The sequence below is a fragment of the Argiope bruennichi genome, chromosome 4, assembly GCF_947563725.1.
Source record: "Argiope bruennichi chromosome 4, qqArgBrue1.1, whole genome shotgun sequence".
Taxonomy (NCBI): Eukaryota; Metazoa; Arthropoda; class Arachnida; order Araneae; family Araneidae; genus Argiope; species Argiope bruennichi.
Genome location: NC_079154.1, coordinates 135468037 through 135578118, shown reverse-complemented (window position 1 = coordinate 135578118; position 110082 = coordinate 135468037). Strand labels below are relative to the sequence as shown.

At 29.2% G+C, this 110082-nt stretch overlaps 2 protein-coding genes across 2 annotated transcripts; one reads left to right on the top strand and one right to left on the bottom strand.

The window, feature by feature from the left end:
• The first annotated feature begins 51836 nt into the window (after window positions 1-51836).
• On the top strand, window positions 51837-67421 carry LOC129965621 (Golgi SNAP receptor complex member 1-like). Its single transcript, XM_056079673.1, has 8 exons — window positions 51837-52128; window positions 53005-53110; window positions 54460-54547; window positions 58975-59168; window positions 60949-61020; window positions 64608-64637; window positions 65108-65190; window positions 67165-67421. Exons 1-8 carry the CDS (start codon window positions 52101-52103, stop codon window positions 67287-67289), a joined length of 726 nt encoding a protein of 241 aa, XP_055935648.1. The 5' UTR covers window positions 51837-52100; the 3' UTR covers window positions 67290-67421.
• Window positions 67422-67512: 91 nt separating this feature from the next.
• On the bottom strand, window positions 67513-109581 carry LOC129965620 (sodium/mannose cotransporter SLC5A10-like). The gene is made up of 15 exons (XM_056079672.1): window positions 109444-109581; window positions 95649-95720; window positions 92039-92143; window positions 91514-91573; window positions 91315-91419; window positions 88150-88255; window positions 87005-87085; window positions 84511-84731; window positions 79709-79844; window positions 77935-78042; window positions 75347-75497; window positions 74285-74453; window positions 71018-71239; window positions 69728-69974; window positions 67513-68616 (listed from the first exon to the last, which is right to left on the bottom strand). Exons 1-15 carry the CDS (start codon window positions 109534-109536, stop codon window positions 68393-68395), a joined length of 2100 nt encoding a protein of 699 aa, XP_055935647.1. The 5' UTR covers window positions 109537-109581; the 3' UTR covers window positions 67513-68392.
• Between the last annotated feature and the right edge of the window lie 501 nt (window positions 109582-110082).

Here is a 110082-nt window from a genome sequence, read left to right as displayed (position 1 = left end):
AAGTTATCATAAATGATGCAAACAAAACCAAGAAAAATATATGTTGAATAGATGAAGACAATTTAAAGTGCATGACTACAGTGGAAAAAAGGTTTTATAATACACCTATAAATATATTTGAAAACTTAATTAAAACTATAGTAAAAATTAAAAAAATCAACTGAATTGATATTGCATAGAATTTTGAATTTTCAGACTATTTCAAAATAACTTTTTGTCCTATTTTTGTATGTTATCTTGAAACGCCAAAATTTTGTTAATTTTTAAGGACTAAAATTCTAATTAAAACTTTAAAAAATATTTCTTAAACGCACACTTTCACCACCCAAAGTATGTTTCTGCCACATTTCGTAGCTCTAGAACAGGTAATGTTCCTCTAGAGCGCCAAAAACACACGTACATTCTCTTTTATTATTAACTAATCGTTTTTTTATTATCAGTTTATTTGCAGGGAACCTAATTTTATTTAATTTTAGTTATATTCCTTATGCTTGATTAAATATCCATGATTTACTTAATAAAAAATAAGCTTATATTTCGATTTCTGATAAGCAGTAATCTATGATTTTTTCCAGTAGCCTTGTAATTGTTATGTTCATTATCAGAATGTCAATATGTTCATTATCAGTATCAGTATGTTCATCATTTCATGTCACCCTGGAATCAAGTACTGTCACCTGTTATCTGACAGCACGTTGTCATTGTTAGCTTCACATTCTAATTCCTCAAATAAGTTATATTTTGATCCATAAATTAAAATACCGTCGCACATTTTACTTCCCAAATGCATACTCAAAAGTTTAAAAGCACTGATCTAAAGAATTAAAATTTAGCACGGAAATCCTTGAACATGCAGGATGTATTTTCGAGTATATTTGCTATTTGGGAGAACATTAGTTTAATGAAAAATTGATGAGTTAAAAAGAAAGTCACTACATACAGTCCTTGAGTTCAAATGTCTGAAACTTTTATAATTTATATATATATATATATATATATATATATATAGCAACAACTCTCGTTTCCACCGCCAGAGGCACTTCTCAATGGCGGGAAGTGTGATATCTGGCACCCCAATTTCGGCTTTCCTGGAATCGGTTAGCCCTCCAGACATCACTGCAAAAATATATAAAAGAACAACAAAGGAAAAACAAACATAGAAAGAAGAAAGCGAAAATTACTAAGTTCTAAAAAAGGGAAAAGTTCATATCAGAGTTATAAAATCGTGTTCCAGGTTTTCAAGTTTTCACCACATGTTGTCGTAAAGTTGGGTCCTTCGTGGTTTCCCTCTTTGATAACGCCGTAGGTATTTCCTCCTTTTGCTCTAGGGATACTTCGGCTTAAGTTTCAGATGTGGACTAAACATAGTTGTTTTGATCTCCAACTCTATAAGATTTTGGTTTTCGTCTTCTTAGATTGTACATCTTCCGGTTTTCATCTTGAATCTTGAAGATTTGCTGCTTCGCATGCTTTCTCAGTTCTCTTTGGGCTTCAAAATTGACCCGGAATTCAGCTTCAACAATTTCTTTGAACTTATCTAAGCATCCAGTATCAATCTTAATACCAAAAAGTAGTTCGGGAGGTGTGGTGTCGATACGTCGTTGATAGGTGGACTTTATCGTTTGCTAACTTGTTTATTTAACTTTAACTTTATCGTTTACCATTTGTTAACTTAATGCCACTTATTTGGATTTTCCAGGGATAATTTTGAAAGAATCGGTATGATGGTCTGGTGGATCCGTTCAATATGTTCGTTTGCTCTTTGCAGAACAGATATCATTAAATGATGTTTTATTTATTTATTTTTGGCACAATAATGGCAAAGTCACCAGCGGTAAAAGTTGTACCTTTATCACAGATAATTTGGGAAGGGCTTTCAGATACAGACTTTTAGGTTCCCAGTTTTGCTATTACCTCAGCTGATGTTGTGCTTTTTGTAGGATAAATCCATACAAAGTAAATGCGTCGATGATCGCCAAAACCTGTTTATAATTTGTGTGCGTACTCCCCAGATGATCCGAAATGATCAAATGATTGGTGTGCAACGGCGTTATGTAACGGGTTCAGAAGACCCTCCTTCTTTCCTCTTTTCTGGTTTATCATGATACAATGGTCATAATCGGATATGATGTTATCTACACTCATGTCCAAAATTAAGGTCACAAACATAAAATCTGAGAAAAATGGCAAACTATTCACTGTGTTGCCACGAAATTTGGCACAGAGGTACACTACAATGAAAGAAAGAACATAGACACATAACAACAGGGAAACGATTTTAATTGGGAATTGAGAAACAGGGTATATCATAAAGTGTTACATTATGAATCAGGGATAAAGCATTTATCTGGGGAAAAGCCGGTCTAATATGGAGTGTGACCACCGTGCACTGCTATACAGGCTTCACAACTAGCTTTCATACTGTTTATGAGGGTGTCAATAAATGCTTGGGGCAACAAAGCCCATTCTTCCAAAAGCGCGGCTTTTAACTTTTGGAGGGTATTAGGAGGGGGGGTTAAGCTGTGCAATGGCTCTTCCGAGACCATCCCAAACATGTTCAATAGGATTATGATCCGGAGACCTCGAGGACCAGTCCATACGTCGAATATCCTCTTCCTCAGGAAAAACATCAACGATCTGGGCTCTGTGTGGAAGCGCGTTTTCATCCATAAATATGAAGTCTGGGCCAAAAGCACCCCGGAACAACCTCACATAGGCTTCAAGGATCTCATCTCTATAGAGATGTGCATTGACAGTACCCGCATCGAAGACATGCAGTGGTGTACGACTGCCCAACATTATGCCATCCCAGACAAGGATTTCTCTGCCGTCAAATCTGTCGATTTCTTTTACGTAGGAGGGATGATAGCGAGCTCCTCGCTCTCTCCAGATAAAGATTCGACGAATGTAACTCTGTGTGGTAAATCTCGACTCATCACTGAAAATAACACGCCCCCATTCTTGCTGTGCCCAAGACTGCTGTGTTAGGCCCCACAAGAACCTGGTTTTTCTGTTGGATGCAGTCAAAGGGATGCATTCAACTGGTCACCGGGCATAAAGGGCCCTCTCTGCTAGACGTCTGTATACTGTTTGTCTGGAAATTCTTATTCCAGACGCAGCAGCAAGGTCAAGAGCAAGTTGAGGAGCCGTTGTCAGCCTATACCGTCGTGCGCTTAATGCCAAACAGCGATCCTGTGCAGGCGTCTTTATTCTGTGACGGCCTTGGCCAGCCTTCCTGGTTACAGTACCCCTTGTTTGGAATTGATTCTATAACCTGGATACCACTTTCGTTACCACTTGTAATCACCGAGCCACCTCCGCTTAAGATTGCCCAACTTCAAGCCTGCCGACGGTTCTCCATCTCAATGAATCGTCTAAACGATTATGAGAACTCATTCTCACTGGAAACATGTTAATTTTTTGTTTTAATTTAATATTCACAAAATTTCAGACAAAAGTCCCAGATTTCTAAACGGTCTACTTTCTGTAGTTTCTCAAAAACTAATGCTAAATAAAAAAAATTCCCACAATAAAGGTTAATATCATGTTGCTGGTCCTTCACAATATAGAAAATATAATTTGTTTAAATTTTGCTGGTCGTCATTTAGAATTACTTTGAAAAACCTTTTTGTGACCTTAATTTTGGACATGAGTGTACTTTCTGTCTAAGTTTAGGAATGTAATAATAGTCTTGAAGGTGTTTCTAAGTGTATTTAACTCCAGTATGTCCTCTTCCATGTGCATTTCTTATAATTTCAGTTTACATACTGTCAGGTACAACTACTGATTCTTTACCCTTAGTAAATTTATACAAAATTCCGTTTCGATCGCATTAGTTTTCGTAAGTAGATATTTTTAATAATTCTTTTATTGCTTTTTTCATTCTTATTACCTTGGGCTGATTTTAATCTTGGTAAAATATTATTAAATGAGATATAAAATATGTTTAGAGGAGATCTACTTGGGGCATCAACATGAGCCATCCGTGTACCGGGATGATGCTCAATGTCGTAATTGATTTCTTCCAGCAATTAAGCCCAACGTGAAACTCGAGTTGACAAGTCTCTTTTTTGCATAGTTTTTTCGAGCTCGGGGCAGTTTATTACTAACTTGAATGGAATTCCCAATAGGTAAACACCAAATTTCTTTATTGCCTCAATAATGGCAAGAGCTTCGAGTTCATAGGTAGAATATCTCTTTTCGGAATCTGTTGCCTTCTTACTCACGTAATAGGTGGGATGATTAAAATAGCTTCATATCCGCCTAAATTGGCTTCGATATGCAATTCAGTTTCGTAATTATGGTTATAGATTCTTAACGGATGGACAGACTTTTCAGCTAACAGTAATTTTAACTAATTAGTTTCTTTCCTCTTCACCAAATTTAAACTTTCGGTCTTTTTTTAAGAGATCACTTAATGATCTAGCAATAGTGGGGTATTTTGGGATAAATTTTCGAAAATATCCGGCGAGTCCTAACAAACTTTGAACTTTTTTTAGATTTGTTGGTTCCGAAAAATTAAGAACAGCTTTAGTTTTTAAAATAGATTGGAAGATTTTACCGTCTTTAATGGCCCAAGAATTAATGCGCTTCTTCAGAAAGTGAGATTTGTTAAAGTTGATCCCCAGTCCATATTCACAAGCAATGCTTAGAACACGTTTGACTCGTTCAATTCCTTCTTAAAATGAGGAAGATAAAATTATGATATCACCCGTTCATGGGAGAACAATACCGTCATTAATCAAAGGTCGAAAATGATTTTATTGTACCTTTAAACACAGCTGGAGAATTACATAATCCAAAAGGCCTTTTTTTTAAATTCTTTTGGATTATGTAGATATTGGTCTTCATGGGTGACGAATGAGGTACGTTTTCTACTATCTTTGTTCACATCAACATGAAGATTGCATTCGTAAAATCGATAGTACTAAAGAAGCGTTATCCTTGCAACCTGTTTAAAATATCCTCGATTAATGGAAGGGAAATCTATCCTTAACTACGACTTTATTTAATATTCTATAACCGATGCAAGTTTGAGGATTTCCATTTTTCTTTTTGGCGATTACCACTGGGCAACTGCATTTTGAAGAACATGGTTCTACAATCCTTTGTTCCAATCATTCAGCTACTTGAGTTTAGACAATTTTTTTCTCTGAAAACGGTAATCTACGAGGTTGACGAGATATAGGTTCATTACTTTTTACAAAAATGTTTAATTCAACACCTGTTGTTTTAGCTTTATGTGGTACGTAATTTAAAATTGATTGTCGTATCCTATCTTTAAAAATATTTGGAATGTCAGGTTCAATGTTTAGTTCAGCTTCGTCAGGGGTTACATCAATTGATAGAACGGATAATGTGTTAATTTCCTCTGCACACTGAAATTTCTCTTTAGTTACGACTCCATTTTCATTAATTATACCGCTTCACCTTGTATCCATACATTCATACCAATAATCACATCATAAGACCATTATTTTCTACAACACATATGTCTAAAATTACACTTCAAATCATCAGTCTGAATATTCCCCTTAAAATAATCTAATGGATTTACTTTGCATTTACCAAATCCACTTAAAAAGAGATTCAATGGGTACAATTCACACACATTTAATTAATCAAACACTGATTTACGAAGTTATGTCGGCTTCCTGCATCGATAAGTGAATTAAAACTTATATTTTCAAGCATTATTTTACTGCCAAAGTTTGGTTTAAAATGAACCTCCCAGGTAACTACTTTTGGTTTAGGATTTGCTTTAACACATTGTGAGGCTTTATGGCCGAAGGCTTCACATCCAAAGCACTTAAATCCCTTATCCATATGTACAGAAAATCGTGTGATATGATTTGGGGCCCCGCAATTAAAACAGATTTTATTATTGCGACTTTCAAAATTATTATATATTATTACTATATCTTTACTCATTCTTTCAGCTCCACCGCTACATTTTATTTTATTTGCACTTTCATTTTTAGAGTTAAATCTATCATCATGCTCCTGTTTTGGTTTTAATTTATCAAAAGTATTAAATCTAGAATTAGAATCCTATTTTGTTTTGGTGTTATCGATGGCACCTTTACTTTTTGCATAATAACTCTTTTATTACTTTAAAAAATTTAAGTTTTTCTTTAAATTCAGATAAATTCTTACATCCGTACAAAATTGAATACAATTCACCGAATACAATTACATCCGTACAACATTAATTGTTTTGTTTTCTTGTCTATCATTTATACCTTTAATGACATAATGCATTAAAGCAGCATCTCCAATTTTCTCAGAGCTTTCATTTTTTTAAATATATTCTTTAGCGGATTTAGAATCCCTCATTTCTCTTTTACTCGAGAGTACATCCAAGTTAGCTGAACTTATCTCAAAAGTAAATTCATCCATCAATGCTTGTTTCAAATTTAGAAATGAATTCGTTTCTGGTTCTGTTTTTACAAAAAGCGTTCCAGTCCCACCGAGAAACCTATGAGCGAAATTATTATTTTTTTTTAATCTGACAGACTAAACAATTGGAAAATGTTTTGAAAGTGGTTTATCCAATTAGCTGTATTTTCATTAGTTTCTGCATTCAATTTAGAAACGGTACCTACGATATCTGACTAATTTATACCAATATTTTGAGTGATAGAATTTCTTTTGCTTCTATAATCAACATCAAATGGCATATCATACATCTTATTTACATCACACTTCATGGAGGAATCATTTTTATTGACACTTTCCCATTGCACGGACGAATTGCCTTTGCTATTTTTTTTTCTTCGCCCTCATTAGCTGTTGACTATTCATCAATGCCTGAGTCACTTGACACCACATCTGTGCTAGAGTTCTTGGCTAACGATTCAAATTCGCAAAGAAAGAAAGGAATTTCTTTGGATATTACCGGCTTCAAACCATGGATATATAATATATTTAAAATATTACATATCGTAATGATTTCGTTCACTGAAAATGAATATAATTTGCTTTATAATTTATTTTCAAATTCGTTACTATTGGTTGAAATTCAAACCAATAAATACCAAAACCAATAAATTCTCGTATCCTCTTTCGATTTGAACGGTCTCCGACAGCAGTTTCTTTATTTTTTCTGTTTTACAATTCCTCAATGCAGTGTTTATTTCTTGAATATCGGTTAAGGTGACAATGAGACGACAAGGCACGGTTTATCGAGAATTTGGTATATTGCAATCTATAAGATCGAATTGAATTCTGGATAACTATTCCTCACTTGACTGCTTCATCCCCTGCTCACTGTCACTTTCAAACCCTCAGCATAATGAAAAAGTGCAATTATTGTTGAGCTTAATGGACGTTCTGATGCTTTAATTTTATTTAGATTATTAGGAGTGTAAAAGCTCTTCTATTAACTGGGGACGAAGGCAAACACATCTTGCCGATGTAGCAGTCTTTTGATATTTATCGGAAGCATTCATTTCAACTTTTCAAAAGGAGTCTCAGAAAATTCACAAATTTTTTGTCAACTCCGTCCTTATCTGGAAAAAATTACTTTGTGTTATTATAATGAAAAGGTCCTTCAAGAATAGCGTTTTCATTCTCCACATTCAGCACGCTGAGCATATTGAATTTTTATTATTATTATTATTGAATATACTTCGGAACTTTTTTCAGCGGATTCATTAACCTGTTGAATTCGTCCTCTTATAATTATTTCTATGTTATTGAATGGCAAGACTATATCTAACTCATCTTTACTTATAATAAAAAATGCGTTTATGTTCTTGCTTGCATTTTTGGTTTACAGAGTAAACCATTTGACGCGAGATAAAAAAAGTACCAAACAAGACACATATAAATTTTGGAAATTGAAAATTTATAACTCCAAACGTTTTTTTAGAAATTTTAATTACAATTTAACTAATTAAAAACTCAGCGAAATTTTGACGTTTCCCACTATAAATTCCAAAAATTTTGCTGTATAAAAGTTATCTTTACATAATCTTAAAATACAGAAAATTTATATTTTTTCAAGCCGGCGTCCTGGCATAGGGGTAGCGCGTCTTCCCCGTGATCTGGGCGTCCCGGGTTCGAGTCCCGGTTTGGGCATGGTTGTTCTTCCTGTTCTATCGGTGAGATGTGTGAACGTGCCCTCCTGTAAAAAGGGGTTGTGTAAGCGAATGAATGATGCGTGAGTGGCAAAGTCGTACTCTTGGCCCTAGTTGGCGCTGCTATAAAAAAAAAATAAGAGACGTCCCCCTCAGGCTTAAATCGCTGTCTTCGTAACAGCGGGCTTGTCAGTGGCAAGTGCCATAAGAAACAAACAAACATATTTTTTCAAGGATATCAATTTTTGCCGTATAATCTTTTTAAATTTTAATAAATTTGAAGAGAAAATGTTTTTTAAATATTGCCCAACAAGAATACAAATATACAAAAGAATTCTAAAAGAATAATAAACATATCACAAAAAATAATACAAAAGTATAGGAATTTTGAAAGAATATTACAACTATTGAGAAAAGTCCTAGTAAAAGATGCACATTTTTTTACTATTATTTTACAATTTGAATTGATATCGATATAAATATAAAACATAATGAAACATGCAAAATAGTGAAATTAAACAACGGCCGTTTACACAATTTATTATTGGCATGTTTCCTAGAAAACAGGCTCTCAATTTACATAATTATGAGCGAATTGTATAAAATCTTAAATTTATATTTAGAATTTTTGATTACCATGACGAAAAGTGCCAAATTTTATATTATTGTTGATTTAAAATTTAAGAAAAATAAATTTCATTTTTTACATTATTTAAGTATTGTTGGAAGTAAAACTAAAAACTGAATTTTATGATGAATCAGAGGAATTTTCAATTTATACGTCTTTGAGATATTGTATAATTGTGAAAAATAAACGGTTGTTCACACAAGACTACAATGATAAACTATTCTAATTTCTTTACTCGTATTTTTTAAAAAAATATTTGGCTTCAGTAAAAAAAAGTTTTTATATCAGTTGAAGTTTAATTACTTTCACTTCTAATTAAAGTTGAAATTTTAGGAATGTTGACAGTAAATAAGAGAACTGCTGAACAGAGAAAGGCTTTTATAATAGTATAAATTATATATCTGTTAAATCATGCAGCATAACAATATTTTCTAGAGGAACCCATTAATACCAAGTGACAAAAATAATTGATTAAACATTTTAGTGACCATTAATCCTGGCGAACCAACTAATTAATAAAGGAGATAAATCGAAAATAAGGCTCAAACCAAATCTCGCTCATATGGAAAGTGAAATCACATGGTTCATCATTTCCTATAGTCGTTATCAAATATTTATAGATAAAAAATGTTTTTTTGTGTCAGAAGCAGACTAATATTTATTACTTGCGAATTCTCAGTGCACTGAGCTAAAATAAACAATTCCCAACACCAACATCCGTTGGAAAGGAAAATACCTTTTTATTCTATTCAGTTAGGAAAGTGAAGAAAAATGTTACTACACAGCTCTTTCAATTTGTCAGATAGTTCTCACCTTGTATTTACTTGGAATGAGAAATCTCTTTTCATTGATCTTAAATTGTCTGTTTTTGCAAAATCCCTTGTGCTCTGATAGCGCAATCTCGTGGCGTAATTGTGATCAAAATTATTAACGACATTTTTAAGACATATTTAAAAAAAATGCATATTTATCGATGTTTGATGAATTTATTATCCGACTGAAAGGCCATGACGGCAAATCTGAGCATCTGGTTTCCTCGAAAGCGCAGAAAAAATGCTGGTAAATTGTGAAAAGTAATTAATGATAGTCAAAAGTAAGTTGAGATTTATATAAATTTTAAAATTCTTTATTTATACAGGCATCGCTACAAGTGTTAATGTACTTGCATTCTTTTTTGAACTGAAATTTCCATTTGTTACTTCAATTTTATTCATACTGTCGGAAAAAACCCATCCTAACACCAAGAATGCAAATTATTAGAGTGACAAAATTTCGTCAATACATTTTTCTAGGAAAAATGTTTAATTGATTAAAGTTTAAAGATCACAAGTTAATAATAGTGAGAGAAAAGCCACTTCAAATGCAAAATGCTGATGTATTAATAACTAGTGCAAGTGCCGAAAATATTTGTACGTCTCATAGGCAGAGAAATTATTTTAAAATAATTAATTCTAATATAATATACGAATTTCAATTATTAATCATGTATGCTTCAGCATGATTTCAATGTAAAATAAATTAAAATAATTAAATTATGCAAAGTAGCATGTAAATGATTGCGTGAAAATTTATTAAACAGCAATTTTACAAAGCTAAAATTCAAATTTTGCGTCTGTGAAGTACCAATTAAGTTCTTTCGTTGTGCAAAATGTATCTTTGTCCTTAAGCGCTACAGCAAAATTAATTCGGGCAAAGCAAACGCTGACAGTAAGAATAAATTTAATTATAAGTCGAGACGAATAACATCTCAAAAAATTCATTCTTCAATAATCAGCAAGCATTTTTCTCCAGTAACTATTTCGTACATTTCCATAATATAGGCCATGTTTGGTTTTTAACTTCGTAGCATAAAGACAATCGAATTTGAAAGTCGAACTTCTTTCTTTTCATAAATAGGATTTAAAATCTCACATAAAATATTGTTGTTCTGGTGTCAAAATCACTTCTTGCATTCCACTTACTTATCTAGTTACATTTACATTTACATGAATGGAAACATCGATGAACGACCCATTCCAAACCAAAATTCCAAAAATATCTATACATTTGTCAATAAAAATCATAAGAAAGACTGATATTAATTGTTACATTGGGCGTTATATGCGAATTTTAAATGAATCGTCGGCTGAAACTCTCAATTCTTTCCCGGGATGATAGCTCTTATTCGTGTGACTTCTTCGTTCATCACTGAATTACCTACTGCCAGTAGCAAACATAGAAGGCTTCAGTTAACACTGTTTGTGAGGTAATAAGCAATTTTTCTTTGAAATTTTAATTTGTTATTTGCGTTGAAGGAATTGCATATATCTGTGTAAGGTTTATACCATGAGAAATCTTAGATTTCAGGTAAGCGTTATCATATTTAAAACATCGGTGTAACTATATTACATCACTCACATATCTAAAGTATAAAAATCTCGTGTCACGGTGTTTGTGTTCGTACGCCTCCGAAACGGCTTGACCGATTTTTATGAAATTTTTTATGTGTGTTTGGTAGATATGAGAATAGGTCGTAAAGTATATTTCATAACGCTAGGTAATTAGGGTGTCCCGTGCGCTTGTTTGAAATCATCGCTAATGTGGCGTAATGTTGAAAAAGTCCAGCTAAAAATAAATATGCGCTTCCAAATGCTACAAGATCCAACTGCTGACACATTCTCGGACCAATTATTAGATAGAGGCGATGGAAAAGTTTCTATCTAGTAAAATACTGGATGCATAAAATTGCCCACTAATTGCAGCACTGTGGTTGATTCGCAAAATGCTCTCATTGACCGCATATTTCCCAATGTATGCACACAATACATAAATCATGCGTGGCTGGTAGAAAGAGCCATTTTGGCAGCAAAAAATGTGGAAGTCGACGGTTCAAACTTCAAGATACAACAGTCGTTGCCAGGCAACTTGGTATAATACAAATCGATCGATACAGTTTGCGATGCTAACGAAACTGTAAATTACCCAACAGAGTTTTTGAACTCACTGGATTTGCCACGCATGTCACCACACCTTCTACGACCGAAAGTTGGATCTCCGGTTATTTTACTTCGGAATTTGAACCCTCTATGACTGTGCAATGGCACGCGATTGGTCATTAAAAAATAGATGAAAAACGTTATCGAAGCCACCATTTTGAATGGCAAATTCCGAACCGAAAGTGTTTTGATGCCATGAATTCCAACGATTCTTACAGACATGCCAATCGAATTCAAAAGCGTTCAATTTCCTATTAGATTCGCATTCGCAATGACAATCAATAAGTCGCAAGGCCAAACGATGACTGTTTGCGGCTTAGCTTTGGGCACACCATGTTTTTCACACGGACAATTATAAGTAGCATGTTCTCGCTTGGGCAAACCATCGAGCTTATTTGTGTTGGACACGGACTGAGAAAAAATATCGTACAGTCAATTGCTCTTCGAAATGAATATTAATTTTCTTTATTTGCTTTTATACTACTTTTCATTTTATACTATTTACTATAAAATATATTACTTTTTTCACTTTACGTTTAACTTTTAAGAGATCAAATAATGAATATGTTCGTTACGTTAATTGTATTGAGAAAATGAATGGTTGGTGTTTTTTTGTTTTTATCGGCGATCATCGTCTACAGCGCTCCATTCCTCTTTCTGTCATAGATCCCATCCCCACACACTTACAATACATTCGTTATTTTTTAATTAACAACCAAAATATTCAATAGAAATAATATATAAGGCAGAACAACGTTTGCCAGGTCAGCTAGTATTAATATAAAAAAATTTCAAAACAACCTGCGACATGCTACTATGTAGTAGCCTGTCCCGAGAATGTTAGCATATATATATATATATGCAGCAAATAATAATGTTTCAACTATAATAATAATGTTAACTACAATAATAACTCAACAACAATAATAATGTTTCAAACTATATTATGGCCTTTTTTCAAAGGAAGTGAAAACATTAAATTCTCTGTAAGCAATTAAAATAATCTAATAAAATTCGCATTGGGGGTGAGTGACTGTAAAATTGTTCAGCTGTCTATCATTTTCCGTAAAGCCTAAAGCTATGTTTAATTTTTTATTATAAACAGTAAAAATAAAATGAAAAGGACGTCCATAATCATTTCTCGGGGTGGAGGAATTAATGATAAATAGTTTTACATGTCGAAAAGGAAGCAGTGAATGATAAATTAATTTCGTAACACATCAAAGGAACTGCAGTAAAATAAAAATTAGTAGTAAATGTAATTTGTAATTCCAATCAATATCATTTTATAACTGCATTAATTTAAGAATAATTAAATAAAATAGAGAAAACTTTTATTCATTTTCAAAGATATTTCTTATGGTTGACGTTTATAATGACATGAATGGGTCTTTCTTATTTCAGATCCAGAACCAAATCTGCCTAGTTCTCTATATAAAAAATCTCGATGGTCAGATGAATAGCAAACGGAACTTCAACAGTATACATCGATAATGTTTCAAACTATATTATGGCCTTTTTTCAAAGGAAGTGAAAACATTAAATTCTCTGTAAGCAATTAAAATAATCTAATAAAATTCGCATTGGGGGTGAGAGACTGTAAAATTGTTCAGCTGTCTATCATTTTCCGTAGAGCCTAAAGCTATGTTTTAAAACTCTTAGCAGATGACTAGCCTGAGTATAGCCACTAACTTTAATAGATACGATATGGAAACCCACTTCAACAGGTCATCGCCATCCTGGTCAATGTCTATTATAGATTCAAATTCCAGTATCAGATAAGTTGGATTGGTCCAGCAAAGTTGGGTTAAGAATGGCTCAGAAGCCAATAAATGTAATTGCCAAAAAAAGCATCAAATGGATTATTGACATAACATTTATAAGTAAAAGCACTCTGGTTAGGATGGTTATTTATTAATCCTTTTTTTAATTACATCAAGCCACCCCTTTACCACAGATCCCAACCATATGAAATCCCTTTTTTATGCATTTGTCCTATTGGCAATTCACTTACTCCCTTTTTTTACTTTCTGGTACAATAAGTGTAAAAAAAGTAGTCTAATCCTCAAAGAATTTGAACTCGAGATTTTGATGAATCTCCAACTTTTTAGACCTTTCTTAGTGAGAAAGATACATTTTTGGCATTACGTCGTTTAAGTTTGGCAACACAGAAAGAAATGAGGAAAACGCTCTTGAACATTTTATCCCTGGTCTTATATAACCTGAGATTTTGAAACAGAAAATATTTCTTTACAGTGCTAATCTATTATTAAGATTTCGATAGGGATTTTCTCTACACGCGTCGAAGAGGCAGAGGAAACACAGGAATCTTTTAAAAAAGAATGTGCTTATTGGACATTTTTCTAGCCCTTCACGCAGAGTGTGGGAAAGTTATGCTTTCAGCCGATTCAGAAATTTTACAAAGCTCGCTTGAATTAATTAAGTAGAGAAAGTCGAATTAAGAGAATATTTTAGAATAAAGTTACTATGGGCTAAATTAAAATAAAACTTTGGAAATTAGTTAAATTGAAATTAGAGTTAAATATCATTATATATATATATATATATATATATATATATATATATATATATATATATATATATATATATATATATATATATATATATATATATATATATTATAAAACATAGTTTTATTTTAAAATTATTTTTATGTCGAATCCTTTGATACGCCGCACAGCATTTGGTGAATTAATCGTCTCGATGTAAAACTAACATTCATAAATCTTCCAACAAATGCCTTTTTAGCTGCCTTTTGTTAGAGCTAATGACATTCTTGACAAAGTAGGGAGGAATAAATTCCCCTTTATCCAAGAAGTAGCATTTTCTGACATTCGTTGTCTAACGAAAATTTACTGGATAAGGATTACATGTGGCAATTTTTTTTTCTTTTCCTATGAAAATGTTGAAAGATTTGAAGATTTGAAAGATTTTGAAGCTTAAAAAGTAATGGAATTCCCATTTCTTCCATTTTTATAAAAAAATGCAATAAAGGACTGAATTTAAAGAATGTAGTTGCCGCAAATGGAATAAGCACTTCAGTATTTAGGAAAAGTTATCCATTAGAGTTCTATCTTGTCATAAGTTTTTTTTAATTTTATTTTTACAATAAAGGACAAGTTCAAAAGAATTTCAGATTTCAGAGTATAATGCTTACTTATAAATTTTCTCTCTTTTTTTTAATAGCATTAGATTTCAAAAAAGATGACGACATATCTACAGTGTAAACAGATCAATAAATCTCCTTCGAGCTAAGAAGAAATATTATTCTGATATGTATTATATTGGTGTTAGAATATCACACTGATATCCGAATATCGTGTATCACTGGTTACAAACATTGGTAAACTTCACAAACCGCATTCAGAAATATTTTAAATAAAAATCTTACTTAAAAATTAGACACTTAGAAATATATTATTAAATTTCAGTTTAAATATTGGTAAGCAATTTTTAAAGAATAATTTTTAGACATTCTTCTTGTTACCAGCATCATAAAAATTCAGGTTCGACAGGGAGCAGTTATGTATTGACGAACCATCGCCAAAAAAGAGAATACATTTTGATAAATAACGTTATTGCGAAACATTTCATAGACTAAATTTTAACGAAATCATCATAAGTAGAATGTTTAATCATGTGGCGATGCAAGGAACTTGCTACAGCGAATTATCTTACTACATTGCTTGCATATAATGCATTATTTTTCTTTATACTTTTTATAATTTCATAGCAATAGTTTTTTTTTTCAAAGCATTCGAATATTTCATTACTCATCAAAACACACCATGAAAAGTAGGAATATTTTATTTCACACAATGTAATAACAAGTAAATAATCACCAATGCGCTAAATTCTTATTTAAATATAGAAATATTTTGAAATTAAGTTTTATTTTTGAATTACATGATTTGGAATAATTCACAGTAACTATATGAATAATGGAAAAAAATACAGTCGTCGATGCTCATGAAAAGAACTCAAACTCAATAAATAAATGCTCATTTAGCGGACTGTAATTCACTTTTAATCCACACTCAACAATTTGACAAGATCCGATTGTACACACATCTCTTCCCGGCTGCTCGCCTCTCAACTCACTGTTTTACACAAAAACTCTTTTGTCATACAGATGGCGCGACGGTAGTATACGCAGATACATACCGCCGGGCGTTGCAATGCTTCAACATTCAACAAAATTGTACTTTTTCTCAAATTAACATATATGTAAAATTCACAAAAATAAATGCAGCAAGTTTCTCAAATGACACAATAGAATGAATAATATGACAGAATAATCTCAAATAACACACAAAAATTTGATAAGTTTAACAAAATAAAATATGATATATGCACTGGATTACGATTAAATAATATTTAAGATTCAATAGGCAATATAAGACCGCCACAGTTCTACCAATTAGCCAATTACACACGGCCATGTTATCTTCTTTTATTACAACCATGTCCCCTACCTTTAAGTTTTATTTATCAAAGCACCATTTCGATCTTTGATGCAAGGTTGTAAGATAGTCATTGTGCCATTTTTTCCATACTAGGTGCACAAACTTTGTTTTTTTTTACCATAAACCCAGTCTATTTTCTAATACATTTGTCAAATTTGGCTCTACAATTGCAGTAAACGGTCTTCGATCAGGAAATGGCCTGGTGTGAGAGCGCTCAAATCATCGACATCCGAAGATAAAAGAGTAAGTGGTCGAGAATTCAAAGTGGATTCAATTTCCTTAATTACTATTAAAAAAGCTCTCATAAGTTAATTTCTGACCACCCACTACTCTTTTCAGATGAAACTTGAAGGATCTCACCCCAGCTTCCCAAAGTCCTCCAAAATTAGGGGCTCTAGGAGGCAAAAAGTTCCATTTTACTTTTTCATTACTCATGTAACTACTTAAACTCTCATTAGGATTGTTGCCCATTTTAAACAATCGTTGTAACTCAGTATTGCTTTCATCCTATAACGTTTGTTCCGTTATCCGAGTATAAAATACTGCATTTCCCTCTACACAAAAAAAAACCTTTTAAGGGTAGCTATAAATGCTTGAGAACTTAACTCTGTTACAGGTTCCAAATGCATAGCTTTTGTGACGAAGCACACAAATATCGCCACATAAATTTTTTGGTACATGCCTTTAAGCTGGTGATTATATATTTAATTGTGAATGGCCCACAAAAGTCAACTCTTGAAATCACAAATGGAAAGTTTTGACTCACACGCTCTTTAGGTAGGTCACCCATTGGTTGGTCACACGTTACTGGTTTAGCTTTAAAACAAGTTACACATTCGTGGACTATCTTTCTACACTCAGCTCTGCCATTAATTGGCCAAAATCTTTGCCTTATAGTAAACAATAATGTTTGTGGTCCTATATGCAAATGCTTAATGTGATAACTAGTAATTATTAATCTCGTTAACCGATGATTATTTGGTAACAATATCGGAAACTTTTTGTCAAAGCTCAAATTACTGTTCGGCAATCGTCCACCAACTCTTAAAATACCTGCTTTATCAATACAGGGATGTAAATTTTTTACCTGACTTGGCCTTGAGACTTCACTTAAACATTTTAAATCTTTCATCTCTCTGGCAAACTTACTTTGTGGGACTAAATTTATCAATGAAAGCTCGGCTTGTCTGAACTCATTAGGGGAACTCATTAAAAGAACTCTTGATCTATCATCTTTCTTTCTACAATTTTCGATGAACCTATGAACATAATTCAAAATACGAATAAGTTTACTATAACTATTACTAAATTATCAGAACCGGTTAACACGTCATCCATATAAAAGTCATCTTCAATGACGGATGCAGCTAGAGGATAATTTTCTCCCTCTTCAATCGCTATTTGTTTCAAAGTGCGAGTTGCTAAAAATGGTGCACTCACCGTTCCATACGTCCCAGTGTTTAGTTCCTAAGTTTTGATTGGCTCCTTCTCATTTTCTTTCCATAGAATGCGCTGTAACTTTCACTGGCTTGGGTGAATCAAGATCATTCGGTACACTTTCTTCATGTCCGCTGTGAAGGCATAGACATATTTACGAAACCTAACCATAATGGAAAATAAATCACTTTGCACTATTCCTTCGTTATATTTTAAGGAATTTAGGGAATTTCCGTTTGAAGTTGTATAATTTGCATTAAAAACAACTCTGAGCATTATTGACTGTCTAGCAGGTCGATAGACTCCTAAATGAGGAATAAAATAAGTTGCTTCTTCCTCCTCATCCTGAATTTCTGATATGTGCCCTAACTCTAAATATTCACGTAAAAAATCTCTATATAGGGACAAATAATTTGGATCCTTAATTAGACGTTGCCACAACAAGTTTAATTTTTTCAGCGCTAACTCTTTAGATTTTCCTAAACACTTAGGAGTTTCCTTTAAGAGCATTTTTACAACATATTGTTCTTCCGCATTTCTCGAAAAATTATTTTTACAATGTTCTTCACAAATTATTTTTTCTTTACTCTCAATTAATTCCGTTTCAACATTTTCAATTTCCCAAAAATTTCTTAAAGTCTTTTCTAAATAAACACTTTCTTTGACTAACCCCAATGTATTTTATTTTCTTCCGTGTTAGAAATACTCCTACTCACTAGATAACCAAAAACAGAATTTTATAAGATTAGATTGGAATTTGGTGGACATATTTGCCCTGGTTTCAACAGCTCAAAAAAGGCTTCCTCTCCAACCAATAAATCAACTCTTTGTGGAATATAAAAATGCTCATCAGCTTAATTAATATTATATAACCCTCCTACGCATTCATCTACTCGCTTTGATGGAGTAAGATCCGTAATTCTCGGAACAACTAATAAATTTAATTCAGTCTCAAAGGTTCGGGCCTTGTTACACGAAGTAGCGGATACTTGAGATCGAACGGAAATCGCTGAGTCCTTTAACCCAGACACCACGATATTTACCTTATTTCTTCTCAATTGAAGTCGATCTGCACATTCTTTGCTAATAAAGTGAGATATTGATCCAGAATCCATTAAATCCTTGTCAGGAATAGTTCAAGGGAAAATAGTAAGTTCTACAATTTTTTTAATCACCTTTTAGTTGTCTGATTCTTTGCCTAATGAACTATCTTTATCCTTCATATTTCAAGAACAGTTGAAATTCCAATTTCGAACTGATTAGCATCAATGAATTTCCTATTTTTGGAGCGTTGGAATATGTGAACATGATGAAAATATATGGCTCCCATACACGCTTCAAGCATTGAATCGATGATCAGTTCCATCACGTGATGCCTATATGATAGTGAAGAATTTCTTTTCCAACATTTGTTACAGGAAAATGGAAAATGCTTGTCCCTGCATTATTATTGTATCAAAACATATAGCTCGGAATGATTTTACATACTCCAGTTTTCTAAAGCTTCAAGAACTACTGTATCTTGTGCAACTCTTGTTCTAGATGGAAACTTGGCAAACTGTAAGTAGCTGAGAAATTCCTTTTGTAGAAACTAAAATCATTCGTTCAAGCATTCGATCCATTTAATTTCTGATCTTACTGGATGTCTCGGTGGAAAACGAGTTATTACTGATTGAAATTTAGCCTTTGTTTCAATATACTTCCGAGTTCTTTACTCTATTCTCTGGCGAATAATTCGGTTCCTACTTATAGGAAACTCGTCATATTCTATCCTAAACTTTTGATATTTTCCTTTTTAATGTAAACAACTTTCCGAAATGACACTCGTTGTTTGATCCAAAACTGCTGCCAATTGCAAGGTAACTATAGCTTTTCGTCCTTATTCTTGCATTCCTTAGATCCTTTTTAACTCGGTTTCCATCATTTTTGCACCTTTAGCTTAGCATGAGTTGTCAGCTCCAGTTATAGAAGATAATTCTTAAATTCAACTACAGAATCTTTTCTTTCTGCATTCGGTTCCTTTGCTTCTCTTTCAAAAACCTTTTTCTCTTAACCCTTTAAAGGGCCATTTTTTTTTCTAGTCTTATTATGTTAAAATATTTTTAGGCTTGAAATTAGAATAAGGGATTCATTTAGCTTATTAAATAAATTTGGTTAATTAATAATTAACAAACCAAGACACATCATTTTGTCTGAGATAAAGAACTGAAGCATCTACGTTTCTGACTTACTAAAAAAAATTGTTAGAACTTATGCCAACCTACATAATTTCATACAAAGATTGATAAATTTAGTGGGAAGCATACTTCCCACGGCCCTAGAAAGGGTTAAAGCAAGTGTTTTATTAATTCCCGTCGTTTTCCCACATCTTCCTTTTGTGCTGTTAAAAAGAAGAACCCTTGACTTCTTTCGACACGGATTCATTTGCTAATACTTTAACATGAGCAACATCAAAAAGATTTCTTTTTAGAAACAAAAGCTGGTTCCTTAGCATGCTGAATTGATAAATTCAAACTTTTCTTTAAAAACTGCCATTTTTTTTTCAATGAATTTTCATGCTATTCCATTTTTTTTTCATTGGAATACTTGCTCTTTGCCAGAAATTTTCTATTTCTTTTGGGGTAAAAGTTGATGCTTCTCTTATAGTCTCCTTCATTTCAAAACGATGTTTTAAAATTTCCAGAGTCCTACTCAATGACGGCAATTCTCCATTTTAATTTGGGAACCGATTCTCCAAGATATAAAAGCCAGTTTGAGAGTTTCATTTTGTAGTCATCTTAGTATCTATGAATCTAAAGTAAAATATTAAAAATAAACTAAGAACATAAACTAAAAATAAACAGATCTTAATTTAGCTCAGAATATTATCTAATCCCAAAAATGGCTGAGTATTTTAAATTGAAAAATATTTGAAATTCTAAAAAATTAAATATAAATTAATTTTATTCTTTAATTAGTAGTTTTATTTGAAGGCTTAACATATTTCAATTTTATTAATGTCGTGCTGCCATCTAGTAGTTTTTAAGTGAAGATATATTAAATTTAGCTTTTAGTTATGAAATAGTGGAGTCTAAAATTTTTTTAGGCTGTTCGAAAAATCTTACGCATATTTTATACGCCTCGCTACTGTTGATTTGCCTCAAAATAGTTAAGTGTGCCAATATTTAACCTGAATTTACCATACAAAAGATCAAAATGAGAGGGTTAAATATCTTCTTTGTTGAAAAATAAGTACCACTTTAATGGTAGGAATTTTATTTTTAAGACTGCCTTGTATTTAAAACTATAGACTAAATTAAAATGCTTTCCTAACAGAAACTATTCACTTTTATTCACGGCGATATCCCGAACAGATGGAGTGTGTGGGCAATTTCGCAAGAGAAATATTACTCGGTGTTCAATCTCAATGTAATCACTAATGATAATTTTGTTAGATTTCCTTATCTTGTATGTATAAATGCAAGTGCTTTTTCAGGTATTCTACGACGAGAATCATTCTTTTTGAAGAAGAAAATGACAATTCCATCGCAAACCATCCATTCGCAGTACTTGGAATTCCAAAGTATTGGAAGAGCACTGCCAGCAAGAATATCCAGTAGTTTTGTTTTAGGAATAATTGTAATAAGGCACAGTACAGGACGGACTACGCAATATTCTAGCATTAACTTTGAAAAAGACTTCTGACTTCCAGATAAAATATTTAAAAATAAGTGTGCAGTTTGGGGTAATTCTAAATATCCTTGTTTCATTATGTGAATGAAATGGAACTTTTGTTGTCAAGCTAACCTAAATGTTTGTATAATTGTTGGATAGTTAACATAAATTGTGTATGCGTCTGTAATTTTTATTGTTAGGATATACAATATTAAAGAGTCAAGTAGCATTCCATTTAAAATGTTAATATTTAAAACTCCACTTCAAAAAAAAGAATCTTTTTTTTTTTTAAGTTCGATGTCTTGTGAAAGAAACTGGGTAGCATCCGAAAGAAATTTGAATTATACCTTTGTACTCGAATGGTGCCTCTCGGTCACCATTCAACACGGTTCATCATTTTGACACTTTATTTTCAATTTTGATTGTTAAAAAATAACTACAGAATGGTAAAGAGACATAGTTTAATTTTTTCGATGAAATTCAACTTAAAACAATTATATATATTTTGGAGCTATAAACAAGCCCTTGTATTAAGTGATTAATTACACATCAAATTATTTTTCCGAGTGCAAAGTGTTAAATTTTTTTGGACAATTTATCTACAAGTTAGTCATATTTCTGAGCATAAATCATCATCAAATTGTTTATTTTATGGTCAAGAATGTGCGATAAAATTTATTTTGTGTAATGTAATTAGCTCTGAGTTCATTAACGAAAAATATACTGTGTCTTGTCAGATTTACATGAAAATAATATAAAAAAATGAAAAGGCATCCTTATGAAAGATTATTGTATAGTCAAATCTTATAATATATCGTAGTTGTTTATTCCCAATTTGTTCTTCCTAATTGTTGAATTAATTTTTGCCAATGTATGTGAAATAGAAAATCTAAGCACTGAAGAATTTTACAGCGAAATTTCATCCAGCTATGTAATCAAATAAGTTTTGAATTTTAAATACCAAATGTTTCCAACTGTGTGAATGATTAATACTGTAAGCATTATTAAAACCTTGTGATGAAAAATCTACTTAATGTTTTGCATAAAAAAATTAATGCGCGTCAAAAATCGGATGATTTAAAAAAAAAATGTCTGAGCTAAAATATATTGCTTTCCTTTCGCATTCCTTTTTTGAATCCTTTTTCAAATACATCGGTTGCCTTTCTTAAACCAACGTAACAAAATAACTTAATGACTTAAAATCAGATTCTTATCCGTTTTTATTTTTTGTAAGTATTTATGTATTAAGATAAAATTTATATGCCTTTAAGAATCCTTAAAACATTTCCACTTCGACCCTCAATGATTGTCAGTAAAAGATGAGTGATTGACTCGGCCGGCCAGCCAATCACGAATCTGCTCAGTTTGAGAAAGAGCATTATCAGATCGTCATGCCTGATCAACATGGTGATCAATATGCTAAAGAAGAGAACACGATTCAGTTTTGAGAAAAAATTATGGGTAGACATTTTAAATATGAAATAATTGGCCCATTTTCAAAAAAGAAATGAAGTGAATGCGAAGAGTGACAGTAAAGGAAGCGCAGACAATTTTTTTTTTAGATGCGGTTAATTTAATTTCAGGTTTATGAAGTTACGTAATCCATTTATATCTCATTTTCCAGTTTTAGTATGTTTTCTTACTAGCAATGCATTGTTTTCTGAACTTAAATAACTTAATGGCTTAAAGCATTCATAAATTTCGGTTCTAGCTAGAGGAGTCACCTGAAATGAATTTTGAGTCAATAAATTTCCGAAATAATTCATTGCAAAATTCTCGGGTATTTATTATTATAAACTAAAAGAACTGTAATGATGTTTTTGCTAGTACAGTAATAGTTTTAAAAACTTTTTATTCAATGTATTAATACTATAAACAGTTTGATGGAATTAACTTTAATTATCTTTAAACTTTTGAATTAATGATGTCATCTTATTCTTATTTGATAACTTATTGGATTAGTTTAATAACCTTTTCCACATATACAAAATTCTCATGAATAATTCTCTCCAAAAATATAAAATGAAGTTCAATTTTTCTGTCCTATCCAGAAAATTTTGTTTTTAATGGTTAGAAAAATAAAATATTAAAATGATTGTTTGTAATTTAAAGTGCTTTTATTATGTATATCTGTATATGCTGTCGATTTGAATATGTTCGGTCAAAGGTAATATTGCTTCAATAATTGTTTTTAAATTATTTCTGCTATGCAAAAAGATAAAATAATTTCTATGAATATATTACAGTTTGAAATATTCATATTTTGAATGTCGTAATGATTTTGTAAACTGTTCTTGTTTCTGTAAATCAAGATTGTTAATAAAATTCCCTTATTTTGCAATCGCTTTCTATTTTTTCCTTATTAATCAGTAAGTCTATATCTTATGTAAGCAGTTTGGAGGCCAATGAATAAATATTAGAATTTATTATAAATTCTAAAGTCTTCAAAAAATTTTCATATGCTAAAACTAAATTTGAATGTTCATGAATTTTCGGTTTATTTTTTCAGAGTAGTTACCAAGTTGAGCAGTATACGGCTAATATTGGACGAATTGGGATAAGGTTGGCATATCGGTATATTTTTAACAATGCTAAATGTCTAAGGAAGAGTATAACGTTCGGTAATAGTAAAAAACCTAATAACAAATCATAAATAAAGCATCTTTAAAGGAAAATGTTAGCACCGAAGCAAGTTTTGTTCATATTAGTTCAAGCTTAAACGGATATAGTACATGACATTGTAATATTTGAAACAGTGTAGTTAAACGACTTCAAAATGTCTGATATTTATCAGGAAATGGAGTCATGTGAAATGAGAAGTTTGCAATGGCAAAATGATTCATCTCGCATGATTTGTCATAAACATTGTTGCGTATCTTACTTTTATACTTTATATGTTCTCATATTGGCACTTCAATATTTAAAATTCGAAAATTATATTGTTTGAAAATAAGATTTTAAAAGAATAAAGTACGAATTAAAGTTGAACGTTGAAAATTGCACAACTGAATAATTCCATAAACAAATTATTTCACGAGTTAAGCATATATATACTATATATGCTTAATTTTCTTGTGTAGAGAATCGGAAAAAAATAATGACCTCAAACTTCAGAGAAACAGCCGTTTTTGTCTTTAACGAATTGATTCCTACTACTTCAAAAGATCTCGAATCCAAACGTTTTCTTTAAAAGCCCAGCCACCCGAAATCGATTCGCTTTACAAAAGGCTCGATTTTTTCTTTTATTTGTTGTAGAAAAGAATGGTATTTGTAGAAAAGGAAAGTACTCTTAGAAAAAGAATATTCTACATTTCTTTTATTAATCTGTGAATGAAGATACTAGATAATAAAAATTTACATGCAAGCATTGCATTTGCATACATTTTAAGACAATGTCTTCATTCAGTGTGGATAAGGTTGTCTGTTTGGTTATGTTTTATTCCTATTTTAATCCGAAAAAAAATTATTGAGGGAATTTTCATTGCTTTTAATGAACATTCAAGATGCTTTTTTTTCATGCTGCTGAATTGAATTTCCTAAATGGAATTCCAAATTGTTACATTATTTTTGGCAATTCTTTAGAATTTCATTGAAATTTTTAACTTATTTTTGAGTATGCATCACCATGGAGACCTTTTGTAACATTTAATGGGTTGAGAATCCTTGCTGAATTGAAGCATTTTGCGGTACAAGGCAACACATATTATGAAGTCCCTCTTCTTATAAAAGTAATAACATTCCTGAGCAATTAATCATATTTATTAGTTAATGATTCCCTAAAGTGCAAATAAATGCAATTTATTATTAATATAAATTATAGCAAAATAATGAACTTGAAATAGTATTTTTCAATGTTATATTTATTTAAAGTTATTCGTCAGGTCTTATATAACGCTAACTGAAGAGTTTATAGTCCAAGGTCTATGAATATTAAAATGGATGTGTGTAAATCGTTTTGCAAGTGTATATCTAGGTGTTGTCGTTGTACAGACATATCATTTGCATTCGAACTATCAAGGCATATACGAGTGTGTGTGTTATAAATTTGTAATAAGTGCGTGTTCAATTAATTATGAAATATTAGAATAATATGAACACTTTATAAACATAAATGATGAAACTTCAATATATATTATTACAGAGACTAAATATAATGAAAACACTAAAAATATGTTTAAATAATAATTGTTACAAATGCAGATGCTGCAAAATCGTGAATCATAGTAAATAAATAAATGAAAGGTTTTCCACAAAATGACTAAAAGTAACAAACCATTAATAAATTAAGTTTAAAAATCATAATAAATATTAAAGTGTAAAATTTCTGAACCGAGCAGTTTAATAAAAGAGGGACCTGACTTTTTAATAGCGTAGGGCCCCAATATGTCTAAATCCACCATTGACTGAGTTTGAAATGACCATTTTTAGAATGTCTGCTTGCATCTGAATATGAAAATTGAAATACAAAAATTAGCTAGACGAATGAAATTCGATGTTAGGTTTACAGGTAGATAGTAGATATGTATTAAGTTTTGGATGAAATCTGTCAATGGAGAGTGTGTCTGTACATTCGTTCATGCACATGTGCACACACAATGGAGTTCTGGCTAGGTAACTGCTAGAGCCGCTGGACTACAGGAAACGTCTGACAAGTGGAATTAAAAATTGCTGCTTCGTCTTGTTATCAAATAAATAATTTTTTTAAAAATACATTTTTAATTGTTAAATTTGTAATATTAAATTAATTTAAAATTTAGTGTTTCGTTATTATCATTCGTAACCTGATAGAATCCTTACTTTACTTAAGTAACGACTAACTAATAAATAGGGTTGATTCGCCAAAAATTCTATTGATGCGAATTTTTCTCTCCGTGATAAAAATATTAAAAAATGGAGCAATAAGGCTTCACGGTATTATTAAAAGAAAAATAAACTAAACAATTCATTAGCATAAGGATTGATTTAAAATGTGAAATTGAATCGAATGGTTGAAAGAAAGGACCTCATAAAGTGCCTGAATCCACCAAAAGCACTCTTAAATCCTAGATGGTCATTCTCTCTTTTTTGGCGTGGAACGACATTTGGAAAAAGTTTACTGATTTCATCTGAGCATAGTTCAGGCTTTTCGTGTTATGTCTTAATATAGACCTCGAGTGCTGTAAAAATGAAACGTTAATATAGTGAACTTAACCAACAATTTTATACAATATAAGAATAATATACAATTTATCCGATATAATATAAATAATAAGAATAAGTAATCGTGTATAACATAAAGCAATTTTTTAAAAATCTTTCAAAACCAACTCAGATTTAATAAAGCCGGCGTCCTGGCATAGGGGTAACGCGTCTTCCCCATGATCTGGGCGTCCCGGGTTCGAGTCCCGGTTTGGGCATGGTTGTTCTTCCATTGCTCTGTCTGTGAGATGTGTGAATGTGCCCTCCTGTACAAAGGGGTTGCACAAGTGAATGAGTGATGCGTGAGTAACTATAAAAAAAAAGTCGTACTCTTGGCTCTAGTTGGCGCTACTATAAAAACAAGAGACGTTCCCCCTCAGGCTTAAATCGGCTGTCTTCGAACAGCGGGCTTGTCCGTGGCAAGTGCCATAAGAAACAACAACAGAATTAATAAAAATCTGCATATAAAACAAGAAATGATTTCTTATGAAATATGTTTGGTGTCTGAAGCAGTAATAAATTTTTGATGTACATTTTATACAATTTTTGAAGTCTGCTTACTTAAAAAACATGTCTTGTATCATACTTTTTTTAAACTCCTGTTACTATTAAGAGACCAAGTTCTTTGAAGAATTTAATTAGGCATTGAGAAAGAGTTTAAAACTAAACTGAAGAAGCAAGGAAGGAGAGCAAATACACCTCCGGCTCATTCGAGATGTCACTTCTGTATTAAAATGAAAACATGAGCTTGCTTATAACTTCTAAAGCTCGCGTTAAAACAATCACGACATGGCGACAGGAATATTCAGCAAAATTAGGAAATTATTTTTTGAGAATATAAAACTTGAGAAGGAAAACTTGTTGAAATTAATATTTCTAAATTTTAGATAGAAATATCTAGACAAATATGAAGTTGAATTGTTCCACTCCTTTTATTTACAAAAAAAAGGGGCATCTCATTCAATACCGGAATGAAATAATAATAATAAAGCAAGGGATCCTGTTGTCTAAATCGCTAGAATTACACATACGAAAAGTATCGGCCTGGTCGGAATGATGAACTAAATGATACGGGGAAAAGATTTCAATGCTTGATTGAAATATACATATGCAGAAAATTTCAGGTTATTTGGACTTAATAGATTGAAGGATAGAGAAATGTTTATTTTTCCGCGGATCTCTCGGTGTTCTGACCCGGGATGGGGTCTATAATCCTTCTACTTTAAGGAATGTTTTAAGGTATTGCGATATGGAAGAAATATTCAATAAAATAAATAATAATATTCGGTGTATAGTAAAAATTGAGAAAAAAAATTCGTTGGAATAAATCTTTCCAAATTTTAGAAATAATGATACGAACAAATATTAACTACATACCATTAAAAAACTAAATAAATAGGGAAAATTGAAACATTTTGTTCAAAATCGGAACAAATAATTAAAAAGGAATCCAACAATATGATCACTAGAGTTATATAATTTGAGTGGCTTATTTCATTCAAGGTTTTTATCATCATCTTTTTTAGATGAAAATGATCTAAACCTATTGAGAATAATACCGTAACTACACTGGGTCATACATTTTCAGTTGCTTCAACGTAGAATATTCTATATTCTGCCAACGAATATATCAGAACTTATTAGCTGAGATCTTTGTTTTCCGAAAGGCGATCTCCTTGATCCTTGAAACGTATGACAGCAGTTTTATGATATTCAGCGTAAAATAAGAATAACAAAATACAAAAAAGAATAGCAAAAAGTGACTGCATCCCCCCCACTACATGTATACGAATGATAATGTACACATTTCCACCTCGGCAAGAGGACAGAAGAAAAACCAACGAGAGTGTTCTTCCCTCAACGTTTTCGCATATTCTCTAATAAAAAATATTCCCCCAGAGAACGCCTCGTATTGGACAAACAATTTCGAAATATTAACCTTTTACGGGAATTTAGCATTTTCGATGAATCTATTATGTGATCGTTGACGAGTTGCTTGACTATTCATCCCTAGTGCATGGTTAATATTATCCGAAAATGAAATGTGTGTTTTAGACCCTTTTTCCCCAGTCAATTGAATCAAAAATTTGACACAGAACTACAAGTCTCATACCAAATTTGGTATATTTATTGCGATTTTGAATTGCCACGTTTACATGCTTTTGAAAATACAGACTGACAGACGGTCAACCTCTGGTTGGATCTTGCTCATTGATAAGTGACAGACTATAGTGACTATAGATATGAATTGAAATCTGTATACCGAAATCCATCTATCAAACTCACTTCGTTTTGTAGTTATCGTGTTAACTTCTATTTAAACAGCCGGACTGATAGACTTCTTAACGGATTTTGTTCAAAATTGAATGGAAATGTACAAGTTTGGTGTAAATACCATATGCCAAATTTCATCTATTTGGCTCAAAGTGTTTGGAGTAATTTTTGTCACATACAGACATTTTTAAAAATGGTTTTTTTTTTAATTTAGGCAAAGGCTGAAACTTAGAGATTCATCAAAACCTCCATTTCGAATTTTTTGATGGTTGCAATGCTTTTTCTATAATTTATATATAAGAGAGTAAAAAAGATAAAAAAGCATTAAAAGTCTGAGAGGGTTATTGAATGGCTTGGATGAGTCGTGTGTGTAACGATCACTCCTGCTTACTTATTCACTGCTTCGCTTTGCATGTCCCCCCCCCCGCCCCAGGAGCAGATGCTCCAAGTTACTAACTTATTCATCTTATAGATAATTCGCCCTAGGTTTGGAAAAGAAATCGGCTGTTACAGAATATCTCTGTTTTGCATTTGCGGAGATCAAATCTTACCGATACCTATGTTTGTCTACAAGATATTTTTTTCTTTGACTGCAAGTATTATCTTTTTCAATAGAATAAATTAGAATGATTATGATCCTACATCGGTAAAGGGAATGAATCCTTAATTAATTCATTTAAAATGTTCACTCACTAACATTGTCCTTATTAAGTGAAGCGAATTTTGCATTTGATTCTATCATTTGTATTGTTATCCGGGTTGTTATCGGTTTATTTCTTTATTCAAACGATCGAATTTAAAACATACATCGACATGATGTTTCATTACCACAAGATAATAAATAGATTATAAATATTCGCAAATCATCGTCTCGCTTTATGCCAACAAATAACAACGGGAGCGAGCATCAGATGAACAAGATGTATGTTATCTGATGATACCTAATAAATAAATCCATAAAAGCTAAAAATCCAATGAATTTTATTATTAATGATTATTTGAATTGAATTTATTGATATTGTAAAATATAAGGAATATATTGTATATTTATACTGAATGAATAAAAATTTAAAGTAGAAATTATTACAGATTTAGATGAAAGTATTAATTATTCATGTAATTGCTTATTTTATTTCCCACTGAGGAGATTTTGTACAATAATATTTTTAATGCTATTTTTTAAATTTTATTAGCTCGTTATATTTATCTTAAAAATGAAAGGCTTTTATTTATAAGTGAGGGAAACCATTAATTCATTCTTATGGTTAATTTTTCAAGAATTTTATTACTTCAGTTATTTTTTCCATAACGTTTTCAGATAAATTCCATTTCCCATCACATACTAATCAGTTATTAAACGAGAGTTCTGATAATGTGCTGCAAATTGCCTAGATCAGCTACCGTGCAAAAAACACACGAACGGAAATTAGCTATAGTTGTATTACCAGAATTGAACATACATATCAAATTTAGAACAAATTTGGTTGCCGACATGACATGACAGTTTGTTTACTTTTACGTATGTGAAAGCGATTATTGGGCCATACAGGAAATAGTGGCTAACATCTCCAAGTTGTAACTTTTTAAGACGATAAGTCGACAAATGTATTAATCTCTTTCCTAAATTCCTTGTTGTATTAATTTAGCGAGTTTGGGTCGAGTTGGCTATAATATTTTTCGCTTTAGCGAGAACCTGATACCCGATTCTTCTATTTTCCTCATCAAATCCAAGCAAAAGAATCCGAAATTCAACTTTCTTTAATGTAAAACAGATCTAGATATAAAATAGATTGCATTATGGGAATATTGCTCTTACTAATAAGCACTTTTTAGTATACTCTGCGAAAAAGAAGCATCTTGTCTAAAAAAAAACGATTTAAAGAATGTTTATTTTTAAAATTTCGTTATCGGAATAATTTCATTATTCTTGAAATTATAATTTGATCCAGAATACATGATTTAATTCAATTAGTTTAAATCACAGAATCTGTTAAAAATTGCTAGGAATATTATCAGTAAAAAAAATTTTAATGAAACTTACTGTATTTTTACTGCATAAAATGATTAATTAAGATCTTTCACTTGTCGTTTTCGACAACTTATTCGATATCTTTTACGTTCGACTCCCCAGTTACTAATTAGAAAAAGCAGTTCTTTATATGATATTACATAATGCTTTTAATTGCACACATAATGCTTTATAATTGCTTTTTTTTCTTTTATAATAATTTATATGTTTCCTTCAAATAAGGAATACTCGTAATTTAGAGAGTGGTTTAATGTATTTTAATTAGCTTTGTGTAATATCAAATAAAATTCACATTTCTTTATCTCACTTTAATGAAAGATTAATTAATTTTCTTAAAGCATCATTTTGTCACAAGACTTTCTACTTAATTTACTCCTGAATTTTAATCTAATTTATATGGATTTAAGAAAAAGTATTTGTAATAGTATTTATCCGATTTCAACTCTAATTTAATAAATGAAGGATAATGAGTAAACGCAATTCGAAATAACTAAGATTTACTCATTTTTGAAAAAAAAATTATTTAGATCATCATTTCAGATTTAATTTACTAGATTCTAAGAACATATGAATATAATCCCTACTGACCAACTTTGAATAGAAAAACTTTTCTTTGATGTTTTCTGAAGGATTTTGAGTTATAAAGCGAAATTTTTTAATCATGATGCAATATATTCATCTTTTTTTTTCATTTGTATATATATACTTTTTATTTTATTTGCAACGGTGATTATTTTTTTTTCGTATAGGAAATGTAAATAAAAAATTCCTATACACATTTTTCGACTAGTCTTTTTTTTTTTTAATCAAGTTTTATTTTTTTCAAAAAATAATAATATATACCCATTTGAAATTTGAACCAGGTGTTTTCTTGTACGTAACACACTCTGAAATGGATTCTCAAACATTCCACTCTAATTAAAAAAAATCTAAAATATTTTTCATATTCACGTCTTTTATAAAAAAAAATAATTACCATTTTAATATTCTACAACTCATTTTATAGGTCCTTCTAATACCTATAGCTTATTAAAGGTTTCTTCTCAGATTAATAGCTGTTTATTTAAACACTTAAAAATCGATGATTAAAAAAATCGATTCTTCACCTTTTTGCCAGCTTTGTATCCGGCAACAAACATCGAAGCTTGTTTTCCATAGTCAACTTAACAACTTAAAATAATAAAATTGTTGTATATTTTTTCATATTTTAGTACTTTTCATTATAATTCGACTGGATTATAAATCCACCCGAATAGTTAAGGCGCAAAAATCTCTCTTTTAAATTTTAATTAAAAAATATTTTCTCTTCGAGGATCTAAAAGGAGAATTTCATTTTTCAAATTTTGATATGGCGAAGCAAAAGATCATTCAAAGCGATATTCTTTAACATCCCTTATGAATGAATTTAGATAAAAATGTAAGAAGAAAATCAAGGAGAAATGATTAGAGGTGAGTAGGAAAAAAAACATGTTGCCAAAATACAAATGTTAAGCTTTCATAAGGTGTGATATTTAAGCTTCAAAACATTAATCGACAAAATAGAAACTTGCTTTTACAAATTAAAACTTCCTACTTCTCTTTATAGATTAATTTTTAATGCAACACTTTTTATATTTAGTACTTGATATATATTACTTATTGGTTATAAAACTTTTTATTGAGAATATAATGTATAGTTTAGTATAGAGTACATAAAACAGGAGGGCGTACTGGTACAGAAATATATAAATACATACGGCTAATGGATAATTTCCTATGGTGAAATTCTATGATAAATGTAGAAAGTTTTTAATTTCTTTCTAGATAAATATTAAACAATGAACGAAATTTACTGATAAAAAATTACAATAAAAAAGTTTAATTTATTGACAATTTCAAATTACACTTACTTTGAAATTATAAAAATTAATTCTAAATAGTATGTACAATTAAAAATGTTATTTTATTTTAGTAACTAGAATTTTCGAAACGTATTCTTTGAGTTATTTATTGAATTTGTAATTCCATTTTCTTAAAAATTTAAATATTTCTAGTAATTTAAATTTTTTATAAAAAAAATTTTCTAAAATATATTCATTTTATTATTTCTCTTTTTCGTACTTGTATTAAATAAGCGCAAATTTTTAATTACGATGAAGATAAAATAATGTACGGGTAATAATGTCTCGTATTATCAAGAAGAAATGTAGATCAGTTTTTAATTTATAAAATTAATAATTATTGTTTAGAATATTCATCATTTTATGCTCCATGTTCTGAGATTCAATTTTAAAATAATGAAATTCAATGAATTTCTGTATTAGTGTAAATAAATAGAGAGTGAAATAGAAGTGATAAAAAGATAACAACTTTTTCAGGTATTTATTAATTTAATTGAGACAGAAAGCTGGAACTCGCACAGAAATGATCCCTAAATTCGTCCCAAAATTTCCAAGAACGATTACTTTTGTCATATAAATCCCCTGGACTTATGTACTGCTCATGTATAAAAATTGAACAATTCTTTACAAAATCATGAAAAAAAGGGTAGAAACTCTTTCTTGGTTACGACTTTCCGGGATTTTTTTTTTTCATTTGCTTCAAACTCATTTTTGGTATTGAATTCTGCTTGTAATTTCTGTGATGGAATGTGGACAAATCAATGTTGGTAGATTTGTTCGTAGCTTTCTATTTTATTGCCAATAAACTTGAAATACGGCAGAGTTCTCTGATTAAATACGGTGGGAATCTGGTCTAAAAGCACGATGCTAAGAATAGGAATGAATTCTGCGCATGTGCGTGAATTTGGCACTTAAAATTTCAATTAAATATAGAAATATTTTGAATTAAAATTTTATTTTTGAAGTATATTGATTTGAATAATTCATAGTACTAGAATTAGTATGGTAAATAATACCCAAAATAAATAAAATCATTTGTCGGTTTCGCGGTTCGAAATGAATACAAGCAAAAATGCTGCCAAACGTTCAGCTGATCCAAGGATATGTGGTTTGCTGGCTAGATCGACAGGGCGTTTCACTGATTTTTGCTAGTATCCAGTTCGAATCTCGAAACAAAAAAATGGATTTCTATATTTTTCTTCTTTTTTTCTTTATTTTGAATATTTTTGTTTACCATACGATTTCTTCACGTATACCAAGTTTCACCCCCCAATCAGTATTTTTGAAAATTCTTAAGGCTGCCATTGAAGAATGTTAAACCTATTCCGTTTTCATACCACTGCAAACAAAAAACCGTTTGTCTTCAAAGACCTTCAAAGTTGTTCTCATGTGTTCGTCCGCACTAACAGCGTTTGTAAGAGCCTACAACCACCATTACATGGACCATATCAGGTTATTAAGTAAACTGATAAAGTACTCACACTTCTGGTGAAGGATAAAAACGTTAATATTTCATTGGACAGGCTGAAGCCGTGTTTCTCCGACAATGCTTCTGAAACTGACATCGCACCCAAAATATTGAAAAGTCAATCTGATAAATCCTCCAAATTGGTAAAAATGGTCAGCTTTGCACCATTACCGCCTACTCCCTCAACCAGTCTGACAAGACGAGGACGTGAGATTCATTTACCGGCACGTTATCAGTGAGATACATTTTTCTCAAAGTATCTCACTTGGGGGGGGGATAAGTTTTGGTGGCAACTCATCGTACTGGACAAAATCAGATTTGAATGTTAGAGACTACTCAACTCTTGTTTCGAATCTTGTATACTCAATTTACTTTCTTAGTGCGTAATTTCGCTTTTGATGCGCGTCAACTGAGAATCCAAATATGTCTTCATGTAAATAGTTATATATATGCGTGATTGAGTTCTGAATCGAGCTAGTATTTGTCTAATCGCCTCATCAAGGCGGATAAGTTAAATCATACACAACACACATCACCCCCATAACTTCAAACACCAATTCCTTAGAATGGTTGTCATTTTTTCTAATGATATCATTTTTAGTTTCACTATGAAGCCTGTTTTCGGATGTAAGTAACTCATCAAATGTGAATAACATCAATAAATCGTTTGCAATGAAATAACTGATTTATCTAAATAATGTTAATCTGTGGTGAAAGCTTATAAGGCAGTTAACTGTTACGCTACCCGAGCAATTGCTTTTGTATCATGGTCATGTTACTGGGCTGCGAACCACAAGGTTCCAGATTCTATCCTCGAGCATCGCAATTAGCACAAATCTTATAATGTTATTAAATAAATATTAATATCGCATTCTTCTGAAATAAGTACTACTTTTATTATTTTTCACATATATAAAACGTTGTTTAAATTAACAATATTTCGATTCAAAATTGAACATAAAAAAAATAGAAAACACATTCCTATGCTATTTTAACATCAGTTGCAAGTTAAATTTAAATTCAAAGATGATGCAGTAAATTTCCAAGATTCTATTACTCTCTTCAGTTCCTTCCCATCGCTGAAGGAAGAACTGGAGAATGTAATCGAATTCCCGGAAAGCTATTAAGATAAAACAAGTTCAAGTAAAATAGAAGCGCAGCTTCAAAGAAGCAACGAAATAGAATTGCAAAAGAAGTTGCGGTAAATGTATTATATCTAAATATTATATTCTCTAACATTGATTCCTTCACAATAAAATCACATCTTTATCGAAATTTGAAATTCTGGAAAGGAAAGTAAATTTAGATATTGAGCAATTGGAAAAGAGATGGATGGGGCAATATATATTTGATAAAAGTATACAGAGTTTTGTTTTACAGATTTTCTTAGAATCGAATCGAATATTTTCAATTCGATTTATAAAATTTGAACAAAAAAAGCATGTTCACGAACAGAGAAAAATCAAATCATAAGCGATCATGCTTAGACTACTATTTCTTGAATTAAACAAATCAAAATTTAAAATACCAAAGTTGTTTAGTAAAAAATTATCATAATTAAAGATATCAATGCAATTTAATTTAATAATGCATGTGTAGTAAGATAAGTAAAGAATAATTAAATAAAAGTATTTGGGGATACAGAAATCTTATGACGAGTCTGTCCTTTCTTACCCCACAGATAGAAAATGTTTAAAATGTTTAAAGAACAAAGATAATCAATTCGAAAAAAAAATTCTAACTAATCTAACAGCATAGCTTAACTATTAACTCATAAAATGCATCATAAATGCATTTAAAAACATGTTGTTGATTTTAATACCACAAATATTTTTTCAAAACTTGTTGACAGTTGCAACTTTCAACGGATATGGGTCAAATTTTATGCTAAAAAGATTAGGAATAGATATAGTTTTAATTTTTCCATTCGCTCATAAAAGTTATTTTCAAAAAGATATAAGAACAGAACTTTAAATAGAATTATTTGAAAATGCAGACGTTCATATAATTGAATTCAAATAAAGTCACCACTTATAGTTTCTTGTCTTCTTTGTAAATGTCAAGGTTTTTTAAAAATTATAAATTAAATTTCATTCAAATTTTTATATAATTTTTTGTTATAAAAAATTTTGCCAAAAAGAGAATTTCTCACAAAACTTTATTTTCTAAGATATTTAATCACTTCGACATTCAGGTAAATTAATTTTTTTTTTATTTCGTTTGATCGGCTCCTCCCGTTATTTAAATATTCAGTAAACAAAAGCACAATTTGTTACTGACAAAAATAATGGCAAAGTAAAATAATAATCGATACTTCATGAACCATCGATTTTTTTTCGTATATCTAAGAAATAAATTCAATATACACGTATGTTTTGTATAAAAAAAAAATGAAAACTAGATACATTATCTAAAAATGATTTTATGCAAGAATTTCTTATTCCATTTATCATTATATAAAATTTTATAATAATTACAATCATGGCAGATTAATTTGATGAAATTTGAAGCTTCGCAACAAATATTGAGAACATAAACAAACATCAACAAATTTACACAAACACGATTGCCCTTTTCTTATTACAATATAATAGAATTCGTTCTGTGTTAATTATAAAAAGAAGTAATTTGGTCAATATGTTCGTAAAAGTAAATAGTTGTAATCCACTAAGTTTTTATTTGGAAATAAAATTCTCATTTTTCAGTAATCTCTTATACTCTGTAAGTGACATTTGTGCTGATGAGTAAAACGTACTAGCTTGCTACAAAGGTAGAGACTATCTTTCATATTTAAAATATTAATAAAGTAGTAGTGATTATAAATAATGTATTATGGAAAGCATTTTTTTTTTTTTTTTTTTTTTTGCTTTGATTGTGTACTTTTTGTCTCTGCAGATATTTTTTTTACATATTTTTACATTACAGCAACGTGGAAAATGACATTTGTTTCAAGAAATGCATGTTCAGTAGTATTTGAATGCCAAATAAAATGCTGTTGATAATTTGAACTTCGTGAATGCGCCTCTAAAGGCACTGTTTTAAAGGTAATACAGCAAATTTAATGCAACGGAAAAACTAAGAATAAGCTCAAATGTTTGATATCCTTATAAAATGGCTTTATTTTCGATTTGCAATCAAATTTATATGCGTTACCATTTAAAATTGTTTAGACTCTAATTCTAAAATTCTTTGTCTTTTGTTAAAAATTATTTTTAGTTATAAATATTTGTGCAAAACATATATATTACCTTGTAATTTCATTACAAAATTCTTAAAACAAATAATATCTTAAGCAACTATATTATTTGTTTTAAGATATTTAGAAAATTTAACATTAGGAAGTCAAAATTTTGTGAGTTTATAATTTCGAAACAAATTGCTCTTAGTTAATAAAATTTAGTTTCCAGCAAAAATTTTTAATATTGTTTTGAAATTTGACGAAACAATAGTTTTTGGCTTTGGAAACTTTGAAGTTTGTTCTTTTCTTAACATACAGAGGGCCTCTTATGACATTTTCAATTCAAAAATCTTTAAAATTACGTTATTTTTTTTTTCAAATCTTTTTTTATGATTTTTTTTAATAAACGATGCTAGAATAAAGCTGGATGACTCATTTTTTCCGCCTATGCACATTCTGTATGAGAAAATAAAAAGGAAAAAATATTTGTTCAGAATTATACTTTTGAAACCGAAATTCTTTGAAATTGTATCCGTATTATTCTTAAAAAGAGACAAAAAGATAAGCTATGGCATGGCTGAAACTAGAAAGATTAAGAATCTTATCAGACATCAAAGTATTTTTTTAATAATGGAACAACGTCTTTTCAAAACCTTTTTATTACATTTTTCAGAAAACGGTAGGTAAACTGGTTCCGATTGCTTTTTGAGATTTTCGATACAAACCTTTTCTTTTCCAAAGAAGATAAAGAAGAATCCGTGAAGACTTCATTTCATGAAATCTTGATAGAATATAAGCTGAAAATTGACCTGTTTTCGAGAAAAGTAAGATTTTACATTCTGATAATGTCAGGATTGTTATATAACACATAGAAAAAAACTCAAAAAGCAACTTTTGTAAAACCTTTTATGTTTAAATCAATGGCTGACAAATAGAATATGTTATACTAACAAATGTCTTCAAAAGATTTTTTACAGTTTGGGAATAATCAATATGAGTGCATTAAATCCTCACCTTATTTTCCTTTATATTTTCATGTAATCTCCACTCATTTCTGTCGGCTTTCTATTAAAACTTTTGAGATTTCATTCGCACTTTTTAACCAATTATTTGTGTTCGATAGGAATACACATCAATCCAAATCTTTGTTTTGGTGCGATCGACGTGTATTCACGTTGTTTAAAATAAAATATTATTATTCCATATCAAAACTCAAAATTTCAGCAAGATGTAATAAAAAAGTCATTTAGTGGTATGTTTTCTTTATTGTACTAGAAATTTGCTTTAAATTTTAAAAAAAGTTAAATTTTTTGATATAGAAGTTATTCTCCGTACAATGTATTACTCTCTACAAAACGATTATTTAAGGTGATTATTTTCCCGCTTTCATTGTGTATATACACTGGGCTCCATAGTAGTATATCAGAATTTCCGAGTAATTTATTTGTATATCCGTTATTTCCTGACAACTATTGTGACAAGATAAATAGAATACGCGAGTTATGAAAGTCCTTAGTAATTTTTGGTTCTGGGAAACAAAGTGATACTTATAAATTTAAAAAAATCGTTAATTTTTTTAATTGTTGTCGACGTCAATGTTGGTCGAACGAGATGCAAAAATTACAGGTATTTTCGGAAAACATTTCCCCAAATTTATATCATCTATACCAACAATATTTACATGTACTTCTTTTGCAGTTTCTTTTCGGGGGGGGGGGGGGAGTAAATTTAAAATTTTCAATACAAATATCTTTTTCAAAAATGAATTGTTAATTTGTTATCTATTAAAAATCTTATTCACTTTACTATGAGTTTTTCGCAGAAATTCATTATTCAACCATTTATGTGCATACACGTCATTACTTAATTTTGATTACGCATCGCGAGAAAAAATTTAAAAAATAAATTCCGCAAGTAACTGATTAAATTCATTCATATTATCTTTTCACTTATTTCTTACACAAAAGAAAGTAGGTGATGAGTCGCCGAATAAGTAAATGTTCTCCTTTCTTAGGGGGATGAAAATGGTTTGTTGGCTCTGTTTTCTTTGATAGGACTTACCTTTTGCTGGAAGTACTGAGTCGAAGTCGGTGATGGCCATACTTCCTGGTTATTGTCGTAAGGACTTGATCATTTATTATACTGAGTGCTGAGTCAAGACATAAGTAAATCATTTATGGTTACTCCAGCTCTTTAAGAATGACAATTTAATTTTAAAAATGTACACACGTTCTAATGGCTACGATTTTTTTAATTCAATACATGACAGTACATGACATTTTCTAAAATAATTCTTTATAAATTCATAAATGAATCAACAATAGAAAAAAAGGGGTAAGATTCCAAATATATGGCGAAATAAAAAAAATAGGCATTTGACTAATATTTATTCATAGAGTATAAATTAATAAAATATTTGCTGCACTTCAACAAATAATACGAGTCTTTCCGTTGTTGAATGAAAAAAGATTGTTGTTTAGGAAGTATTATCTTTATTCCACTTAACATTCTACAGATGGCAACGTTTCATACATTTCTCAATCCATTTATTTCACAATTTTGTCAAGTTAACGCGAGTTCTAAAGGTTATTCTTATTTATTTCCGAAAGTCACTTACAAATCGTTTAGAAAGCAATATTTTTAGCAATTATTAAATAAATATTATGCCTAAGAAACAAAATTCCCGTTTCTAAATAAAGTATTTAACAAATGATGGCAAACTTGATTTCGAAAGTTGGTAGCCATAGAACTTTAGGATGGCGGCCAGGAATAATAAGAAAAAAAAAATTGTTTACCATTAACAAATAAAAACAAATTGCGTATACTCAGGAGATAAAAGGCTATGTCGAGATATTTTATTTCAGTGAAGATCTCGCCCATGACTTTTTCAATATGAAGAAATAATCCGACTTTAAAAGTATAGTGGCAAAAACTTTATCATTCTAAGAAATTTAGTGATGGTTCCAAACTGATGCATACATATCAAAACAACAGGATTTTTCTGATTAGATTCAAGGAAATCCGATGATAAACAGAGAAGTTGGTGATCTATTAGTCTGAAAATTATACAAATGGGATTCTCTTAATAAAAATAAGAAATTTTCCTAAATACATTATTGTGTTTAATTCATTTTGTTTGTTTTGTGAAAAGAAAAAATAGTATTTATATATTTTGTACTTTTAAATGCTAGTATTTAGCTATGGTATTTACATCCTATAAAATAGCTATTAAACAGCATTTGTCAAAATATGCAATTAATTAACTAAAATGTTTTTCTAAATTTAATGCTTTCACAGCATTTTTTTTTTTTCCATCAACAATTTTTCAAAAGCAAACATGACTGGGAGATAATTATTTTTTTAATTACCTATTCAATTTTGATTTGCATTAGTTTTCTTTATACATTAGAATGATTTGACATTTTTTTTACAAATTCGTTTAGAAATGGAAAAAGTATTGTAAATTTCAAAACCATCCATACTCAATATTTTGATAATCTTCATATTTTAGACCTCCCTCGAAACGTTTTAAATCTAGTTCGAAAAACACATTTTTAAAAAATGAGTGTCTGTTGCAACGATAACAAAAATGCTTTGAGCTAAATGGGTGAAATTTGTTATACAATCTTTACATCCTATTTGTACATTTCTTCCAAATTGTGAGCTAACTCGTGCAGAGGAAATCTATCTTTGAATGTAAATTAGCACAATAACTACAAAATGTATTGAGCTTACATGGATAAAATCCGGCATGCATGTTTAAGATCTCTTTTGTAAACCCTTATTAAATTTTGGGCCAAATCCAACAAGGGATTGAATAAAGGATTGAATGGATGTCTGTAACAATGAGAACTCAATGGATGAAATTTGGTATATGGTCTTTATACGAAATGTGTAGAATTCTATCAAATTTTGAGCAGAATCCTTTCAGAGAAAGTCTGTCCATGTTCAGCGGTCCAAATATAAGTTAACTCGATAATTACAAAACGAAGAGAGAAGAAGGGATAAAATCCAATACACAGATGCAATATCTATAGTGTAGACATCAAATTTTGAGCCAAATTCAACAAAAGGCTGAGCAAATATCGGCCTGCACTTTCAGAAGCATGGAAACGCGATAACACAAACTGCGATGACTGAAATATATCAAGTTTGTACGTAGATTTAGCATATAATTACAGTTGTAGATTTATGTCAAATTTTTGTTTCTATTGGTTGGGAAAGCATTGAAAACTCAAATTCAACTTCATTAAAAAGTATGTGGAATATAAAGTGGAAAAATATAAAGTTTTGTGGAGACAGCTCTCCCTGTGTTTAATACTCCTTTTTCTTTTATATCGACCCGAGCATGTATAGTTCATTTCTGAGTCAAAGGCTTTCTTTGAGACGGTCGCTGAAGTGGTCTAAAATCGCCAGTTTTTATAGAAGAATGATATTCAAATTTCATAAATGAGTCAGTTTTAGTGATTGATGTAGTTGATTCGAAGTTCAACAATTTCTATTTAAAATATTGTTGTCTCAGGAATATTTTGTTAAATGTGATTCAAAGGGCAGAGAACCTATGTAAAAATTTAAAATTCGTAATTCATCGGATCATTTATTGACTCAAATGACATAAAATATAATTATTTAGTTCATTTAGACCATTTTTTTAGCAGATTTATGCCCTAAATTAGATGATAAGTGCTGATTAGAGTATATATATATATATATATATACAAAAGTATTAGAATCAAGTTAATAGGAAAAACAAAAATCAAAATTTGATTTTTGTTTTTCCTATTAACTTGATTTTAATACTTTTATATCAATTCATCTGTGTTTTAGAAGTAGCTGCAATTGCGCTCTCTAAATACTATGAAGTTCCTTTTTTGGTTTTAGTTTAAATAGGTAATAAATTTTAGTTGCGATTGCGAAACTGTTTTGTTTCGTTTTCATTTTAGTTTCGTTTTCAAACTTTTTCTTACTTTAGATTGGTTACTATATATATATATATATATATATATATATATATATATTAAACTATGTTTGCCTTAAATTAAACTGTTTTATTCTACTAATAATATATTTAGATATTAGAAAAGATCATCAAAAACTTTTCCAACTTTTACTTTTCTGAAAATATCTTATTTCAAATTCTTTTCATTTCCTACAGAACACGTGCTGAAAATCAGAATTTTATAAATTTTATTTCCAATAATAGTTGATTTAATTTTTAATTTCAATTTCTGCCAAGGTGATGGCAACATGTTGATAAAAGCTAATTTTTTCCCCATTGACTTGCTCGTGCAGAATAAATTTTATTTTCATTTTGCACGAAATATATTGTTGAAAAGTTTAGTTAAAATATTTCTTTGAAAATTCGTAAAAAATCGAAACTAAATTTATAGGTAAAAAGGATCATTTTTTGAGCTTAAACTTCATGCAAAATTCATTTTTTTGCTGTATTATTTTCGAAAGTTATAGCTGAAAAATGTCAAAAAAATCGCTTATTTTTAATTAATTAAAATTCTAATTAAAAATTCGAAAAAATCGCTCCGAGGTGCACATTTTCGACCTCCAAGGTATACACATGCCAAATTTGGTAGCTGTAGGTAGAACGGTCTGTCCTGTAGAGCGCCAACACACAAATTGAGCTTTATTATAAGAATAGATAACCAATTACAATAGCCGCAAGATACGTATTGTGGTATCATTTTTTTTTTTCTTATAGTAATGTTTATCAAACTTTTTAATGAATTACTAGGAAAAATTCTTTTTAAATATTGAGTAAGTTACTAAACAAAATCAGTAATATAAACGAAACTTCAATTCGAATTATTAATACTTATTTTTGTCATTTTTTTATAAAAATATTTCAATTAAACAAGAATATTTTTTGATTAGGTAAATTTTGATCTCTTCTGGTGTTATATTCAGATTCGAATTTTTTTATGTCAAACATGTTTTGATTTTTTTTTTTTTTACAACAAACACATTAGGCCGAATTGGTTTTAGACTCTTAACTTGTGCATCTGGTACGAAGAAAAGGAACATGAAGTTAACGCATATCGAAATATTATGCGAAATGTGAAGTTATAGTTTATGCAACTATATCGGTTTGTTCTGTAAGGGTTGTGAAAACCATGTAGATCAATTTTTAGTCTTTAAAAAGAAGTTGAGTTAAATTTCTATTATAAGTAAAATTATAAACATGCTTTATGAAGGGAAGCATGAATATCCAGTTGCATTTAAGAATTGAAATTGAAGCTTAACATATCTGGTTTTTCCCGCGAATGAACTTGTAGCCAAAATCAGCAAATACTTAAGTTAAGAAAAAATAAGTGCGGAAGTATGGTATCCTTTAAATATTTATTCAGAAAATAAAGAATAATAAAGTATTCCAAATACTGTTTTTGCCCAAAAGATACGAAATAAAATAACGAGGAAAGATTTTTTCCATTCCACACTAGGCAGATATACAGCTTTACATAATTTATAAGCCACTCTTAAGCAATTTGAAAATAGAGGATTTTATTTGAAACTATCAGTCGCTCACTGATTCCAATGTGACCTTTTAAAATGACTAACAAGATAGTAAAGTATAAAATAGTAATCCTGAAAGGATAGTCGCGGAATGCATGTTACTCAGATGTATTTTGACATATATCCAGTTGACAAACAGAATGTAAAATGTACGAGGTATCTTTATCGATCACTTTAAAGGAATAATTTCTATAGCGAACATTACAGCTGAATATTTTGAGATCTTATGCCGTGTATTAAATGCAAACTCTGGTTTTTACTTTCTCGTATACGAAGTATAAAGAAAGTACAGAAATCGTCAAAACATTCGAACTCGATATTTCCGTTTCAGACCTTACTGACTTAGAAAAACACATTTTTTTGGCATTATTTCTGTCTGTCAGTATGTCTAATAATTAAAAAATTACAAAACGAAGAGTGCTAGCAATAAAAAATTCAGTAGACAAATGTAAGATCTATAGCATAAATGCTTCTCATAATTTGAACCAAATTCAATAAGGGCTTGACCGTTCTCGGTCTGTAGTATCCGAAGCATATAAAATCGATAAAACAAATGTGACTTAGTATATTAAATTTGGTATGCATTTTTTTTTTTATTTTTTTTTCTTTTTTTTTTTTTTTTACTATAAGTATAGCTTTGTTTAAAATTTTTGTTACAATCGTCTGGTTAAAACTCAACTAAAACACAAATTCAATTTTCAAATTCTATTAACGGCACATTAGTGATTAATTGTCAAGACACTCGCCAAGGATCACACAATAGATTCAGTAAAAATGCTAAATTCTCGACAAATATTAACATTTCATAATTATTGTACGCCAACGTAAGGCCTTATAGGCCTTATCGAAGGCTCACAATTTTTTAAGGGAGATAACACATTTATTAGAATGCCATAAATGAGAGAATATATATCACTTCCTCTAATTTTTGTTTACATTTCTTTATTATAGAAATTCAACTATTGGCAAAAACTGTTAGATTATAGAAATGCAACTATTAAACATTTGGCTTAAATTTCGAAGTGTAATGATTTTGTAAAAATTGCACTTAGCTATCAAAGAAACCGGATTGAGCGTCAGTAAAGTGGTCAGAAAGCCGTTTCAGATGCGACTGTGGGCAATAATGGGTCTGAGTCTCGCCTTACGCTTTTTCTAATTCTGTTCATTTGTTCTGGTATTTGAATTAATAATAAAGCTTCTAATTGATATTTCTCAAATATTTTAGTCATATTTTTTATATTTTTATTCGTCCATTCAGAAAATTCAATATTAATCGCTTTTCCATCAAGAATCACTAATAAAATGTTTTAAAATGCGTACATGCACTTTCCATAGAATTGCATTGTGACTTTATTCAAGGTTTGGCTTACAGTTCGAATTGTAAGGATTTTAGTATAAGTGTACTCAACTGTCAAACAAAGTGGAGTGAATGCCAGTATAATGGTCCGAGTTCCGTCTCAGATGCGAGACTGGACAATCGTCAATTCGAATCCAATCTTCGGCTTGATTTACAGTTTCTGAATTAATAATAAAGATTCTAATCAAGATTTCTCACATATCTTCTTCATGTTTTTTATATTTTTATTTGTCCATTGAGAATATTCGATATCGAATAGAACCTTTTTCCCTTCAAGAATCGTTTGATAAAATGTATTAAAATGTGTAAAGATTCTTTACTTATGATTACATCGTGACTTTATTAAAGCTTTCGTTTGCAATTTGAATTATAATGATTTTAGAATATGTACTTAGCTATCCGTCCAAGCAAAGTGAAAGTCAATGTAGTGGTCAGAGCATCGCGCATGTAGGTCATCCTCGATTCGAGTCTCGCTTAAAGCTTATCTTACTATTATTCCGATTTAACGGTTATTGTTGACAAAATATATTAAAATTCGAAACTCTTCATAGCATAAGATTACATCACGTCTTTATTCAAGGTTTGGTTTTCGAGTCGTAATAACTTTAATAAAAGGGTAATTAGCTACCAGAAAACGCAAGTGAATGTCAGAATGCTGATCGGAGCGCCGTGTCAGATGCGAGTTTGGACAATCGTCGGTTCGAGTCCCGCTTTCAGCTTGTTTTGCTTATATATATATTTTTTTAGTTTTTGATTTATAATAAATATTCTAATCAATATTTCTCACATATTTTATTTATGTGTTTTATATTTTCATTCCACTATTGGCCATAATCCATATTTACCTTTTTCCCGACAAGAATAAACCACACTTTCCATATGATTACATTGTAATAATTTTATTCAAGTTTTCGTTTACATTTCGATTAGTAGTGATTTTAGAATAAGTGAACTTCGTTATCAAAAAACGCGAATGATCATCAGAATGCCGGTTAGAGCGCCATGGCGGACATGAGTTTGGACGGTCTTCGGTTAGAATCGCGCCTTGAGGTTTTTACTTATTTTTGTTTGTTTTTGAATTAATAATAGATTCTCGTCAATATTTCTTAGCTTGTTTTGCTTATATATATATATATATATATATATATATATATATATATATATATATATATATATATATATATATATATATATATATATATATATATATATATATATATATATATATATATATATATATATATATATATATACAAAAGTATTAGAATCAAGTTAAAAGGAAAAACAAAAATCAAATAAAAATTAAACCAAAAAAATTATTAAAAAAATTAAAAAAGAATCCGGCCTGAAGACTTTTTCAAGGGTCACCCTCAGGCAGGGATTCAAATAAAGGGATTTTTTCTGTGAGGACATACAGACATTAAGTCTAATAATGATTCCTCGTGACCCGAAAATCCCCCGAAATTATGCTCAAGAGATATACCATTTTAACAGAAAGGAAATATAAAATAACAAATTAGAAAAAAACCACAAAGTAAAAATACAATGAAAACAATAACAATAAAAACAAAAACAGCATTAAAATTAAAATTAAAATTAAAATTAAAAACGAAAAGCCAGAACATACCTTCCAACAGTGAATGAAACTTTAAACAATCGATTGTTATTTCCTGTTTTTGAAAGTTAACGGTAAATTATGTAAACAGAGGTAGGCACCCAGCGCCATCTATTGAGTGATCCAATATGCAAGTAAATTTCTATTTTTATTTAAGCCAAAAGATTAATCCCAAACCATACCTTGTTTAATTAAAAAATTGACATTACAGTAATTTCTAGGAAAATCATTTTTAATTAAATTTTTAAGGAGGATATTTGATGCTTCAATATAAGAATTTTTATTATTGCAAACCCTTTTGATCCTGTTAACTTGTGAGAAAATTAGATTTTTGAAAATTTTAGAGTTTAGATTGGAATGGTAGTTACATAGTTTTGTTATTTTAAAGTTGAAATCATCCCTTTTATCGTAAATACCAACTATTGTTTTATCATTAGCAATTTCGATTTTTAAATCCAGAAAGGTAGCCTCAAGTTGATTTATATTTGTATCTTTTAGAATTAAATCTTTTGGTTTGCAATAATAAAAATTCTTATATTGAAGCATCAAATATCCTCCTTAAAAATTTAATTAAAAATGATTTTCCTAGAAATTACTGTAATGTCAATTTTTTAATTAAACAAGGTATGGTTTGGGATTAATCTTTTGGCTTAAATAAAAATAGAAATTTACTTGCATATTGGATCACTCAATAGATGGCGCTGGGTGCCTACCTCTGTTTACATAATTTACCGTTAACTTTCAAAAACAGGAAATAACAATCGATTGTTTAAAGTTTCATTCACTGTTGGAAGGTATGTTCTGGCTTTTCGTTTTTAATTTTAATTTTAATTTTAATGCTGTTTTTGTTTTTATTGTTATTGTTTTCATTGTATTTTTACTTTGTGGTTTTTTTTCTAATTTGTTATTTTATATTTCTTTTCTGTTAAAATGGTATATCTCTTGAGCATAATTTCGGGGGATTTTCGGGTCACGAGGAATCATTATTAGACTTAATGTCTGTATGTCCTCACAGAAAAAATCCCTTTATTTGAATCCCTGCCTGAGGGTGACCCTTGAAAAAGTCTTCAGGCCGGATTCTTTTTTAATTTTTTTAATAATTTTTTTGGTTTAATTTTTATTTGATTTTTGTTTTTCCTTTTAACTTGATTCTAATACTTTTGTATAAATTCATCTGTGTTTTAGAAGTAGCTGCAATTGCGCTCTCTAAATACTATGAAGTTACTTTTTGGTTTTAGTTTAAATAGGTAATAAATTTTAGTTGCGATTTCGAAACTGTTTTGTTTCGTTTTCATTTTAGTTTCGTTTTCAAACTTTTTCTTACTTTAGATTGGTTATATATATATATATATATTCTAATCAATATTTTTCAAATATTTTATTTATGTAACGTACTAAACGTACTAAAAAACGTAACGATTTAGAATAAATGTTCATAGCTATCCACCAAAGCAAAGTGAATATCAGTTGAGTGATCGGAGCGCCATATCAAGAGTGATAAGTCGTCTTTTAAAGTCCCGATTTAAGCTTAATTTGCATATATGTGTGTGTTGAGAAAAGTCAGCAAAATTCAGCACTGTTAGTCTGAAAAATTGCTCTATTAATACACAGTACAGATCATCTAAATTATCAGTGTTTAAGCAACAATCTACATAACGAGTTAAAGCTGACCCTTAAAGAAATTTGGAAATATTTTTTAATTTTCCACAGGTTAGTTTTGTTACTCTCTCTACAAATTTCGTTGAAATACTCCAACCATAATTCCGTTTTCGTCCCATTAAAAGGGGTTATGGAAGGTTCTTGGCCTAATAGTTCATTTCTTCCTTTATCATTATCAATTTTAATTTCTGAACTTAGATCCTGAAGGTGATATACATTTGTTTTAATTGCTTCAGTCATTTTTCCTAATCTTAAAACCTAATCTTAACCTAATCTTAAAAACATTAAGGTAAATTTCAAATAAAGCGCATTTTAAATTTAAGCATAAAACTTTGAAAATAGATTTGATAAAACTAAAAAATTCAATAGTTTAAATAATACTTTTAAAAGATCATTTGCAATAGTACTAAAATTTAGATATACAATTCAAAATAAAATAAAAAATACACAACATAATTCCTGAATTTCTGTAAGAAATAATAATATTATTAATGAATTTACTTGTAAGCTTTCATTGGATGAGTCAGGAATTTATGACTGAGATTTTTTTTAACACTAATCACTTTTTGATGAATAAGAAGGCCAATTTTTTTAGTACTGGGATATCGGACAGGTGATTATTATTATTGTGGTGAGAATGGAATACAAAAACGACATCACGGAAATCTGGATGGATCATTTGGGACAGGCAAAGCTGAATGAAGCTTCTGTAAGATGAAAAGCAGCACAAACGAATGAAGGCACTGAAGGAAGCGAAAGAATGCAATGAGAACTGGAGTTATACACACACACACACACACACATATATATATATATATAGGAGTTTTTCCTTTTTTAATAAAAATTCTAATCAATATTTCTGCATATTTTAATCATGTTTTGTATATTTTTCTTCCTTTATTGAGAAAATTCGTTATCAATCTTCCTTCTGGTAAAAATCTTTAATAAAACATTTTAAAATTCGTAGCAATTATTTCCATAGGATTATATCGTGCCTTTATTAAGATCAATCATATGCTAATTTCAAGGATTCTTATTCTGTTACAAGTTTCTTATATGAATAGTATATTTCAAACAGTGTAAGAGAATATGCTTGATTTCATTTTTATGGTTACAGGAGGCAAGATAAGGCTTATCATAAATACCAAATTTCTTCAACGGTGCCTAATTAATTTTATAATTATGTTTGTTATTGTGATGAGCTTTTTTGTAGTTTTTATCCTCAGAGTCAGATATAAAAGAAAGGGGAATATAACCTAGAGTTTATTTAGATATTTTGCTAAGTTTCATATAGTTACAAACCTATAATTTTGCTTCCCAGCATCATAAAAGGACCATTTTACGGTGACCTTGTTGGGTGCTGATCGGGTGCCGCGTCAGTGATCTCAAAGCTTGGCGACCATTTGGGGACGAATTTGGTGACTGTGGCGACAAAATAGAAATTACTGGAATCATCGGAGTTAAAATCGCACCACTTTCAGAGCTCGCCGAAGACGGTCAAGTTAATGGAACGGAAGTCAGCTTCCTTGCAGTTCATCATTACCGGGGATAAGCCCCTGCCGAGGATAGGCGCCTCGTCAACCCAACCCATATTTGCCGGAAGGAATCGGAGTCAACTATCAACCGGAATCGCAGTTGGAATTGGAGTCGTGAAACGAGTCGTCGAGAGGATAACGAAGCAACGGCGGATTAGTCCACCATTGTGTGGAGCCCAAGCTATTACTGAACTGAGCTGTGTCGAGTCCTGATGTCTATTGTGGAAACAGGAATGGAAGCGATTTTGGTTTCATTCACTAGAGTGAAAATCTTATTGTGATATATGCTTAAATATATATTTAAAAGTTAATGAAATTTAGACTAAAAAATTTTGCAGCAACTAAAGTAGCATCACGGGGAAGATAATTTTTTGGACTTTAAAACAGAGTAAAAATCATTTTTGTAAGGATTTTTTCGAAGGTTTTCTAGAAAACATCAAAATCTAGCTTATCTTTTTCATTAATTAAAATTCTTATTAAAATTTCAAAAAAGGCGTTCGAATTGCACATTCCAACCCTCTAAAGTATACTGTAAGTTTAAAGTTTAGTAACTATAAGTCTACGGTTTGGATTGTAGAACGCCAACGCACACACATATTTCTCTTTATTCTATTCTTAGAAGAGATAGAGATTGTGGAAATATATTTTTCTTAGTGCAGATTTTATTATCTGCATTCACATGCATTATGAATCTTGATATAGACATATAATTGTGAACTTAAAAGTTTTTAAAGGTATTAAGGTATATTAAAAAGTTTTAGAAATTGTTACGCTTTTAGAAGTCAGTTTTAAATACGAATTTCTGCACATATGTATCAACAGAAGAAATTCAATAAAAATTAAATTGTAGAAAAGAAAGAAATTCAATTAAAATTAAAATTGCTGCATAATAAAAGCAAAAGTAAAAATATAAAAGAGAGTAACTTATCTTCAAACATTCGCAAAGGCACTCAAGCAATATATGAAAATTAAACAGAAAATAAGCTTACTAATTTAACGGAAAATGTTGTAAAATGTGTTAAAATTATTTTTTTTAAAAAAATTAGAGGAATAGTCATACAGAAGTGAAGCTTTTGTTATTAAAGAGTAACACTAATGACTATTAAACAACTCTAATGACTATTTGGAGGAGGATGCCATGTTTAAAAGACAAGATTGACACCTGAGTCAGCACCTCTTCTCCAAACTCTAACACATTTCACTCCGATAGATTTAACGTGCACCAAATTAAATCCATATACTAGGTTTTTTTTTTTTTTTTTTTTTTTTTTTTCCCCGGTTGAATTTGGTTTTAAGGCCACAGCGACGCTGTACTGTTCCATGTAGACGCTTGTAAAATATGTTTACCCATTCAACAACGTCACAGATATGTTCATTGTAACTCAAATCAGAAGACTAATGAAGCTACGATTAATATTTAAACAGAGCATTGGACTCCATGGTCCTATATCTCCGAGACCTGATATTTAATTTTATTTATATCTAATTAAAGAAAAAAATGCTTTAATCCTGGGTATTGTTGGCACCTTTGTTTTCTTTTTATCTGTAACGGAATTCTATTTAATGATATGGTATTTTTAATTCATTCATTCCTAAGTGATGCAACAAGCGGATAAATATCCTCACAATAAAGTTATCGACGAGTAATCCTATTTTTGCATATGGAAATATTCATCATTAAAAGACCCTAGAATCTTTTCTATAACTACGATGCTTCACGCAACTCATTCAGCAATTCTTATGTATGCACATTTAATTAGAGCATCGAAATTTTATTTCAGTGTAAAAACCTCTGTCTTTGTATATTAATTTTGATAAGCTTCGAAGAATGTTTCCTCGTATGATTTAGAATTTTCCTCTTCTCATACGCACGTTCTTTTTGGCAACACATTGTCAATAATGAGAAATTGCATATCGTCTGTTTATTTAAAATATTTTCGGTTTTAATTTGATTTTTCTAAATTTAAATAATTATCATGAAGTGATGATTTAAAGTAATTTAATTCGGTAATTCGAGTTACTTTTCTGAGAAAAACCGATAATTTTATAAATTGTGTAATTGTTTTCAACAAGTGTGCGTCACAATTTTCCGCTATAAACTATTTATGACAAATAATCGCCTCCCTTTATCGATACCAGAATGTCAATAGAATCTAATAACTGGGAAGGTAATTCTTTTCACAATTAATTACAGAAAGTTCTTGTCATTGCTTTTATTTCTTCGATGAAATTTACACTTATTAAAAAGATTAAAATTTTATTATTTGTGGGCAATAACTAAAATCGTGTTGTCAAAGGTAGTGAAAATGTTTCAAGATATTTGTTTGATGTAATAACTCTGCCTACTTAAACATCTATTGTTAATTTAAAGTTAAATCTGTAGCATTTATAAACAATATGAAAGAGCTAAAGTTGAAAGAAGTTTTTACTATCTTGTATAATAAGAACAAATTTTGTTTTGTTTAACCAATAGTCTGGATCCAAATCATTATAAATCGGTTTTTGTTCAAATTTCGATAAGTTTTTAACTCACATTTCTCAATTTTTATATCGATTCTCATTTAAATGCATATTTTCAGTGTTTGTTTACATATTTTGCTTTATTTTAACATTCCTTTTTGAATATTCATATATTATGAGTATTATCATTTTCTCTTATAAAAATCAAATGTCAGTTCTAGAAGCTCAAGTTTTAGGGCTGTAAGAACTAAAAAAAAAAAAAAAGTTTTCTAGTTTATTTTTTAGCAAAATGTGTCAGCATGCTTATTTAGCTAGAAGTGGGGGGGGAAATCAAAAAGATTATTATTCCATTGTTATAACTGAGTGATATATTTCATAATATATTTATTGCTAGCATAATAATTGTATGCTTTTCAATATAATTGTATTTATTTTATTATTTAAAAGAAACCACTATGTATTTCAGTTTATTAATTTTTTGCATGTTAAATTTATGTGCTAAATTTTAATAAAATATAGAAGAACAAAAAACTCTACTAAAATATAATTAGCTATAATCTAGCATATTTGCATTATTTTTGCAGAGTTAAGACGACAAGCAAGGCAGTTAGAAAATGAAATTGATTTAAAGTTAGTATCCTTTAGTAAATTGGGCACTAGTTATGGCAGTCAAGAGTATCATAATGAAAAGTAAGACTATTAATATTTATTTTTCTTTCTTATTTAATTAAGTATTTTGGGTTGATTTGAATTTGTACAAGGAATTTTTTTTTTCATTATATTTTACATAGTAATTTTCAGTTCATTGAAAGTATTTTAAAAATCTTGATAAAAGAATTGATAGACTTTGCTTAGGACATGTTTTTTTAAAAAAATATTTTTATTAAAGGTTCAAATATATAACATCCCTGTATTTACTTATTCCAATATCATTTTCCTGAACCATAATGATTTACAGTTGTGTAGTATTTTTTTTTTTTTTGCTTTGTTTTTTAATATACATTAAATGAACTCATTAATTTGTTTCATTATGTTCATTAATTTGTTCATGTTTTTAATGAGCTTCATATCTTAAAAATTATGGGAGATTTATGATTAATTTTCTGATAAAGAGAACTGATGTTGTCATCATGAAATTGTATGATATGTAACCCTTATAATGCTTTCCATTTTCTTTTCTATGTTGATTGCTGAATTATATGTTGAATTTATCTCATAATGATTAAAAATTTTTGTAAATTATACAATAATAATGATAAATAATTCTTTAAATTCAAATGTTCTAACTAAGAAAACATCTTTATATTTGTTGAATTCTTGTGTGCACATATTAAATGTACATATGTATTGTATGTATAAAGAGTGTTTTTAGCTTTCTTTATTTAAATCGGCTGTTAAATAGCTCTTTTTTGGATCTGTTATTTGTTTTAGTTTACTTTTCATTTAAATTATCAATCACTTGTTATATGTGAGATTTAAAAATTTTAGTAATATTTCTTCTAATAGCTTCGAGATCTAGATATATCAAATGTAATTGGCATTTCATTTGACAATGTAATATATTGTTTGAGGATACTTTAATTTTGCACCATTTAAATCTGACTTAGATAATTTTTCTATCAAATCTATTTTTATATTTTTCCTTTCTTTTTTAATGTGTGTAATGGCTTGTAAAGAAAATAGAACTATAAATAATAATTTGCTTCCTATGACCTAAATTGAGCATGCATTACTAATTTTTTTCTCGTGCATTTAATAGGATACATTTATGGTACTCATCTTATAAAGATATTTTTTTCAAGATATTTGACACATAAGGAAATGCAAATGCATTAGTATTTTTATGCAATTTATGTGTCACTTTTTTATTTGCTTCTAACAGAAAGTAATTGGGAATATCATTTGGAATTTGTTTATACTTTCTTTTTTTCTCTCCTTTCTCTGCATTTGATTTTGATAATGTAGTGTTGATTGAATACTTTCTTTGAATGTTCTGTACTCTTACTAATAATAATAGCTATTATTATTTCCTTTATTAGTAGTGATACTGTACCTTTGTTGAGCAGTACAAACAGTGATCATATGTTTGAAACTATGGCATTAGAAATTGAACAACTGCTATCTAAGGTAAGGCACAAGAAACACCTATAAAACTTTTTTCTCTTTTAGTGAAAAAAAAAAAAAAAAAAAAAAAAAAATTCCTTGAAATTTATACCCACGATAAGCATATGCTTCCATTTATCTATATAAAGTAGAATGTGCGTGCTTATTACATGTATCTATAGTTTTTGCCCAATCTTGATGGAATTTAGCTCATTTTCTCTTTAATATAAAGGAAAAATCATTTTTCAAATTTTTAAAGATATAAATTTTATAATGTTAAAAATTCAATTGAAAATAAAAAAAAAATTTGCATTCTTCCTACAGAATCTATCAGAAATTATTTTTTTTTATCTTAAAATTAAAAAAAAAAAAAAATTAATGATACTAATGTAATTGTTGTACAATTTTATTTCTCTAATTTTGAAAAACACTTTATAATCTACAATAGTATTATTATTAGAAAATCAAATTGTTTTTATTCTCCATTTTATTTTTTGTAGTGATCTTTATCAACAAGATGATATGTTTAGATATTTTGATTGATTATTTTTGCATTAATTCATTTGGGGGGGGGTAATATTTTTAAAAAATGGCAAATTTTTAAAAAAGATAGTGCTTTCTTTGTTACATTCATTGCATTAATTCTAAATGAGATTATGAGATTTTTACTTGCATGCAGTTTGATGCTATTCACTTTATTTATTATTTTTATTAATTGATAAATTTTCTATAGTAAAATATTTTCTTGCACTAGCTACAGAATAAAATTTTTTATGATGTGGTAATGTACATTTAATTTTTCTTGTGCTTCCTAATTAAATTTTTAATCTATAATATTTCATAATTGTTATAATTTGTGTTTCTTTCCTTTTTTTTTTTTTACATCTTGATTAAAGGAAATAGAAGGAAGCTTTTCCTTTCATAAAACTTTCATTATTTAGAAAATTCTAACAGTTAGTTCTTTTTAAATGATATTTTGGTTTGATTTAAAAATATTATTATATAGTCACCAAATTTGAATTTTTTCCAAGCAATAATTTGCTAAATTCAGTAGTAAATTTAATTTACTTAATTTAAATCTAACAGTTATTTTTATGCTTCATATTTTAATTTGGAAGCATTAAATGACTAGTAATTTTCACATGAATTTCAATTGTAATAAATTCATATTTTCCAGTCTAATTGAATAATAAAACTTCAGTTTAAAATAGTATAAATTCTGTATTAAAATCTTAGCAGTCAGGAAAACAATATTTACAGTAAATAAATTGGTTATTTGAGGTTGCTAATTTATTTATATTTTATACTAGCTGATTTTAATAATTAGTTTGAAGAAAACGTTTCACTACGTTATATTTCAATTAAATTTATTATGTGTAACTTGATACTCATGATTCCTTCAACAAAGTATTTTAAACCATCAGATTATTGCAGATATTAATATTTCATTATTTTAATAGTTTTCATAACTATTTAATTCACTTTGTACATTGAGTTTCCATATGGAATCCATCCCCATTAAAAAATTAAAGTTTCTGAATAATCTTTTTCAATTATTTACAATATATTTGGAATTTGGAAAAACATCAAAATCTTACTTGATTTTTAATTAAAATTTTTAAAAAAAATTTCAAAATGGATATTTTTTCCTTCAACATATATTTGCATCAAATTTGATACTTCGGGTCAAACAGTCTGATTGTAGAGTGCTGACACACACAAACACATTCTTCTTTACTCTGAGAAGAAATTTATCTCCTCAAATGTTATATAATTTTTGTAAAAGTATTTATTTTAATTCTTTGACTTTATTTTATTATACCAATGGAATATTTCATTGAAAAGTTTTAATGATGAATAATTTTTAAACTTTGTGAAATTTATTTAAATTATTTTATATTATTACTTCATTTTTTGTTTTGGTGCAGATTTGTCAAAAGCCATTCAGTTAATACATTATCTCGCTCAATTTGAGCTATTAAAATTGTTGTATGTAATTGAAATAATGATACGCAACTATTTCAAACATTTAGATGAAATTTGTTTTCAAATGTTTTATCCAATCAAGAGATTATATATATATATATATATATGTGTGTGTGTGTGTAATATATAAAAGTAAAGTTTAATATTTATTTTTTTTTAAGTTTTTCTTTTAAGAATTTAAACAGAATCGTGTTTAAAAGTGGTGGTAACTTATTGAACAAAGATAAAAGCTAAATAGAAAGCTACTTTTTTTTTAATCAAAATTTTATCTTATGTATTGTTTCTTGTATAAAATTGAAAACATCGTTTTTGAAGTTTTCAGTATTATTTATCTTCTTTTGAATGAGAGAATATGTAACTGTGTTTTCTGTTGGTAATCAGTATTATTCTAAAAATATATAATTACATTATATTTAAGGATGAATACCTGTGCTGAGATTTTATTGATTTTTGAAAATATAGTAACTATGTGTGTGAGTTTTGAAGATTAATTATAGAGAATTTCTTTTCCTTTTGAATTTTTTTTAATAATACTTTGACATTGTTTTATACCATTTTTGATACATTTTTACATTACAGTGAGACAAATTGTGCAAAACATGGTTACATTAAATTTGCTTAAAACAAATAATATTAATCATTATGTATTGTGGATCTATTTTACATACATTGAGCAGCCAAATTATTATGACCACCCCCCTTCAATACAATGTTTGTCCACCTTTCACCCTTAATATAGCCTAAACTCTTCTTGACAAAGATTCTAGGAGATGTTAGTCGATAGTAGGAGGAATTTGAGACCATATCCGAAGAACTACACTTTCCAATTTTGTAAGATTTAATGTACTAGATCAATTTTTCTGATGTCTTGTTCAGTCTCATCCCACAAATTTCCAACTATGTTGAGATCTGATGATCAGTGCAGTCCAACAAAGCAAAGTAAATGCTTTGTTGTGCTCTTTGAACTATCTAATGACAATGCCAGCATTATGACAAGGAGCATTGTAATGGTGTACCCTGACAATTAACATGGCAGGATGTTTTTGATTTGCATACTCTTGGGCATTCAGACATTGTGTTCACATGAATCACTGGATCCATACAATAGAAAGAAAAAATTCCTCAAACCATAATATTACCTTCACCAGCTTGAAGTGTTGTCACAATGCAATTGGGATCCATGTTTTTGTGCTCTTTTCTCTATATTTGCACCCTGCTATCTGCATGATGTAATTGAAAACACAACGAATCAGACCACATGACCTTTTTCTAGTCATCTATCAAATACTACTATTTTGCTAACTAGAGACATCTCTTGTTCAAGGCAGACAGTTGAGGCCTTCGAGCAGGTCATCGGCCTATATAGCATGTGCATTGAATAGTTGATTCAGAGACGTTTGCAGTTGTTCCTTGATTAAAGTTCTTATCTATTTGATTTACTGTTGCTCTTCTGTTGGACTAAACAATTTTGGTAAGTCTCCTTTCAACTCGAACATTCAGTAGCCTGTGATGACCATAAACCTAACTTTGAGACATAGTTTTCTGTTTGGTAGTCCATTCTCTGTTAACATTAATAACTGCTGCTTCCAAGCACTTCACAAAATGAAGCTGTTTTGCTGATACTGGTTCTAATACTTTTGAGTACTCACAATCATCTTGCATTCAAACTCAGTTAAATCATCCCCCCCCATATCTTAGCAAGCAACACAAAGCAATTGATGGCTCACTTGTCCTGCAAAAGGGTTCATTGTCCCTTTTTGTGCCTATCTAGCCATCATACTGTGATGCAATTGCTCATTTTGATAAAACTGTCAGGTGGTCATAATAAATTTGTTGTTCAGTGTATTGCCATCACAATCTCCACAGATCACAGCCTATAATTTGCATTTTTAAGAACATTTAATCCAAAAGGGATTTAAGTTACATACTATTGTCATTTTTTTTTAAATTTAAAATAAGGATGAACTCTAACTAGAAATAGATCTATTAGCAGTGAAAAAAAAAAGACTTACATGATGCTGATTTTAAATAAATTGTATCTATGTTATTATTACACTTATTATATTACTTAGTATTTGCAATTAAGTGAAATATTGCACTTTACATGCTAAAATGTGAAATGCATAATCATTATACGAAATAACAAAACAAAAATAAATTTTGTTCTCAAGAAGTAATAGTTTCCTGGTACTTTTATTTAAAATTTAGTTATTTAACTTTTTTTTTTTTTTTTTTTTTGTATATGTGTGTGTTTGTATGTGACAAAGATGCATTTTCTTGACTGAGATGTATCACTTAAGACTTAAATTCAACTAAAATTGTTGGGGTTCTTTTGGCACATCTAGTTTTTAATCATTTCATGAAACTTAAATATTATCAAAATTCAATACAAAATAAAAATTTGTTTGTCATGAAATTTTTATAATTTAAAATACCTAAATTACTATTTATTCTTCCTTTTTCAGCTGACAGATGTGAATGATAAAATGATAAGTTACTGTCAAACTCAAGCTGTTACTGGTTCTACTGTTGCTCACACTTTACAACGACATCGAGACATCTTGCAAGATTGCACGCATGAATTCCAGAAAACTAAAGCCAATATCCAAGCAAGAAAAGAAAGAGAACAACTTCTGAGCTCTGTGCGAAAAGATATTGAGTAAGCAACTCAAATTGAAAAGTTTTGTATAAATGCATTGAAGTTCCTTTGAAAATTTAATTCTAAAATATATTTGTCAGGGAAACATTATATGCTAGTTAGGAAATAAAAAATATATAGTAGTTGGGTTTAACCCTTCTTTTCTCCATTCATGATGTTTAAATTACATAGAATTAGCTAGTACAATATGCAAATGCAAATTAAGAATTATTAAACTATTTCATAAATATGCTATATTTTATTTCTTACTGCAAATTGCATTTTATTATTTACTCAACTTTTTATAATTAGCTATAATTCCTCTGGTATATAAAGTTTTAAAAAATGCATAAAGAAAATGTACTTTTTTCCCCCCTAGTAAAATCTTGCATCAAATATGCATTTCTTTATGAATTAGTACGGAATTTGTTTTTTTACTTGAAATTTTAATTTTGTTTCTTGTGGTGCTAAAGTACCATGTTATATATAATAATATAAAAATAATAACATAATGATATGTGAAATATATATAAAAATTGATATTCAGATAAATAGGATGTGGGATTTTTCACCTTTGGAAAAACTCACATCACCATAAACATTGTTAGAAATCCTTTTCCATTATCCTGCCAACAGCTGAAATTTGTGTCAAATGACCAAGTAACGTGATTTTACATTGTGAAATTTCTCAACTTTTTATTTCAGATTATTTTATTGGATGCTCTTTCTTGTATATGAAAAGTGCTGCAATAATATAGAACTGACATTTTATTAAATGTCAATATTTGTTGTTATTGGAAAATGCCCCATAGAAAAAGAGATGATCCCTGTACACTATGTTTGACATAATTCACACAATCTGCAAAAATGATTTTTATTAAAAATATTCTTTTAGAATTGATGCCAAAAATGTTTTTGAAAACATTGTGCAACAATATATTGATTACTGTTATGTTTTTTGCAATTAAATATTAAGAAATTACTATACAGTTTGAAAATTACACTTATTCATAAAAAGTTTATATAAACATCAGTACAAAACTTTTCATGTACCAATGCTCATTTTCTGAATGATAAAGAATAAATAAATTTCATTTGTTATCTTTTAACCTGTATAAAATGTGTGATAGGCAATCCTTTCAGTATTTAAAATTTGTCTTGTATTTATGTAGGATGCTTTTAAGATCTGCTTTAGCTCACTCTCCCAAAATATTTAAACAAGGATTTATCAAGATGTATCATTGTTATGTAAAGAGTTGAGAGAGCACTAAAATGGATTCTTCACTTCTGGACATTTCAATTGCTAATAAATCTCAGAAGTATTATTTGACTCTTAAAGCAATATCTCAAGGAATTAAGAGTATTTGATATATGGCATGGGAGAAAAATAACATAGGGAAATAAAGTACTTTAGAACATTTTAACTTTGTGTCTGTTTATTGGTGGATTGTTTATCAAAAGAAATCAAACCACAACAACTGTAATCAATTATCAAAATGTGGAAGTTACTTAGTTATCTGTGGTTAAGTATATATATATATATATATATATATCCATGGCTATTACTTAATAAGTTATGAGTAAAAAAAATTTTGCTGTTGCTTAATATTCAACAGTGAGCTTAAAAATGTAAAAGAATTGATTTTAAAATTGTATTGTTATGCTATTTTCATTTAAATTAATTACTGAAACATTGGATGTTTTATATTGATGTTTCTAATATATTATATATCTGTTAATATATATATAAATTTTTGGGATTGTTTTATTTAATTGAATTCCACTTATTACATTGTTTTAGTGCTTATAAAAGTTCATCTGGTCTCAATAGACGAACTGATTTGTACCTCAAAGAACATGAACATCTCAGAAAGTAAGCTCATTTTTTTTAAATATTTATTTTTGAAATTTATATTATTAAATTAATTCTATTGTAAATTCCCAATAATATGTGATTGAATGATGCAGTAATTATGAATAAGAGAATACTAAGTATAATTTGTAAATGCATTAGTACTGATTTTATTTACAATAAAAAGTCTATGCATGCAGTTATAACTTAATAAAGTGAAAATTTCTGTAATTGCAACTGTGGTTTACTGTTTTTTTTTTTATTTACTTGCTTTTACTAAAATACTTTTTTTTTATTAAAATTTTTAAATAAGGTTAGGGCCATAGAAGGATGATATACATGTATTTTGATTTCATTTTTGTACTATTAAATTTTACAAGTGACATTCGATATTTATTTATAAATTTCAAAGCTTTTCATATTCAGAAAAATGTAAATTTTATGCTCATTTAAAAAAGTATTTTGAGGTAACTTAATATCTAAAATTGATTTAAAAAATATGCTTCCAATGACTTCATTGTTCTTATTATTCAGCATGATGCTATATTAATGAGATTTGGTCACCCCAAATTTAACTGGTTTAGTTCCAGCCAACCATTTTTTTAAAGCAGACAATACTTATGTTTCTTAAAACTCCATGATTGAAAAGTTTTTGAAGATTTCAAAGACTGTTTAAACACTCATGCTTTGTATACCTTTAATGCTAATTTCTTGATATTTCCTACATATTAAATTACATACATGAAAAAAAAATTATATTAAATCATTCTTCCTTTAAGTATAATTTTTTTTTTTTTTTTTATGTGTACCATTTTAGTCATATGAATTTTTTTCTTTTTAAAATAAGTACTTACTAGTATGGAATTATTTTTATGCATGCTTTTTTCATTGTATATTATATTTAAATTTTTTGAGTTTTTAGTACTATGTATTGCAAAAAAAAAGTAGAATAAATATTAATTCCTTTAACTAATGCATGTAAGCATATACTTTCGATTACAGAGTTTCATTAAATAAGGTAGTTATTTGCATGATAACACTTTCTACTTTGGAGGATCTGTTGTAATGTAAAAATGCCAATTAGTTAAATGCATACATGATTGTAACTTTCATCTATACATATACAGATTTTTTTTTCTTCCATGTATAAAATTTGCAGATATATGTTTATTTCTAAATTTAAAATGGCCTTTCCGAAATGAAAAAAAGAGGGATTTACTTTAGAAATGAGATGTATTCAATACAGATAAACTGTCATGACAAATATTTGTCCAGTAAGTGGTACATCATCCAATTTAAAAAGACTTGAAAGGAATTTGTTTATGATGCATACTCTTGTTCATATAGATTGTCATCAGTGTAATTGCAACATCATCTGTAAAGAAAAGAAACTAGACATTTAAGATATCTTAAAGAAGTAAAGCAATATGCACAAGAAAGTAAGAAAATAAAATTCTTTGCTCACAGTTGTGTGGATGATATTAAATTTTCTTAAATAATGATATATTTCAATAATTGCAACTTTGTCTATAAAGAAAAGAAACTAAACATTTAAGATATCTTAAAGAAGTAAAGCAATATGCACAAGAAAGTAAGAAAATAAAATTCTTTGCTCACAATTGTGTACATGATATTAAATAATAATATATTTCAATAATATGAAATATTTTGAAATTCTGAGAATTTATAATCTTATTACTTAGCTACAGAAGAATACAAAAGTCTTTTTCTGAATTACCGGCATCATTCTAGGAATTAATTAATAGAATGATTCAGAAATTGTCAACTGCAGGAACTTTACTTCCTTAGGGAGAGGCAGAGAGAATGAAGCATTATAAAAATGTTACCGAAATTGACATGTTGGCTTATTTTTCAAGTTGTTTTCATAATAGCACACAAAAGTAAATTCTGATACGAGCATTCCAAAATTGACAGCTCAAAAAATGCTTTGTGTAGCTGGATATCCACCTAGCATTTATGTACTGCATGGACAGACAGTCTGATCCTGACTGACTTTTAGCGTTTTTCCAGCTTATCCGTATTTCAGATTAAAGCTAATCTTTCTTTCTTGAGAAATGTTGAGTTTTATTTTGAGATGGGAACTTCAATCATTAAAGCAATAATTTTGGTAACATAATCAAATATTTATTGAAAAGTTCATCACCTATTGCAAGTTCCTACAAATGTGGGATTTTCAGGAACTTGTTTGATTTCATTTTGTAGAGCTGTATGGTAAATGGTGAACAATATTCAGTTTCTTTTAAATGCCATTTTGTCTTTATTAATAAATGATTTTCCCTAATAGTGCTTTCTTGCATCTGGTTGTAATTAGTGAGTGCTCCTCTTCACCACTTTTCAGTTATAAGGTGATGGTTGAATGTACACTCCTTGACATGTGTATTGGCTTACAAGAATCTATTTAATTTGCTTTTGATTATTTTTACTTGATACCTCTTAACTTCTATTTATATGACTACTTAATTTTTACTACAAGAGATGTGACAGACGCATTTGTGTGTGTATTGTATCTCTTTATGATTTCAAAAATCATGTCTTGATGTTTCTAGTAATCAAATGGATCACACTTATACAAATATTGCTAAAACAGTTCAGTATTGGTGCCAAAGGTGTTCATTTAAATGTGTTATTTGACAATTTAAATTTAAATAAGTATTAAAAATGTAATATTTTTTGATTACTCCCTTTTAGTTACCTATTTTGATATGTGTGTTATCTCTGAAATATACAAAGGAAAGTTCATTCAAATTCCTGTTTGAGGTATCAAAAATTGGTCATTAAATTTGCTTTTTAGTGTCTTGTCAAATTTTATACATAGTAACATTGAATTTTTAGGTGCTTATAGATGATGTAAGTGTAGAGGAACATCTTACTTATTTATATATTTTCATCATGGGAACAATATAAAAATAAATTTTTGTAACTTTTTATTATTAATCTCTACAAAAGTCATTGTGTTTCCATATAATGATCTACTTTATTTAATGAAAAATTGTATTGGAAATGTATATCTTGTTATAATATTTAAGGAGAAAAATAATCTTTTTTTAGAGGGGGGGGAGACTCTGTATATATATGCTGTTAAGCACAAGGCAAATAATAATCTTTAGTAATTGTGTAAAATATTTAACAAGATTCTTTACTATAATAGAAATTTGAGAGTATATCAATGTTTTTGTTTTTAAAATTCTGTTTTTTATAATATGTGCTGATTAATGGAATTTATATTAACTGAGGGCTTCTTAACCATTTTAAAATCTTTTATTGGAAGATTTTTTTTTTTCATACAGATTTTTTGATTTTTCTATGAAAATAGAATTTTTAATATAGAAATTTTTAAAAATCTGTAAAATTCAGAAGATGTGTTAGAATTGCAAAAATAGTTATTTTATTTGAATTTCTTTTTACTTGTTATTATTTTAAATACTTAATTTTCATACTTTGTAACTTTAGAGGTTACCCCAACGTTTTTTATGCATGCAAAATGTTTATGTGTGAAAAGAGTTTTTGTAATAGTTGAAAAAATTTTATAGTAGTCGACATTTAATTAAACAAATTTATGCTAATAATTTGTATTTTTCTTTCTGCAGCTCAGAAAAAATGGTAGATGATCAAATTAGGTAAAACTTTTATATTTCTATCATTGAAGTATTACCTTGCATCCCTGTAGCATCTGTATCAATTTCTTTCCTTTATTTAAAATTTTACTCAGTTTCTGTAAGCCAGTATTATTATTTAGAAAATTAAAAAATGAAATGAAACTTTTTAAATTTTTAAAAAATATGTATATAATTTTTTAGCGATTATATTTAATGATATATAAAGGAAAAAATTATTTTGAACATTTCTTGGGTTATTTTCATAAATTTTGGTTTATACAAAAATTTATAAATTATCCATTATATGCATTATGTCTAATCAAATGCATAAAATAATATGATGTTAAATTGTTATTTATACTTTCATGCTTTCTAATTCTTTTTCTTTTTTCTAATTTTTTTCTTTTTCATTTAGATTTTTTTAAATACTTTACAAACAATATTTAAAAAGTTTTCTTAGGCTAGGAAGTAAAATTTATATTTTATTGCAGTATTGCTGTTAAGACCAAAGAGGAACTTTTGAATCAAAGGATTGCAATGAAAGCTATACAAACAAAAATGACGACTTTAGTCAGTATCCTTTTAATGATTTTTATTCATTAACTACTATATTTTATTATCCAATATTGTATTGTAAACTTCTGCATAAATTGAACTTAAGGGAAAGTAATTTTGATTCATAAAAGTATTAATCCCATAGATTATTATCAAATGAAAGATAGACTTTTCAATCTATAATTATTAAATCATATAGAAAAATATATATTGTGTGTTTGCATTAATTTTAAGAAATGTACTATAAAAAAGTTGATAAAAGAGAAAAGTCATTGTTTATGCTCAGTAAACATTGAGCATATACAAGGGGTGTTCAAATGAAAAGGTACAAAATGACACTATTGGTATAAATGAAAATTATATTCAAAGTATTCACCATAGGCCTGAGCACAATTATCACATTGATTAACAAGTTGAAGGATTCCTTGTTCCCAGAATTCCTGTGGCCTTGACAAGACCCATTCTTTCAGAGTGTCCTTGAGTTTACAGGTCCATCAAGAATAAAAGACCAGGGCTACTCACGGATCGTGTGGTTCTGCTTCATGATAACGCGGATCCACACGTATCCAGGGTCACACACACAAAACTGTTCAAGCTCAAGCTCGACCATCTGCCCTACAGCCCGGACATGTCGTCATGCAATTTTTATGTGTTTGGTCCCCTGAAAAAACATCTGTAAGGGAAGCACTTCAACGGCGAACTCAAGGACGCTGTGAAGGACTGGGTCACGTTATGGCCACAGAAATTCTAGGAACAAGGAATCCTTCAGCTCGTTAATCAATGGGATCATTGTGTTCAGACCTATGGTCTATACTTCAAATAAAGTCTTCATTTATACCCATGGTGTCGTTTTGTACCTTTTCATTTGAACACCCTTTGTATTTAGCATATATTGAGAATATATTTTTTGAGCATATTTAATAATTTATATTTAAAAGGTTTACTTTTCATTCTTGGGCATAAAAATTATTTATTTTCTAGCAGTTTAACTGTGGTAAACTTTAATTATGTAGTAGTAAAATTGTATCCTTTGTGTAAATTTTTAATAAATTAAAATTAACTGGTGGAAGTGGTCACCTATAAACCTTTTTACATTCTCTCTAATAAAGGTGTTTACCCTACCTTTCACTCCTAGATTTGACTATGCACAAAAAATGCCTACATCAAGGTTTTTTAGCGGGAGGAGGGTTTATATTCAGAAGAAGAAAAAATTGAATATGCATATTAGATGGCTTTTTTTAACCATTTGAAATCAAAATGTGATATAGATACACAATTATAATCAGAAGATTATATATGGCATTTTATTAACTTAAGCCATTGAGTAATGTTGTTTTTATATGCATAAGAAAGGACAGATCAACAAATGCCCAACCATTTGTTAAAATTGTGGACCTAATTTTATGTATCTTGCTACCTTAGCTCAAAGCATTTTTATTTTTTTTTAATTATAATATGCACAGAAACAGACATAATTCCAAAACTGTTTTTCAGACTCAAGGAAGTCTGTAATGTGGAGATCCATCAAAATCTCAATTTTGAGGAATCTCCACTTGTTTCTTTAGATGATTACAATACCTTCTTCCTATGTATTTTGTAAATGAGAAAGAAAAAATAACATAAACATAAAAATAAATAAAGATACAGTTATGATTTTTTATAGCTTTTGGTAGAACTTAAAATATATAATAGATATGAAAAATGATTCTTATTTAAATAAAACTTATATTAGAAAATAATTTTAGACTCTGTTACATTTCATTTGAAAAGTAAATAATAATAAATAAATAAAAACATTTCATATTTCATCATTATTATTTGGAATGAAGACCATCTTTTGACTTTAACAGTAGCTTAATAAAATTACCTCTTAAATTGACTTCTATTTTGCTATATTCATTTCATTGCTTCTCTTATTTTTAGATTGCAAATTTCATAACTGCATAATGATTATAAAATTTTATCATTTGAAGATTTCCTTAATTTTTGGAAGATCGTTTTCCAATCATCAACAGTCTAGTTCAAAGAATAAATTTGAGGAAAAGAAGAGACTCCATTATATTGGCTCTAGTCATCAGTGGTTGTTTGATTTTATTCCTTATATATTCTTTCCACTGATACTGTATGTTGAATTTTAATCTAATGTGTATGATTTAATCCTTTTTTGAGAAGAATGTGTAAGAATGTTGACTGTATTTCTATTGATATGTGTACAAAGAGAAGAAATTAAATGGTTTCTATTTTGCTTTATTTTATCGTGGTTCCTACTTTCTTCCATAGTTTTAAGAATAAAAATTATTTATATTATTTTAAATAAACCTGAGTTTTATTTTTTTTAAATTTAGATTAAGATTATTTTATTTTGTCTTTTTTTAAGTAAAAAAAATTGTCCTCCATCAGAAATTTTCATCTGCAGTAGTCTATAGAACAAAATGCTTTCCTTTTATGGAATTTAAAATTTCTTTATCCATGCTGTTTTGTTATTTATAGAAAGATGACTTTTCCCATATTTGTTAAAATAATAAAGAATAAGTTAATAAAATCGTATTCATAAATGCAAGACGCACAGTTTAACGGAGGTTGGTCAGTTATGGTGATGTCTTATGTTCCAATTGCTGCATATTGTACATCGTTCATACACTTTCAGAAAAATAATAAAACTAAATCATTGTTAAGGAGTTATTTAATTATTAATATATCAGTCATTGATACTAAAATAAATCGATCTGGTTAAAAGAGAAATACTGAGAATTTCCTTTATGTTAAGAAATTGACATAAGTATATACATTAGAAAATGCCACAACATTATAACTTTTCAAATATAAAACATTCAACATGTATAAAAACATATGTAGAATTCTTTAAAAAAAATGCATTAAAATATCTTTGTATAGATTCTCAAAGATGCTATTTACAATAAATAGAATTATCCGGGTCTATTTCACTTTAGAAAGTGTTCGTACTGGAAAGTTTATGTATTATATATGCATATAATGTATGAACTCTACAAATGTTCATTGATAAATAAATGGCTCATTGAAAAGCCATTTCCCAACTAACCGGTTTTCCTGTTGACAGGTTCATTACAAATCAACGGTTCCTCTTTCAGTGTGCTAGACTTTTTCAATTACAGCATCATATACGCCTTCAAAATAAAATTCACAATATGAAAAGAATTTCCCGTCCACAAACTGGTAATTCTGGTTATATTATAAAAGTACTACGCATAATATCCCCATATGAAGGAACAAACGGCTATGAGAAGTAACGCATTCGCATTGCATATCCTCTGCCACAGTGGCTTTTCGATTATGCCTTCAACTGCCAAAGTTGCCTCTTCCTCAGCTGAGAACTGTTCTGCACTATCAGCTGCATTCGATTGTTTCGAAACGCCACATAAGAAGAAGAGAACTTTTTTCCATGCGGGCCTTTCGATTATAATATCTGAAAATATTTGTTTCTATTAAAATACAGGATTTTAACAATATATATATATATATATAAATATATAAAATTCAGTAATTATTTTCACAAACACTTTTGTATTGAAATCAAATGCTCTGCAACATCCTTGTAGAAACCAGCAGGAGTGGTTTTAACTAAACATTCTCACATATCCTCTTATAAAGGTGCTGTCCCAGCGAATGCCTTGCATGACAGTGGCGTACTGTAGTTACGAAGCATTGACTCTCGACGTGAATGTAACATTTTTACTGAATCTATTGTGGGATTTTTGACGAGTTTTTTGGTGATTAATCCTTCGCATGCAATTAAAAATATACAAAAATCGAATGTGGGTTTTAGACGCTTTTCTGCAAACAAAGATTAAAACGAGACTTGTAGTCCCAAAATCATATACCAAATTTGATATATTTTCTTGCATGTCTGAGCTATCGCGTTTACAGGTTTCTGAAAGTACAGACCGTCAGCTTCTTGTAGGATTTGATTCACAGTTTGATAGATGTAGACAATACAGATCTTATGCCTGTGCACCGAATTTATTAAAACCAGGTCTTTCGTTTTGTAGTAATCGAGTTAACTTATATTCGAACAGATGGAGATAAAAACTTCCTTTGAGTAGATTTGGCTCAAAATTTGATAGAAATTTGCAAATTTGATGTAAAGACCGTATATCAAATTTCATCCGTCTGGCCCAAAATGTTTTTGAGTTATCTTTGTCATAGACGGGCGGACGAACGGACAAAGAGGTATTTTCCAAAAAAATGTGTGTGTGTGTGTTTTTAACTCGAAGAAAACACGAGGATTCATCAAAATCTCGTGTTGGAATGTTTCGACGATTATAATACTGTCTTTATACTTCGTAAGCGAAAAATCAATATTAAATGATCACGAGGATTTTGTATATTGTAATATGTTATATCAAAGTATTTTTATATTCATAATATAAGATATGAAAGTATATTCAAACAGTCGTTGATATAACAGTAAATTTATAACAATCTTGCAGTTCATTAATTTGTGATGTTAAAGAAATATAAATTCGGATCTGAAAACAATTTTCAAAAAAAAAAAAAAAAAAAACCTCTTTATTTACCTTCTGATAATGATTTTTGAAGGACTCCTTTGTTTTCTACGCAATTTTTAATAGGATCTGTTATGTATACTGAAGTTACGTCTTTTATCACTTTTTCTTGATGGCGGCATTTGAGATCATCATCTTGAAAGGTAGCATTCACTTCTCCCATTTCTGTGTCTCTGTTCTTATTCTGATTAATGTTCTTTTTCGTAATATCGATTCGCACATCTTTACTGTGCCGACTCCAAAACAAGAGCCTGGGAAGCTGCAAAACGGAAAAAGGAAGTTTGAGAATTAGAAGGCAGATATGAAATTTTATGATTAATTATAGAAATGCTTGTTGATTATTACTATTATGGACTAAATTATACTATCAGATATTGTATAAATTATAAAAAAAAGTATTCTATAGTGCATTTAAGATTTTAGTGCTGATCGATTGTCTTTCTTGTGTTCATTATTAATATTCAATAAATGTTGTGTTCATTATTCCTTTGCATTCGGAAAAATAATTCGATGCAAAACTACTCAGCTAACACAAGGATTTGCTTATTGCTATGAAAAAAAAAAAGTATTTTTTATAGTTTTAAGTTGAATTTTATCGAAAAACAATTTGCATCTTCTTACCATTCTCTAGATATTTAAAAAAAAAAATCAAAATTAAAAAAATAAATAAAACTTCAAAACGATGCGCCATTTTGAAGGGTGCTTGAAAGGCATCATCCAAGTGAAAATTGTTTAAAAAAAGGTTTGGTTTCAGCAAAAATGTTTTTATATTAATCGATGCTTTATCAGTTCCATTTCAATTTAAAATTTAAATTATACGGGAGCTAACAGAAAATCAGAGATGCATTGTACAATGAGCAGTACGGCGTAAGGCTTCAATAATAATACGAGTTATAAGAATATCAAAAATTGAAGCTTAAAAATATTTTGCTGAATAACTATTAAGAGACCATATTATATAAAATATTGAAAATTTTAGCGAGCATTTCTCACCTTTATATACATACTAGCTAAGCCTGTAGTTGCCAATTGTGGATTTATCATTACGATTTACTTTTTGCTAAAGATTTTATGAAAAAATGTGACAATCCAAAACTGCTTTTGAAAACAGGATAAAGATTCATAACTGGGTAGGTTTGACCAATTGTGTTTATTGCAAATACCAGATTTCTTTTTCTGTTGCAAGGCAAAATTGCGGATAGTTTATGCATTTAAAAGATGAATGGAAAAAAGTTCGATAGATGGAATAGTAAGATAAAAAAAAGACTACAAATCACGATTCTTTTAACAGCAGCTACTTACATGCTTGTTCGCTATGGGTTGAGTAGCGTACGATATAACTACTGTTACTATACAGGAGATGACGAATAAAATTATCCCGAAGTGCAAGTAATGGACTTTGGATATGATGGCCGGGCGTGGATCTGGCAATTGCGACGCACAACTCGGAACTGTGTAGGAAAATTCCCAGATGAATCGGATCATTCCGATGAGGAGACCAACCATGAGGCCCCAGAAAGCGCCCTGAATACAAAAACAGATAATTAATGAATGAGGAGATGATTATATTGTCAAGGTGAAAATTGGAAGTGTTTCCCCTTTCGATTTTCTGGTATACTTCAACATAAAGATTCCATTAATATGTGACAAGTTACTAGAATGTCGATTAATCATATGACAGCTATAAAGTCAATACTACTTTTTACCAGATGTTATTCAAGGTCCTCCAACTGATGAATAAAAATGCATATCACAAATGAAATCAAGGTGCAGTAAGGTTGAAACTAATATAAAAGTTTGCAAAAGTCAAAATTATAATATGTCACAATTTTAAAGCATTTATTTGAGACAATCCGTTGAATTATTCTAAATTATTCATGTAATTCAATAATTGATATAATAAATTTAGTGTATGATCTTTTTATTGAACATTAGTGAAAATAATCACATTAAAAATAATTTTAAATGTGTTTTTTTTTAGTTACGTAATTGGAAACTAATTCCAAAATGTAAATAATTTTCTAGTAAAGTTGTTAGGCATTAGAGAGATTTTAATTTTTCTACAGAATTTGCAACCACTGTTCCGAAACATCACAGCACGGTAATGGCTTCAACTTGATTCGTCTGTCATATCGGTATCCGATTTGATAGACCCAGCCAATGAATTCTTTTCATTAAAGATGACTCAGTACACAGAAAAAATGCTAATTTAAAAACAATATTTGAATCATACATACTTCAAAATGAATGTAAAATGAAAACCTAATGATAGTTCGTTCCTATTTGCATAGCTAAAATCAGAATTCTTTCCCATGTATTAATAAATGTTTTATACCTTTAGCGACATCCATCAGTTAACTTTGTTTCTGATTTTAAAAAATTGTAATATATTTTGTAGAAAAATATATTATTGAATATGATCGTAAAGCATTAAACATTAAAATATAAAGTGTAGCAATCATTTAAATTTCAAATTTGATTTTTTACAATAATTATATAGCACAATTTCAATAGATGGAGCAAATTCACATTATGAAATAAAGAATCAATAACAAAATTACATGAGTTATAGTAGTATTCTAAAAGGTGTGAAGTTTTGAATTGAAGAAAAAAAAATTTTTGCGTGTTCCAGTGAAAGTTTATTTTATTTAAAAAAAAAAAAAAAGAATACGTATTCCGTATTTACCGATGTCATTATCTGAAATTTCTTTTCAAACCAAAATTAATCATTTATTTTCTGTTTTTTTAAGCGCATAAAATCATTTTACTTTGAAATAATGAATTTTTATAACTCTGTGATAGCAATTTATCTAAAAAATTATTATTTTTTTTTTTTTTTTGTAGGATGAAATTTTAGATGAGAACAATAATTTATTTTTTAATCATACACTAAAAATTTTCGTCAGAATTTCCTTACGATATTTATTTTATTTTATTTATTCATGAAAGTAAAAGTCAGCACAAATTAATTTTTGCCATACATTAAAATACCTTTCATTAGTTCATCATTTATTTTATCACGTAGTAATTATTTTTAAGTGGAAATTATTTAGATAAAAATTATTTGATTGCCTTTTTTTATGTTTTGTCACACTTTGGCCATATATCTACCATCTATAGATGATAAGAGAATAGAATTTTACTCTTTATTTATTCTATCATAATTATCATTTCTCTAAGGAAATATTAAAAGAAAAGGAAGAAAAAATGAAAAATAAATTCTTCTTTTTATCATTCAAATGAGATAATATTATATTTAAAGAAATTTCATACTTCCCATCTAACAAATCACAAATGTGAACAAGTTTCTCCTGAAAAATACTGCATGAATTATTTATTCATGAAAGTAAAAGTCAGCACAAATTAATTTTTGCCATACATTAAAATACCTTTCATTAGTTCATCATTTATTTTATCACGTAGTAATTATTTTTAAGTGGAAATTATTTAGATAAAAATTATTTGATTGCCTTTTTTTATGTTTTGTCACACTTTGGCCATATATCTACCATCTATAGATGATAAGAGAATAGAATTTTACTCTTTATTTATTCTATCATAATTATCATTTCTCTAAGGAAATATTAAAAGAAAAGGAAGAAAAAATGAAAAATAAATTCTTCTTTTTATCATTCAAATGAGATAATATTATATTTAAAGAAATTTCATACTTCCCATCTAACAAATCACAAATGTGAACAAGTTTCTCCTGAAAAATACTGCATGAATTATTTATTCATGAAAGTAAAAGTCAGCACAAATTAATTTTTGCCATACATTAAAATACCTTTCATTAGTTCATCATTTATTTTATCACGTAGTAATTATTTTTAAGTGGAAATTATTTAGATAAAAATTATTTGATTGCCTTTTTTTATGTTTTGTCACACTTTGGCCATATATCTACCATCTATAGATGATAAGAGAATAGAATTTTACTCTTTATTTATTCTATCATAATTATCATTTCTCTAAGGAAATATTAAAAGAAAAGGAAGAAAAAATGAAAAATAAATTCTTCTTTTTATCATTCAAATGAGATAATATTATATTTAAAGAAATTTCATACTTCCCATCTAACAAATCACAAATGTGAACAAGTTTCTCCTGAAAAATACTGCATGAATTTTTCATTGGTCTCATTCAGTCCATCCATTGGTTTTAATTATTATCATGATTAATGATACCCAATGGATGGGTCAAGGTATTGGGATGAATCACTGACTCATGACTGAATTTGTTACTACAAGTGGGGCCCCCACTTGTCTCCCCATCATCCCCATATCAAAAGGAAATCAGGTTACTTTTATTTCAAATAAGCATTAAACATTTCATATCTACAAAAGCTATAGATACGAGATGATTTTTTACCTCACTAGAATCTTTCCACAGATGGTAACATTTCAATGCATATCTTTTGTCAGCATAATAAAGGATGCGTTATGGTTAACTGTTTCACTTGGGTTAAATAGTCTCAATTTATGAGACGCGTCATAATTTTATCTACACGGGAATATATAAAGTCTCTGGTATCAAACATTTCGGTTTTAATAATCAAATATTTCTTGCCTGTTCATTAACTCTTTTATAAATTATCGCCAATACATATACAGCGCACACTGGAGGAGCTAGGAAGGATGTCACGCTCTGAATGTAGTGGAAAAGCTGACTGTTCTGAGCAGCTTGGACAATGGGAATCCAAACGATGCTAATAACCACGAGAAGAAGCACAAAGACTCTGAAATGTTGAAGAATAACGAAGGGTTAAAAATTAAAATATGCTTTTGTTGTTTTATGCTAGAAGTAATACAACAATGTATTACTATGTACAAAAACATCCGAAACTTTCAAAATGTTTTCCATATGTAAATGATTTATCCCATTTCCCTCTGAGCAGTCTAGTATCATATGATGGAGCAAATAAATGAGGGCATACATCTGTACTGCATAGACTTGTAGTTACAGTGGTCTTCATTCTTTATTAGGCAATGGCGGCATGTTTTTGTCTCCGCATTTTTACTTTGAAATGTAGGAATTTTACAGAGAAGAAACATTGCAATCAACAAAAAAATTCGACCTCCGAATTTTGATAAGTCTCCTCATTTTCGGCATTCTTTAGTCCGAAAGATCCAACTTTGAAATTATATCTGTGTTTGAATTATATGCCTGTCTATTAGTATGCATACTAATATCACTGTTCTAAAACACGAGGTAAAATGAATGATATTTAACATATGATTTTATATTGTAGAATTGTAAACTTCCGTCCAATAATGCATTTTGGTCAAACCTATGTAGGGATAACTGGTAACTCCAACAAACGCAAAAAATCCCTATAAATAAATGATTTGTGTCTTGATGTCAAATATGCAAGACAGTACCAAATTTTGAACCTAATCGGTCAATGAACAATCCAAATGTATTCTCGTTCTTTTTACAGTAATACAAAATCATATCACAGAGTATGATGTATTGTATACACTTGCGAGAAAGTCAAGAGGATAATATACTCCAGTTGATTTTACTGATTTTTACGTACATTTTCTCTGTAGTTTATATATTCGAATTATTGATTATCTTCCAGAAATTTTATAACTGTATATAATTTCAGTTTTTACGAGGACATATTACCTTCCAACTATCAGAAGTTCAGTTTCCGAAGCCTGTTTTCTGAATCTTCTCCAGATGTCCATAGTGAAGATCGTGGAACTGCTATTGAAAATGGATGTCAGTGAACTCATCAAGGCAGCCAACATCGTCGATATCATAAGACCGCGAGCTCCTAGAAGTTCATAAAAATAAAAAATACGATCAATTATTTTGTATCAACAGTAAGTATGTTTTCACAAACAAATTTTATGCTGTAAACTGCGATAATGAAACATGCTTTTTTTTTTAAATTTTTAATTGCATAATGGTATTAAGATCTTAGTAAGAAAAAGTTAAACTGTATTAAAAACTATCCGTCTTTGGCAACTGGCTTCTTCGCTCTCATTTTTAATTTTTTAAGCAGAGAATCAATTAATATGGAATGTATTTTTTAAAGAAATATCAACTTCATTTTCAACGTTTATTGATACGTCTAAAAGATATGAATTAAATTGAATCGGTCTATAAAAATTATTTAAGTGCAAATTAAAAAGCGAATGTATTACAAAATAAAAGCGGAAGTAAAATTTCTATTTCGGAAGTAACATTCAAAGAAAATAATTTTTTAACTCATAATTTTAGTACTGACAAAAACAAGCGACTGAGTGTCTTGATGGATTTTTATTTAAATTTAATCATAGCATAGTGTCAGACTAAAATCAAAGAAAATATTGAAAATAATTTTTTTTTAAATATATACTTATTTTTAAAAAGAATTATTTTTATATACAAATGGAATTGATTACTAAAAAGATAATCATTCGACTTTTAAGATAATGCATAAAGGATTTTTGGGAAATAATAGTTTCTTAGAAGATATGAGCATCTGAACGGTTTTCTTAGGCAAGTTACAGCGATTACCCATCTGGCGGCTGCTAAGCCTGTTTTCACTCTTGACGCTTGTATCCAACATCTTGACTTTTATTCCTTCTTTCCTCTGACTGAATGAAGTTTTTAGTGACATGGAGACATTTTAATAATACTTTGCACCACACCCGGGATATTTTAATAATATTTTGCAGCTCCATTAATTAATTAAATGAAGTTTTGAATTAAGTACAGTTGTAAAAAGGTTAATTAAATATAGTTACAAGTACAATGAAGAAGTCTGAAAGTCTTGTATGATGCTTTGTTTACATTTGACTGTTGCTATTTGACAACAAGTAATAATAGCGATTTTTGTGTCACGCACGTTAGCGTTTATAGATAAAAAGCTTTAAAATTATTGCAAGAGCTCTTGCAAACTTATTAGATACTGATATCCACTATTCGGAATATTGTTATTTTATTTTTTTTAATTAAATATATTTTAAAAAATAAAATAATAAATTAAATAATAAAATATTTTGAAATAAAATTTTAAAAAATAAAATAATAAATTAAATAATAAAATATTTTGAAATAAAATTTTAAAAAATAAAAGTATTTAAAAATAATAAAGCTTTTAAAATTAATATATTTAAATAAACAATGGAAATATTTTCAACTCTTCCTTCGTTTTGATCTTCTTCCTTTACTTTGAATCACCAGTAACCCTCTCTTAATTCGAATCACCAGTCTAGTATCTCTGGGTATTTCAGTTTTTCCTTCCTATCGTTGCTTTAACGACTATTCAAGTTCAACCACATTATTTTTATTGAAATAAGCAGAAGTGTACGGTTTATGGTTTATGTGTACTGTTTGATGTATATGTGTCTGATCTAAAACACCTGGAGGTGTCCCTTCTTTATATCCTCTTCGTTCGGTAGTACAGAACTTGAATGACCATACTCGCTGATTAGGATATTTTTAATATTTTTTTAAAGGTTAAAAGAGACATCGTATATAAATCTTTTTTATGTGATATCCACTTCAGAATTATTTGCTGAGAACTGTACAAAAGCGCCAATATCAGCAGATTTATTTTTATTATTAAAAAAGTCTTAAACTTGCTGGAGTTGTCTTCACAAATCTTTCTCGTATTTATCTAATAAAAGTGAATTTGTGTTTTAGACACATTTATATCCTGCCGATTTTAACCAAAATTGTCACGGATTAAATATCATCAAATAGCAGTACAAAGGTTTAGTTTTGAGTATTTTGTTAATACCATCATGTGTGACTGAACAGGACTATTCAGTATTCCATACTTGTAAAAAAAAAAAAAAAATCTATAAATGACTGACACAAGTGGCCACCAGAAACAAAGAAAACTTTTGTTTTTAATTTTTTTTTTCCTTTATTAGGATTGTTTTTCACTCTAAGCAAAATATGAAGTAAAGAAACTGTAAAAGTCCATCTTGAGTAAAGAAACTGTAAAAATCAACCAAAATGGCAAATCCAAAACATGTTTAAAATTTGGACCGAACTTCGTTCTTTCAAATGCTTAACAATGTTAAAATAATTTGAATTCGCAAAGCTGCTGAATTTTCTGTAATGGTATGGAAAATGAAAAAGGAAGATGAAAAATAACCGTTCTCTAAAGATACTGTATCGTTCCAAATATCTCCTGTATCAAGAAACTCTTTGGTCACTCTTGGAAACCAGCTTGAAATCTTATTATTATTGCTTACTAACATGCTCCAACTCACCAGCAGGCATGAGTTCCAACACTAATTTCGGATAGGCGATGTTTGTGCAACCCAGTTTACTTCCACAGATTTCTTCACACATAACGGGATCGGAGCAGGCCACTTCATCTAGAAAAAGGGAAGCGTTTAAATTAAATACTTAGTCCGATGATTAAAAAAGCATGTCGTTATTCAGTACCTCGGAATAGCTTGGAATGTCTCCGTAAGAACACAACTGCCGTATTAGAATTAGTAATAATAAAACGGAAATGTCTACTCATCTCTTGAAGCTCTTTCATTGGAAGACAAAGCTTTCCTTTCTTTTAAAGAAATAACTTTTTGCTTGCCGCGATATTTTCCTCTTTTTTTACAACTCTGAAATCGCATAAACGAATAAGAAATTTAAATATTAATTAATGTGAAATAATAGAAAAATAATAGCGGATTTGAAACATTTGGTAGCACATAAAATCGAAATCTAATATCATTTCTATATATGATCGGTAGATTGTACTTCTGTTACACTTAAATGGGATTTTGACCTCTCATTTGTGTTTTACTTGGAGAAAAGGTTCTGGGATTCAATCTAACCGCAGAGAGCAATTCTTTGGTAAATTGCATTCAGCCACCTAGTTTTTGAATAATGTTAGTTAGGAGCAAGAGCACAGAAAAAAAAATCGCAGCTTTCCTCTTTTGAAAATTTCACAGCTATATCCCCTTCTCAACCCTCTAGACCACTGGAAGTATATAGTTATAACTCGCCTCACATATTGTAACAGTGAACTGATTGTGTTGATAAATAGCATCAATGAGAAAATATAATTCCATCAAAATTGTTTGGAAAAAATATCTAATGGAAACTATGTTCCTTGGTATTACTCATGATAAACATCTTATATTCAAAAATAAATCATCAAACTTTAACCTTTAATAAACTCAAAACTATCAAGGTAACATTAGCTTCTAATAAATCAGATAACGCTAAAACCACTGACATCATATGGTTTTCCCATCTGGGAAACAGCCGAAGATTCACATTAAAGAACTTGAAACCCTCCAAAATAAAACAGCAAGAAAAATTTGTAATATACAATAATTCGTCTGGAACATTAATATTCATAAGACTTTACAACTTGTAAACCTTTATGATTTCTATTATAAACTGTCCTCAAAATTCTTTAAGTAAACTCGACAAAAGTGGCAATATAATCATTAAAAAAACTCGGAATTTATGATCCAAGACATCCTAAAAATGTTAGTCAGATGTCAGAAAACTAAGACATCTGATCATTAGCATGCCCATTCATGATTTTCTTCAATACTGCACCAATAGGAATCTGCTATTGGAATTTTGATAATAATCTCATTATATTAACAATCAACATTACTTTTACTCTCTCTTTCATATTTATGCTTAATCTTTTCATATTATGCTCTCTTATATTATAAAATTCTTGCACTTGTTCTACATAGTTGTATTGTAATGCCACTTTTCCAATTCAACAACAATGGGCAGCGGTTAAGAAACTTTGAGTTCAAGGACTGTCTGAACCCACTTCACATCGGAAAATGCTTCTAAAGTTGCAAATATGTCCACAAAGATGAAATAATGTCTCTTTAGAACACAGTTAAACTAATATGCCTTATCTAATCTATTACATTTAATCTTACTCGCAAAAGATAGCACACCCAAGTTTGAGAACAACATGCAATAGAGTTATACTTACTTAGAGAAAGCATTTAACTTAATAAGATTTTGCATGAGGGATCAAATTTGTAAAGATACCATACTTACTCGGAAACAATACTCTGGCCGCCATCCCAGGTATCACGAGCAAGAACAAAGGCAGAAGTTTCAGATATCCAGCCAAAATGCAACCACCTTTAGCGTGCGACAGGTCTTTAGCCGATAGAGCTCTTTGGACAATTACCTAGTACAGACAGTTTGATGATCAATTTCGAAAATCAAGATGTATACTGCTACAAGTGCTTTTTTTCTTTCATTGCGTTTTTCTAATTCCTTGAGATACCATGGTTGAAATAAAATTATTTTCTTTGAAAAGACACGATATCGATAACTATTTCTGAATGTCTATGATACATCTTCTTAAGCATTTTCCATAAAGGACTGTTTTTACACGTAAAATAATGTTTGATTTTTATAAAATTAGAAATAAAATTTTTAAAAATTGCTTTGCTAAATCCTCAACATCGAAGATTTTCTTTCTTTTTTTACTCTTTTTAATATAAAATTTGAGTTACTTTAATTCTTTTATGTATAACGTACCTTATAATGGACACAAAAAGCGGAATATTATTTTAAAGAGGAAAATTAACTCTAAAAAGTCATTTTAATCTCATAATTTATCAGTTCTTGAAAATTCATGCATGAAAGGGTTAATTAGTATTTATACTTGTATTTCAGAATAAGTGTAAAAATGCCTTAATTAATTACCTTACTGATATTGGAAATTATACAGGATGGTCTGTAAGGACGTGGATTTTCTGGAACCCGCTGTGATTTGGGAATAAGAATGATTTTTCAGATTTTCCACGAGTTTGGAAGGGATTCTAATTGCAGATACTTATTGTAAAGTTCTAAACATCTGTACTTATTATTGGGAAAATACGAAATTCAGCCATTATATATATAAAGACATCATCTTTCATTTTAACATAATACACATTCTTCCAATACAAGGTATATAATACTGAAGCGCCATACTTAATGAAAAATACTTTTAACTTATAGACTACATATTGTCTGCAAATTTCGTCTTGCAAAAATTTCCCAAAATGTTCTATAGTCGTCATTGGACCTAGGACTACCGGATTTGGTATCTAATTACTTCTTGGGTATTAAAAGTTCAAGGTTCACTTTTAATATCTAAGAAGAAGGTCTTTCTTGAAAAGTTTTAATTAAATGCTTTGTTAAAAATTATTTATAAATGTACAGACATCGTCTCTCATTTTAACATAGCCAGCCTCTCATTTTAACATATAGAATACCGACGCGTTATATTGAATGAAAATGTACTTATGATATTGTTTATAGGTTGCACACTATCTGTAAATTTCGTCTTTCAAAAAATATTCCGAAATGCTGTGAAGTAACCACTGGATCTAGAGAGACCAGATATGGCACTCTACTACCTTAGCTACTTATAGGGTAATAGTGAATAGAATCTTGGAGTATTTTAATTACATCCTTAATCGGTAATTATATCAAATTTCTGAAGTCCCCGATTCAAATTCATTATATGAAGCGACTGTATACAGATTTCTCCACAACTCCACAGAGTTTCATTATTTTAAAAGTCAAATGAGATTTTTTTAAAAATGAGCTGGCTATATCTTCTCCTGTATTTTAAGATTTAAAATTTCGAAGCTACTGAAGATTTATACCAAAATGAACTGATTTTAAAACAATTTTTCAATACGAAAATTTTGAATACAATTTCAAATAAGGAAAAAAATCAATACTGTTTACAGTTTTAGAGCGTACTAGCTTCCTTGGAATAATTGATTTGTTTAAGTCGGACTAATTTTGTATTAAACTACGCAGTTACAAGAAGACCATTTTAGTATATACTTGCATCACTCTTAAGTGGTCATTTCACTCACTTGCCTATAATCAACTATTTTCCTCCTCGAATTTTATTTTGATCAAAATTTTGATAAATTTGTTTTCTTTTTTTTGATCGATAATCTAAAACGGTCACTGTGGTGCAGCTATACCATGAGAAAACCACTGTATATACCGACTTTTTTTAATTTGCATATTTATTCCAAATAGTCTGAAAATTTTTCATTCTGGAGAAAATTATTTTTTACGAATACTCTGGATTTCTCAGAAAAAATATAATTTTCTAATTTGTGTTTTACCTTCATATTTAATATTCTAGTAGAATAGCAAATATCCTATTTCCCAATTGCAATATTCCTGTTCTAAGGATAAATTCATTAATCTCAGTTTACTTTTTAAAAAAACAAAAATTGGAGTGTCTGGACTATATTAAAACAGCTCGAGAATCTAATAGAAATACAATTTCGTAATATTGGAATAATTAATAAGAATGCTTTGGAATTTTATCACATTTCTGATGTATTTTAACTTTTTTTTCTCCCGATTACATTATGTGTTTTATTTTCTTTATAATATTGCTCGATTTCGATCAAAAAAATTTCTCATATTTTATTACACTAATAAAATGGCGTTTAAATCCTTTTTTATTATTTACTAGCCGCCTTTGGCGACCAGCCGGTTCGCCAATCTTAATGTTCGTTTAAATTTTAATAATTGAATAGGTTGAACCGGAGTTTAACCCCCTTCTTCGCCAAGTTGCGACAACGCTCCAAAGCTGGCAATCTTTATTATGCACTATAATTGAACATCTGCTCCTTTGCTTTTGAACATTTCGCAAGGTCGTTGTTGGCGATTTTTAAAAATTGCTCCAAGCAGGAGGTTAAACTCCGGTCGTACCATTAAATATTCCAACTTTAATAGATTCTTCGGCAAAATATTTTAAAACTTCAAATTTTGATAGTCATATAATTCACTCATAATATTATAAGGGCCTTCAGTCATAGCCTGATATGTATCTCTCTAATTTTCTGTTACCCCTCGTATAAATTATGCTTTAAATTAAAGTGTAAAGGATTAATCTGCAATTAATATAATAATATTTTTTACTGAAACAAAGCATTTTTTTAATACTATGATTACTGATAATAGAGTCACTGAGCGTTTAGACTTTATGGGCACTAAAGAATATCTTTCTTAATTTATGTAATATCTCAAGAATTTGTCAACAAAAATTTCTCAGATTCATCATGAACAGATCGATTCATTAACAATGTTTAATTTTAAATGCATCAAACACTAAAAAAATAAAATGAATCGTTTAAAATAATCGGTCGAAAACAGGTTTAAAAAACTACTTAAAAAACGATGTACTTAAAACTATAAGCATATACAAAAAAGTATATAACTAACATAAATACAATTTAATTACAAAAGCATCCAATTAATCTAAAAATAATTTAAATCATTGAAAATAGGTTAAAAAAAAACTACTTAAAAAACGATGTACTTAAAACTATAAGCATATACAAAAAATATATAACTAACATAAATACAATTTACTTAAAAAAGCATGCAACTAACCTAAAAATAATTTTAATCATCCGTTGGTTGCCATGGCAACAGTCAGAAAACAATGCGCATGCGTGAATTTTCTTCGCCAGTTACGTTAACGCAAGTGCGTGAATTTTTCTACGCCAGTTGGGGTAACGCTATGCAGATTATACATTTTTAATTTTCTTTATTCTGTTTTATTTTAATTCAAAAGTACTTCAGAATGAATGTGAAACATGGATTCATTAACAATGTTTAATTTTAAATGCATAAAACATTAAGAAAATAAACAGAATCGTTTGAAATAATCCGCCGAAAAATGTTAACCCTAGCCTCAATTCTGTTGGGAGAAAAAAATAACTGAAAGTTGGCGGTGGGGAAAATGGAAGATTTTTTTGGCGGAAAAGTTGGCGGTGGGGAAAATGGAAGATTTTTTTGGCGGGAAAGTTAGTTTTTAACTAATAATTAAAATTCTAATTAAAATTTCAAAAAAAGGGACCCCAGGTGCACATTCCCGACCTCTAAGGTATACATGTACTAAATTTGATAGCTGTATGTCAAATGACCTGACCTGTAGAGCGCCAACACACACACACACACACACACACACACACACACACACACACACATTGAGCTTTATTATAAGTATAGATTATTTTTCTTTTTAAATCTTTCATATCTTTCATAATATATGACTAGAAATTTTGAGTGACGTGATCTCTGTGAAATCAATTTGTCATTAAAATCACGTATTCATCTATAATTATGAGCTCTAAAATCATTTAAATATTATATTATCAAGGGAAACCCATTACTCTACAAAAATTCGAAACTCCAGTACACAATGGAAGATAGAGAAAAAAAAAAAGGCTTGTGAACTTTCATCCATAGAGCAGAAAACATGGGAGGATAAGTAAAAGAGTTTATAATAAAAAGACACAGAAGTAGATTTTTAATCTTTAATACTGGGTACGGAGCCTTCCTGAAAGCACGAACTCTTTGATTTAGGGGTAAGAGAAAATGTTGAAATTTAGGTTAATTCATGTGACAAATGTTTACTATTATTAAAAAAAATCAGATAGGCAGCTAATAAATGGGCAATATTAACAGAGAAAAATTCCCAACAGCAAAGACTAAGCGACATAAAAGTAGTTCGTCATTCCCAATATTCCGTTGCATCCGTAAGTGCACACGGTGATTTGTCTATTATCCGTTGCTGGTGATATGAGGAAGCCTCGTAAGTCTATTATTCCGTGATGGATGATGAATGAAAATCTCCGGATGCATATTATTCAGCTGACGAGAAAAAAATAAGATAAGGTATAAAATTTGTAAGGCTATTGTTGTTTGGAATCCATTGCAGTTTAACAAATGCAAGAAAAAAAAATGCCATTTTTTCGTTTTTCTGAGAGTTTTCTCTTGAAGAGATTCAAGAAAATTTTAAAAAGAAGGCTTTTCACCTGATCGGAGCACCAGTACCAGATGGCATTGATGGTCAATCCGACAATCATCCCGGTCGCCGGCAGTTCAGGGTCAGAGGGGGAACGGAGGAGGTGCATGTAGTTGCCGGGAACGGCGCTGCAGGACTCGTTATCCGCCCCGTAGCCCACATAACTCTCATTCACAGCGATCTCCCCGAAACTTTCCATCAGGTGAGAGTAGCCGCCCGCCTTGGATATGCCTGAGAACGCAAATGAGAATCACGCTGCTTTGATTAACACATCATTTATAATATATCCGTATAATGTATCCGTAATATATCATTTAAAATAAATTTATATTAGATGTGGTTTTCAAACATTAGACATCCGAAAACATTAATAATCAGAATATCATCATTAATAATCAGACATTTCATTTTATCATTTGAAAATAAATCTGTTTACGAATTTAAGCTTTATAGATTTTCCAAAATAGCGAGTGTAATTAAGCACAGAATATGCATTAAAATAGGAGTGGCATAGCAATTTTTGTGAGAGAATTTTTAAGGGCGACTACATATCGAAAACAAGAGTATTCGAGGAAGATAAAATGTTTCAAGAAAACGATGAATCTGTCACATCACGTTCTGGAAAACCATTCTCTCCGTCTTATCATCAGCCTCTATCAAGACATTATAGTATGAAATTATTGTTTATGATGATAGCTATCACTGAATATTGGTTTTGTAATTTTGAGGTTACTTGACGATAAAGAAGAAAATGATTGATCAGAAAAGAGGATTTTTAAACATCCTAAACTTGAAAATTACTTATGCAAGAAAACTTTATTTTTTTCTTTTAATTTCCTAGTTTTTTTAAAAAAATTATTTGAAATAATAGCCATGATAATGCATATAAATGGTTCTTCATCGATCATTCAACGATCATGAACACAAAACTACCCTTCGTCAAAAACTTTATGCGTATAAATAACATAATTTTGTTGACGCATGGCCGAAAAAAAGAAACTTTTGGAATAAAATTTAATTTAGTTTTCCAAGGTAGGCATTCTTTGTACACGGAGAGTCAAACGGAGAGAGATAACAAAAGTCACATTGATTGGATTTTGAATAGGCTAATATATGTTGCAGGCAGTGTGAAAATTTCGGTTGAATTCATAGACGGATCCTCCTTCTTTGGGAGAATGGAAATGATGTGGGAAGTGGTTAAACTTTTAATTCCGTCATAAGGTTTTTACGATTGAGGATCAAAAACTGAATTCGAGAAATGAGTTCATCATCACAACGAGTAAATTTTGTACTAAAATTCTTTGATAGCTGTTGGTTAGAAGTTAGGAGCTGAAAAGTGATTTTTAACTTCGATTATTTTTAATATGTTCTACACATTTGTATGAATATATAAAGACCAAATATCACTCATTCACTGACAAACGGGAAATATTCCTTGACGCTAGGAACAGAAACTTGAAAATTGCCAGATGATTCCTTCTTTTCCAAACTTTAATTAAAAATTTTCCTAAATCTGAATTTTTTTTCGCAATAACTTTGGAACTTATTATTATACAGAATTTGATTTAACACAGACTTAAAATTTTAAAAAATTAGCTTTTCAATGATATTAATTTTAATTCATTTTAATGATATAAATATAATTAATTTTTCGAAGGTTTTAGAGCACAATTGCAATATAATTTCTATTGTAATGAAATTCAACTCCAATAAAATGGAGTTGAACTTCAATAAAATGAAGTAAAAAATGATTCGCAATAATTCTTTACAAAACCATATGCTCGTGTATCTTATGTTAAAATTATAATAAAAATATTGCATTTTGTGGATTATTTTTTTAATTAAATATGATATTTGTTAGATATGATGTCTGGCAACCATCTTAACGATAGGCGAATATGTTTTGAACTTGGTGATGGGACAGTAACGTGTTTTAAATGTGTAAAGTCAAACCACAACAAATATTTAATTTCTCTTCAGACTTTGTCATAATATAATGGAAAGAAATAAAAAGAAATGACTGGTTCTGCAATATCGGCATTTGAAGTGAGAAAGGCTGGAGGAATAATTAAGAGTCATGGTTACAAATAATCAACTACATAATTATTTTTGAATTAGCAAGCAAAATTACTGACTGAGTAACATTTTGATTTTTTTTTCCTTCTTTCTGTTCTAATCAATTTCTATCAAATTTAAAATTTGGAGAGTGATTCTATGAACCTTGCTTAGTTTAGAAATATTAAAAGCTGTAAAAGAAAGCAACCGATTGAAAATGAATTGATGAAAAGTTTGTTTATGAAAGTGAGAGAAGTTTCTGATTAAGGATGGAAAAATCTCATGAACACACACACGCACATACACATATCAAAAAATAAAATATGTTACATCTGTATATGTCTGATATAGAATTTCACGATTTCTACAAAACTCCAAATATTAGATAAACAATATACTTGATATATGATTTCAAATATTTTAGAGATTAAAGAGAGAAGTATTCTTACTTTTAACTGCTAACACCAGAGCACCAAAAAGCATGAGGATGGTTTGAGCAAAATCGGTCCATATAACTGCACTGAGGCCACCTAACAGAGGAGTAAAAAATCTTTAAAATAAATCTTCAGCCTGACATCCAAATTAAGAAGTAGTTTACTCGATGCCACAATCAAACAAACGTCATTGCGCATGTCATATGAAGTTGATCGCACATTGTTTTACGTGTTTCCTGCGCAAAGGAATTAAAAAGTAAATTGCCACCTTACATTCTAGTTCATAGTTTGAGCACGAAATGATTCAACTAACTTCTCTATAAATTTCAATTTCTAAACAAACAGACTGTCTAGATTTTGCTCATCCATTGAGAGAGAACGTGTGTTTAAAAACAAATAAATATAAAAAAGTTTATTTTATAACAAAGATTATGCATTGTAGTATTATAACAAAGTAATTTTTCTGCGCATACTTCTAATGGGTAAAAGAAATTATTCCCCAGGAATGATTTTAATCATTAGCATTTTTTAAATATTATTCTGGTAAACTGCTGCAGTCACAAAGCAGGGGACTATTAAATCAGTTAGTGAAACTCGTTCGGCATCTTTTTTTTCCCACAATATTTTCAGTATACTAAGCTGCTTTCTACATCCTATATTATTACTATTGCCATTATCCGCCTTGTTAAAAAATAAAAGAATGCTACAGCACTAATGAAAAATTGAAAAACGCTTAACTTTTACTATTTTGACTCACTTTTTTCAATTAAAAGAAAAAAAATACTCAAAATTAACTAAATACTTTATCACAGTCTTTCAAGTAAAATAATTTTTTTATGAAGTAACATGAAAGCAGTTTTCTCCTCATTTCAAACGAAATTGAATAACACGTACTTGTATACTATTATTAAAACTTTTATTTAAGCCAACGCATAATATAAGCTCTGATCAAAAAATAATTATCTATTTATGTAATAATAAATCCTAGCAAAGCAATGTCTGAAAAATGTCGTCGTATGTTTTCTTTAAAAGAGTTGCAGAATACAGAACTTGAAGCAACCTGTTTATGTTGCAAGGGGCATCGAAAAACCAAGTAATTGGATATCATTATCAGGAGCTTGAAAAAACATAAAATTGTTCAGAGAGGAAATCCTACCAACCTGCTATTGTAAATATCGCAGCGATGGCGAGAAGTGCGAGGACAGATCCATATAAGTCCAGCTTGATGGATTGATTGATAAATATTGCTCCAGCGTATAAATCAGCCTATGAAAGTAGTTCGATAATTAATAGGATGGAAGTTGAAGATGTGCCGGGATTTCAGCTATTTAGCCCTTCGATATACAATATTAACTGCACTGGAGAGAGAGAAAAATATTCACCAAACTGGGAAAAGACCGGTTTATCAGAAGAAAACAATGTTGTCACATGAAACATATTTTATTTAACTATGTTAATGCCACACTAGCTTATAGAGGTCTGCTAATAGTTTCTTATTATTTTAATGACATGGGGGGGGAGGAGAATATTGCAAACGAGAATTATATGGATTTTTCAGAAACTTATTTATAGAAAAATATTTCCTATCCTTACATTCATTAGCTCTTATTAACATAATTGTTTATTTGCTGCTAGTAGAATTTGTTAAACAAAGTCGATATATATAGTATTTCAGATATTTATGTTTCTGTAAGTTAGAGGAGAATAAACTTAACTGGTAATAATAGAAGAAAAAAACCGTGAAAAGAAACGGTGATCCTAATGAAATAGGGACCAAGGAAAAAACGCATAACCTATTTTTTAAATGATTTTACAAACGCTGTTTGTTTTCTGGATTACTAAGAATTACTGGATTGTTTACGCTTTTGAAAAACAACAGAGGCATTCAGCGCTACTTGGCATAACTTCATCACAATTTGCTAATTTACTTTATATATAAAATAATAATTAATAGAATTTATCGAATGTTAATTTATAGAATTTATCATAAATGCAATTTCATGAAATCCTCACTAGTCGAGTATTATTATTATTGTTATTATTTTTATGATATCATTCCAAGTGACACAATGATATTTTATAAATTTAATGATGTCAATTAGGAATTATTAATGCCATATATAATTTTATAACAATGGATATATAGTATTTTCGTAAGAACTCAGCAGTTGTTCATTTAATGTGTAATGATTTATTTTGCTGTATTCATATCAATTAATCTTTCATTTTTATACATTTCATGTTTATCATAATGACTGTCTCTTAAAGTATACTTCACATCAGAATTTTAGGAAGCTAAGATAATCAAGCAAATGTCTTAAACGTTTTCGAATTATGAGGCTCACAGATAGCTCCAGAAAGGGGCGTTATTTCAAAACTATGTATTTTTAACTGAGGAAGATCTGAAAAGTGGCGATTTATCAAAATATGGAGTTTTAATTTTTTGATAATTGCAATACTTGCTTCATATTCCATATATGTAAAAGTCAAAACATAAATAATCAAGGTGAGCTGATTCAATTCTGCGTTCAATTTATGGAGACGAATGCTGTCGTTGATATGAACGCGTAACCAATTAGAAGACTTAATCAATGCGATTAAATAAAGACAGACTTGCCGCTTACTGGAATCCTTTATCGCTATATTGTTGATCCCTCCCAACATCTATGATTTAAAAAAATCTTGCAACTTGAATTTTGAGCAGCGAGTCTAACGTGAAATGAAAATGAATATGCCAAAACTTTGTAAAAATATTCCATGCATTGATTATATTATTCATTGCTATATGTTTTGCACCAATTAAAAAAAACAAAAGTCAATAACAGAAATAATACATATGAAGTAGTATCAATTCGTAAATAACTTTTTTCGATAGTTTTTGTCGATGCTCAAAAAACAATAATCTTGAGAGAAATTTCTTGAAAAAAAATCACTCTCTTACTCAAAGATGCCGCAGACCGAAAATCTCACCTGTCACGTGTGTCAGACGTTTATGTCAGTAAAGGCAGATAACAAAATAAACAAGAATTTAGAACGAGTTTGTTTTTATACTTGAGAAACAAGATGCGGTTTTTTAGAAATTACCAATATGCTCCAATTCAAATGTTTTCGACCTGATGATTTCATATCTCCAGCTTATAAAATAGGGGGGAAAATGCTTCCATTTTGCAATTTGAGAAAAAAAATATTCTGTCAAAAAAACCTGTCTTTCGAAAAAGATCGATGACAATACTCAACTGTATGCTTTGTGTTTAACTTTACTGCTCTGTTTAGATTTTTTCGGTTTCTAAAAAAAATTTAATTTGTTAACATGAACTCGATTGAAGAGAATCAGATCTCACTCAGAATTCTTAGTTAACCTCTTTATTTAGGAATTTATTTAACTTTTTAATGAGACAAGACATCTTATTTGGGGCGATTATAATTATCTCAATCCATATAATATTGCGCGGGCATTTGAGATGCTGAAGCATTTTTAATTGATTTTTGCATATTAATGCATTTGCATTATAATTTGCATATTATTAAATCGCTCAACACTTTCGCTTAGTTGCTGATTAAAAATTAACAATTCAGTAGTTCGAATCAGATTCGTCATTGTATGTGAAGGAGTTAAATATATGACAGAGGAAATATGAGTCAATATTTATCAAAATAGAAGAAAGCTAATTTTAATAAAATTCTATATTTATATCTCGATAAATGCATGGCCCACCTGAGAAATTTTTTTTCTCGTATATTTGGTTCGAAATTCAGAAAAAAGCCCATTTCCTCCATAATATCGTTACAGATAAATCAGCAAACTTTTGAAAGTCCGTAGTTATCTACATATGTATGGGCCACCTTTAATCAATAATTACGGGTAAAAATTTTATGACATTTTAATTCTAGTTATTTTTTGTCTGGAATGTATGTATGCAAATATCCTTTCTAATTAAGTAAATTTAGCTACTTACCATTTTAGTCTAACAAAACAGACATTGATAAATCGTCTAAAAGTGACAAATTTTCGAAAACGACAAACCATTCCTTTCAAGATTAAAGGAAAGAAAAAAATATTTTAAAAATGAGTTAATTAAACTGATTAAAATCAATTAATTAAAAATTAAACAAATTTTTAAAGATATGTTTAACAGAATACCATTATGCGAAGTTATAACACATGAAAGGCAGATTCCTTTGACGTATATAAATTGTATTAATCGGTTGAAAGTTGTGAAAAATAAGGAACAGGTCAAGTTTGAATCAATTTTATAAAAAGTTTTCCTGGGGCATCATTTTTTTCTATTTAAAACATATCTGCGAAATAATTTTTTTAAACTCACCGAGATTTTAGTGAACACATACAGTAGCAGGGCCAACACTGATAGGTAAATTCGAATTCGTTGGCCTCCAAATCGTTTCCTTAAATATTCAGGCATTGTGTAAACCTAAAGAAAAATAATTTTTATAATCATTATGGTTAAAAAAATTCAGCTTTCAATTCAAATTCTTGTTTGCATTAAGCTAACATAAGATACTTACTCCAGAAGCCATGTATACGGGAACAAAAAACCAACCGAGAATTAAAACCACGTACATAGCCTTAAAAAAGAAAAAATATTTATACATATTTATCAATTGAGAAATCATTTCACATGTTATGAATGAAGTCGGTTCGAAAACTTTTAAATTTAGATTGCATGGCTTGTCATTTCAGTTAAATAAATCGGATGAAAATTCTCCAATTTTTTTTCCCTATTAAATAAATCATCTTCCACTGAAAAAAATTGAACAAAGCACATTTTATAGATAGTATATTCTTTCTATTATTATTTTCCCATTGCATTCATCGTGAATTTTGTGCAGGCTTTTTAAAAATATCAGCTATAATATTTTGAGATAAAATATTAAAAGAGGTTCTAAAGTGAATTAGTTAAATTTAATATCATAATTATATAAATGCAAGCAACCTTGAAATGCGCTGAAAACTCTGAAATATACTGCGAAAAAATTATTTTTCGTAACATTAATATGTTGTGGAAAACGGTATTTGCAGAGCATACGTACGTTTAGCTCAAATCCAGCAATTCCAATTCCTGAACTGGCCCCCGATCCTGTCAAACCTATGAAATGCCCACTTCCGATATTGCTTGCAAAAAGAGATGCACCAACCTGTAACAGAAAAATATTCGGAATCTAAATAAATGGCAGAAAAGATTTAATTATTTAACACTCGTCGCTATTGTACAATAGTTTTCTTCTTAATTAATTATTCATGAAAGGAAACAAGAGTAGATATTTTATATAAATTATTTTATATTTATTCAAAGAAATGTTAGTTAAAAAAATTGAAAGCAGAAATTTCCGATTTCAATTTCTATTCTAAATAAGTTTGTCTCCGATTCAGAACAATGACTTTTTTTATTTCTACGAAATATAATAGAGAATTATTTTTCAATTTTTAAATGGAGTTTTTTCAGAGTAGCATATTTTCACATGTTTTCAAAGCAAAACAACATGATATAATGTACCCGCTTTTTGCCTAAGTTTGAACTATAATTATATATATATATATATATATATATTCTAAACTACCCCACTCATTTGATCAAGTTTAAATGGACCACACATATGATATATCGGTTAGCAGAAATTACTGTCTTTTGAAATTGATTGACTAAAGTTAGTTATTTTATTAACCAGCTAATGATAAACAGAAAATAAAATAAAAGTTATTTTCATCGTTTAGAAATTTTTTTCTATATTTTTATTTACTAAACATTTGAAAATACTAATATTTTTCTTTTATTGTGTCTTTTTTGCACAGAACACTTAACGAATCAATGATACTAGTTAATGGAATATTTGAGCACTTGTACTGGAAAGACGTGCTACGCGCATTGAAATGCTTTTGTGATAGAATCGCCAACACACGCCAGCAGGCAATTGTCACAGAAATATAAATGATCTTGACCCATCGACTGAGTTTGTTTTCCAGAGCACATTCTTACTTCATTTAGAAGATATATATATTTTCCTATATCCATAATGTATCGGATACTTTGTGCGACATTGCTGCTCGCTACAGTGAACTCTTTTAGCATGCACACCTGTGAATTTATTGCCACCGCAAGTGGTTAAATGTTGTACATTTTAAAGTTAGAAATTTAATAAATTGAAAATTTATAATTTTTTATATTATTCCACTTTAACTAATTTCGCTTTGTGATATTTTATAGATCGGTATTCTAAATAGTTAACTCATCAATTAAAGTTGCATGTCTCAAACGTGCATTGAATTACAAAATATTTAATTTTTAAATCAGTACTTAAATAAAAGATATTATAATATAAAAAATAATATAATTAATATAAAAAATTTCACAAGACATGTTTAAATATATCAGATTACTGTTAGACTCCTTTTTTGGACCAAAATATCAATCAGCGACTCGGATGAGATGTGCCATACAATTATGATGTAAACTAAATTCATAGGGCAAAGGGTTGATGAATGTCACTCAAATGCATTCTATGCTTTTACTGATTTCATCAGTTATTTCATTATCGAATAAAAAATAGATATTTCGAATTAATTATACTTTCTGTTTAGAGGTAATATTTATAAATGCATTTTGTTTCGGCGCACAATTATTGGAAAATTAATTCTCAAACGATGAATTTATGCAATAGTGTCGTTCAATTTTATACAGAAAAAGTTTTTAAAAAAACAGACCGAGTTACATGCTAAAAAAGTGGAATTATGAAAAACAGAAACAACTATAGATCCCATGGCCCGTGATTAAGAAACAGAATGAAATATAGAATAAAAGAGTTCCAATACTTGTTGTATGCAATTGATAGCTATAATAGAGTAGATCTTGGAATAAGTAGTGTGTGTAGATTCATATGGCAGAATATATTTTAAGAATTCGTCATTTGCATTAAAAATGTTTCTCAAATTTATAAATAAAAGAAAAAGAAATTCTTCTCAAATGCATTGAATTATTTATAGAGAACAATACTGAGTTCACTGTCAAAGTGTTGAAGGTGACTTTACTTGCTGTCAAAACAATAAGAAAAAATATTGATATTTATATTTTTAGCTATTCTACATCAAACCTGAAGTAAATTTGACACATTGCTTGAGAACAGGCTTTTCTTACATAAACAGATTGCAGATTTTCCGTTTAATATTTTTTTCTGTAGACTTTCACAATAGAGTGTTTTTGTAGTGAATAGTGAAGCCTGGTGTATTCAAACAGATTAATCTTCCCCTCGACCATTTGGTTTAAAATTATAAATAAAAGAAAAAGAAATTCTTCTCAAATGCATTGAATTATTTATAGAGAACAATACTGAGTTCACTGTCAAAGTGTTGAAGGTGACTTTACTTGCTGTCAAAACAATAAGAAAAAATATTGATATTTATATTTTTAGCTATTCTACATCAAACCTGAAGTAAATTTGACACATTGCTTGAGAACAGGCTTTTCTTACATAAACAGATTGCAGATTTTCCGTTTAATATTTTTTTCTGTAGACTTTCACAATAGAGTGTTTTTGTAGTGAATAGTGAAGCCTGGTGTATTCAAACAGATTAATCTTCCCCTCGACCATTTGGTTTAAAATTTTTCCTCAATGTATAATACTGTTGTAAAGACGGCATAATAAACTTTATGCATCTAACTTGCAACATTAATAGACTGACAGACATTCAAACTGATGAGAGTTCTGCGCAAAATTTGCTATACATCTATAAAACGTATGAGAAATCAGTACGCGAATAACATTCAGGCAGTTTTATGCGTTTGGAAATTAGTATATTTATATATACATGGAAGAACGGATACAGTTTCATATAATGGTTTTCATATAAAATTCGATAAAAATTTACGACTTCGGCGCAAAATATGCACTAAATTTCATTCATAAATAGTTAGTTCTAGATTTAGTTTTGTTCACATATAAGGGAATTGATTAGTTTCCTCCTAGAAGACTTACAAGAGAATCTGGCTCATATTTGTATTTCAGTTAGAGGAAAATGGAAGAAAACGCACGTGAAAAGCTGTCTCGACTGCATTACGCATACTCTAGATTTTGAAAATATTTTTGGTTAAGAACACAGTCAAAAGCATATTTCCTTCGGTTAATATTGCTGATCATACCTTTCATACTCATATCTGAGGAAATGTCTGAAATCTAAAGCAATTCATACATATAAACTAGAATGAAAATTTCAAAATGCATTTCAGCGCACTTACCTATCATTTTACAATAAGAAAGCAAAGATAAGAATTATGTTGAGAGTTTGAAATTTATGTTATACTATTTAATGGAAGTATTCTTTTTTTTTTTATTCAATCGAATATTTTGCTTTTACTAAACCTTGGATTAGAGTTTCATTAAATATTAATCAAAATAAATGTAATAAATTGTTTCCTTAAAAATATTGTGGAACGAATGTTTTCACTTTCTGCAAATTACATATGAAATAGTGTGCTGTAAAGGTTGTTTCAAAAAGAATAATATATTTATATACAAATTTTCATCAGAATTGTTAGAATGTTTCAAGATGTTGGAGAAGTAAATTTTCTTTCATTTTTAGAAAAAAAAAGAAAGAAATAGTATATTATAAAGATGAAAAAATAAACAAGTCATTTCAAGATATACATACGGGTATCCAATGCATGCTACGACTGGCTAGAAAGTAACCACTGATGCTGTCACTTTTACTTCGCCATGACGACTGCAAAGAAACAGAAACCACATGAACAAAAGTGGCAGTGCTTTATAAATAATGCACAGTAAAGAATTAGCATAAATTTAAGAATCTAATCTTTAACCATTCGAGGTGGATAATTTTGACACAAATTGCCAACGCCGTCTTGCAAGCATCAGCAAGCAATTGTCACAGAAGTAAAAATGATGTTCGCTCCCGAACAAAATTGTTTGCCGGAGCACAGTTCACAGGAGCACAGTCTAACTTCATTTAGAAGATAGGAATCTTTTTCCGATTTCTATAAGGTATTGGATACTTTTGCGCGGCCTTGATGTGAATTACAGTGAACTGTTTGGCAGGCGCACCTGTGAACTTCTTACCACCGCAATTGGTTAAAGAACTATCACAAGAGGAATAATTTTTGTCCTTGAAATTAATAGGAATATCTCCACAAATTATCCTTTTATTTGGCCCGTTGCTCAGAAGCAACATGTTTTCATTGATTTTTATGGAGGATTTACAATTTTAAATTATTTACATGGGTATTGTGAACATGCCCTCGGACCGGTTGTCTGAATAATATTTAATTAACGTAAATTTCTACGCATTAATTAATTACAAAAACTTCAGAGAACATGTAAGTATATTATACTTATCATACTTACGTAACTGGTACACCTGAAACCATTTTTGAGTGCAACTTTTCACGATTTTATCAATTAAAGGGCTAAAAAAAGTTTAAATATACAAACACTAATTCGAATGATACCCAAGATTAATTTTCAATACTGTCAATACTTACCTGGCCCGACCCGACCATGCAAATTTTATGCTAATGGCCCGATTGTGGATCGGTTTCTTTTTCTAACGAGGAACTCATGATTTAAAACGAGGGCATCCTTAGTGATAACTTGCTTTGCATTTTACGACCCTCTTATGAAACAAAACAAAAAAAAAAATCAGGCCAAAAACACATACACATTTTTTATAGAATTTTCATCACCATAATCGGCCAGATTAATAGTTAAGAAGATTAAATCATTGATTGCCAACAGAATTTTAAATAAACTGATTGAAAAATAACTACGCTTATTCTGTGAGCATATATAGTATAAGCAAAATGAATAATTTCCCATTTTGATGAATTTTTTATAAAATTTAAGGTTTTTTTTAAATATGTGATCACTAATGGCTATCACGGTACTAATGGAATGATTTCAATACAAATGAAGATATATTGTGCGCCTTTCAAAAATATTCTTCATAATTACTTCCACGGCGCTACTGAAATAACCAGATGAATACTGAAATACTCCCCTTTCACCTTCATGACGACCAGTGTGTTAACACAGAAAAGTTTTAAGCAGATCATTTAGTTGTGGGCAATATAGAGAAAAACAAGAAAGGCCTCTATGTTTCAGATACATCCTCCCGTTTTGCCACTATGGATAATAAGCTATTGTAAAGAATATTTACTAGGAAGTGAATACTTTAATAAAATTGATTTCAAATTTGAACTGAAATAATCACTTTTCTTTTCTTTACATGCATCCAGTTATCCTTACTTTGGGACTGCATCCAGTACATATTAATGAAAAATATACTTTATATATATGCAATATTAAAAATAAGGTACTAGGTTTTATTGTAATAACTAATGAAAAGCTTAGCATCCGTTCGTATTATGAAATAGATCGTTCTTTTAATGCCTGTCACTTATTCAAGAAATTGGAAATACACTTATTCCTCGCCACTCCTATTACGACTAGGTAAGGGGGCGACATTCGTATTTAGAGAGGAAGAAGGTAGAGGTAGAGCTACTTTTTAATTCTCATTCAGTAAAACAAAAATAATATCAACATAATGTGTCTGTGAATGATGTTGGGTATCGCAAAAGATCATTTACAAACTTTAAATGTCGGTCCGGTATACAGAGGCAGGCCATTTTCACAATAGAAATCAAAGGGCAACAATCGACACTGGAATGCTGAGGAATTGAGAGTAGATGAAAAGGATTTACTAGATAAAGTGTGCAACAAAGATTTATTGGAGTACAAATCCACAAAAGCACAAAACGGTTACAAAGCATATGCAACATGACGAAGTTGTAAGCAGGCTGCCGTAACAATAAATTGCAGTAAGCGGGTTGCAGTAACAAACCTCTGAAGAACTTAAAGCAAATGCTTAATCCATTGGCTGCCATTTTTTTTAATTTTTAGCCAGATAAGATATGCATAGGCACAAAAGGTTGCAGAACAATAACATTATATTCAATTATGTTTAGCTTAAAAAAATATTTGATATTTTTGAAAAAATGTATCATTATAAAATGATTAATAAATTTATTCCAATAAAAAACAGAGTAAGTAATAGTTCGTTATAATTATCTCTGAATTACACATTTACCTACGATATTTCATTAAAATATAAAAACAAACAAAAATATAATGCATCAAATATGATATTATGTCCCCACCTATTTACAGACGAATTTCGAATTTGCCCGTTTGTTAGAACGAAACAAAAGCAAAGAATGCACACTTTCTACTACACACAATATTAACTGATATATACATGGAATGAAATTAAAGTGTTTGGCGTACCAAATATATTTTTGGCGCCGGATTTGCACGTAAAATTTCAAAATTCCCAAATGGGTATCATGGCAACTATTGTATGAATGGACGTTCCATTTAAAGTAATACATGATACTCTGTTAGTGAACTATCCAAGGTGTCTTTCTGTTGAGATTTATATTCCATTAAATCTGTTTTACATTCTGTCAGGTGTATAGTTTATTCTAATTAATTAACTGGCAAAACGCTCGCTGCAACGATTGTCCTTTGACTTTGCACCCTATGTTCTATTGCTAAAAACATTTTCTATACTCTTAACTTATCCCCAAAGCTGTAAACGACATTTAACGACTCTGTATTTCAACTCTTTCCTTCTACATAAAATATCTTTGTTTGCCATCTCTGAGATTAGAATTTTACAGATCAACAAGAAAAAATGCTGTTATGCAATTGCTTTTAATTGAGTTGAAATGGCAATGCAATAGAAATAATCCAGGAGATAGAAGAAGGCACGCACAAACTATGAATTCAATAAATTGCCAGCAAATTTGCTTGGAAAATGACGTGCAATTTTTTTTTTCTTTCGGAAATGGTTTGTTAACAAACCGATCATTAGAATTATTACTCTAAGAAGACTTTTTTTGCTTTCTATTTATGTTATTGCTGCCTGATATATATTTAATTATATATTGTTGTTCAACTTTTTTGAAGCATATTGGGCTTTACAGAAGGTGCGAGATAACATTTTACTTAAGTAACTAAATCTTTTGTGGGAGCCACCGCCAGTACGAGGATTTGCGATTCTCTGGTCAAAGAGCAAGCATATTTAGAGACAAACTAATTGGGGATTATTTAGTAGACACAAAGTTTTGGAGCAATGGCTCAATATGATTTGTTGTAATTTGACATACATTTTTTTTGTCAGCTATTTAATTTTCAAGATTCTTTATGGTAATTCCAGTAATATAGTAACTTTTTTTCCATTGCAATTATTTTGATTTATATGGTAACACGCAAAACCGAAATTTGTCAGAAAGACATGAAATTTTAATTCATTTGAAGCAGAACTGCCTTTATATTTTTCTTAAAAATACAAAACAAAAGGGAAATTGCTTAAATTGTATTTTAATGGCAAAAAAAACGCAGAGGCCGCTGATTGCTACTATAAATATTTTGAATGTATTTTTTCAAACTATTAATATTTCATAATAAATTTCATACTATTCTATACACAATTTTGATAACATTAGAAATTAAAATTTAAAGAGCTTTAATTCATATAATAAGAATTAAATGCTATTTTCTGATTATTATTAAATTCCTTATTTGGAGAGAAGGAACAAATTTTCTGCAGCGAATTACACATAAAAATGATTAAAAAAATTATAAAATAATATCTGCAATTGAAACGTCTTATCTCTGGTATGCAGTGATGATTTTGACGGCAACAGCATTTTAATCGTGAATAATGCTCTTACGCGAGGAGGCAGGGAGCTCTATTAGTAAGGGGCTTTTTTTTTTTTTTTTTTTTTTTTTTTTTAAATATGCGTATTATGTATTTTAAACACATGTGCTAGATAAGATCGTTTTCTATATTAAATGTAAGCGTTTTTTTAAGAACTATAAAATTCATAATTTATCATTTGAATTTATTAGATGTGAAAAATTTAATTTGATTATTCAAGTTTTTGCTTAAAAAGATATTTTAAAATAATTAATAATTACAGTGATCCTAAAGTAAAGTTTACAGTGAACCAATAAATATGGGTGAAAATATCATCTGAAATTCAAAATGTTTCGTTTATATTTAAATATATAAACTTTTTAATTAAAAATGTTTACCAAACGGAATTAATCATTTAATAAGTATATTTTCCCATTCGATTTATTTCAATAATTTTAGTGAAACATAGTGAAAATCGATACAAGCAGAGCTGAACTTATATTTGAACAGTTAGCATAACAACAGTAGAAATTCCATAAAAAAATCCGGTGTTACGTGTAGATATAAAAGGAAAAAATGTTTGGCATTATTTCTGAAACAAGAAAAAAATTATTTCCTAAGCGTAATAATACAGGAACCATTCAAATGTCGTACGATTCTTGTTCGTTTACAGAATAACTTTTAAAATAGCGAAAAAAAGTTTTAAAAGCTCATTTTTTTCCTTAGTTTTAATTAGTTTAATAGTTAGTTTTTATAAAATTTTGACATATCTGAAAAAAAACGAGAATTGTTAAAATATGTCAGTAATATCGAGGCAGATAATAATACAATATGAGTAAATAAACGAATAAAGAACGAGAAAAGTTATTGCTAATCGTATTCACCTGTAATGATATGTTTCATGCAACTTCAAAAAATTTCAAAGTCAAAATTTTATTTCTTTTTCAGAAAGAAAACTAAAAATACGAATTGCATTTCAACAAGTATAATGCTAAGTCACGCTATTTTACAGTGGTTATGCAATCTGAAAATATGAGTTTTCAAAAATAGCTTCTTTTAGATTTATGATAAATGTTTCGAAGTTTCTATGTTCAGAAATTCTGCAAATTTTAGGCTGCCTTCGACTATGTGCGAAGTACTATTACGAATTTTAACAATGCAGAGTATTGATTAAAAAGAATAAAGATTAGAATTAAATAAAAGTTTAATATGAAGGGAGACAGAGATTTTCAAATCTAAACATAATAATTAATATTTTAAACAAAATAATTAAGATTTTATAAGATGTTTCTGTTCTCCTTTAAACCGTTTTTATTGAAAGATTGGTATCTAGGCATAAAGGCCAGATTTAGCCATCCTGTGACAAGATCGGAAGAATATATCGAGATGCATTACTGAAAAAGGGATGCATTTAAGAATGCGATTTTCACAACCATAAATCAAGAATATCAACTTGGATATGATATTCACAAAGAACGAACGCAGTTATTCTTTTACTCTGCTTTTTTTTCTCGATTTTTCTTTTTCAAAATTACATATATAAGTTTTTTGCGTTTTGCTTGAAATAGAAGAAATAGTATCTCATTCTATATCTTAAATTAAAGACACGATTTAAAGGGAAAAAATCATTTTTCTTCTTAAAAGAAACGCAAATATGGTTAATGCTCAAGCGAAGTCTTGTTGTTAAAACGTGCGCTCGAAACCATATTTAGACAAATTTTGAGTTCAACTCTTTATGACAACTTCTTACAAAATTAGGTATTTTGATTGTTTCGAACTTTCCAGTCTAGTAAACTAGACTTTGCAGCAAGGCTACCGTGGACTCCAATATTGATTGGAAGCTTTATCTTTACGAAGATAGGCATACGTGCTTCGCTGTTTCTCCCCTTATTATTGGAAGCTCGAAACGGAATGCTATTTGTTACTTCAAGGATTTATTTGACGCAAAATTAAATAAATGATAATTAATTATATTATAGTAATACAATAAAAATTATATTTATGCAATGAAAAATAATAAAGCTGCTCCAGATCCTCAATTCCTATGCTCGAAAAGCTTACCTGGGTATAATACTTGCTTGGAACGTTTCTGTTCTTAGTTAAAAATAAAAAGAATAGTTGAAATCGATTTGAAACATGATACGATTCTTTATTTTTGGAGAATTTATCGTCTTTTAAATAATCTTATTTAAAGAAGAAAATAATAACAAAATTCAGAATAAATTATTCTTCACTGGTGAATAAAAACAGATTCACGCTAATAAATTACAGAGCCGAGTCTATCAGGCAGTCCGCTATTTCAATATTGAGTTCGAAACCGAGTCACTCTCAAATTTGTTTTTTCTTCGCATCTTCTTAATGACTTGAATTATAAAAATGCCATTCAAGTTCAGTTATATTAACGGCCCGTTTAATGCAACATTAGGGCTATTTTGGGATGACCTCGTAATTTTGAACCACAATCAGATGATGAGGTTGACACTTAAGCTGACACCCCCTCTTTAAAATTCCTCACCACAAAAATGGGTAGACATTTGGCCCGAAGGACAATGTTCGGCAAAAATGCCATTCAAAATTACTCGTCATTTCTTTTATCCTCTCATTAAACATCGATCCTAAAACTGAGATTTAGCCACAAGTTCGCAAACGACTTCTACCAGCTTGGGGATGAGAATTTATCTCATTTTAATTGTCAACAAAAGAATTTTTCTTTTCTTCCACATTTAATCAGTACTTTCAGTAAAAATAATAAATAGTATAATTTGTTAGTCATTGTTCAATGCTGATGTCTTGCGCATTTCATTATGTCCCTAATTTCATAAGCCAAGTCTAGAGCTGAAATCAAAATGAAAATAAATCTAATGCTTCGTACCTTAATGTATGCAAATAAATATGCAATGGCCTTCGATAAATGTGCCTAATGAGCTACTATCACTCAATAAAAGTGCAATTTCGGCAGAAACGCTATTCAGATAAAATATACTCGCTATTCTTCCAAAACAAAGAGATAATAAAACGATCACGATAATAAAAACTTACCCTAGATAAATGCATCTGGATCACAATAAAAATAATTAAAAAAGTAATGCAAGATATTTAGAGCAAGGATAAGACAAGTGACTTTCATAGCATTTTTTATGTATATTAATTTTTCCTCTGATAAGAAAAAAATAATTTCAATTCATTTAACATGAATTATCAAATGAAATGTAATTCAAAATTTAAATATTTGTTATTTATATAATTAAAATTATTTATGTAATCTTAATAAATATTATTACTCATATTTTTTATTCCTTGCGATTCTATAAATATTACTTAGGCGTTTTCTTTAAAACAGGAAAACAGTTATGTGATTGTACGTTATATGTGTTTCTTTGTTTTTAATATTTCAGATTTTATATACATATAAAATTATATAGATACATAACAAAGGGCGTTAATAAAAGTTCTATGAACATTTAATTCCAAAATATTTTTTTTATTAATAAACAGACACGAAAATATTTCCATCTCGGTACCTCAGCAATTTTCGATATTGCACATATCATGCCTTTTAAGAATATATATCCCTGATTAAACATTGAATATAAAATAACAGAACGAGATGAATTAAATTCTTTAATTTTTATTCCCTCTTCTAGTTTCAATCTTAAGGTTTGAATTCTCAAATAGAAATATGAAATAAAACAAAAACCTCATCAAACATACAAAAGATGATAGCATGATATGATTATTTAAATATTCAAATATATTTAAAATTTTAAAAAAGAAAACAAAAAAGTAATTTTTAAAAACAAACTTTTATTAGTAATATTAACAATATTTTTATTTTAATCATTTTTAATGTCGATAATTTAAAATTATTTTGAATATGTTTGAATTCTGATATTTCAAATAACAGGCAAAACCACTAGAAGAGAATCAAGCTTCAATAAAATTAATCGATTCAGTAATAATTGTCCTGCATATATTAGAACTTTATATTGTGTTAGAGAGAGAATACGCAAAAGTATAAAATCTCGCAACTCTAACGTTAAGAAATGAGTGTAAAATGGGTCGCAAATTTCCATTTCTGTAAACGCAAAATACATCAAAATGAATAAAAGTATTTAATTCTGAAGTGAATAAAGAGTCTCTAGTATTTTGCTATAAAATTTTTAAGCTAAATTAGTTTTTCAAATTAAATTTTAAAAAGTGGCTGCGTTTTTGTTTTAGAATGAAAAGTTTTGAATAAAAGAATGAAAACTTTTTCTAAATATTGTTCTAGATACTAACTATGTTAAACAATACTACTCAGCATAAAATAAAATTTCAACAATAGCAAAAAATCAAATTTGTAAATCAAGCAACCTTTGATTATAATTTAAAAAAATATTCAGCTGTTTTGTTGCTAATTTTATAAAAATCATTCACAAATATAAATTTTAACAAGAAAGGAGATAAGCTTTAAAAAACTATTGTATTATTTAAGAAAAAAAAAAAAGATTTTTTTTTTTTTTTTTTTTTTTTTTGCAATTTGTTAAAATAAATTTTGAATTTCCACGTATATTAAAATGAATGGTTTCGACCTTACTGAGTCGACTAGTGCGAAAGAATTCTATAAACACAGAAATAATCTGAATTTCACGATCTCCGAAAACGCTAGAAAATTCTTTGTTTTCTCACCCTTGAATTGAAGGTTTGAGAAATGACAGCTGACAGCGAACCCAAATTGTTTTGTAATGACAAATTATTAGACAGATCGTGTTGTACTGCGATTTCTTAGGGAAAAAATTTTACTCTTTTTTTTCTTCTTCTTCTGTTTTCCAACTACAGTGGCTCCCAAAATTGAGTATACACTATACTCTTTCTTCTTTAATTTTATTCTTTTTTATCTTAACATTCCTATTTATGGCTAATATTTATAAGAACGACAAAATATATATTAACAAAAATATTAGGCTAAAAAACAAAACGGAGGAATCCATAATATTTTTATTACAGTAATTTTTATGTCAAAGTTACAAATTCCAAAGTCACAAAATTGAGTATACATCTAGCAAAATCTGTCAACAAAAAGAGAAAAAGATAAATTAATATTTTGTTGCATATCCTTTTGCATTTAGAACAGCTTGTAAACGGTGTGGCATTGAGTTGATGAGAATTTGAGTTGTTTCGTCGGATATTTTCGACCATTCTTCTTGTAATACTCTTTTTAAGTGTTCCTTGCCCCTAATATTGTGTTTTTGAACTGATTTTCCTAATTGTGCCCACAAATTTTCAATCGCATAGAAATCTGGAGATTGAGGAGGGGTGTGCAATTGCAATTTACAATTATACAACCATCATAACTTAACTATTTTAGCTGTATGCTTCGGGTCATTATCTTGTTGAAACAGAAAATTTGACCCTAAACCCAAATTCTGGGCACTTTGTTTTAAATTGTTCTTCAATATATACAAATATTTGATTTTGTCCATGATTCCATCAATGAAATCTAAATTTCCCACTCCTTTTGCAGACACACAGCCCCATACAAGAGGTGAACCACCTCCATGCTTGACAGAAGCATTAGTGTTTTTAGGAAGAAGTTCAGAATTGGGCTTTCTCCAAACATAACATCGACCATCACTACCAAAAACATTGAACTTACTTCGTCACTGAATATTACTTGATTCCAGAAGTCCGGAGGTTTTGAAATATGACTTTTAGCAAATAAAATTCTTTTCTCTCGATTTATTTTGGAAATGAATGGTTTTGTTCTGGCTACGCGACCATTATAGTTTGCTTTTCAGATTACTCTTCGAATTGTTTCTACAGAAATACACTTTCTAATTGTTCTTGAAATAGATGTGGCAATTTTCGTAGCACTCACCTTAGGACTGTTTGCTTCCTCTCGAATAACTCTTCTCTTGGTCATGACACTGAGGATTTCCTTTCTTCCTCTTCCAGGTTTATTAGCAATTTGTCCTTACATTTTATACTTCTGGATAATTTTTTGAAAGCATTGAATTTGAACCCTGATTGAATTTTCCTTTGCAATTTCTCAAAGATATTTACCATCTTCAGACAATCGAATAACAAGTTTTCGAATTTCAACATTTGTCTCATTTCTGGAGCTCATTATGATAACCAAAACGTTTGCTTTCGCTTGGAAATATATGATTGCGAATTAAAGTAACAAAACTATTTTACTTATTCATTTGAAAATTAATAATAGTAGTCAAGTCGCATATTTTATAAGGTGTATACTCAATTTTGTGACTTTGGAATTTGTAAGTTTGACATAAAAATTGCTGTCATAAAAATATTATTGATTCCTCCGTTTTGTTTTTTAGCCTAATACTTTTATTAATGTATATTTTGTCGTTCTTATAAATATTAGCCATAAATAGGAATGTTAAGATCAAAAAGAATAAAATTAAAGAAGAAAGAGTATAGTGTATACTCAATTTTGGGAGCCACTGTATATATAAACCTGTAAAATGTTTCAAACATTTGAGAATATAAAAAAGATATTTCCTCCTACTTTTATAAGATTTTATTTTATTCCATTCCAGTTATTAAAATTTAATAATTTGGCCCCAATGGATTTAGCGCTCACTAGACCCATTTATACGGCGGTTCTTCATTGAAATCGGTTTTCAAACTTGAAAAACTCCGATCTCGAAACTAAAACCTAATCACTAGGCCATCGCAGCACAAGTAACATATTGCAAAAAGAATATTAAAATACAGAATCTTAGATTATGAATTTATAAATTTTACTCTATAACTTAGATGTAAATAACTACTCCTGCCATAATAATTTTTCACCTAACGTATTCAGCATTTTAAAGCTTTATCAAGGTTTTCTTTATACAAAAAGGAATTCATTGAGAAGAACTAACATAAATTATAATTCAAATGAAATAGCTTCAGGAAAATGCAGTATCTTTGACCACTATGTTAAGCTGTTTTTGCATACTTAGTTAATAATTTAATGAATGTGCATGTAATAAATTATTAGCATTTGTTACATACAAACATCTTTCATATCTTATTTAAATGCTGTCTTAAAAGTCGCATCAAAGCTCGGGCAGAAATATAAATATCCTTCTATGTATCCTAGTTTGGTAAATCAGTGACTAAATGTTGAATTAACGTTTCTAATACATGAAAATGAAAAAAAAAATATTATATTTCAGGAAAAGTAGTTTAGATATTTTTCCGAAATGAAATGAAAGAAATGCGGAAGTTTTTATTCAAAGTACATACTCTCAACGAACTGAACGGAAGTAATTTTTTCTTAGGGTATAAATTTGTTTTCCGAACAACTGGAAAGCTTTTATTAATTTTTCTCTGAAATCAATGTACGTTGGTATGTAATTTTTTTTAAATAACGTTAAAATTGAATCATTTTAACAATCGCTTTTAAAGATTCACAGAAAAGACTCAAGTATTTTTGATATGAGTAGAAAACTATTTTAAATAAGGGTGAGTGAATGATTTCTCTGATAAAGTGTCTCCTGAAATGTTAAGGCAAATTTGCGCATAGAAATGCAAGAGGAAACAAATTTCACTGCATCGTATTTGTGCTTGGAAATGTATTTTTGTGTGAAAACATCTTTTCACGTTGGAATTGTTTTGGGAGACTATATTTTTAGAAGCCATGGTTTTTAATATCTTGGTCAGTACAACATTTTGAAATTTATTAAATCTAATTCTTTGAAATTTATTAAATTTGTAATTCTTCGAAAATTATTGCAATTAAGAGGGTGTTTCCCAAAATGTGATTGATACATACGATTTGGTAAACTTAGAGAATTTCCAAAATCAATTCATAATTTTTTAGTAATCGGAATTGCATTTCTATTCAGTTCGAAATAATATGCCAAAATTCTTAAACTGATATTTATATTAAAACAAATGAAAAGAAAAATGCTGAATCCTTTAAGAGACGTAACATTTTTCTAAAAAGAATGAAAGTATAATATTTTTTAAAATATTCATTACATTTCAAATTTTGTGTAAAAAGAAACCGACTGATATTTTTCGAATTATTACGAAACTGAAATCAATTTTTGATTTTTGCAGCGAACTTCAAATTTACCTTTACCAAAAATTTGCCATTCTACAGATACTAAATCTGAAGGCTCTTTTATTTAGCGATAATTCCAACCTAGATGTTTTATCGTTTATTGATATTCGAATTATCTGGAATAAATGTTTAACTACTTCTTTTGAATGAAATACCTGGAATATTTTCCCAAATTATAAAAAAAAAATTGCTGAAATATAAAAAAAAGTGGTTTAAGTAATACACCGATAGTACATAACATTTTCAATGATGAAATGTTTTAAAAAAATGAAGTTTTTTTATCTGATTTTCATCTAAATGTGATATTTAGCGGAACATTTCCTAATTAAATGATCACACTTTTTAAATTTAAAAATACGTATATATGTATGAATATAAATCATGGAAAATTTCTGAACTATGTAACTATAGAAGAATTAAAATTATTATGAAATGAGTGTGCGCTATTTTTCTGTTGAATGAATATTTTTTTCTTAAATTCATTCTTTCATTCAACACCCAGGAGATCTAGCTCAAACCCTTTAGTTTTGGAACGTTATTTGGACCACTCGAAGGAGTATTTCAAAACTTAGAGAAATAAAACATTGACGCACTTTTTAAAATAATCATTTTCTTAAGTATAAATAATACACTCACGAGTCAGTCCGTGATTTAAAAAAAAAAAAACACAAAACTTCGCATAGGACATATGATTCACATCTATCAATGCTTATTAATTTAGATATTTATAAGAAAATTAATAAAATCTAGTAACATTAACGGTCATCAATAGTTGCAGAAGTTTGCATTTTACAATCATTTCATCTGTATAAAATGATTTGCATGTAATAAGTAATTTGAGATGACTCAATATTCAGTAAAGGTTCAGCAATGAAGCGAAGTAGAAAACCTGATGACCATCATTTTAGTTGATACATTCAAAAAGATTTTCATAAAATTTTAGAAAATATGCTGTAAAATTAGAGCTAATACAGGAAGGAAAAGCGGAGAAATGGATTTTGCAAGGAAAGGAAGTATAAATGATTGAAATTTTATAAAAAAAAGTTTTAAATATGTAGAAATTAAGACACAAAAATGAAATTTCTTAATTAAAAGAAACTATATAGCTAAATTTACTAGGAAAGATTTGGTGCCAACTAGATGCATAGTTCGACACGCGTCATACATTGCACAATAAAAATTTTATTTTGTATTTGAATGAAACGAATTAAAAGAACGTACAAAACTTATATTGATGAACATAAATATGTTAAAAAATGAATTCAATTCAGAGATTAGCCTTTCAATTTAGATAGATTTCTTTTACAAAATTTAAGAACTCCTTGATTTTAAAAACGCAAAAATAATTTTGCGCCAATTAAATGCAATAATTGGAATAAAACTGCATCGATTCCATTCTAAACTCAATTAGCGTCTTATTGAGTTTTTCTTTCAAAAAGAATGATCTAAAGGGAAATTGCATCGGAATGATGAAGTATAATTTATGCAGACTCTGGATTGCTAATAATATAAATGCAGTCACTAAAACGAATCATTTTTTTTTCTGTTAAAAGTGTTATTCTAAAGAAATTAGATAAATATTTCTCTTAGTTCGTTTCATTTGGATTCGCAATAAAATAACGTCGATAAAAATGTGCTATAAAATCCGAAAAACGCTTTTTTTCTTACCCATGCTCCAATGGCTAAAACTATAGCAAAATAAATAGCGATAACCACAGCATCTTCCCAAAATAATTCCGTATTGCCCAGTTTGTCCGCCATTGTTTACATAGGGATCGGTATTTTTTGCCAATGTTCCTCACAAGTTTGCCGCTTTTACTGTTTCTACAACAGCGTGGCGACATTTCAGGTGAAAGCCGAACTTCCCTCGCCGATGACATCACGAAACCATCCCGCCAATCAGCAGTGATTGGTGAGAAACTTCGGTTTCACCTGAGCTTTTCCCAACGCATGGAGATTCGTTTCGTTGAAGCCGTGCAATTACAAACAGAAAATCGTGTTCTTATGGCATTTCTAAATTTTTTCATTCCTTCTTCGAAAATTTCAAAGTAATAATATAATTGTGAAATGGTGACTTAATAAAATTATTAGAATATAATGAATTTTAGTACAATTAGAATATTTTAGCAATTTAAAACGCTACAATTCTTTTAAGATATTTTGTAAAAGCAAACATAAATGCATTTTTTCAAACAATTATTTTATTATACAACAATTTTCTAAATTTAATTATTTCCAGCCTTGGGAAGAGAACCGAATTTTAATATTGGTTCCGAAAATAGGTTTAATGCTTAAATTTAGTGCTGA

Excerpts from the sequence above, each read along its gene's own strand:
- LOC129965620 (XM_056079672.1), bottom strand. The coding sequence starts at position 109,536 with ATGGCGGACAAACTGGGCAATACGGAATTATTTTGGGAAGATGCTGTG. Across the intron at positions 84,732-87,004 it reads TCTGGTGTTAGCAGTTAAAA|GCATATCCAAGGCGGGCGGC; the intron begins GTAAGAATACTT and ends TTGCGTTCTCAG. Across the intron at positions 69,975-71,017 it reads AACCCATAGCGAACAAGCAT|CTTCCCAGGCTCTTGTTTTG; the intron begins GTAAGTAGCTGC and ends TCCGTTTTGCAG.
- LOC129965621 (XM_056079673.1), top strand. The coding sequence starts at position 52,101 with ATGTCAATAGAATCTAATAACTGGGAAG. Across the intron at positions 59,169-60,948 it reads TCTGTGCGAAAAGATATTGA|TGCTTATAAAAGTTCATCTG; the intron begins GTAAGCAACTCA and ends ACATTGTTTTAG. Across the intron at positions 61,021-64,607 it reads GAACATGAACATCTCAGAAA|CTCAGAAAAAATGGTAGATG; the intron begins GTAAGCTCATTT and ends TTCTTTCTGCAG.